The sequence below is a fragment of the Alosa alosa genome, chromosome 21 (genome assembly GCF_017589495.1).
Source record: "Alosa alosa isolate M-15738 ecotype Scorff River chromosome 21, AALO_Geno_1.1, whole genome shotgun sequence".
Lineage (NCBI taxonomy): Eukaryota > Metazoa > Chordata > Actinopteri > Clupeiformes > Clupeidae > Alosa > Alosa alosa.
In genome coordinates, this window is record NC_063209.1 from 2521569 (window position 1) to 2664885 (window position 143317).

The window sequence follows — 143317 nt, forward strand, 5'->3', positions numbered from 1 at the left end:
TGCAACAGCCAGAGAAATAAAAATCATTTTTTTACGAGAAGGAGGGCCTTTGGTTTACAAACGCTACGGCCAGCGTCACGAGACTGTCATAATTGATAGAACACCGAGCACTACATTAAACAGCGCTCCCGTAGCACAATGGAGTAGTCGCTGTGCAAAGCACTTGAAGCATTGTGCCAGTGTCACAGGTTCTAATCCTGCTTGGTGACGTGACCACCGCGGTCTCCCGTTATTTTTACCGGTATCCGGTAGCCTATGCAATCGCGGATCGCGGATCGCAACATCGTGCGTGCGTGCGTGCGTGCGTGCGTGTGATCTCTTAAGAAGCCATTTGCGTCACTGTTTCTAACTGTTTGCTGTCTGTTTGATGCACTGTTTACTGAGGGCACTCATATTAACCACTGATATCAATTGCAACAGCCAGAGAAATAAAAATCATTTTTTACGAGAAGGAGGGCATTTGGTTTACAAACGCTACGGCCAGCGTCACGAGACTGTCATAATTGATAGAACACCGAGCACTAGATTAAACAGCGCTCCGTAGCACAATGGAGTAGTCGCTGTGCAAAGCACTTGAAGCATTGTGCCAGTGTCACAGGTTCTAATCCTGCTTGGTGACGTGACCACCGCGGTCTCCCGTTATTTTTACCGTATCCGGTAGCCTATGCAATCGCGGATCGCGGATCGCAACATCGTGCGTGCGTGCGTGTGATCTCTTAAGAAGCCATTTGCGTCACTGTTTCTAACTGTTTGCTGTCTGTTTGATGCACTGTTTACTGAGGGCACTCATATTAACCACTGATATCAATTGCAACAGCCAGAGAAATAAAAATCATTTTTTACGAGAAGGAGGGCATTTGGTTTACAAACGCTACGGCCAGCGTCACGAGACTGTCATAATTGATAGAACACCTAGCACTTCATTAAACAGCGCTCCCGTAGCACAATGGAGTAGTCGCTGTGCAAAGCACTTGAAGCATTGTGCCAGTGTCACAGGTTCTAATCCTGCTTGGTGACGTGACCACCGCGGTCTCCCGTTATTTTTACCGGTGTCCGGTAGCCTATGACGGATCGCGGATCGCAACATCGTGCGTGCGTGCGTGCGTGTGATCTCTTAAGAAGCCATTTGCGTGACTGTTTCTAACTGTTTGCTGTCTGTTTGATGCACTGTTTACTGAGGGCACTCATATTAACCACTGATATCAATTGCAACAGCCAGAGAAATAAAAATCATTTTTTACGAGAAGGAGGGCATTTGGTTTACAAACGCTACGCCCAGCGTCCACGAGACTGTCATAATTGATAGAACACCGAGCACTACATTAAACAGCGCTCTCGTAGCACACTGGAGTAGTCGCTGTGCAAAGCACTTGAAGCATTGTGCCAGTGTCACAGGTTCTAATCCTGCTTGGTGACGTGACCACCGCGGTCTCTCGTTATTTTTACCGGTAGCCTATGCAATCGCGGATCGCGGATCGCGACATCGTGCGTGCGTGCCTGCGTGCGTGTGATCTCTTAAGAAGCCATTTGCGTCACTGTTTCTAACTGTTTGCTGTCTGTTTGATGCACTGTTTACTGAGGGCACTCATATTAACCACTGATATCAATTGCAACAGCCAGAGAAATAAAAATCATTTTTTATGAGAAGGAGGGCATTTGGTTTACAAACGCTACTGCCTACGTCACGAGACTGTCATAATTGATAGAACACCGAGCACTAGATTAAACAGCGCTCTCGTAGCACACTGGAGTAGTCGCTGTGCAAAGCACTTGAAGCATTGTGCCAGTGTCACAGGTTCTAATCCTGCTTGGTGACGTGACCACCGCGGTCTCCCGTTATTTTTACCGGTGTCCGGTAGCCTATGACATCGTGCCTGCGTGCGTGCGTGCGTGCGTGCGTGTGATCTCTTAAGAAGCCATTTGCGTCACTGTTTCTAACTGTTTGCTGTCTGTTTGATGCACTGTTTACTGAGGGCACTCATATTAACCACTGATATCAATTGCAACAGCCAGAGAAATAAAAATCATTTTTACGAGAAGGAGGGCCTTTGGTTTACAAACGCTACGTCCAGCGTCAGCGAGACTGTCATAATTGATAGAACACCGAGCACTACATTAAACAGCGCTCCCGTAGCACAATGGAGTAGTCGCTGTGCAAAGCACTTGAAGCATTGTGCCAGTGTCACAGGTTCTAATCCTGCTTGGTGACGTGACCACCGCGGTCTCCGTTATTTTTACCGGTAGCCTATGCAATCGCGGATCGCGGATCGCAACATCGTGCGTGCGTGCGTGCGTGTGATCTCTTAAGAAGCCATTTGCGTCACTGTTTCTAACTGTTTGCTGTCTGTTTGATGCACTGTTTACTGAGGGCACTCATATTAACCACTGATATCAATTGCAACAGCCAGAGAAATAAAAATCATTTTTTATGAGAAGGAGGGCCTTTGGTTTACAAACGCTACGGCCAGCGTCACGAGACTGTCATAATTGATAGAACACCTAGCACTACATTAAACAGCGCTCCCGTAGCACAATGGAGTAGTCGCTGTGCAAAGCACTTGAAGCATTGTGCCAGTGTCACAGGTTCTAATCCTGCTTGGTGACGTGACCACCGCGGTCTCCGTTATTTTTACCGGTATCCGGTAGCCTATGCAATCGCGGATCGCGGATCGCAACATCGTGGCGTGCGTGCGTGCGTGCGTGCGTGTGATCTCTTAAGAAGCCATTTGCGTCACTGTTTCTAACTGTTTGCTGTCTGTTTGATGCACTGTTTACTGAGGGCACTCATATTAACCACTGATATCAATTGCAACAGCCAGAGAAATAAAAATCATTTTTTACGAGAAGGAGGGCATTTGGTTTACAAACGCTACTGCCTGCGTCACGAGACTGTCATAATTGATAGAACACCGAGCACTACATTAAACAGCGCTCTCGTAGCACACTGGAGTAGTCGCTGTGCAAAGCACTTGAAGCATTGTGCCAGTGTCACAGGTTCTAATCCTGCTTGGTGACGTGACCACCGCGGTCTCCCGTTATTTTTACCGGTATCCGGTAGCCTATGCAATCGCGGATCGCGGATAGCAACATCGTGCGTGCGTGCGTGCGTGTGATCTCTTAAGAAGCCATTTGCGTCACTGTTTCTAACTGTTTGCTGTCTGTTTGATGCACTGTTTACTGAGGGCACTCATATTAACCACTGATATCAATTGCAACAGCCAGAGAAATAAAAATCATTTTTTTTTTGAGAAGCAGGGCCTTTGGTTTACAAACGCTACGGCCAGCGTCACGAGACTGTCATAATTGATAGAACACCTAGCACTACATTAAACAGCGCTCCCGTAGCACACTGGAGTAGTCGCTGTGCAAAGCACTTGAAGCATTGTGCCAGTGTCACAGGTTCTAATCCTGCTTGGTGACGTGACCACCGCGGTCTCCCGTTATTTTTACCGGTGTCCGGTAGCCTATGACATCGTGCCTGCGTGCGTGCGTGCGTGCGTGTGATCTCTTAAGAAGCCATTTGCGTGACTGTTTCTAACTGTTTGCTGTCTGTTTGATGCACTGTTTACTGAGGGCACTCATATTAACCACTGTTATCAATTGCAACAGCCAGAGAAATAAAAATCATTTTTTACGAGAAGGAGGGCCTTTGGTTTACAAACGCTACGTCCAGCGTCACGAGACTTTCATAATTGATAGAACACCGAGCACTACATTAAACAGCGCTCCCGTAGCACACTGGAGTAGTCGCTGTGCAAAGCACTTGAAGCATTGTGCCAGTGTCACAGGTTCTAATCCTGCTTGGTGACGTGACCACCGCGGTCTCCCGTTATTTTTACCGGTATCCGGTAGCCTATGCAATCGCGGATCGCGGATCGCAACATCGTGCGTGCGTGCGTGTGATCTCTTAAGAAGCCATTTGCGTCACTGTTTCTAACTGTTTGCTGTCTGTTTGATGCACTGTTTACTGAGGGCACTCATATTAACCACTGATATCAATTGCAACAGCCAGAGAAATAAAAATCATTTTTATGAGAAGGAGGGCATTTGGTTTACAAACGCTACTGCCTACGTCACGAGACTGTCATAATTGATAGAACACCGAGCACTACATTAAACAGCGCTCCCGTAGCACACTGGAGTAGTCGCTGTGCAAAGCACTTGAAGCATTGTGCCAGTGTCACAGGTTCTAATCCTGCTTGGTGACGTGACCACCGCGGTCTCCCGTTATTTTTACCGGTATCCGGTAGCCTATGCAATCGCGGATCGCGGATAGCAACATCGTGCGTGCGTGCGTGTGATCTCTTAAGAAGCCATTTGCGTCACTGTTTCTAACTGTTTGCTGTCTGTTTGATGCACTGTTTACTGAGGGCACTCATATTAACCACTGATATCAATTGCAACAGCCAGAGAAATAAAAATCATTTTTTACGAGAAGCAGGGCCTTTGGTTTACAAACGCTACGGCCAGCGTCACGAGACTGTCATAATTGATAGAACACCTAGCACTACATTAAACAGCGCTCCCGTAGCACAATGGAGTAGTCGCTGTGCAAAGCACTTGAAGCATTGTGCCAGTGTCACAGGTTCTAATCCTGCTGGGTGACGTGACCACCGCGGTCTCCCGTTATTTTTACCGGTGTCCGGTAGCCTATGACATCGTGCCTGCGTGCGTGCGTGCGTGCGTGTGATCTCTTAAGAAGCCATTTGCGTGACTGTTTCTAACTGTTTGCTGTCTGTTTGATGCACTGTTTACTGAGGGCACTCATATTAACCACTGTTATCAATTGCAACAGCCAGAGAAATAAAAATCATTTTTTACGAGAAGGAGGGCCTTTGGTTTACAAACGCTACGTCCAGCGTCACGAGACTTTCATAATTGATAGAACACCGAGCACTACATTAAACAGCGCTCTCGTAGCACACTGGAGTAGTCGCTGTGCAAAGCACTTGAAGCATTGTGCCAGTGTCACAGGTTCTAATCCTGCTTGGTGACGTGACCACCGCGGTCTCCCGTTATTTTTACCGGTATCCGGTAGCCTATGCAATCGCGGATCGCGGATCGCAACATCGTGCGTGCGTGCGTGCGTGTGATCTCTTAAGAAGCCATTTGCGTCACTGTTTCTAACTGTTTGCTGTCTGTTTGATGCACTGTTTACTGAGGGCACTCATATTAACCACTGATATCAATTGCAACAGCCAGAGAAATAAAAATCATTTTTTATGAGAAGGAGGGCATTTGGTTTACAAACGCTACTGCCTACGTCACGAGACTGTCATAATTGATAGAACACCGAGCACTGGATTAAACAGCGCTCTCGTAGCACACTGGAGTAGTCGCTGTGCAAAGCACTTCAAGCATTGTGCCAGTGTCACAGGTTCTAATCCTGCTTGGTGACGTGACCACCGCGGTCTCCCGTTATTTTTACCGGTATCCGGTAGCCTATGCAATCGCGGATCGCGGATAGCAACATCGCGGCGCGTGCGTCGCGTCGCGTCGCGTGATCTCTTAAGAAGCCATTTGCGTCACTGTTTCTAACTGTTTGCTGTCTGTTTGATGCACTGTTTACTGAGGGCACTCATATTAACCACTGATATCAATTGCAACAGCCAGAGAAATAAAAAATGATTTTTTTACGAGAGAAGGAGGGCATTTGGTTTACAAACGCTACTGCCAGCGTCCGCCTGAGACTGTCATAATTGATAGAACACCTAGCACTACATTAAACAGCGCTCCCGTAGCACAATGGAGTAGTCGCTGTGCAAAGCACTTGAAGCATTGTGCCAGTGTCACAGGTTCTAATCCTGCTGGGTGACGTGACCACCGCGGTCTCCCGTTATTTTTACCGGTGTCCGGTAGCCTATGACATCGTGCCTGCGTGCGTGCGTGCGTGTGATCTCTTAAGAAGCCATTTGCGTCACTGTTTCTAACTGTTTGCTGTCTGTTTGATGCACTGTTTACTGAGGGCACTCATATTAACCACTGTTATCAATTGCAACAGCCAGAGAAATAAAAATCATTTTTTACGAGAAGGAGGGCCTTTGGTTTACAAACGCTACGTCCAGCGTCACGAGACTTTCATAATTGATAGAACACCGAGCACTACATTAAACAGCGCTCCCGTAGCACACTGGAGTAGTCGCTGTGCAAAGCACTTGAAGCATTGTGCCAGTGTCACAGGTTCTAATCCTGCTTGATGACGTGACCACCGCGGTCTCCCGTTATTTTTACCGGTATCCGGTAGCCTATGCAATCGCGGATCGCGGATCGCAACATCGTGCGTGCGTGCGTCCGTGTGATCTCTTAAGAAGCCATTTGCGTCACTGTTTCTAACTGTTTGCTGTCTGTTTGATGCACTGTTTACTGAGGGCACTCATATTAACCACTGATATCAATTGCAACAGCCAGAGAAATAAAAATCATTTTTTATGAGAAGGAGGGCATTTGGTTTACAAACGCTACTGCCTACGTCACGAGACTGTCATAATTGATAGAACACCGAGCACTACATTAAACAGCGCTCTCGTAGCACACTGGAGTAGTCGCTGTGCAAAGCACTTCAAGCATTGTGCCAGTGTCACAGGTTCTAATCCTGCTTGATGACGTGACCACCGCGGTCTCCCGTTATTTTTACCGGTATCCGGTAGCCTATGCAATCGCGGATCGCGGATAGCAACATCGTGCGTGCGTGCGTGCGTGCGTGTGATCTCTTAAGAAGCCATTTGCGTCACTGTTTCTAACTGTTTGCTGTCTGTTTGATGCACTGTTTACTGAGGGCACTCATATTAACCACTGTTATCAATGGCAACAGCCAGAGAAATAAAAATCATTTTTTATGAGAAGCAGGGCCTTTGGTTTACAAACGCTACGGCCAGCGTCACGAGACTGTCATAATTGATAGAACACCTAGCACTACATTAAACAGCGCTCCCGTAGCACAATGGTGTAGTCGCTGTGCAAAGCACTTGAAGCATTGTGCCAGTGTCACAGGTTCTAATCCTGCTGGGTGACGTGACCACCGCGGTCTCCCGTTATTTTTACCGGTGTCCGGTAGCCTATGACAATGTGCCTGCGTGCGTGCGTGCGTGCCTGTGATCTCTTAAGAAGCCATTTGCGTCACTGTTTCTAACTGTTTGCTGTCTGTTTGATGCACTGTTTACTGAGGGCACTCATATTAACCACTGTTATCAATTGCAACAGCCAGAGAAATAAAAATCATTTTTTACGAGAAGGAGGGCCTTTGGTTTACAAACGCTACGTCCAGCGTCACGAGACTTTCATAATTGATAGAACACCGAGCACTACATTAAACAGCGCTCCCGTAGCACACTGGAGTAGTCGCTGTGCAAAGCACTTGAAGCATTGTGCCAGTGTCACAGGTTCTAATCCTGCTTGCTGACGTGACCACCGCGGTCTCCCGTTATTTTTACCGGTATCCGGTAGCCTATGCAATCGCGGATCGCGGATAGCAACATCGTGCGTGCGTGCGTGCGTGCGTGTGATCTCTTAAGAAGCCATTTGCGTCACTGTTTCTAACTGTTTGCTGTCTGTTTGATGCACTGTTTACTGAGGGCACTCATATTAACCACTGATATCAATTGCAACAGCCAGAGAAATAAAAATCATTTTTTACGAGAAGGAGGGCATTTGGTTTACAAACGCTACTGCCTACGTCACGAGACTGTCATAATTGATAGAACACCGAGCACTAGATTAAACAGCGCTCTCGTAGCACACTGGAGTAGTCGCTGTGCAAAGCACTTGAAGCATTGTGCCAGTGTCACAGGTTCTAATCCTGCTTGGTGACGTGACCACCGCGGTCTCCCGTTATTTTTACCGGTGTCCGGTAGCCTATGACATCGTGCCTGCGATAGCAACATCGTCGTGTGATCTCTTAAGAAGTTTGTGTGATCTCTTAATGAAGCCATTTAACCACTGATATCAATGGCAACAGCCAGAGAAATAAAAATCATTTTTACGACTGTTTCTAACTGTTTGCTGTCTGTTTGATGCACTGTTTACTGAGGGCACTCATATTAACCACTGGCTATCAATGTGCAACAGCCAGAGAAATAAAAATCATTTTTTTATAAACATGTATTTCTAATTATCAAAATGCAAATAATTTAAAATTGATATTCAAGACAAAATCATTGAACAGTATACAGCATCTCCTAAAGATCTTAAGCAAAAAAGTTTTTAAAAAATATTGAAGCATCAAAATATGCAACCCCTGAATTATGTGTTTCACAATTTCTTTCCTTTTGCTTTCCAGTATAGCTCTGCCTTAATCAGGAACCCTCTCATATTTATGCCTCTCATATCTAATATTGTGTCTAGGTATTCATGCAGATTTCTATTGTTTATGGGCTTTGGTGAGGAGCATTAAAATGAAAACTCTGTACAGAATAATCTAATCATGTCTTGCCAAACTGACAAATTTGGCGCGTTTTCTTTCCTGTGGTCCAGTGTGGTGGAGTTCAACAGTGCCTAGAGTAGGCCTACTTTTTTATTTGATTGACTGGGAAGACAGCAGCCCCTCATGGTCAAAAAAGAATGTATAACCCAAATGTGTGCTTGAACTGACAGAGTATGCATTTGAATAATGGACTGAAAGGTTGTCAAGGCAGACTGGGAATGAGATAAGTGATTCTGTTGGCCTGGTACGTTTTGGCCTCAACAGCTTTTGACTGTTTGCCTGACCGACACACCACTCCTGACCTGATGGATAGAGCTGAAGCTTCAGGGGGATTGTGGGAACAGGAATGGGAGTGTGGGTGCACTGGTATGCATTCATAAATCAGAGATGAAGACGGAAATAGGACAGAGGTAGAGTGAAATGGAAGGCCTGGACACCATGCTGATGGAGTGAGGATTGGATCTAATCCATCTCGTCACTCATTCGTCAAGCATGGGTCAAGTCAGAGCACTTTATCCTTCGATCAGATGCAGAGATGATACACATTTATTTGCTGTCATGCAATCTACTCTGTCAAAGCCTATGGTAAATGTAAGATTTAAATTCATGTCTTTTAACATGATTGTCTGAGTTTAAAAAAATACATCTGTTTCACGCACAGACGCCAGGTATTGTATTTTGGGAATGCTGCTTTCAATACTAATTTGAATGTGGACAACATTTGTTTAGTGGTTTGGATTAATATTTAACTCAACCAGAGAGAGGTGTGTATTTAGAAAGCATGTAGCTGGGCAACAGATGTCCAGGGGATAGTAAGCTACGGCAGGAGAAAAAGGAGAGGGCTTAGGGCTCCATAATTTGTGGGGCCACAAGTTTGGGAGTGCAGTACAGGTGGGCATAGTACAGTCTAAAGTGATCAAAACTTTATGTTAGCATGTCCCATAGACAGCAGCAGCAGAGTGCAGTCCAGCATGCAGTCAGACACGTGTCCGCAGAGTCATCACGTCTCCTGTCCTCCACCACATACACTGAAACAGAAAGAGAGGTGAGCAATGAGAAATATACAGCTAGAACTCGTAAATGTAAAAGAATCCAACAAAACATTTTGAGGGAATACATTTGCTGCATGTTGCTTGCAAAATTAGTATTTTGATGCCAAAGTGACATCACACTTGTCGCAGCTCTCTCCATTTCATAAAGGCCTTTGATAAAAGACAGTTTCCCCTACTCTGTAGTTATGGATGCTGTGACTGTTTACTTTGAACTGATAAGTGACGTTCAACACAATAAAACACTGGTATTTGTATGTGTGTTATTTTTTAATTAATTGTTTTATGTGGTGGACAATATTGGAACATGACATTGAACATATTTATTTTATTTTTACTGTTTAGTATATTTTACTATTTATTTTATTTGAGTTTTATTCATTTCATGCATTTGCGCTTATTTAATTTTATATTCATTTATAGTATGAGTCCCTGATTATATGTTGTATAATGTTGGTTTGTCTTTTTTTTTTTTTAAAGAAAAAAAAAACAACAACATATACATCTTTTTTTTTAAAAAAATGGATGGATTTATAGCATTTTGAAAAAAAAATAACTTTGAATTTATCATCAACAATATTGTTGTTTGATTTAATGGCCTAATCATTGTTCAACATGTTCTAACTGAGCCAAAAAAAACATTTTAACAGGATAAATTGAATATTCACAAAATGTGTGGGTACAGGTAAAAAATGTAATTTTCCTGAAAACTATTGAAATGGATTTATAGTGTTTTGGAAAAGAGCTCCTCGTATGTACCTGTGTTCTTAGGCCCTTCCTCGTACATTGGGCCAGCTGGTGGAGCATTTTGCCATCCAAATGGTTGTTGTTGTGGATATCCTTGATAGGGTGGCTGACCAGGTCCTGGGTAAGGCCCACCCGGTCCAGCAGGGTAGTTTGGATACGCTGGGTTTTGAGGAGGGAAGCCTGTGTTGGGCTGTTCCATGTTGACAGGGTAGCCCTGTGGAGGGTATCCGTGTGGCGGGTATCCCTGAGCAGGATAGCCGGGCGCTGTGGGACCTGGCCCAGGGTATGGAGGTGGTTGTTCAAAATTCATTTCCAATCACTGTTGGCTGTGGAAGCAAACAACATTTGCTGATAAGTACAAATAAAAAAATGGAACATCCTGTATGAAATCTACATTGCCCTGGGGTGGATGGGGATTCATTTCTCTATGAGGAGGGGCATTCTTACAACAGTGAAAGAAACGCAAAATGATTATGAGAAAACGCAAAATTATTGAGAGGGAATACAAAATGATTGCGAGGGAATGCAAAACCATTTATTAACTGGTTGTCCTTGACGGAAATCTAATAAATTAGAATCTATAATTCGAGCTTTGACATGTCACATTGTCCTGCTGGAAGTATCCATCAGAAGATATAGGTACACTGTGGGTACAGGGATGGACATGGTCAGCAACAATACTCAGGTAGGCTGTGGCACTTAGGTCTACATCACTGGAGACAGGTAACGACGAGTGAATTCAGCTGTGCTTAATGGAGCATAACTTCAAAAAATATTAATCATTTAAAACAACAACAGAGATTGTGAGGGTTGAGTACCTTTCACATGTCAACTAATGTTAACCCAAGGTACTGTTTTTCTGATCATTTACTTGTGACCAGAACAATTGAAGAGGGTACCAAATTTTGGAAAACATCATTTGGAAAACACCTGCTGCTTGACAGAACACTATGTTCTGACTTATTTTCACCAGTGGTACCAGTTTGGTAAGGCATGAGCTTTTGGTTGCCAAATCTAAATGGCTGCCAGGATTACCTGTCTTTGTTTTGAGCTGTGTGTGTGTGTGTGTGTGTGTGTGTGTGTGTGTGTGTGTGTGTGTGTGTGTGTGTGTGTGTGTGCCTTTAGGTACTCAGATCCTCAAATATTTCTATGTAGCCAAAATCTGGATTTTTTTTTTTCCAGAGGTTAAACAGGTTAATGTGAAAAAGAAACGGTTGTTTGAATGCTTTACGGAAGGTAGGCTAAACATTTGGCCAGTCACTAGCATAGCCAAGCCAAGATAAACAACGGTTTTCCATTCTATGTAATCTTTAAAGACATTTAATTTAAGGAGTGTCTGTTGTTTCACTCACTGAGTAACATTGAGAAACTGACGTGTCCTGCAAAACCAGCCAGAGAACATAAGATAAGATAAGAACATTTTCAATGGCCTTTTATTCAGAGTCCCACCTCCTAATGAAACCAGGCAAATGTGAATATTAACAGCTGAATGTACTGTGGCTTCAATTAGTAATGGTGGATGAAAGCCATTTAGCACTCTGGCAATCTGCTTCTACTAGACTGCTGTGTGTCCCTGTACGGATTTACATCATGCATGCAACATAACCAGATTAAGCCGGACCTAGGTCAAAACAAGACAACTCTCTGTTATTGTCTGTGATTGCAATGACACCACTTACATTGCATTGTCATGAGGAACACTGAAATTGACCTTCGCTTCAACAAAGAGAATTTGAACATGTATGACAGCACCCATATATCTGACAAACCAGTACCATGTCTGAATTATGGGTGGCACAAAAAAGGTGTTCATATCCATAAGGAAACTGTGTGTCTGATGCACATTTAAAACCCATACAGAATCCAAAGCAACAGAAATCTACTACTATTCGTATTATTCTAAAGAGCCGTGGTAGTGTCGCAACCAGACAATTTGTCAAAATGCGACATGCTAATGCATTTTACTTTACTTACTGCATCGCTTCATATTAAAACACAATTCCCAAATCACAAGAAAAAAATCTGAAATAATAAAAATGTTTAGATTCAAAGAAGAATTACCACCAAACTGCTTATTTCATACTCTATATGCCTAAACGTTCAATCAGCTTGATGACTTGGGGAACAGTTAGTTATGAAATCCCTTAACACATTGGGTCAACTACCATACTGGCAGTTTGTTAGGTAGGATACCACAATATAATTCTAGACCTAGTAGCCTATTGACAGCCTAATTGCTGTGAACAGAACAGATCACAAAACCAAGTTCTTGAAAGTTTCAATGAAAATAAAGAATACAAATTGATTGGATTACTTGATGCCTATTATTTTCACTTCTGGTAAGTCACAAGAGTGAGTAAAGCATAACTGTAGTAGAAATTAGCAGCTATAGGTGCTCATTATCTAATCTATGTGTGCCCAAGGAGTGGTTTCACCAATTGGTAGGGATAGACAAGTTGCAGTAGCGAGACATTAGGGACAGTATCTGCTATGTGTAGCTCAACACAGGCTAGTTCAATGACAAATCTCCTCTTCTTTCCAATGGTAATAGAACATTTACAACAAACTTAAAATTTCCATGGAAGCTACCTTCAAATGGCCTTGCAAAACATTTATCTGGTTGTGAACACTCAATGACCTGTGACATGTGTTGTTTCCACAACAAACTGACTCATCCACCAATAGCCCTCTGGGATCCCATTAGCTGCAAGAAGGACACCAAACACATAAAAATACCTAGTTGAACAATAATGGTGGCCACTCCCTCTGTCTAGCTATTCTCATTCTAAGTTCACACCCGACACCAGAAGCTGGTATTTGTTACACCTTACAAAAGGAGACCACAGGTGTGATGTGAAAACTTAATGCATTTTCAACACATAGCTAAGCCAAATTGACTTTTGTAGGGCACTTCCATTAAATATTAAAGGATTAACATTGTGTTTAAACATATGCTTATAAGTAAGCATCTTTTACATCTTAACAAGTCTTATCTTTTCCTTCATTGGTTAACAATATTTCTTCTTTTGCCTACATAGACAACACATAGGCTAATTTTACCTTATTGACTACATAGCCTATAGGCTAGTATCCAAAGCTTAGGTCCACATCTGTTAACTATTTTAGAGACAGCTAACGACAGCAAGTGGAACCCAGTTGTGTTGATCTTAATTAGTTAAATACAATAATAATTAAATGTTAAATGAATAATAATAATAATAAGAAGAAGAAGAAGAAGAAGAAGAACAATAATAGCCTAATATATGTGACGTAGACTATGTAGCCTTGGCCTGTAGCCTACATCTCAGGTTTGCCTGCGCACTTATCACCGGTGACAGAATAAAAAAATATATACCCTAGATCTAATTACTCGGCGTTGTAATCACATGATCTTGAACTAATATAACACAATGGGCTATTGAGGAACCATCATGCCTCCAGAGAAATAACACGACAACTAAGAGTAGTGTCACTTTCAGTCAAACATTAAACCATGAGTATTGATCTCTACCCCATGTAGGATGGGAGACAGCCATAGCCTAGGAAATTAGATGTGCGCATTTATGAAGCCCAAGACCCGATGACAGGGAATGATAAGAATTACGAACAGGCTCCTTTTGAATAAATATCACTTACCTCAAGAAGAAAAAACTCCAAAAACACTTCACCACACACGCAATGAGGGATCAGACTGATTTCACTTTATCGCTTTCGGTGGTAGCCTACGTCGAAAGGGAGCATAGATCGCAACTGATGTTGCAGCGGAGTGATGTCATTGCAGACGTAACTGGCACCTAGCGGTAGGCTACATTACATGATGACCAATGTTCATGAGTCATCCGGTAGAAGCCTGACCCCAAGCGGATTGAGGACATAATCAATTTTAATGCAGATCAACGTCATCACATTTGTCACAAAAAAAGCATTGATCACACACTTGTTCCGCACAGAACAAACAAACAAACAAACATAGGCTATCAAAATTGCCAATAAGTAGCCTAAATCCATATAACCTTAAACAAAAATGTCCAACTTAGTAGGCTTATACTTTGAATACATTGAATCCTTTGAATCCTTAAATGGTTAGAAGTTTGACTTGGATGTGGAAAATGGTTTAATGTGGGAAATTACACTATAGAATGCATAAGGTAATGTGAAATATGTGAAACATTGCTGGCACTAATCGACATCTTTTCCTGGCAATGATGTACAAGAAGACCTCACATTGCCTTATCCCACCAGCTTGTATAGCTGTAACACAGTTCCATGCGATTCCACTTCCTTTTGGCTACTCAAGGATCCGGTTTCATTCTGTGGAAAGCCTGTATCTCGCAGAGAAACAATTTGTTTCAGTGGCAACCTCTCAATTAATTTAAACTTATAATTGACACAAAACACTGCACTGAATCGTCCCCTTAGAATTATAAGGTTATATCTGACATTTTTGTCATAATTGACACCTGTGACACCTTAAGAAGATGAGGTGCGGTGTTTCTTGTAGTTGTATGCATTTTTGGACATTATATCTAAAGAGGTTTGTTCCACTTAGCAGTATAACTCTATGGAATTCTAAGACTTTGAAACTCAATATCTCAGAACTACTCTGAACGTAGATAGAACCCTATAATTCTAAGGGGACGGAATCTCATTGTAGGTTGAATCATGATTAGTCAGGGCAAGTGTACTAAGTGTATGTTAAAGGTACAGTCAGGGATTTGCAGGAAGTTACATTTGTTTGTGTTTATGTATATATATATATATATATATATATTTATTAGCGGACACTTTTGTGTATATTATTATTATTATTATTATTATTATTATTATTATTATTATTATTATTAAACAAAACCATATTAAGTTATTGTACTGAGAATCCTGTCATAAATGAGATTATTTCAGATACACTTTATTACGGTATCATTACGTTGCTCTTGTAGACTCTGAGTTGATCAACTCTTTGTTCAGAATTAGAGAAATATACGACAAAAGTAAGTGTGCCCTGTGCAATATACTTGGCTATCAAATGATTCAAAATTGCATTCAAAAGTTGACCGTGTTTCCTCTAATTAACAAACAAAAAAACAAATACTATAGAAAGACTATATTTAAAATACAGGGCTAAAAAATGAAACATGTATTTGGGATCTACAAATGGGAACACAGAACACACCAAACGGCTAAGTCTTACAAGCTTACATGAGTACCTCACAAGATCTACCAGCAGATGTCAGTCTAAACTCAGAAAGCAGGATTTTAGTTCATCTCATCAGTATAAGCATCAAAACAGTCAGGTTGCATGACCTTTATTTGGTAATTTGATTACAGTCAGATATCAAATTAATTGCTCATGGAATTCTGACGTGCAAATAAATCTACACATAGACCGTTTAAATATAAAATCATGTAATAATTATATTAAATGTGGGTAAGTGTCAATATTATGCAATAAATGATATTACACTATTTTCAACACATTGTCAGAGGACATATGACACATTTATAGCTTTTGCTGCACTTGAATTGACTGGGTCAGGACTGTCTCTATGTGATCACTTATACTGTATGTGCTTTACCCAGGGCAAATTCCCCTGCTCTATGCCTCAGTTCACAAAGGAGTTATTTTAAACAACCCATGAGGCACATGGTCTGAGTCCTACAGTGGCCCTGCAACCCTCCCCCACTCCCACTCATATATTTCATGCATAGTACATGTCCATCCACCCAACTCAACAGCTGCCCCAGCCAGGGGAGGGGACATGACTGAACTCATCTCACTCATGTGAAACAGTGTTTATTCAGTCACCATGCCAGCACAGGCCTGTCCAGTGATACACACCAGGGCACCAAAATAGTCCATGGCAGGCGGACAAAGTTAGGAAATATTTTGTCTGCATTAAAGGTCAGAATATTCACTTCAGCAGAGATCAATGGAGCAAAGTCACAGCAGATACATTTCCATTCATTACCTCTGACACTAGACAAGTTTTGACATACATCACTGTTCAATAGTAGTGGAAAGTTTTCAACATTGTAAACTAGGCTTGATTTTAATGGGATGTATGCAGCTATGTAGGCTAGGCCACATGCACATACAATGACCCACCTCTTTGCAGCTGTCACTCCTCAGTTGCATATTATGCTATCTAGATATTATGTTATCGAGCCCAAACATAAAGGCACATTTATTAGAAAATGTAATTATGTATCTGCTAATGACAACAGATAAAGTATCAGACAGTTATGGCTTAAATGTGGCCAGCAAGAAAAACCTTTCTTCAGACACTAGTCTGTTTATTTCTGTTTTGAGAAATGCTATTGCTAATGTGAGAGTGGCCATTTTGTTTGCATTCTTACATCTGTTTCTCTTGTTGACAGCTCATGATTTATACCATGAGAGTGGACTAAATCTCCTCCCCAGCATCAGCCAGATTTAGCTTACAGACACCTACATCACTTATGCACAGATGGTGACGTGACTGTCAGCCAAAAAACAGTGGAAATGTTTGGCTAAGAGGACAAATATAGGTTTAATGGAATTCAGTCATGAATGATTTGAGTCTACAGTCTCTACATGAATCTCTATATGTCTATATGATGGCCTATCCAGTAAACTCTAAACAGAGTATAAACATGCATGTTAATTGTTGTTTTTCTGTCAGAGAAAACTGATTGACATGAAACCCATGCATTTTGAAAGTTGAGACTGCTTTTTGTATAAAGCAATCATGTGGAATAAGCCATCATTTAGTTTGTATATAGTATGCTGAAATGGGTGAAAGGATGAAGTGTTTTGAAAAACTGAGCTTAGTTTGGGATATGCATGAAGCCACTTGTACAGAAAACTGGGCCAGGTGCCCCAAGCCCTAAAGCAAGCAGACATCACACAATGCAGGTCTTACAGGTGTCATTTTGGGAAAATATCAAACACATGTGGATTTACATATCATTGCAAGAACAGCTATACTCTTGTGCATAGTGCTTTGCTTTTGCTTTGCGCAACCTTTGGTATGAAAAAATATATATTGACTGAAGAGATGTCATATTCTATTTACAAGAGAAGCAGCATGTCATAATCTCCAAAATAGGAGTCATGCCACAGAAACCGTTCATTATTATTATTATTATTATTATTATATAATAATTATAATAATAATAATAATAATATGTTAATGTGACAAGGGGACGTACCAGGCTTTTCAAATTTGACTGTTTCCTTCCCTGGTGGTAAAGAAAATGGTCATATGGTTTCTATCATGTTGCCCTGATTTATTAGTTTCCTTCCCTTGTCTGCAATCTAGCAATATACCTTGATTTCTAAAGATATTGGCCAATCAGAGTGAAGCCAATTAAGCATGTAAAATCTAATATCAAATAAAAAGCGAAATCTGCTATTTCTTTTCTCATAGGTTTTTTGGAGCCTGCATCATGACAAAATGAGTCAAGGCATTTCTCCAATAATAAATGTTGCAGAGTTTACAAAAGCATATCAGGGAATGTTTAGTATGTTTAGTATAATCAAATGTATAGTATGACTCATTTAAAGTCTCATAATGTTGCTGTTGTAATATAATGACTGTTCCCTTCTCTACTCTTAATGACCATAGAAAGTAGTCAATATAAAAAGAGTTCAATATGAAAACTCATTATTTTAACTGTTGATATTTTATATTGTTGTCATTATTGATATTGTTGTTATTGTTACTATTAGTATCATGCTTGTAGGCTTTTCAACTGTACTTGAAACTACTTTTAACTAATGTAGTGTTCTTATACTGTAAGTCACTTTGGACAAACACTTCTGCCAATAACCATAACCAAACATAATTACCTTTGGACAAACTCCAAATGACTGAAGGACTGTTTTGTTTACTGAGGATCATCTCCAGACTTCTTTCTGCTATTCCTGTGAACTTTTGACTGCTGAGACAGCTGTCTCTGCTGACCCACTTTGCCCAACAGTATCACCTACTATCACATTATCAGGGGAGCCTAGAAGTGACTTTGCAGCTCAAATGAACCCTTTCAAAGACAGCTGCTGGTTTAAAGATCATACGGGGCTTCGTACTCCCACTGACCTTTGAAAAAAGACTCAGCTATTTTTTTATATTACAGTGTTGGTGTGCATTAGACACAGCAATGGCACAGCATAAGGAATAAAATAGCAAAATAATTACCTCTGACAATATGAAAAGTTCAGACCAGCAAGTACAAACTCTACAACTTTTTTGCTGTCTGACAGAAGCTACAGAATTGGATAGATCGAAAGTCCCGCCCCTCATGTATTATGTGAAATCCATATTTCAGTGCTTACATCATAGATGCTGTTACACAACAGTTAGAATTAAGTAATGTCGGCTTGAAGACTAAATGTGGGTATTCAACTTTACAAATATCTGTATATTACATTTCAGCAATGAAAGCATAATCTCTCCACTGAAAGGTATGCATAGCTTCTGAAAACAGATTTGTGGCCAATTTAAGGATTCAGCACACTAGAACTGTCCTGCTTCTGCTTACTTAGGGATTCAGCACACTAGAACTGTCCTGCTTCTGCTTACTTTCATGTGACATAATAAGCAAATTGTTGTTGTTTTTTCACACTATAGTACAGGACTGCAATGCATCAAGTTTGCATAACTTTACACCCTCACACTAATCTCTGTTATAGTACAGATAAGATAAGCAGGAGATACAGCAGTGCTGTATGCATATGACAAACAAACATGGCTGTGCCATGCACTAAACTAGGTCATACAGAGTCATTTTAGTGAGTAATTTTGTAGTTAAGGCAGGACTTTACAGTGAGTGTAAAATACTTGAAATGCTAAACCATTCCGCCTTACACAAGCAGAGCTCAAGCTGCTTCAATCACCAGGTACCGGAGTCATGAATGGCCATATGCGACTATGATGGAGTAAATGACAAGACATGCTGTACAATACAATTGTTACATTTTTTATTCAAAGCTTTTGAATGTCTTTTTTCACATCCGCATGGGACAAGTATCCAAAAACGCAAACAAAAGTGGAGAGTTTTTCCTCCTGTTGAACATTCACCATGTGTGATGCATCAAAAAAAAAATTCAGATGGACAACCTTGCGTAAAAATTAACAGCAATGCTGTTGGTTTATAAACCCCCTAACCTACCCCCTTAAACCCTCAAAAACAACACCCTATCATTTTAATGTATTATTTTACATTGTTCATCTTGGAAAAGAAATATACAAAGTATGTACATTAAAAAACATATGACAGCCGCTTTCACCAGTTGCTCACTGCTGCAGCATTTTAACATGCCTGTAGCCATCATATTCTTCTCAGTCAACGCCAACAATCAGCGGCAGAAAAAGAGGTGCTCGCACACACAGGGTTATGTATCCCTTTTTGCATAAAAATGCCTGCTGATCCAAAGGGATCCCAAAAGGCATCACACCAAAAGACGCCCACCATAGGAGGCCAGAAAGGGAGCTCACATATCCATCTCAAACTGGCTGTCATCTTCTGTCAGAGAACATCCATAGAAAAAGCACAGACAAAAAATTAATTAGGGAGGGTTGTTATGTTACGTATTTCAAAAACACATCAACTACAATTTGAGAAGGTTAACAGATTGTTGCCTAGTTCTGGAAAAGTAGTTTACCTGCCAGATCCTTCTCCTCCTCCAACTCTTCTTTGAGATCCTGGAGTTTGGAGAGAGGGTGCAGGGAGGGCATGGTTACTCCTGGAATTTGAGGCAGGCAGCATGGCGGGGTGCGAGCAATTGGAGAGTTTCTGCAGTCGAGCAAGAACTTCCTGTCATATATGATGCGTGTACCTACAGAAGGAGCCAGAATGATGTGAGAAGGATACCAATGGATAATAACTATGTCACCCATCTTACATGTCTCAATATTATGCAATGACCATGGTGCAACAGTGTTTCCCATACATTGAATTATTTGTGGCGGGCCACCACAATATCAACATTGACCACCACACAATGATTTTCCAGGTTGTACTAAATTGTGCTTAAATCTGGTTAGCATCATAACCACGCTGCACTAATGTGTTGAAACTGTTGCATTCAAGTTAATTCTGCAAACCTACCACCAGAAATAGAATTCAATTCTGTGGGAAACATTGAATAATATAGGAAGTCAGTTATTAGGTAATTAAAATTAAAATGTCTGACATCAAAATATAGTTAAACCATGCTAACAGTTAAACATAGAAAAAGGGATTTCCCCAAATAACAACCAGTTAGGGGGAAATCACAAGTCTGACAGAAATTATATTTTTATAAATTTCCCTGCTTTTAGATCAATTACTGGAATAAGTACAGTATTAGTACAAGTTTAAAAACAGGCTTGGAACACCTGCAGCAATTTAGCTCTCAGAAACTCTATGCACATGAAAATGTTGTTAACCTTGGGTGTGTGTGTGTGTGTGTGTGGGGGGGGTTGTTGTGGAAAGGGTTATTAGTTACGAACATAAGCATACTTCAGTGTCTGTACATTCCATGTCAATTTGGACTGGATGTTTCTCAGCTTTCACAAGCGGATAGGGTAGCATAAGGTTCAGAGCTTGCTGTGAGGTTTGATCTAAACTTGGGAGTGGTTTGAACTTTGAGTGGCAATGCGAACCATACAGTGCACATAAGTTCCCGACGACTAGCAGAAAAACATGTTATGCAACGCAGCCTATTTTGTGCAGTGTGTCCTGAACAAAGGGGAGTGGGGGAGAGGAGGGAGGGACAGAAACACATGGGCTGAATTCTGGATGAAGAGCAGCAGGCCACAGCAATGAAGGGTGGCTGGCCAGAAATGGACCTACAGTAGACTAGCTACACCTACAATACCTGAGGTTTTGCCTTGTCTTTACTGGCTCTGATGTGCACAAAGCACCAGCAACAACATTAACTCCATTTTCTCTTCAGACATAACTCTGAATGCATTCACAAAATGTCCATGCATGAGCTACTACAGTTGATACAGGTGAATGAAACATAGTGCTAATCTCATGACACTACAAACTTTCACCAGTATTTCAAATGTGAATCCCAGACACGTGTCGTCTCTTCAAGATTATTCCAACATACTGCAACCCTCCCCTTTTCTGAGCCATACAGTTCTTAGAAGGGAGGCGCGGGGGCGTCCTCTCCAAAGCATAGCTCCTGTTGGCTGGGACAGAATGTTCTCCGTCATTCCTAAAATGCAGAGCAACAGCAGCTGGGTCCACTAGGGGCGTGCCCCAAGACACCCTTTCCTACCCTGACCACAACCAACTGCCTCCAGTGGAGGTGGAGAAACAGGGAGCAACTGACTGCAGATAAGGTCTCTATGGCCCTTGTTGACAGATCAGGTTTTGTTTTCTATCAACAGACTGTGGTATGCTGCACTGCATCTCCACAACCCCCCTTTGTCTACTGAGAGACAAACAAGAGATGATGTAAGCACACTTTCTTTCAATTATATCGGGGGTCAAATATTTTACAAAACATATTTTTACGATAGTGTGTAAAAATGTTGCGCTGCACTCTTCTCAGCCCCTGTAAATAAACTGCAATGCCACAGCAATCCACAAGGGAAATTGCTCAGAAGAGTGAACACAGCGCGCAACTCGTGCTACCATGAGGCCTCTATGTTTGTCACGTCCAATAATTGCATCATGTTTTACAGTAGCCTACATGGCAACAAAAACAAAGCACACGTTTGTCACGAAATTAGTCTCCTGTAATTGCTAATTTCTGTCTAAACATGAGTGTGACTGGAACTGGAAATAGATTCAGACTAATTTTTTGTACATTAATGTTAATACTTCATTCAAGTGCAGATGTTAAAGAAATAACAGGTGAGACACACAAAGGCAGTAGGCCTACGTGCATTCGCAAGGTAGAAAGTATCACGTCAGCTGAGCACAATGTTATGATGAAACATATCTAATCTGTTTAATAAGAAACGTTGATAGAACAAACGGGGTGTGGGGGAGAAGTTATAGCCTACCGAGTCTGGTGGTGTCTGTGCTGCAGATTCTAAGTAAAACACTAACGTTAGGTCCTTCAGTTTTACATATACCCCAACTGAGAAAGATTTAACTGCAACTGAACTTACCTCCAGGGGTGGTGGAGAAGAGGGTCCCTCCGGGCGTCTGGCTGTAGCAATCGGGCAACTGGGACCAATCCTTCAGTTGCAAGACACGGGTAGGAATGGGGCAGCTTTTGCTTTGTGTGGTCGACATCGTTGTAGTTTTCCCGTCGAAGCAATTGATTCAGACTACAGTTACACACTGATCCGTTATTTTACACTGAGAACAACACGTAAGGCTACAAAGTTGCACCAAAGTAACAAGAACTTTGCAAAAGCGTGCGAGCACCGCTGGGATTGTTGATTAGCTAAGAGCCTCTTGGGGGCAGGTCTTCAGGCTTTGTCTTCACCTCTGGACTTCGGTCGGAGTGAGCCTGTACGGCCATGTGCGAATGTATTTAATGTCTACAGGAGTCGCTACGTGACTCGAGTCATGTCATAAATTGTGCTGTTGCAACTAGGTTGCCTCCCGCTGGCCACGTGGGCAAAGGTATGTGCCCGTCAGTCACAAAACAGCGTGGACTGGTGGATAAAATTTGTTATGGGTTACAAACAATCGGTATATTTTTGAGAGAAAAAAACTATAACCTACATTCTAGCTTTACAGAAAAAGTAGGCTATACATTTTTTTTTAAATAGTAAGGTAGCAACAGGGCCGGTTCTAGCCTACTATATTTGGGTAGGCATGGTCGAAATGTTAGGTGGTTCAAAATGTACATAAACACAAACATTTAAGTCATACTACTAACTGCCAGAAATGGGCAGTATTTCTGATAGGCTACATGTGTTTAACACACGTATTTACAATACAAAATAGTATTTATCATTTTTTGTTGAAGAAAATGGCTTCGTATTTTGTTTCAAAATACTTTATAGATGTACTTTCCCCCCTATTTTGAGTTTTTCCTCGAAATTGCACACCGCCTACTTATGGCCCTGTTGCCACCATACTTTGACGAACTATGTGTGTGTCTCTCTGTGTGATGAACTATCAGAGAGTGGCAAAGGGTAGAATGATAGGCGGTTCTTATAGGCGGTTATGTACATCTCTAGAAATGACCACATTCTGCCCTCTTGGTCACTTGTATTGTCTTGAAAACACCACTGAGGCCCACTACCAGGTCTTGTGAATCTGTATCTCAAAGTAGATCCCTATAGTATGAAGTATGACAGTGTGGGACCCATTTTTGTGTGGCCATACACATGCGTTTTGCTTTGGAGACTCCAAAAGGACCTTTGGTTACCCAAAACACATACTGACAAAAAAAAAACTCTTCCTATACAAGAACCCCTTTATGTAGAACCATGATCTTGGTGTCAAATGAAAGGTTACACTCTGTCATGTTGCTTGTAACTGGAGTGCTTTGCAGTGGCTGTGCCATAAGTCCAGAGAAGCATTATCTGACCTGAAACTCTTACTTTTGCTCCTACGCCTTTGAGATTTCCATGAAAAAAGGACAAACAAGGTAATGCAGTGAACATTTGTATTATAAAATTAAACAAAGGTAAAAAAATAGTAAATCTTATAAATATAAAAGGTAAAAAATGAAATGCAGTGCAAAAATTAAAAAAATAACAATACCCTGGTAAACGAAACATCAAATGATTCACATTCAATGCAATACAAATTTATTTGTGTTGGCAACCACGGTCAACAAAATGGAGCGTGTTATGAACAACTGAAATAGTTCTAATATTGTGTACTGTGCAGAGATACGCTGAGGGTCAGGAGTCCTCATAGGGCGAAACGTGGGCTGTGGTGGTATGTTGTCCAGGATGTCCGTCCTAAGCCATGGTTCTGCGTCTCCACTCTCCTGTCTGCTGCGGGAGCACCCTCTTCCCCTGCCTTGGCCTCTCCCTCTTCCTCTGCCTCTCCCCCTGCTTCTTGCAGCACCCTTTCCTCTTCTTGTGCCACTGGTCTCGGCCACCGGCTCCTCTTCCTCAGACACAGGATCCTCAGCTCTTGTTTTTTTGCTTGGCGGGGCCCAGTCTTCATCGCGGTCACTGAAACAATTGTACAGGTGGAAGTTAGACTCAGACCCACTAAAGTATATGAAAACTAGCCCAGATAGCAAGCAGAGGTTGGCCCAACGTTGGTAATGGTTGGCAATGGTTGGCAGCGTCAAGAGTTGGAATTCCAACGTTGGGCCAACACTGACCCAACGTCAGCTGCCCAACCAATAATATCAAATTGCAATTGGTTGGGCAGCTGACGTTGGGTCATTGTTGGCCTAACGTTGGAATTACACCCACAAATGGCAGCGTCAAGAGTTGGATTTCCAACGTTGGGCCAACACTGACCCAACGTCAGCTGCCCAACCAATTGCAATTTGATATTATTGGTTGGGCAGCTGACGTTGGGTCAGTGTCATTGCTTGGAATCTGGATTTATTCTGGCATAACAACTTGCATATTAGTAACATTCTAAATCAATTGTATGCACCATATTGCTATGTCGCAATAAGTAGATGCAGCATATTGGGTCTTGAAATATTCACAGAAATCCATAGAAATGAAATATTCATGTTGTTTTATCCAATAGTAGTTGTGCAGATGTATAGGCAATCTTATACACAACCATACAAAAATAGACTTTTGTGTAATTATTCCACTCATTCTATACCAGAACCTCTGACATATACGATCCAAATAGTCTACAAGAAACCTCAGTGTTACCTTTCACTAGAGACCAGGATTATGCTTCTACAGCAAGAGGTTGCCACACAGTAAGGCTTTTATTGTCAGTATGCATTTTGGGTAGCAAATAATGGTCTAAAAGTACTAATTTTCCAGTCTGTATTGATCTATTTTTGCACACAGCTTCACAAGACCTGTTGCTAGGGCTCAGTTGTGTTTTTTAAGTCCTATCAAGTGACCTAGAGGGCTGAAATGTGGTCACTTCAGAGATGCTTGTAATCCAGCAATAAAAAACAATATTCTAGCCTCTTTCTAAAGAGGTCTAGCATCTGATGGTAGGCCAAAAGAGCTGGGACACAGTGCACAGTGCAATGTCGGGGGGAAAAGCCTAGAAATGGCCCAACCCAGAAAGAAGTTAACCCAGGAAGTGATGTTAGACAGTGACAACTGATCAAGATGAGCAAGTCATTAAGTTGATTTCCACTTACATTGTGTATAATTTTAAACATGAGTATTTAAAAGCATACTGGTGGCCATAGACATTAGGGGGGTTCGACTTGGTGTAGCCACCTGCAGCCGTCTTAAGCTGACTGCATAACATGATTATTTTCTGAGATTCTGATACGTTTTCAACCCGCAAAACATATAAGAATCTCAAATGACCACATTATTCAGTCAGCTTAAGACAGCTGCAGGCGGCTACACCAAGTCGAATCCTGCTATTGTGTGACCGGAGTAAATTGAAGCATTCATCAAGGATGTTGCCAATTTTGTGTGATTCCATGTCTCTGCAATCACTTTCAGAATATTCCGCTGCAAATCCAATCTGATCAGTCACTGCTGCTACCAGTATCACTTAGAACATAGGTTCTCAAAGTGCCGCCCGGGGGCCAATGGCGGCCCGCGGAAACATTTCTGGCGGCACGCATTAACATCTGTAAAACTGTACAACTGTACTATGTGCTTTGAAAAGAATGAATCTCCATTTAGAGGTGTTTCGTGGCCGTCAGGTTTTCCTGTGGTGCTTTGGTAGCTGGAATTAGCCCTGAACAAAGCCTATGCTGATAAGAAGCAAGGCACACTGAGACTGAAATGGACTGCAACCAGAACAGTTATATCCCAAATTTGTCTGCTGAGGGTAGAGAACCCCAGGGATTGTGTGTGCATTGAAATTTTTCTTAAGATTTTCACAAGTTTTGCCAGGTTTGGCCCCAGTTATGAATTAAAATGTGTTTAATGCAATAAATATAAACTGTAGAGATGCAACCTGGTCATTCAAATGATTACAAATGGGGTTTAATGCAATAAATATAAACTGTAGAGATGCAACCTGCTCATTCAAATGATTACAAATGGGGTTTAATGCAATAAATATAAACTGTAGAGATGCAACCTGCTCATTCAAATGATTACAAATGGGGTTTAATGCAATAAATATAAACTGTAGAGATGCAACCTGGTTATTCAAATGATTACAAATGGGGTTTAATGCAATAAATATAAACTGTAGAGATGCAACCTGGTTATTCAAATGATTACAAATGGGGTTTAATGCAATAAATATAAACTGTAGAGATGCAACCTGGTTATTCAAATGATTACAAATGGGGTTTTTTCCAGTTTTTTTTCCCCCCCCCGCCCCTTTGGCGGCCCTCAGTTCAATGTTGGGTTCCTGAATTGGCCCTCACCAATCAAAACTTTGAGAACCCCTGACTTAGAACCTCCTTTTCAATGCAACGGTCTATAACTTGTTTACATTATAATTGAAATGGTTAGGTGATCGTCAGTATGCACACTATTTAGTACCAAAATCACTATCTGAAATTGCAATGTAGATGCATTTTAGCTGGCTGTCCTTATTGAAAGAATCAGACAAGATACAGTATGTAATAGTGGCCACTTTATTCAGTGATACAAAGGTACATGCACAGTAGCAAGATGAAACAAACAGAATGACTAACTTTGTGTGAATGGGTCTCCTGCTACTATATCATAATAAGTAGCTAAAAGAAGACAGTCCATAAAGTGCAGTGCAGTACATCATATGGCGATAAAAAAAACTATTCAAAAGTCTGTAAGTGAGACCCTGGAAAGATACTGGACGAAGGCTCTCCTAAGAAAAAATGGCTAAACATCGAGGACATCTCCACCTACAGTTCATCACAGATCAGGTATGTATCTTGCATCTCTAACAACAGATTGTAGACAACATTTAGGCTATGGCAGATAGAGAGAAAGATAGCGCGCGAGAGAGAACATTTTGTACGTAACAATAACAATAGCCACGCGATTATTATAAATAAAAAATACCGTTAATGTCAACTGCCAGACTGCCCAGGCGTGATTTGTTCTGACTGCCATTTAAGCGAGTTAAAAATACATTTGATCCACATTCAGCCAAGGTAAGAACCACCTCGGTAATTAACCTCATCAATGTAAGACGTAGCCTATCGACTAACGTTAAAGTTATCAAGCGCCTTCTACGCTTGCGCGATTTGGCTAACGTTACGGCGCTAACGTTAGTTTGCTAGTTAGCTATAGTGCTATCGGTTAGCTAACGTTACGGCGCTAGTTCGCCTGGCTGATTCTTCTAGCTGTCAACATTATTGTTAACCATGGCCGACAGCAAAAACATTTTATCTAAAAGGTCGTTGCGACGACACGTTAAGAAAAACACAGACAGCGCAATGGCAAGGCTACATACTTGCACCACCGACCTCGAAGTAACTACCACCGTCACAGAGTTGCCACCTTCTTGCTCTTGTACTGCGCATATCCCGTGTTTTGACACTGAGAGCGAGTGTGACGAAGAAGGGGACTGGTTTATGGCCTTTGACTCAGAGGATATGAGCGCCACCTCTGGTCAGGAAGACGTTGGCATGACTAATGATTATAATAGCTCCGATGAGCAAGAGGGAGACAGTGACACTAACTCAACTGATGACAGCAACTTGCGTGATGACATAAAAGTATGGGCAATTGCAACCAACACACCTATTAGTCACCTCTCAAGTCTTCTCTCTGTGCTTCGGAAGCACTTGCCTAATGTAAACCTTCCAAAGGATGGCCGCACTCTCCTCTCAACTCCAACTTCCACAGAGGTGCAGTCAAAAGCTGGGGGCTCCATGCACTATTTTGGGGTAGCAAATGGGGTCAGGGCAAGAATAGATGATAACGGCATACTAAAGAGCACTCACACACTTCATCTCCAAATTAATATTGACGGCTTGCCTCTTTTCAAGAGCAGCAATCAACAATTTTGGCCTATATTAGGACTAATTGAAGAAGACCCTTGCCGAATTCCATTCGTAATATCTCTGTACTGTGGATATTCCAAGCCATCAGATGCAAATGAGTATCTCTCTGACTTTGTCACAGAGATGGGAAAGCTTGCATCTGGCTTAGAGTACCAGTCCAATTTCTATAGGATCAAAATTTCAGCATTTGTGTGTGATGCACCGGCAAGAGCCTTTGTTAAAAACATAAAAGCCCACAACTCCTACTACGGATGTGAGCGATGTGTTCAAGAGGGTGCTTGGTTAAACCACCGCCTCAACTACCCAGATACCAATTCTGTCCTGAGGACAGATGAGCACTTTAGAGCACAAACACAAACTGACCATCACAAAGAGGGTGAGAGTGCTCTGCTCCAAATTGATATAGGCATGGTCTCTCAATTTGTTTTGGACTTTATGCACCTTGTCTGCCTGGGAGTGGTGCGAAAGCTCATATGGCTATGGATGAAAGGCCCACTCCCAACAAGAATAGGAAACCAGTCGATAACGGTCATATCAGATAGGCTGATAAGACTGGGGAAAAATCTCCCTAAAGAGTTTGGCAGAAAGGGAAGGTCATTGAGGGAGGTTGATCGGTGGAAAGCCACCGAGTTCAGAACATTCTTGCTGTACACTGGCCCCATTGCTTTAAAGAAAACACTGCCTAAGCTAATGTATGACCACTTCCTCCTGCTGCATGTTGCTATTTCTATATTATGTTCACCCCGTCTGCATAAGCATTACTGCGATTATGCTGAGAACGTCCTGATGGTTTTTGTGCAGAATTTCCCAGTCATTTATGGTGATTTTGTTGTTTACAATGTCCATAATTTGATTCACCTGGCAAGTGATGTTAGAAAATTTGGCCCATTGCCCCAAATGTTTGCCTTTCCCTTTGAAAATTTCTTACACAAATTGAAAAGACAAATTAGGAAGCCAAACCAATCACTGCAACAGGTTGTCAGACGACTAACTGAACAATCGAACATCAGCAGAGTCCGTCTGCCATCAGGTTCCCTTCCATCCCGTCTCACTGCCTCACTGTCTCACTACACCTGTGACAGATTCACACTCTCTGTTCAAGAGGGTAACAACATAATATCGTGTGCCAGTACCATTTTCAAAATTGAGAAGATACAAACAACTCATGGTGTTACCTCGTTTGTGGTGCGACAATATGTACAACAGCAGCCCTTCTTCAACTACCCAGTGAACTCTCTTCAAATGGGAACAGCTGTTGTAGAAGAGATGTGTACAGAAACATCAATAATAACAGAAAAAGATATTGACTGCAAGATGGTGGCAATACCATATAAAACCAGACTTGTCATATACCCTCTTAATCACTTATAAAATCATGTCCCTAATTCAATTAAATTTAATCTGGCCCTAATTCAATCATTCAATCAATCAATCTTTTAATTCTAAATGTACAATGACATTTAACCCTTTTATTTAGATGTTTGCAGTTGTTTTATTCAGTGAATCTAATGAGGTGGAGGTGATACCATCATGTTGGCTGAGTGTGGATGAAAAGGTGGCCTACTGGCCACCATACAAAAGAACTGAAAAGGCGAAGGCGGCCGTGTTAACTGTGGAGGAGCCAGATGAGACTTGGGGGGAATATTTGGTGAAGGTCATCAAAAAATATGGTGAGACAACATCTAGTAAAAAATCCATGTATAGCTTCATTGGAAGTAGCCTACATGTAGGCCTATTATATGTGATTTTGCAATAAATTTCCCACCTTTGCCTTCAACAAGGTAACTTACTTATGCTTCTCTTAAATGCAGGTACTTACGAAGCAGCCAGGCAACATCTGCCAAAAGCTATGAGGAAAAATTCCCTTACATCGGAGGACGAGGGAGCCAAACGAGTGCGAATGTAAGAATTGCGCAGTATACATTATGTACACTGACAAAAAAGAAATCAAGTCCAACATAGTTTATAATTCTGTTGTTCTATTGCAGGCCTTCTACAAAACTGAAGGAGTTGTCTCCATACCTGTCCAAAAGAGGTGTTCAAAAGCGTTCTTTCTTTAATATCACACTAGATAACAGAGATAATCAGGCTAGAAAACAGCCTCTCCAACAACTCCAACATTGCTGTAGTTTATGCCTTTTTTATGTTTTTTTTTTCCCCCCAATGCAGGCCCTCTGCAAAAAACTGTGCAGAACCCCGTCCACAATCACAGCCCCAGCTCCAGCCACCTCCTGTTTTCCCCCGCCATATGCCTCAGAATGAAGACACAGGTACAAAACAGTTGCAATTTCACTAAGACAAAACTAAATCTATGATGTGTTACTGAGTGAACAATGGAAGTCTGTCCTTTGGTCTGATGAAACAAAACCGCCATTCAGGCGGTGTGTATGAACATTACATGTTATTGCCATTGAACCACTCAGCAAGACAATGACCCAAGTATGTCCACTGTCCAATAAAGCATTTCTCTTCTTATCCACAGTACTTGTCCACGTCCAGCCATCAACATCGGCTACACCACCAAGGGCCCTTACCCCTGTGCAATCTGGTACACAAACATCTTGATTTCAGCAAGAATACTAAGAATCTGTATGCTAAGCATGAAGACAATAACTTGTGAATTGTTTCCGTCCTACAGACCGGGATCACATCATACTACGGGCACTGGAGGAGCTGAAGGTGCAGGTTTGACAGAACACCCTGCTTTTACAGGCTCTTACTAGCAGACAACCGGTCCAGAACACCAGCCAGTTGTCTGAAGAGTACAAATTCCCAATGACCTGTGATGAGGACCTCACAAGAGTTGAGGAGTTATTAGACAAATCACAAAAGAAAGCCCTGGTATGGTCACAATTTGTTAATAATTATCAATAATTATTCACTATAATCAAAAATATTAGCCCCCTGGGCCCTGATTCAAAAGACCAAATGACCAACACTGTTAATTTTCTGTAAATCACATTAAGTTATTTCGTTGTCGACTGCATTTCGTTGTCTCTGTACTAGTACTCTGAACAATGACAATTATGACAAGTTGAATCTAATCTAATCTAATCTAATCTTTCTAAAACACTAGTATCCATTCTGTTCTCATCTGTAGACTGCATACCTCGCAACACTTGGAGGTTGCAACCCCGGGGATGTGGTAAAGCTTAATGCTGCGCCACATCATGGATGACGAATTCGCACAGCAATTCAACTGGCTGGGGCGAGGGGGGAGAAAGAAGGCTTTTTCAGCCTTTAAGATCACTGCTGTAATACGAGGTGTGTAACCAAATCACTCTATTGCTGACATAAGCATCTTGTGAGTGTGCATCTAATGAGTTTTGTACTGCTGTACTGCATTGCCAAGAGTTAAAAAAAAAACCTCTTACCTGTTCAGGTGCATCAGCGGTTCAGAAAATAACCGCCAGTGAGTGTGAGGCAGTCATAAAAAACTGGCTAAAGTACAGTGGTGACAGGAGTGGAGGGAGAAAGAGGAGAACTGGGAGACAGCAGGGAGGTATGCACAGCCAAAGCTTCATGATCCTTCAGCTTTTAAGAAATGAAGACACAATGAGTCATGACATGCAGGTGTTGCAGTACATTACTTGTGATAATGCATTACTCCTGCACTGGTTATTTGAATAAAAAACTAAACAATTTGACACTGCAATAATACATTATACAAAAACAATTATTCAATTCTTACTTAGTTGTTTGTTTGTGCCTATAGACTATTGTTATTATTTTTTTTCAATTGAATAGGCTATCCAAATGAGTGAATCATACAGGTCTGATCAGGACGCATGCACACGCTGACTGTCTAATAGCTCTGCATTAGGAGCTAAAACTACAGCTTTTTACTTTTTTATCACAGAAATTCTAATCAAATATGATTGTTTTCTGTCCTCAACTTCCCTAGCTCTGCATCATGGCAGCCTTATCATTCAGTATTCTTTACAAACATGGTGTTGCAAACATATCCAACAATTGAAAATTAGGCCAATTGACTCCCTTCAACTTTATTAGGAGGCATAAACAAACATTACCTGCAGCCAAATGTCTGCCGATCTGTAGGTCTAATGAACATCTTCTTTACTTCAGGTGATACAGTGTCCAGGGACAGCAGCAGCAGCAGCAGCATGGATGATGACGACTTTTAAGTTATTTATTTATTTGTTTGTTTGTTTGTATTGTTTATAATAAATTATATTGTTACCTGTAGGTTATAACTGCTGTCTGTTTTAATTCCTTATGACATTTAAGCTATGAATGGACTTCTGTAAGATCCTAGAAGCTCAAATATCATGCTTATAACTATAAAAGGAAAAACATGGCTAAAGTTGGCAATTGGTTATAAATAACGTTGGCAATTGGTCATAAGCCAACCGAGTTAATGACTGTCAAAAATGACGTTGGCCCAAAGTCATGCCAACGGCTGCTATACCGTTGGGCCAACATGTTGGGCCAACGTGTCCCCGACGGCCAAAGTGACGTTGGCCCATTGTTGGCGGGTGACGTAAGGCCAACGTCTCTGACGCAGTTGAGCCAACGTTGGGCCAACCTCTGCTTGCTATCTGGGAGGGCTGTAACGATACACCAACCTTACGATTCGGTTTGTATCACGATTTTTGACCCACAGTTCGATACAAATCTCGATTTTATATTTATTTATTTATTATTATTTAATAGCCTCCTTAGAACACCAGAGGATTACAATATAATATATCTATTATTTTATATCCTGATATAAAAATATTTTTCTGAATGACTGATATTTATGACAGCACACTTTATGCAGATTAGCCTATAGCCTAGGCCTACTATTTTTTATTACAACTCTACCTCTTTAATTCTGCTGTCTGGTTGAAGCCTGGAAATATTGTAAACAAAGTAGCATAGTTGGCTAGCTTAGCCTATCATAGTCTACTGATTGGACTGTTCAGTTTCCCCATGTGTGTTTAAGTTTCAAGGTAATACTTGTTCTCCTTGGGACAGGCCCTTTTGGGAAACGTTGGTATTGAGATGATCAGTCAACTTCAATGCAAGAGTTTTAAACAAATATGTGCAGCATGCTAATGATGCTAAGCGGATTTAATAGTAATTTAGCTAGTCGTCTATGCGTCCTTGCTTTCACGATTGTGAATGTTCTTCGTGGTGGTTTGTGAATTGTGAATTGTGAATACTTCGGTGGTGGTGTTCCAACGATAAATCCGAACCATTTCTTCCTCAACTCATGTTTCTAAGGCAAGACATGCAACATTGATGTGTTATTGCCACAAATAACACAGGCACGATTTGTTTCCGCCATGTTAGCAACTTGCTGTTAACTCCTACTAGCTGCAGAGAGACAATCCCCTAGCCGCAAAATCTTCCAGTCTTCCTGTAGGCGGTCACAAGCCAAGGTGGGCGAGGCCATGAATAATCATTTTCCCTTCGGCCTCATTGGGAAGGGCTCTTTCTGATTTGCTTGTTTTTCCGTGTATTTTCTTTCATTGGCTAATGCGGGCAATGGGGGTAGAAGATCATTTTCACGTACAGCATGCATATGCAACTTGGAGTGAGCTATAGTATTTCGAAAGTAACAAGTATTAAACGGTTTCTCAGTGAATGAGACCTTTAAGTCGAGCGTGTTCATTGAGCAGGAGAGGGAGGGAGAGTGAGAGGGAGGGAGCGTGAGAGAGAGCGGGGCAAGGAGAGGGCCGGGGTTTACTTCTATACTGTTTGGTAAAGTTGCACACATAGTCTACAATGAAAGCAAGGAGAGGTATGAAATTATTATTTATTTATTTATTTATTTGTTTTTGGACAACGTAGGCTACCGATAAGTAGTAGTAAGTAGTAGTAAGCGGGAGTTGTGGGTTGCTTTTGCGGCCGCCTAAGCTGCAAAGCACTGCGTGAAACACTAGAAAGGGTGTGTCGCGATTCTGCCTTTTCACACCGCGACACAGTATCGTGGATATGAATGTCACAATTTCGGTTTCGAATCGTATATCGTTACAGCCCTAATGAAAACCCTTCCCAACAACGTATACAAATGATATAAATGTGTGTACTCAGGTCACACCTCCCCCTGCACTCTCTTTTACACACACACACACACACACAGGGGCGGAGCTTGAGGGGGTGCGGGCCCGGGACATGCATGTTTTTGACACATGACACTGCTTTTGCCACCTTAGTTCCCAGGTGGTCCCGAGTTAGTGGATGCCTAATTATGCTGGGTGCAAAATCATCAGATGCTCCTCTCAGAGTAACCTCTTTGTGAACAAAAGTTATTTAAAGTGTTTTCTGCATAAGACATGTCCTTTTTAACCATCTCTTCTATATCCCTCGCAACACTTTCCAAGGCCGCCATATCTAACAGGTAGCCTATTTTTACCAAGTTAGCCTAAGACTATGATGCGAGCTTCTGGGTAGCCTACTCATATTAGCCTAGGAGCTAAGACTAGGCTTCATTGAATAATGACCATCGAAATTTAAGACTAATTTCGATATTTGTATTTTGATGTTTTGAAACCGATTAGGAAAACGGAGAACGACTTGATTCTCGTTTTTCGATTTTGTATTTTAAAACGGAAATCAAATAATCCCTCGTTTTTTGTTTTGTTAATTTTCATTTCCGAAACGGAAATCGATTGGCCAGAAGATCCACTGACCCCGGAGGAGCTAAGATCATGCAAACGGTTTCTTTTCACTCATTTTCATCAGAGTGGGACGTATTAGGCTGTTGCCCCAGTCAGGACGAGTTATGACTCACGGTTGCTGAAAAGTTTTGAAATTTACTTCGATGATTTAGTAGCCTAGGTGTAAAATATTGAATAAAATGTTCAGCTGTATGACTGGCTTTATTTTAACTCTCATATTGAACTTCACGACGTGCAAATTTACAAAATTGGATCAACGATATTGTCTCCTACAGACGTCAATGAGAGAACACTTACACTTAGCCTACATGATTTTGGTTTCAATTTTCTAATTGGAGTAAGTCTTTGTGACAACACGTCATGATACATTTGATAATGTTTGATTGTTGTTTTGGTATGAAGCATCTTTTACGTAGCCTAATGAATGCGCTCTAGAAAGTGAAAGTAGGCCTAGCCTAAGGCCTATGCGCTCTGTGTCTTAGTGTTAATTTTGTCACCTATTTTTAATTTAGTCTTAGTCTTGTGACGAAATGTCCTTATTAGTCTTTGTCATATTTAGTCATTCAAATATCATTTGTGTTAGTCAAGTTTTAGTTAACTAAAAGTCTCGTCATTTTAGTCTAGTTTTAGTCAAAAGAAAACTAAAGGTATCTTAGTCTTAGTCAGTTTTAGTCAACACATTTTAGTCTTTTTTTTATAACAAATTATTTCTGATTACCATTTGAGTCAAATAGTGTTTCACACATCTCAATTTTCCAACAATATTGTGTGTCCACAGGGCTACTCGTCTGTTATAATTACTCATTCTGATTTTTTGTCAGTCAGTATGTTTACATGCACAAGTAAGTCGAGCTACAGTTATAGCTCGGCTGGGATTTGACCATAGACAGTAAAAGATTTGACTGGACCACTGTCATATTCGTAGACCAGTGTTTCTCAAAGTGTGGTCCGGGGATCACTGGTGGTCTGCAAGCTATCCCAAGTAGTCCACGAGCAGACGTGCTAAAATATAATATAGATGAGTTGTTTGCAATATTGAACCAACTTGTATGTAAAAACAGTTCTGCAACACTGTCTATGTAAGATATGCCAGTTTAAATCATACAGTATGAATCCACACAATAAGCAAAGTGCAAAGACAATAAGCAAGGTGGTTCAGTGAGTAGGCCTATTGTGTAGACTAATTATAGGCTACTGTTGAAGTAGGTCTAATCTTTTTTTTTTTTTTTTTTAGGGTTAGTTAAGTGGTCCTGAAACTGAAAAAGTTTGAGAATCACCGTCATAGGCCAAAGTATTAATGTTTTACTCCGCCTCGCTATATGGCGATATGCTCCCAAACACAACACATCCCCCAAACAGACTCTCCATCTTAGCCATAGCTAACTTGCTAGCGAACTTTCCATATTAGTTTACTTGCTAGCAAACTTTGCATCATCAGTCTAACTAGTTAAATAGTTGACATTACATGAACATTTTCGTATGGACATTCTGGGGGATGTTAATTTGCATGAGAGAAGCTTCAACTTCTGGGTATATAGCATTGTGGCATAAAGCTTAGGTAGTTAGCTTGCTAACTCTGGCAGAAATCTCCAGTGTTCTTGTCCCATGTAGTTTCTTGTTGCAGCCACAGGTTTGCAGCAACAGCACGTAGGAAAGCTGTTGCATATGAACTCATTCGGAATATTTTGAAAACATAACAGCTAGATATTCTGTCTTCTCATTTTGTAGACGAAAATGAAGAGAGATTTTATCTTAGTTTTTATTTCATGCAAAACATTTTAGTCTCGTCTTTTTTCGTCAACAATAATGCATCTTAAGATAGTCTTAGTGTTTCAGGACATTAATGCTGTCTCGTCATCGTCTCTTCTTAGTCATGAAAAAAAAGGTCGTTGACGAACATATTTCCTCTCGTCTCGTCTGACGAAATTAACACTACTGTGTCTGAGCTGTCTGTGCCATAGACTGTACAGTCTATGGTCTGTGCACGTCCGCAATTGATTACGTTCCTCAAATGGAGAACACATCAATCCCATGGTATTTTTGCCTTAAAATACATGAAACATGCAAGTTCAAAATCCCGCCGGTAGCCACATTACATCTCCATTTCATATTTGCCTAGGCTACTGGCCTACAATAAATTGAACGAACTCAACTGACAACAGGTAGCCTATCTACTGATTCGGTCATTGAGACTATGAATACAGTAGCCTACAACAAACGTTCTGTCTTTCTGAAGTTTATTTTTGTATTCCGGGGTACAGTAGCCTAATTGCATAGCCTAATGTCTTGACAATAGTTTTTCTGCGGCTTGCTGTTTAAACTGACTGCGCCGCTCTGAACTTTCCTGCCAGGTTTATGACGTAAACCGCTACATCTCGGCTCTGGCATTGCCTAAACTCATCGTGTGGGAAATCAGATTATCTGTCAATATTGAGCTTTGAAAGTAAGGGATATTTGCTCAGTAATAGTAGGCTACATTTTGTAACATTTATAGAGAAAGCGAGAGGAAGTTAAATTAGAAATTAGAATAGTTGGAAATTGAAAACACATGCAAAAAAATATTCGGGGCTTTTGAAAAGAGATTCGGGGCTTGAGCCCCCGAAACCACCCCCTCGCTCCGCCAATGCAACCACCCAGCAGTAACTTCCGCATTCAGTGAGATATGCACCGCCCTAATTTTATTTTTGACTCTTCCCGTCACCGTTGCAACCTCTGAGCGCTCTTTCTCCAAGTTAAATATCATTAAAAACCACCATAGAGAATGAGAGAGCAAAGAAAATGGACATACACAGAGCATCGTGGACGAGTTCGCGGAGCGCAAGGCTCGTCGTATGCCCTTCAAATAGTGCTGCGTAATATTGTTGTTTTATTATTAGGGGTCATGTAGCATGTATAATGTTTTTGTTGTTGTTCTCTTGGTTACACTTCATGTATCCTACGTTCGATGGACTTCAAAATTACATAGTTGCTCTCCGTGGCGCTGTTGCGGGCATTTGTAGCCTATGTTGTAAAATTATGTTATGATGAGTTTAATAAAGGGCCCGGTCATGTGCCCCGCCCCCGCTCTGACTTGTTCCGCCACTGCACACACACACACACACATTGCATTCTCACCTAACTCCCCTCCAGGTACCAGAACACTGTTCACACCTCCCCCAGGTCACACTATCTAAGGGTGTCACCCTCCCCTATGCACACTGAAGATCCACAGAAATGTTTATGCACACACTAGAACTGCCTAAATAATAACTGAACAAAATTGTTTAGGACAAAAAACAGAACCCATGTCCATGTACTGTTACAGGAGAAAAACAAATCACTCACTCTCTCTCTCACACACACAAACACACACACACGGCACATTATGTTCAGCTAAATGAAAAATATGCACTAGCGCATACCATGCACAGGCGATCACGGCACATATGTTCAGCTAAATGAAAAACTATGCACTAAACATTACAAAAGCAAACTAAACTGTATCTGTAACTGTATATGGTAGTCTACTCACAGCTCAAAACCAGGGTCCTTCCCAGCTAAAAAGTTCTGCTCCTCCTCTGAGTCGCATTCCGAGAAATCAAGCTTTCTTCTCCTTCATCGATGTCCTCCAGATCATCAATGTCCTCGGATTCTTCGACATGTGTCGTCTTTTTTTGTCTCTTTGGCATGTTTTACGAACAAAAACCTTCAAAAACATGTCTCTTGTTTGTTTAGTAACAAACTTCCAAACCACTGTTTCGGCGACTGGTTACGCATGAGCATTGCGCATTAAAGGTGTTTGAGTCGTGACTCACTCGGATCTTTCACCCGTGTCTTTAAATTAACCCATGAGTCGCGAGTCTCTAGTATCATTAACTCGGATCAGTTGAGTCCTACTACAATTCAATCTAAAACGATATAAAAGCGCCACACATAAACCTCTTGCAACATTAGCTATCCTCCTAGCCCTAGCCATCGTAGCTGCCAAAAAATGTAACAATTTCAGAGGGCAACCACAACTCCACAAATCAACTCAAGCGACTGAGTGAGCAGGCAGTCCGAGATAACTGGTTAACTTCCCGCAGAGCCGGAAACATTGCAGACTCACAGACCATGGGACTCAGATTGGAGAGGCTGAGTAGCAATCCGGGTTAGTCGGATCAGCCGGCCGGTTAGGCTACGTTGAGTACGAGTCAGTCGAATCAGCCGGCTACGTTGTCATGAGTGGATCTGCAAGAGCAAGTAGCTCCTCCTCGAGGTGAAAAGCAATTCCACAACAAAAGCCATTCTTTCACTTCTGAAATAACATTCAATGTTCTGCATGTAGCCTAGACATAATTAGATTTGGTGTATAGATGTAGCATATTAAAATGCAATTAGGTCGTGCAGACCGTCCGAACTGCACGCTCATGCTTGAGTATCTACCCGGGTCAGTCGAATCAGCCAGGCGGGCCGGTTACGTTGTTATGAGTGCGAGTCAGCCGAATCAGCCGGCTACGTTGTCATGAGTGGATCTTAAGAGCAGCGAGTAACTCCTCGTTAAGGTGAAAAACAAATCCACAACAAAAGCCATGCTTTCACTTCTAAAATAACATATGTTCTGCACGCATAGCCTACTTTAAAATGCAATTAGGTCGCGAAGACAGTCCGAAACATTGCAAGCTCTGTATGGAGAGTAGGCTAGCCTACCTGGGTCAGTCGGATCAGCCAGGCGGGCCGGTTACGTTGTTGTTATGAGTGCGAGTCAGCCAAATCAGCCAGCTACGTTGTCATGAGTGGATCTTTTGAGGAGCGAGTAACTCCTCGTCAAGGTTAAAAGAAAATCCACAACAAAAGCCATGCTTTCACTTCTGAAATAACATATATTCTGCACGCATAGCCTACTTTAAAATGCAATTAGGTCGCGAAGACAGTCCGAAACATTGCAAGCTCTGTATGGAGTTGCTTAGCCTAGGCTAGCCTACCTGGGTCATTTGGATCAGCCGGGCGGACCGGTTACGTTATGTTGTTATGAGTGCGAGTCAGTCGAATCAGCCGGCTAAATTGTCATGAGTGGATCTGTAGACGAGTGAGTAGCCTAGTTTCTACTCGTGTCAAGGTGATAATAATAATAACAGGCCTAATGAGAATAGTAGTAGTAGTAGTAGTAATAATAATAACAATAATAATAATTTATTTACCGGGCATTTCTACGTTCCTGTTTCTATGTCTACATTGAAAGTCAATTGCTTAGGCTAGGTTAAGACAATAAATAAACAGTCTGGCTCAAACTGCTTTCTTTCCCATGAGTGGGTGGAGGTTTTGATGCTATTATATTAGGCTATTTTATATTATATTATATTATATTATATTAGGCTACCTAACAGTATAGCTATGATTATTAGTAATATTAGTTGCCTAGTATTAGCAGCCTATAATACTTATTAGAATAGATTCCTAGTAGCCTACTATTAGTATATAGTAGTGGTAATAAACATTGTAGTAGTGTTAATTTCATCAGACGAGACGAGAGGAAAAATGTTCGTCAACAACCTTTTTTTCCACGACTAAGACGAGACGATGACGAGACTGCACTAATGTCCTGAAACACTGACTAAGACTGTCTTAAGATGCATTATTGTTGACGAAAAAAGACGAGACTAAAATGTTTTGCTTGAAATAAAAACCAAGATAAAATTTCTCTTCCATTTTCGTCTACAAAATGAGAAGACAGAATAGCTGTTACCTTTTCAAAATATTCCGAATGAGTTCATGGTTCATGCGCAGCAGCTTTCCTGTAGGCTAGTCTATGCTAGTCTACGTGCTGTTGCTGCAACCCTGTGGCTGCAGCAGGAAACTACATGGAACAAAAACACCGGAGATTTCTGCCAGAGTTAGGCTTTATGCCACAATGCTACATACCCAGAAGTTGAAGCTTCTCTCATACATATACAAATTAACATCCCCCAGAATGTCCATGCGAAAAGTTTCAGCAAGTAATGTCAACTATTTAACTAGTTACACTGATGATGCAAAGTTTGCTAGCAAGTAAGCTAATATGGAAAGTTCGCTAGCAAGTTAGCTAAGATTGAGAGTTTGTGTTGCGTTTGGGCACATATCGCCATCTAGCGTGGCGGAGTAAAACATTCATACTTGGGTCCAAGACAGTGTTTCTCAAACTTTTTCAGATGAAGGACCACTTAACTAATCAATAAAAAAGAAACACACGGACCACCTAGCTAAAAAAAAAAAATAGACCTAGCAGTATATTAGCCTACACAATACTCACTGAACCACCTTGCTTATTGTCTTTGCACTTTATTTAATTGTGTCAGAGGATTCATATGATTTAAACTGGCATATCTGACATAGACAGTGTTGTAGAACAGTTTGAATGTACATACAAGTTGGTTCAATATTGCAAAACAACTCATCTATATTATATTTTACCACGTCTGCTTTCGTGGACCACTTGAGATAGCTTATGGACCACCAGTGGTCCCCGGACCACACTTTGTGAAACACTGGTCTATGAAGATCATGACAGTGGTCCAGTCAAATCTTTTACCGTCTATGGCCAAATCCCAGCCGAGCTATTACTGTAGCTGTGCATGTACTGACTGTGCATGCACTGACTGACAAAAAAAAATCAGAATGAGTAATTATAACAGACGAGTAGCCCTGTGGACACACAATATTGTTGGAAAATTGAGATGTGTGAAACACTATTTGACTCAAATGGTAATCAGAAATAATGTTATAAAAAAAGACTAAAATGTTTTGACTAAAACTGACTAAGACTAAGATAGCTTTAGTTTTCTTTTGACTAAAACTAGACTAAAATGACGAGACTTTTAGTTGACTAAAACTTGACTAACAAAAATGATATTTGAATGACTAAATATGACAAAGACTAAAAAGGACATTTCGTCACAAGACTAAGACTAAGACTAAATTAAAAATAGGTGACAAAATTAACACTAAGACACAGAGCGCATAGGCCTTAGGCTAGGCCTACTTTCACTTTCTAGAGCGCAATTAAAAATAAGTGACAAAATTAACACTACATTTTAGCAGAGTAGCATTAGACCTAGGCAAACTTATCTATTGTTAACAAAACAACAACAAATAATTAATTATTATAATATAGGCTACCCTCTCTGTCAATAAGATCAAAGTTTCTGAACATGAGCACCAAAAAGATGAACAATGTGTGGATGCACTTTGACCAGGAGAGCAAAACTCTAAAGGCTAAATGCAAGTACTGCAAAAACCTGGTTTTAAATCATGGAGGATCCACATCCAACATGAGAAGGCACTTAACGAAATGAAGCACCCCACTGCACTGCTTGAACGTTGGATTGAATTGCTTTGCGATTTAGCAATACTGACTCAAGTGACTCGTTCAACCCTTATCAGTTTAGTGAGTGACTCAGAATAACCCGGATCCTTAAAAGGAATCGAGTTTGACAGGCCTATTGCGCATTGAGTTTAGCCGACGAGGAAGTAGAATGTTACGATGCGTCACGTGTCTAAAGAAAGCGCTCCTCGTTGGCTACACTGACATCTCATTGGCTCGTTCAGACACAGCGCTATGGCCATTCAAAGACTGGTTGTCAGATTCTTCGCTTACGTGACTGGCTTTGATGGCATATATCTCGACTCTCATTGGTCCTACAGACATGTAATTGGTATCGATGGAATCAGAAGAGTCTCGTGAACACGCAGAATCCAGCGACAATAATGGAAGTCAAATCGAAATACCTGGATTTCCGCGGAAAATAAGTTTTCACTTCGCTTTTTTCCTTATGTATCTGTTTTGTTTGCGCTGACGTGTACAACTACTCAATATATTGGCAATAAAACAATGTAAATATTTCACATCTATGGATTCTTACGAAAATTTGACCAAGACCAAGCATGCTGGGCTAACTTATTGGTACGGCCATACAGACAAGTGACAAAGTATCAACGCAGCAACTTTGGGGGGTGGTGGAGGGGGGTATTTGGATATGTTATATATCGGGATAAACTTATATTTTACACACAGAAATATATGTTAATTCATGGAAAGCTTTACATATATCGATTCTTGAGATTCTCAGCTTTAAAATGGTATATAGCATGACTATGGTAGTTCATGATAAGGTGCAAATAAATGCATGGGGGTTGTTGGGGGGCACTGTATTTGCCCGAATGCAGGTCACCATTAGTGTACTGGGTTAAAAATACTGCCAAATATTTTTGGTAAAACCAATAGCAGAGACGGTAGAGAATCTTTGCCTAACATTTGGTGATGTGATGACATGCAAAACAATAAATGGAGCCTCTGACTTAGTAATTTACCCAGACTTGTGATCATAATAGGAAGATTATCCAGTGCAAGATGAGTAACTTATAGGTTGCTCTCACACACAATACACTCCTTTGCTCAAGTTTCTTAAGAACGTTGAGGATCTTTAATCATCCAATCGAACTTTAATCATCCAATCGAAACACATGGGACCGGTTATGTGGTTGCCCCGCAATATTGCTCAATCTGGGCGTGCATCGACGATGTCAGAGACTTGTCTACACTTTGTACTGCTTGATAAGTTCAGTTATGACTTTGACAGGTCAGCATAGTCGATCTGTTGACTTGTTGGTAGGTTTATGGCATGTCTCATAGCAGAGAAAAGCTGTTGCTCGTATACACTGTCCACTTCATCAGAGTCAGTGTACTGAAGGAGTAGATTGAATGGACAGATATGGAAGGTTTGCAAAGTGATCTCATTCTCTCCTAGTATTTTTAGTGCTTTCAAAATACAAAAACACAGTATTTTATTTTGATACATGATGTGGCTAGTGTATTTCAGCTAGTTTATTTTGATGTACTTAAAATTATGGATTTTATTTTAAAATACTGTACATTTTGATGTATTTTTGCCCATCCCTGCCAACAGCTAGAGCAGCTACAGTGCTACACTCTGGGGGCACTGTCTGTGCCCCTAATACACTGTGAAAAAAAAAAAAAAGCAGTCTCCATGGACAGCCTAGGCACCAAAAACTGCCACAAAACAACTTGGGCCAACCTTGCACATAAAAACATAAACTGTTCCGGCAAATCACAAAGGAGATGTGCGTTTGGTAGAGTTTCAATTGCAAGGGAGGGAGGGGAGGGAGAAGCGAGCTAGCTCTCTGTTTTGTTTAATGTTACCCTGCATAGTTTATAGCACCTTTAAAATCATGTCCCCCAGAGTGTAGCACTGTAACTGCCAGGCTACTCTAACTGTTAGCTGCAGCAACTCCAGCTTGCTGTGTTTTTCTTGTACAAACAGTACTCCGTGACTTCAAAAAACAGAGATCTATGTGAAAATGGCCAGAAATGTACTTTAAGGCATCAGGAGGGGGTCTACCTAACAAACATACATAGGCCTACTGCACAGCTATGTACCAACTAGCTACCATTACTACATTATCTACATCCAAGCTGGGGTTGAGGCTGCACAATGCACAGATGCACAACTAAAAAAAAATTTGTTTGGGTGGGCTTAGCCAACCCTTGACCCTGCCTAGAGCCGGCCCTGGATGTCAACCTAAAAACAAGTTGAATTGCGTGCTCCTTATAGGCCTCGCTGAACAGAACAGGGTTCCCACTTTAAGTCAAATGTAAAATTCTATGACTTATCCTTATATAAAACGGAATTTCCATGACTTACTATATAATGAATGGTACAATAAACCAACCAATGATTTTAGAGCAAATAATAATAATGATGATAATAAATTTGTTTTATAGCGCCTTTCTAGAAATTCAAGGTTGCGGTAGTAAGTATGTGTGTGTGCACAGGAGCGCTGGCTGGGATGAGTGGATTAGAGGCCAAAGGCCTCAGTGAAAAGATGTGTTTGAGGTGTTTTTTGAACAGGCCCACAGAAAAGGCACAGCGGATGTGGGGGAAGCTGGTTTCAAAGAGTTGGGGCAGACACACAAAAGGCCCTGTCCCCAAAGGTCTTAAGTCTGGTGCGGGGTATAGCCAGTTGGTCCAGCCGCGAGAGCAGCCGCGTAGTGTTCAAGAATCTTTTACTTTTTTAGATGAATAAATGAGCATTGAATAATAAAAAAAAAAACTCCCCAATATTCCATGACTTTGCACCAAAAATGAAAAAAAAATAAAATAAAAATGGAGGTGGTGACTTGGCATGTCTGGAATAGACTTTCCAAAATTCCATAATATTCCAAAAATTCCATGACCCGTGGGAACCCTGACAGAATGAACAAAACCTTCCGTTCTTAGTCAAAGAATTGTGAAATGTAATCAGACTTAATCTTGGGAATCAAGTCCTGGTTGGTGTAGTTTGAGTGGCGCATCTGACAGCAAGAAATATACCTTACCCTCTGCGACACGCTGTTTTCACTTTCATATTATATTATATGTAACCAGCTGCGGAATGGTGCGCTTCTGACAGCAAGAAATATACCTTTCCTAGATATCACTTAGTAGATTATAATAGTAGACTAGTATTTATAGCAGCCGATTCATCGTATGAATGCTTTCTTTTGTGTCGCATGCCTTATTTAATCGTATTCATAGCACTAATCTCTCTCGTAAGTAGCCTATGTCTGACTGTCTATAGACAGACAAATATATTACCAATTTTCCTCATAATGATGCGGTTTGCTTTATATTCAGATAGACAATCGATCTTCGTACCCTATAAATAACCTTTTTATTTATTATTGTTTTGTAAATAATATTCAATACTATTTTAGATCTATAATGTTGCATTTTACATTGTGAAGATTCTTTCGTCAAACTAAAATCTATGAATTAATTGGACAAACCAATGAACAGTTTCATCTTTTTATTGAATATTAAGGTAAATATTTCACATTAATACAGGCTACATAAAGTAGAGCCACTATACGACATGAAATTTGCTGTCATTTTAACCCTTTTTTAGTATGTAAACAATTGTACATGTATTTACCACTCTAAAAGGTCTGATTTCTTTATCTCTTTAGGTAATCGACTAGTTAATGACTGCACTTCTCAGGACCCATACAGTCAAATACCGGCTTTCGTGGGTTTAGGTCAAAACTGCTAAACTACGCAGAAAATGTATCCTGTTGATTTTGTTCAGAGACAAGTGGTAAACCAGTAACATCCCACACTGGATTCCTTTTTATTTTATTTTTTGAGTTAGGCACGTCAAAAATAAAACAAAACAAAAACAAAAAACACAGAGTATGTTTTTCTTTTCTTTAACAATTCTTAACTCTGTACTTGCCCGCATTACTAAGTTTTTGTCTTGTGATTTTACTTCCTCTTGTTCTCTTTAATGTGAGTATTTTCTGTTAATTTTGGACATATGCCTTGAAGGTTGTTGCCAGTATTGTGGTCTAGTTGACGTGGTTCAAATGCACATTCCCAATATGGGGGGCCCAAGTACCTGGCCAGACCTGTTGGAGGAGAAAGACAGATGATTAGAAACAAACAAATTCCACTGGCCATCACAAGATTAGCTCATGACTGAAGGCTTTGAGATGATCACCTAGTGTCTAGGATTAAACTACCTTAATTTCAACACAAAAACTAAAATGCTAAAATACAATAGATTCAAGTTCTCTTTAAAACAAATGAGGTGTACAAATGATGCTTGGTGTGCTTGTCCTTATGTCAGACTCATCAAGGCTGGTAAAAAAGGTATTTACCTGCTGAGGATCTGAACTCTCTGCGGAATTGGGGACCATCTTAATGATGGGGTTCCAGGCGGGGTCGGATGTGTGCAGGCCGTTGTAAATGGGTCCTCCAGGTCCTTCTACCATGGGTCCATGAGGGGGCATCATGGTCCCACCATACATAGACATGGGCATTCCCTGCAGAGAGTATGAGGGAAAACACTTGAGCATTCACTACTCTTGAATTGGGTGAAAGTTCTATGATCATGATGCATGTTCACGGTTTATGGTTTAACCCACTGTCATAGAACCGCTCATGGCACTGTTGTATAGCCCTATTTAAACAACTGAACTGTGCTAAACACAACACAATGAACTCAAACTCAATTGTATATCATAATGTTTAAGTATTAAATAACCCCTGTAATTGCTTTTGAGCAGCTTGGTATTTCAAACATTCTCAGGGAGAAAAATGTAAATGTTTTTTTCTGGTTTTCCCAACAGGCTGAGACGGGCGACCCCTGACCTCTAATGACCTTTTGCAGATAATGTCTACAGTTGGAAGAAAATGATGGTGAACCCTTTGGGTCAACTGCCTATTATAATGATTACTTCATTTGTTAAATCAAAGAATGTCATCTCAGGTTTATGTAAAGATTAGAAGGCTTAAGATAATACAATCTACTTGAACCAAAAACAAACTTGTTGTTTTCCAAAATAATGTTTTAACAGAAAACAAAATGTGAGCCTTAGCAATGGAAACTGCCCTCGACCAGAGCAAAAACCTCAGCCATATCGGTAAGCACTGATGAGACCAGAACAATGTATTTAGCCTAAAGCTGTGACTCAGGTTGCCTGAGAGTGATTACTCCCCACTAACCCTGACCCAGCTGGTCTCCGTTCACATTACACAAGCCACCCCTGCCTTTCACAACCTCCACTGGCTCCTAGTCAACTTCAAAATACCTCTCCTCTTGCATCCGTTGATGTAAACACACTCAAGACCATCAGGACTAAGCTCCCACCTTCTCAGCTGCTGCACCCTCCCTCTGAAGCTCCCTCCCCGACCACATTAAACACTCAAACGCCCCCTAGCATCCTTCAAACAGGCCCTCAAAACTCACCTCTTCCAACTTGCCTTCTCCTGTTAACAGACTTTCCCAGCTTTTCCTTTTGGCATTGCCCACCTCTCTAGTTTTGTCTTCTGCTTTGTTCATGTACCAGTGTTTTCTCTGTTTATGTAACCTTGTCCATGTACCTTGTCTGTTTGTTTATACCCATGTGAAAACTGTAACGTAAAGTAAACTGTAAAGTGTCTTTGAGTGTCTAGAAAAGCGCTAAAAAAAAAACAATGCATTATTATTATTATTATTATTATTATGTCTAGGAGGCACACTGTATATTGAATGGAAACCAGAGTGCTTGTGGCTGGGTGGCTGCTGTGTTGGAGGAGCGTGGCTGGTATGATGCCCACTCACTTTGGGGAAGTCCATGAGATTGTTGGGCAGCTGCTGGTGGAAGGTGTTGGAGGGGGCCACGATCCCAGTGTCGTCCTGCTCCATGGGTTGGTGCTGAGAGAAGGCCACCTGCTCTTGAGCTTGTTGGTGCATCATGTGACTACTCATCAAGGGCTGCGACCAGCCTGACACGGGCTCTGCTGGGGTGACAAAGACAAGTGCACTCATAAGGGCCAAGTGCACACAAGAGCAGGAATGGTGATCGTGATGATGGTATGCTTTACAGGAGGACGGAAGTAGAGCATGTAGGCATTCACACGATTTTTACATTTTTATTTTCAGTTCCATGTTTTAGCACAGTAGCCAACACCTGTCTGTATCCACTCTGGTGAGCTTCTTATTGAAGTGTGGCCCTGACTTTCTCCAGGCACTCACCAGAGGGATTGCCAACGCTGAAGGACCAGATGCCGCCCTGGCCCACTGGCGCCGTGTAGCTGGTGGTGAGAAGCGGCGGGTTGACCGTGCCCGTCTGCCGGATACGGGCAAGCCGCTCAGTGCCGATGGGTGGCGGAACCTTCCGGTCTAGGTGGCTGGAGGAGCCAGGCTTGGCCTGGTGGGGTGGAGCCGAGGTGGATGCCGTGAGCGGAGAGGACACCCCTGATGACACAGCAGGGACAGCAGATTCACCTGGGGGGGGGGGGGGGTCAGACAGGGAGGATTACATCACATTGGAACAGTAATATACACATGGCAACAATTGCAAATTTAACTCCACTCCATTTCCAAGCGTGTGGGAGAAATACACAAAAGGCCGCCTCTAGAGGCAATGTTTTGATTAGTCTTTTCAGGGCTACTGTAGCAAGATCTAACAAAGGAGCATGGCAGACTACTCCTGAGTAAACGTGTCGATGCTTGTTTTCAGGAAATTATACACAGATGAATGAATGAATACTTTATCCCATTTTTGCTAATAACTATACACTGTGGCTTTAAACATGACTTAACATATTAGACTACCCCTCAACATGACCATGGTCAAAACATGATCCAGAGTAGAACACTGCCATGTGCCCTCTGCCTCCTGGAGTGTAAACCAAATTCCAAGAGGCTTTGCAGCAATTGAGGGGCGGGGGACCAGCCACCATGCAATCCAGGTCAGCTCTACTTACAAGAGCCAGAGGCACCCCAGAGGTGGGGGGAGAAATGCTGTCGGTTGAAGGAGGGGGCGGTGGCAGGATTCGGGCCATGGCCATGAAGGTACACAGCACTGCTGGACATGGAGGTGGAGTTGGCCAGGCTGGTCAGTGCAGCAGAGGATGAGATGGAGTTGGCTGCAGGGTCCAGAGGATGGATAGCTGAGAGAGACAGACACACACACACACACACACACACACACCAGGGTCATCATCCCCATTCATGTTTACATGGATTTGAAACAGATTAAAGAGACAGAAATGGGTTGAAAAGACTTGCTGTTGTTCTTTAGGGATGAGGGGGTCTGTGTTTTAAGAACAGGTAGTCTATTTTGCAAGACTCTATCTACTTATCTTGCCAAGCCTTTAGCCCAGACTACACAATGTTGCTACAACCAGCAGCTTTTATTTTAGCACTTGACTGACTGACATGACAGCAAATCAGTTTTCTAAAGGCCAAGATGTGCGCATTCCTAGAATGGGGTCTAGTTTGTCAGACTGAGGCCTCTCTTACCGATGGAACTAGGGACCATCCTCTGGGATGCTGACCGGTAGCCAGGGGCCTTGGAGCTGTCCGGAGGTGGCATGGGAGGTGGCGGCATCACACCATCTACCTGACCCATGCCCATGCCCATGTAGGCCGGTGGAGCCGAGTAGTGCTGCTCGGGCGGGGAGCGCGTGGGGAGGTGACAGGCGCCCCACACCTGGTTGGTGCCCACCTGGTTGCTGTCAAAGATGCTGCTGAAATGGTTGAAGAGGGCAGTGGGGCCGAAGTTGGGCGGCAGCTGGGGCTTGGCGCCTTGCATGTGCACCTGCTGGGAGCCGTTCATAAGGCCCAGCCCGGAGGAGGAGGAGGACGAGGACGAGGACATCTGCAGCTGGGCCGGTGGGGGCGCCAGGCTGGGCGGGGCGTGAGGGGGCTGTGGGGGCATCGTGGGCTGCTGCTGCTGTGCTGCCTGCGCTTTGGGAGCCTCCTGCTGACCACCCAGGGACATCAGGAGGGACTGCTGCTGCTGCTGCTGGTCAGCCAGTGCGGCACCGTAGTGAGTGGGGGCCAGCTGCATGCGGTGGGACATGCGGGGGGCAGAAGCGCAGAACTGTGGCGCAGCAGCGCTGGTGGCGTTGACCAGCGGGGGCTGACCGGAGGAGGGGGGCGAGGTGGAGGAGGGCGGCAGGGTGGCAGCAGACTGCGCCAGGAGAGGGGTGGCCAGAGGGGTCTCTGAGGTGGAGCTGAAGGGCAGGGACGCCTGCTGTGGCGGGAGCTCGGCTTTGGGAGGCGGCGCCGGCGTGGGGAAATCGGCGGGCTCCGGGGCCGGCGGCTGGGGCTCAGGGGCCACGGGCTTCTCTTTGGCCCCAACGGGGGCCGCGGACGCGCCACAACCCTCGCCGGCCTTGGGGGGCAACTTGGCCGTGTGAGCAGAGGGGGCGACGGAGGGCAGGGGTGTGCTGGGGGCAGCCGTGCTGGCGGCGGCGTGCTGATGGTGGTGCAGCGAGGAGGTGGAGCCGGCGGGCTGGGTGATGCTCGTCATGGCGGGCGCCGTGGTGGCGCTCGTGATGGGCGCCGCGGGCGCTTTAGGATGGGCCGTGGGGGCGAAGAGTTGCTTCCTGACGGAGGAGGGCGTGGGCTGGGTGTGCGTAGGAGCAGCGTTGCTGCTGATGCTGCTGCTGGGAGACGCGGCCATGTGAGCAGCCGAGGACGCCGCCGCTATGGCCGCCGCGCTGGGGCTGACGTTAGTGTTGGCGGCCGACTGCTCCGCGAGCGCCGAGGAGGCGACGGCGGGGCGCGAGGCGGACGAGGGGTTGCTGCTGGTGCCGTGCTTCGGGGAGCTGTTGCTGCTGCCGGGACTCACGGGTCTCACCGGGAAGGGCCCCCAGGTGCTGGCCGCCGGCGAGAAGGTGCCGCCGAACTGCGCCATGGGCAGCCGAGGGTGGCGGATCTGCTGCATGGTCTGTGCGGCGAGCAGCGCCAGCTGGGGGTGCGCGTAGGCCAGCGGGAGCGACACTGGGAACGGCTGCCTCATCCCGGACGACGACGACGACGGCAGGCCTTTGCCCAGCTTGCTCCCGGCCTGCACGCCGGAGGAGGAAGGCTGGAAGGCGCCCGAGGTGGCGGTGGCGGCCGACGAGCCCTGGCCTTTGACCAACGAGGCGCTGTTGGCGCCGCTGGAGCTAGAGTAGGCCGCTGAGCCGGCCTTGGAGCCTGGGGGCCGGATGTGGTTCCTGGGGATGAGGTCCTCCAGCTCCTTGGCTGGGTCCTGGATGAGAGCGTTGATGAGCTGGATGGCGTGGCGGGTGGACTCTGTGCCTCCTCTGTCAAAACAAGAGGAAAGAAAAGAAGTGGGAGTTACAGACAAACTCTTCATTGGTTTAGCATTCTGTTCATTAAGGCAGCAAACTCTTCATTGGTTTAGCATTCTGTTCATTAAGGCAGCAAACTCTTCATTGGTTTAGCATTCTGTTCATTAAGGCAGCAAACTCTTCATTGGTTTAGCATTCTGTTCATTAAGGCAGCTTACAGCTTCACAGGTTCATATCTTTAAAAACTAAACCAAAACAAAAGTGCTGATTCAGACTTTATTGACAACATGCTGCCAATGTCCAGGTTTCCATTTGTGGAGTAGGAAGTACCGTATGGTGATCATTCTCTCTCCGTTCTTGTCCTTTTGCTTGTCCACGTCAATGTGGGCGCCGGTGACGTCCTGGATGGCCGTGATGTTGCAGCCCCCTCGGCCCATGATGCGTGAGACCACTGACGCGGGAACGGAGAGCCTCTTGGACCTACAGGATAAAAACCTCATCGGTCGACTGGAGAGAAAAATATACTGTGATGCCAAGTCTTGATTCACAAAAATATCAAACAAACAACTCTGAGCTGATCACTGCTTGAATAACTTTCATAGTGTTATGAATATTGATGCTCTAAATAAGATCCTATTATTATATTATTATTATCCTATTAAGATGATCTAAAAATCACATTTCACCACATTCTAAATCAAATAACAATGTATATGTATAATAACAAAAACAAATCTTCACTTTACATTGGTAAATCTGTTATAGTCAAACAATCTTGTAAATTACATTCAGATTATAGCAACTAGAGTTCTGTTCGAGTTCTATCTAAGTAGTAAGCACACAGATGTGGTCTGTGAGATTCTTACCTTCTGACCACCTCCTTCCAGCCGTCCTCTCTCTTCTGGCCCCGCTTGGGGCTCGTCATGCTCAGCTTGCTGTTGGGCGAGGTCACCGGGAGCGTGATGCTCTTGTACGAGGAGGGCATGGAGCTGGACATCAAGTCCGCTGCCTGCTCGTGAGCCCTGGGCATTTCAGGGGAGAAAGGAAGAGGACACAGCATCACATAGCGGTCATCAGACTAATTTAAGGCATCAGAGTGCGAGACCTCCATGTTGCAGGGCAGCTGAAGCGGTCGTCCTCCTACCTCTTGGCGCTGATGACCTTGTCTTCGCGCGTGCTGTGCTGAGGGCCCTGCCTCTTCTCCGCGGCTGACCCCATGTGCGTGGGAGCCGAGGAAGCGGACGAGGACGATGAAGTGGTGGACAGGGTGGGATGCGTGTCGGGTGGGTGGCGGTGGTTGTGGGTGTGGTTCCGGTCTCCTGCGCCTCCTCCTCCTCCCCCTCCTCCACCACCTACACTGCTGCTGCTGCTACCGCTGCTCTCGCTGGTGCAGTCCGTGTTGTCCAGGTGGTCCGAGTCGCCATTGGCACCAATCAGCTGCTTGCCTCCCTGACCCTGGGCCTGTGGCGCCTCCTGCAGGTGGACCCCGGACTCGCCCGGGCTCTCCTTGCTCTTGTTCTTCCGGCCCTTGCGGCCGGCGCTGGGCACGGTGGTGGTGCCAACGCGCTTCTTGCCAAAGGCGGAGGTGAAGGTGGGAGACGTGGCCGAAATGCCGATGGTGGTGGTGGTGGTGGCACTTGGCGGCTCAATGGGCACCTCTGGTTCTTTGGGGATTAACAGAAAATGTTAAAGAAAGACACAGAAGAGAGAGAGAGAGGGAGAGAGAGAGAGAAAAAGAGAGACAATATGTGAGGTTGGGCCTTTTTAAAGACATTTGTAAAAAAACATTTGCCCAAAAACATTTGCCTTGCCATGACTGACTAGTTTGATCATTTCTTTGTTACCTTCAGAAGAGTCCTTCTCCTGCTCCAGTGTCTCTGACTCCTTGGTCTGCGCCTCCTCCTCCTCCTCCTGCTTCCTCTTCTGCTCCTCCTTCTTCTTCTTGCGCTTCTCCTTGCGCTTCTCCCGCTTGGCAGCCAGAGCTTGCTTTTTGCTCTCCTCTCTGGACTATAGACAGAAAAAGACCAAAACTATGTGAGACCATCAGATAGCAGAAACAAAGAATCCTAAGTCCAGGTATATAGAAATCCTGTAGTGAATAAATAATTGCTTTGGGTCCTTTTTGTAGGCAAACTTCAGAGGTTTATTGTCCCACTTACAGCACACAAATTACCCTCTGTCGCTACAAACTGTCAAGGGACTGCCATCTGAGTTTTCAGGAACTTTTATTTTGACGCACCACCTTGGCTTGGCAAAACCACAGGCTAAGCAAACATCAGGATACAAAAGTATTGTTACAAGTGTTGTGAGTGATTATCAGAGAATTTCTAAACGGCCTCTGTGATTATCTAACGTAACCTTTATGTAGATATCCTGAAGAATGAGAGGGTCTGTGAGGATTTGATGAACTTAACTTAGTTGCTGACTCAAAAACAAAATAATTTCAAGATGGCTTTGGGTGTTATGCCTCAACAATGTGCAAGTGAAAGTCATTACTTAGCCTGTGATATTAAACTAGCCTACTGATCAAGTGAAGATTTTGCAGCGGCACTTGCAGTCTAGGAGTGGCGTTTTGGATATTTACTGCTTAAAAAATACTGTAGTTACGAAAAATAACTCGTAAAATCACGATTACTACATTTTAATGCCTTTTAACAACCTTATTTTTGCGAACTTGATCTACTACCTTTTGATACTTTTTAAAACAGCATGCTGGTAATGTTAATTCTCACAGTTCTCACTGTGCCTGTTACTTCTCACTGTTACGGAGAGCACTGCCTGACTGACGGTGACCCAAGAGGACAGCTGTGTGCGGTACCTTCTCCAAGTCAAGCTCCTTGAGCAGGATGCTGGCGTTCTTGTTGGCCTCGGCAGCCTGCTGGTCTTTGGCTTTGACTATGGTCTCCATGCACTGGTGGCACTTCTTCAGCAACTCCTGTGAACACACCAAGAGGGGTTTCAGTTACTTGATTACTGCCACTGACCAAAAACATCTGATCAAAAATAAGAAAAGAGAAAAAAGGAAGTTCTTCTAGACCTGTGTTACCTTGTCAGCAATGGTGGCAATGTATCTCATGCACTCAATATCTGAGGGGAACTGGTTCACCTCCTTCACCAAGTACTGCACCACCTTCACATGGCCCTGTAAACACCAAAGGGAGAAACAGAGGACAAAAAAAATTAAAAAATGGTTAAACTCTCAACAGCGTTCAACATTGATATATGGCTACAGGACATTAAACCTACAGCGCATACTTTCAAATTCAACCACACGTTTTGGAGGCTAAAGGTTAAAATGGGGAGGGGGAGGTGGCATGGGTTACCTTGCGGAAAGCGGCCATCAGCGGTGTGATCTTGCGGTTGTCTGCAGCATCCACGTCTGCGCCTGCCTGCACCAGCAGCTGCACCACATCAAAATGGCCGCCGTTGGCTGCCAGCCACAGCGGGGTGTTCCCCTTCTTGTTGCGCACGTCGATGTGAGCCCCTCTACACAAAGAAAGAGGACGACACATCATCATTACAGCAATAGTTGCTTTAATAAGGTAGTCTTCCAAAGTGGATGTGATGTTTAGGTTATATTAAACACACAGTGTTTCCCCTACTGTAGATTCAGTAGTGGCGCAGCACCACTCCTAGAATTTAAGCGCCGCCGCAAAAAAAAAGTCTCCTAATTAAAAATTTAAAAAAAAAAAAAAAAAAAAACACACAAAGTGAACTTCGGCAACAGCTGCCGAAGGTTTGATTAGCCCATTTCACAAGATGGGGCCACTGTGTAAATCAACTTCCTGTGAAAGAGCACTGTCCCATAGACAGCAAAAGAAAGGTCCACAAGAAAGACAGAAACAGGAAGACGTTTTACCCTGCCAATTAAGCCATCATTAACAATGAGGCCGGACACCTGTGGGGTATACTACGAATCTCAATTAGTGGGTTAGCGAGGTATGTTGTGCTCAAAGCCAGGGTATGCTGTGACACGAAAATGGATCTGTTTTAGTGTCGCTATATCACCATGGTATCTTATGCTGTCAACCAAACCTGGTCGGGAGGAGGTAATGTGCTAAGTTATAGCTCAAATCATGTAGTCTACCGCACACTGACCAATCAATTGTCTTAAAAACGAAGTTCTCTCACGTGTAGGATTCTGTCATATATCTGACAGGTGGAGCTTCGCCTCTACTAACATTTTGGATCTCGAATGTGCTTTAATAGTGCTGTGCGTGCAAATATCCCACTATGAACGTTATTTGATGTTATAGGTTAGACACAAAAAATGACCGCAGTGTTGATTAAGCCATCACTCATGAATGCGGAAGTAATCGTTTTTAAATAGAGGCGGTCTTGTGCGTCTCCACGTTACACGATTGGCCACAGTTTGTGTGTTTGTTGTTTGTTATACAGTCCATGCTCTCAAGCCCCGTGTTGCTAACATACCTAGACTGTGAAATTAAGGTCTAGCCTACTGGTGGGTTTAATTGAATTTGAGTAACAGGATACGCAACCATTTACATCTGGAGATAGTTATTTGTAATTCATATAGAGCTCACCAAAATAATAGAAATTATCATTACAAGACTAACGGCTTCCACACACAGTTGCGTTCGGTCAACGCATGTCAGTGGCTGTTCCCGACGGTAGCTATGCAAATGACTTAAGGTATAACCGTAATTTGATTGGCTGGTGCAGTCTGCTGTTCGCTTGTTCGTAATTTGATTGGCTGGTGCAGACCTTCGGTTCAGCAAAAGTTGAACTTCTCAACGCGAGCGACGGGAGCAATGAGACGCAACGGACCCACAATTCAGTTGGGCAACGAATGACGTAAGCCCATGTTAAGTGAACGGGATGAGTCTCCAGCACTGCAACGCACGCAACTGTGTGTGGGAGCCGTTAGACTATTATTATTCTAATAATAATGTAAGTAATAATTATTAATAATGTAAATGAAAAATGTGGAGAAAAAAACATGAATAATCCTGTCCAGTTAGTAGTGCAATAAGTAGTGTAGTAGTAGTGCAATAATCAAGTAGTGCAATAATCATGCTTTGTAAATGACATTTTTTGTTTTACAGTAGATGCCTTTGTTGATGGTTATGTCATATTTGTAACTCTCAATCTGTACATTTCTTTCAACAACATCCACCAGAAGCCATAAAGGAGTCATTTTTTCAACTGAACTGCTTCTACTGAAAGAAAGTGTCAATATGCATGCGTGTGTGTGTGTGCTCACCTATTGATGAGCAGCTCACAGAACTTGTAATGACCCTTGTCAGCAGCGATAGTGAGGGCGGTGTCGCGTGAAGAGGGGACAGGTGGGGCGTTGACATCCGCCCCCTTGTCCAGGAGAACACGACCGACCTCAGCGTAGCCCCCAGAGGCAGCCTCCATCAGAGGAGTCAGGCCCGTCTGGTGAACACAATCACAAACAGAACCAGACCAATTAAGTCTTGGTGAAATACATTTTTGGAATAGTCCAAACATCAAATACATTTCAAACGTTTGCACATAAGATAACAGAGAGACTCACAGAACAATCAATTTAGGAAACGTTTTATTATTATTATTATTATTATTATTATTATTATTATTATTATTTTTTGGTGCTAAAAAAAGTGAAGTATCCAGCTAGAGTGTAAAGTCTGTATCCATCTCCTGATCCTGATATGTGTGGCCTGATGTGTGGCCATGGGTGCTGCTGACCTTTGCGCGGTGCTCTACATTGGCCCTGCGGTCAAGCAGCAGGCTGACCACCTCGGCCCGGCCCTGGAAGCAGGCCAGTGTCAGCGCTGTGTTGCGGTTGGTCTCGATCTGGGCGTTGATGTCCGAGCCCATGTCCAACAGGAGCTTCACCGCGGGGACGTGACCGTTCATGGCCGCCAGCATCAGAGGAGAGATGCCCAGCTTACTACCAGTCCTGCAGAGACAGAGAGACAAGTGTCAGAGTCTACTTCAGTTCCCCACCACACCACACTTTCTAACATCATATCAAGATACAAACTGATATATTAGCTCTATCTTCCTGCAAGTCACACACTGCAAAGGGTCTGACAAAATATTAGGGAATTCTTTGAACTTTCTTTCTTAATACTGAACTTATTTATTTATTTATTTTTTAAACACAATATGGCCACCACCACAAGTTCAGTAGCCATGTGACCGCTAATCCAGTTCTCTGACCTGGAGTTGATTTCGGCGCCGGCGTTGAGGAGGATCTTGATGATGTTGACGTAGCCGCCCGAGGCCGCCAGGCTGAGAGGGGTGTAGTCAGAGACGTTGCGGTGCTCCTTATTGGCCCCCCGCAGCAGCAGCAGCTCCACAACCTGGAAAGACACAACAGCTCATACTTTACACTCATCACTGGAGTGCCCACAGTAGGGGCATGCGTGACTACACATTACACCTAGTCAACACTATCCATACTCATTACATTACACCTAGTCAACACTATCCATACTCTTCTACTTTTGTGCCTGATGTTCATATTACTCTGACAAGCTATTTATCAATTGTCAATTTGTCTAATTATAGTATTATAATATTTCTTGATGTTTCATTATTTTGGTGCTTTCATTGTCCCACCCCCCCACACAATTCCATTATCAGCCCAATACACCACTAGCTGTGTGGGCCCATTAACATTGCAGCAGAGTGTGTCTGGCTCTATGGCGGCATGAGGCCAGTCAGTGGCGTACCTCCTGACGTCCACCAGAGCAGGCCAGCGAGAGCGGCGTGTCTTTGGTTCTCTCGGACTGCGCCTCGATGTCGGCCCCTTTGACCAGCAGGACCTCCACCACGCCCACGTGGCCCGCCGTGGCCGCCAGGATCAACGGGGTGAAGCCTACAGAGGCAGCAGAAAAACAGCACGCATCACACATCACACTCCCATGCAAAACCAATACAGACACAACATCTCAGCAAGAAACCATCAGTCTTTCAGACAGATAGAAATTGCTTTCATCAATAGGTTACAAAAAATCTGTTCATGGTGCCGTCTCAAGTGTGTGTGTGGTCAGTGTAGTAGTGGCGTGATGAGGCCGCTCACCCTTCTTGTCCCGGTGCTCGATGTTGGCCCCGCGAGCGATCAGCACCGACACCAGCTCCTCATGGCCCCCGGCGCAGGCCAGCGTTAGCGCAGTGTCATGGTTACTCTCCGTCTGAGCCACACACACACACACACACACACACACACACACACACACACACACACACACACACACACACACACACACACACACACACACACACACACACACACACGAGTTAGCATGTGGCTTAGTTTGAAACCTTTGCAGTTAAGAACATTCATACTTTTTGCCTTCCTACTATGTAAAGCGACCTTGGGTTTGAGAAAGGCGCTATATAAAATAAACATTATTATTATTATTATTCATAATCAAAGGAAAATACAAAACTAATGAGTGTTTGTGGGGCGTCTTACATGTGCGTCAATGTCCACAGAGGGGTAGAGGGGCAGTGCAGAGGGGGGAGAGAGGCCGTTGGCCGTGGTCTGCGTGGGAGGCTGGGACATGGGGGTGGGTGAGGTGGTAGTGTTCAGCATAGGCACTCGGCTGCTCACGGCTGAAACGCACACAAACAAGGGAGACATCACACGAGAGCTCACACACCATTAGGCTTACGATCAGTTTATCCACAGGGATTTCTTTGAAACAGAGTTATACTTTAAACTGTAATGATCATTTTTTTATTGCATATTCACTACCCGCTGTGGATTGTTTATGTTCTATGTATACTCCGCTTGGGCTATATGACGTGTTAATGGACACTGAGCAGGAGCTGGGCCATACCCGCCATGATGTCATCCAGTGTGTCGGTGAGCGTCTGTGCGGGCGTGGCCACCATGAGGCCATCTGGCGGGGCCTGCGTCAGGAGGCCAGAGCCCCCCACCATCTGCTGCTGCTGCTGCTCTGTGTGGGCGGCTAGGGCCCTCTGCAGTTCGGGGCTGGCACCGTCTGGGTACTCGGACACCTGGGGCGGCAGAGACGGGAAGGCCGGCTGCAGGGCCGGGGGAGGAGGTGGCGGCGGAGGGGGCTGCTGCTGCTGCTGCTGCTGCTGAAGCTGAGGCTGGAGGGTGGGGGCCGGAGGTGGAGGCAGAGGCTGCTGGATGCTGCTGTCGGCGGGTTGAGGGTGGGGGTGGTGGTAGATGACCGACGCTTCCTGCTGTGAGGGAAGCTGGCCATAAACCGAATCTGCCACCTCCTCTTCGTCATCCTCCTCCTCCTCTTCTTCTTCCTCCTCCTCTTCCTCCTCCTCGTCATCTTCCTCATCATCCTCCTCATCCTCCTCCTCCTCCTCACCTGGCGACGGCTGCTCCTCCTCATACTCCGGAAGCTGACCCTCCTGGTCCTTGTCGGAGGCCAGAGCCTGAGCGGCCATCGGGGGGTCTCGGGGTTGCTGGATGCTGTGGTGGTGCGGCGGAGGTGGCGGTGGGGGCGGGGGAGAGGGTAGCAGGTGGCCCGGGTGGTGTCCGCCGTGACCGGGGCCCGGGCATTGCCCCTGGCAGCCCACCTCTGCCTTCAGGCCCTTGGCCTCCATGTACTCTTTGGTGAACTGCTGCTGCGTCTTGAGCTGCAGCTGCCGCTCCACCTTCTGCAGCTCCTTGAGGATCTTCTTCTTCTTCTGCACCTGCTCCTCGCGGCTCTTCTTCAGCTCCTCGATCTTGTCTTTGGTGAGCGGCTCGCCCTGGATGAGCTCCAGCGACTGCAGCTGGGCGCGCTCGATGGCGCTGATGCGCTGGCCCAGCTCGTTCAGCTTGCCCTCCGTCTCCTCTACGATGCAGTCTAGCGGCTGGTAGGGGTGGAAGGCCGGGGGCAGGGCGTCTGTAGAGGGCAGCGGGGCAGAGGACGCGGGCGGGACAGGGGCGGGCTGGAGGGCGGCTTGCCTCTGTTTGGAGGCGGCTGAGGAGGCAAGAGAAATGACTGATGACCACACCGCAACTTCATTTAAGCCATTTTTCCTATGAATACCACAATGATGGATAGATTTAAAATGTGAGTGTTAAATGTCAACACCTTGTATGACCGAGCCTTTTCACAAAATAAGTGTTATATTCCCACTACAGATTATGATTTTGCTGGAAAAAGCTATCAGATTTATGCCAATGCTATTGGTATGCTAAAGTGGCATGAAGAATGAAATTAAGATTCAAGGAAAAAAAAAAATAAATAAATAAATTCTCATTTATCTCCAGTCAGCCAATAAAAATCATTGATATCTTCCCTCATCACACAACCCTACATCCACCCATAATGACGGTCAAGAGAGGCAGACGGTCACCTTTGCTTGTAGCCGGTGGGGGGCTGGCGATGTTGGAGGGCACTCGGTCTGGTTCTTGTGGGGGCACCACCATGGCCAGTGCCTGGAATGGGACACGAGGAACCTGGAGGTCAAGAGGTAGATGTCAGGGCACACCCAAACATCTTGCATTGTGCAACTAGTCATATCAACATGTATACAGTGCTATTTGAACACCATTTTGTAAATAGCAATTTTTATTATTACCATTATATCCCAGCCCATGTCTCAGAAAATAGCATTTGTTGGATAGAGTTAACATAAATATCCATGCAAGTAGCAATGTGAGGATGTTTCCATGGCAGATATTTATTACCTTTCAGGTCCTCCACAACACCCATTACCTTTTCCTAGGTTTCCTCTTTACTGCATAACACAAGATACTGCCCTTTCAGCTTACAACTACTTTTCCTACTGTCTGCCACAAATGTCAGCACCGCAACCAAAAGGACAAACGAGCAAGAAATGTGCGGTGCCTTGGGTCCCACTCCTCACCTGAGAGGGATCTTGAGAAGGGGGCGTGAGCTGAGACAGGTCAGGAGCTGGGACTGACAGGATGTTGTTTGGGTAGTCTAGCAGGTAGGACACCACGTTAGTGTGGCCACCTTTAGCAGCTTCGATCAGCATGCTAGAGCCATCCTGTTGGAAAAGAGCATCGGCATCATACTGCTTTAGAATTTGGATAATATATGTTATGAGAAAAGTGCTAAAACATTTCTGACAAACAATTCTTCCAAAGCAAATGACAATCTTTTTAAATCATTAATCAATGCATTATAAAACAACTATGCGTTGCATAATTCACACCTTGGGCTTCATTTACAACAACATTCTACTTTTGGTAGCAGACAGCCTGACAGACAATAGTGAGGACATGTTTCCACAGCCACACACAGCAGAATCTCTCAGCAGAAGTTTATTTGGGAGCCATTTCAATGGTTTGACCACCAGGGGGACTCACTTTCAGTCTGTGGGTGGGGTCAGCCCCATGAGCTAGCAGCAACTCCACCACGGCAAGATGGCCACCAGCACAGGCCAGAGACACCACCGTGTGATCGTTATTGGCTGTTGACCTATTCACATTAGCCCCTGGGAACAGAGAAAAGGTGGTTACATGGGCTTTGCTATTAATCTGACCAACATGAGGATGCCACCATACAATGTGCCTACGGTTCGAGTCAAGGTTTTTTTATACAGTTTCAGTATCTTGATATGTATACTTTTATAAAATTCTAAAACAGAATTAAAACAACAAACTACATATTTTGTCTATTGAAAAAAATTCACTGAGAAAAATGTCTGTGTGACCTTCAATTTGTGCTACAGTGGGATTGTTTTCAATTACTATTACAAACTTACAATCTTACTACTATTAGTGCAGAGCACTGGATAGAGTGTGTCAATTTCATTTCAATTTCTGATGCTTCATAGAATTCACTTAGCTGCCTGAATATGTGCAAGTGGGGACAATATAGGCCTTTTGAAGAGTGGGTGCGCACATCCAAAGTAAAGTTTTTCTGCAGGTGCCAGACAATAGTATCAGACAGTAGAAAAAGTGTGGTCTGCACACTGCAACTGCTCCAAAATATAAACTTTATTCATTAAAAAAAAGCAACGTTTCGATCCCCTTGGATGCATGCCTGACGAAGATCCAAGGGGATCGAAAAGTTGCTTTTAAATTAATAAAGTTTATATTTATATGTATTGAACGGTAGGGGGCATACCGTTCAGTTCCAGAAAGTACCATGGCATCTCTAATCAGAATTATGCAGTATAGAAAAAATGCTAAGCTAACAGGCTAAGCCCTCAGGCAAACATACCCTTGCTGATGAGGAACTGCACAGTGCACAAGTGACCTGCCCTCGCTGCCTTCATCAAAGGAGTCCTACCGCCTTCTGACTCATGTTCCTAAAGCACATTTACACACAGTCATTAGAACATGTTTTAGAACATCCCTGAAAAAGATCACATCAGATGAAGTGAGACAAGGAATGTGTAGCTAGATACTGAACAAGAGGGACTGCAGAAGGGGTAGAACGAGGCGGAGGGATACGGAGGGAAGTGTCTTGCAGGGTTACTGAGGCATGTTGACTGAGACAATGTGCGATGGAACATGGAGGTGACTTGACATTAGCGGTTCAAAACCAGAGGGAAGGTTGGCAGCAAAAAACAGGGAAGATGAGGATTGCGTGTAAAGAGGGGTGAGCGCGCACCAGATCTGCACCAGCCTGCAGCAGCACGTCTGCCACATCGGTGTGGCCATTCTCACAGGCGTACGTCAGCGCAGTGTCCCCCGTGGCTGTGGTGGCGTGGACATTGGCACCTAGGAGATGGAAACACGAATAAATATGCTTGAGGAGTCTGGAAATATCACTCTCTCCTGGCTTACTTATATTTAAAAAAAAAAAAAACATAGACAAGATACACTGATTGAATTTAATGCTAAACCATTATAACCTGAAAGCTTGTTATATACTCAATCAGGGCTCTACAGTGCGCCCATTTCACTCGCACATGCGAGTAAAAATGATGGCGTGCGAGTGCAAAAAAATATTTAGGCGCACTGGTGCGAATGACTTCTAACCATGTCAATGTTTGTCTACAAAATACACCGCAACATCGAGAAACATTCCTGGTGCAAACCATAGAATCACGTCACGAATGCAGCATAAAAACTACACCTCCCATCAACGTTAGCAGTTTCGCGTTGTGACTCACTAGTAGTCGCTTCTATCAAATCCAAGAGCGCACAGAAAAAGCAGAAAGTTAAACTAGCCAGCCAAGATGCAAAGATTGAAGAAATTAGTTCTTCTATCTACCGAATTCATCGGATATAGGAGGAACAGGATGAGATTCTGAGAATGCAGTGACAGAAGGAAAGGTAACCTAACATGCCTTTTAGCCCAGTTGACGTATTGGCTGCAATATGCAAAATATAGCTGTAGCGAACAGGCACAAAAGTAGCTTCCCGTAATACTCCCATTTTATTCAAAGGTAGAACGCTACTGACAACTCCAGGCTTCCACGCATGCTTGTGTGTTTACACCGAATACAAGCTGAAGTGCAAAACGAACGTAGGCCTAATGTTTGCCTACTGCCCCCATCAATGCATTTAGAACTGTACCAAAAGGATCCAATGTCCACAGCTTAAACACTTAAGGGCATCAGCTTTGATTTCATACATTATACAAGCTACACGTGTCCATCAGCTGGCCTCATTCTACTCACCAGCAGCGAGCAGGTACTTGACCAGCTCCAGGTGCCCTTCCTGTGCAGCCTCCATCAGCGGCGTTGAGCAGCCCAGCTCGATGTCTGCCCCGGCCTTGATGAGGAAATCAGCCACCTCCAGGAAGCCGCCACAGCACGCCAGGGTCAAAGCAGTCTCCTGGGTCTCCTCTGTCTGGGCATTAATGTTGGCACCTGACACAAGAACACAGAGGCAACAAGGAACATTAGCATGCTTACAACCCCCCCCCAAATTATCACCATGAAAAGCAAATATGACCCTTCACAGCCATTTACAATTGCACTATGAAAATTGCTTATATTAAAAATATTTGTTGATTATGTAATGCGTGTTCTGTACGGAAATGCAAATATTTGGTTTATGAGTGAAGTTAGCATACACATTGTTAGCTCTACAGACCTAAAGACCTATGGAGAACTCCATATTCACAGTATTCCAACAGTTGTTATTGTGTCTTGGAAGATACGTTTTAAGATTTCAATCCCAATTTTGGTTCACCAAGCGATCAGTAAATCAGATTTAAGCATCACTGTTAGGGATGTTAATGACAGTAACCTGTGATGTGAAAAAGGCAGTTACAGTCAAGGCTAGAAAGAATGTGCAAGCCTGAGAATTCTAATTTCATCCAATTTCAGGCGTGTTGCATCTGGTATCCCCCAGGGGTCAGTATTGAATCCCATTTAATTTATGGCAATGATTTCATGCTTCTGTCCTTTTCACTTATGTTGATACCAAAAATATAACAACTCTTTGCACAAGTGGCAAGCGATAACACACTGGATTTCCTGTTCTTTTTTTTTTTTAAATAAAAACTAGCTTCAGATAGAGGGCGGAATGGCACTCAATATTCTCTTTGCTTTTTGAGGACTTAACAGTGGCAGGCTCACATACCAACAAGACCTCCTCTGTGAATTCAATATTTCTAGTCCACTACCTGGAATTTACTGATTATATAAACAGGTTACACACAGTAAACAACAGAAAGACCAATTGTAAGGTCCTGACTGGTGAAATGATTTGTTGTGACAATCTAGTCAGATTTAAGAATGTAGGCTGTACAATTTTGAGTAAACGTCCCTGATCTACTCAAGAGTCCTTGATCTTCACTAGATGGAAGTCTGTAAACTTAGCATAAGTTAACTTCAAACATCAACAATTACTGATGAAGGACTATTATGGAACCAGGTTGCATATACATCGCTTGGTTACATTCCGGTTTGATTGTCTACCTCAGCAACCAACTCAGTCCTGAAGAGATCAACCTAGAGAAGACCGAGTGAGAGTCCTGAGTGAGAGTCCTGAGTGAGAGTGCAGCAACATGTTGTGTTCAGTCCTGAAGAGATCAACCTAGAGAAGACCGAGGGAGAGTGAGAGTGCAGCAGCAACATGTTGTGGCAGTTCACCTTGTGCTAACAGCAGTGCCACCATCTCCTCGTGACCCTCCCGGGCAGCCTCCATTAGAGGGGTGTAGCCCTCATCGTTGACCTCCTCCAGGTTTGCCCCGCGCTCAATCAGCAGGGCAGCCAGCTCCACATGGCCCCCGCATGCCGCCAGCGTCAGCGGAGACTCGAACGAGTCGGCCGGCATGTTGACCTGCGCCCCGCTGTCCAACAGCAGCCGGGCCACCTCCACGTGCCCATCCTGGGACAGCATAGGGAGAGCACAGGATGCAGAGAATAAGCATCTCGACATGACACAAGAACCTCATCAGACACTTCTGTGCTAAAGACAAATGTAGCTTTTCATATGGCAAACTAAACTGAAAAACCTTTTTATACATACACACTGAATAAGCCATTTCATCCTTTATTTGTCAGCTGTGCACAAATCAGGTACAATCACCAACTGTGAATGCATACCAAGTTATCCAGAACATTGCAAGTAGCATAAGAGGATGACAGATTCACAACTGCGGAAGGACAAACAATTAGGTGAATAGCAGCACTTCTACAGGGTATATACAGAAATCCTGAAGTGAAATTCAATACCTTTAATACCTTCTCAAAAAAACACCTCACTTCAACACCAGTGATTTTCATCGGCGAAACCTTTCTTAAATCAGTTTTGAAGCAGTTGACTTACTGATCGGGGGGTATAAAATTAATTGATTTTGAATTTTAGTTCATAACCATCAGATCCTATTCAAATTGGATTCAATCCTATTCGTATACACCTCTGAAGTTCGCCTACAAAAAAGCGGTATTCTTTGCCCGTATAACGATATCCGGTATCCGATATCCTACTTGCAATTTCTCCTATGGGAAAATAACATGAGGATTTTGAATAATCACACCTATTAAACTTTTGCGGTAAAGAAGTCTAAAATTCAGACGTTTTGCCCTACACACTTTTGTCATCTGACTTCAATTGGGTTTTGTGATCTTTGGTTAGCCTGACGAATCAGACCCACATTAAGATGTGAGGTCTGGGAACTCACCATTCGCAGTGCTCAATCCAAGGGGCGGGATAAACGGTTGTCTTTCAAATTCCCTCTGCACGCAATAGGATAGCTCTACAACTCATGAGTCCCATGCTTTTTCCCACCAGCGCAGCTAGTTGATCAAACTTTTGCCAACTTAAAAAAAGCTTAACTGGTGTCGCGCTGTTTGCCAGCAGCAGCATCCATCTTCTTTGTTTTCAAGTAGCAGGGAATTCACACGGAACCGTTGCAACTCTGTCTTCATTATGTTAAGCCCGCCCACCGACTCTATATACACGATGTGATTGGCCTCATAGCCAACAGAGAGTTGCTAGACTACCCTGGCTACAAATTACATTTGCTGCCACTAGGGTGCGTCTAGATTTCTAGGCTAATCTTTGGTACGTTAAGACGGGGAACTTTGATATTTGATACATGAGCGCTAACTTGCAGTGCAACTCACAAGAAGTAGTTAGCTTTGGTTATCTTCAGGACCACAGCTTGACAGCTTTGGGTCCTTTTTGGAGGCAAACTTCAAAGTCTATTATCCCACTTACAGCACACTGAACGTCATCGGCCTAGACACCATAATTTCCAGGAACTTTTATTTTGACGCAGCACCTCGGTGTGGCAAAACCACAGACTAAACATGCAAAATAGTGCCTCTCTCATCTAATCTAGTACATGTTCTGAACAATATACATTAAAAAATGTATGCAAAACATGTGTCAGCAGTTAGCTTAACTCAACATCTGCCCTCATGCTATTTTCACTGTCAAGTGACGTGAGTGATCTGGCTTGTAATAATACTTTAACATCACCTGTAATGTTTGTGTTAATACGCACTGATTCACTTCTATACACCGACCTGCTGGGGCTACACAGGCTTTTCTGGTTTGGGTATTATTGGTGACTATTATTGGTGACTGTAGATCCCCCTTTAGAGATTTGCCGGGCCGCCGTTCTTGAAGCTGCATGGCTGGTCTTCTCGATAGCAGCTTGCTACGCCTATGCTGTATAGCTATGCTAGGTAATTCGCCTATTACAAGTTCGTTTACCATCAAATTGGGCTTCGTAAAGGTGGAAATCTTGCATAGTGTACTTTTAACGTAACCTCTATGTAGATATGAAAAATGAGAAGGTCTGCGAGGATTTGATGCACTTCAATTAGTTGCAGACTCAAAAACAATTTCAAGATGACTTGTTGTGCCTTAACAACACACCAGTGACATTGATATACTGATCAAATGAAGATTTTGCGGTGGGACTCACAGTCTAGGAGCGACGTTTTGGATAATCATTGTTTAAAAAATTGTAACGAAATGTTATACCTTGCAAAATCACAATTACTACATTTACCAATACCTTTATATGGCCTTAATTTTTGTTACGTTGATTTACTTCCTTTTCATACTCTTTAAAACCCTGCGGACACCCTGTTCTAAGGAAGACCGTTTACAAGCTGAGAGGTCCTCAGCTGCAGTGGTCCGGTCCTCTGCTGCAGAAGCTCACCATGCAGGCCTCCATGAGCGCAGTGTGCATCTCGTCTGTCTTGTGCTCCTGATCCGCCCCAGCCTCCAGTAAGAAGCGCACCATGTCAAGATGGCCTACCGGACAGAGAGAGAGAAACAGCAGATACATCAATGCCATGCCACCTATTCCAGCACTCACCAATACGTCACCGATAATAGTCACTCATGCAGGCATCTGTTCATTAGATTTTGTAATTGTAATTGATTTATTTCAACAGGGACAATGCACAGAAAACATTATTAGTAATGTGCCAGGTTGTAGCACATATTGTTGTGGCAATTCATCCATGGGCAAAAGGGTGTCTGTCGCACCTTTGTAGCAGGCCAGCGTGAGGGCACTCTCCTTGAATTCATTGGAGTGAGTGTTGATGCCAGCTCCATACTCCAGCAGCACGCGTGCCACCTCTACGTGACCTGCACTGGCGGCCTCCATCAGTGGCGTGTGGCCGTTCTCGTTGTGGTCCTCGATGTTAGCACCTTCCTTCAGCAGCACCTTCACGACATCAACAAAGCCCCCTGCGCTGGCATACGTCAGGGCTGTGTTGCCTATAGAAATCCAGGGGAAAACATTAAGACCTGACAGACCTGATTGAGCGCACCCATGTATTAACCACAATGCTCAATAAATCAGAATCGGAGTGTGCTGTATTCAGAAAGAAGAATGAAGAACAGCAATGCATTCCCATGTAAAGCCCACCCCCATGCATTAACCTCATAGCTGAAGAAATCTTGCTAAATCAACATCTAAACTTTGGTAAATAGGTGAGAAATGATGGTAGTTAATTCATATTCATCAGTACGGTTCTTCTCTCCTTAGTAGCCCAACACCACTTGGTGAGAATACATACTGTAGCATTCATAGAAAGCTTTCATTGTCATCAGCTTAAAGGTCCAGTATGTAGGAAATAATGGAAAATAAATGGTAACCATTCCAAAAATGATCACCATATGTTCTCAGAGAGTAAGGAAACACGATGAATTGAAGTAATGGCTTATTTGACAACATTACTATAACCTGTAAAACCCTGTAAAACCCATGAAAAAAAATGAGTCACGGAATCTCTTGGAATTTTCGTTTATGTTTTGAACGATTAATTCTAGAATAGCGTATTGATAATGGGCTGGCAAGTCCTCCTATTTGTGTTGCCAAATTAGCAAAGGCCAACTGTCAACTTGCTTTCAGTTGTAGTCATGAATGCCTACGAGAGGCAGGCAAATTTCCAAAATTAAAACAAGAAACAAATTAAGTGGACATCGGAGGAGCTTACTGATATGGCGACGTCTTTGTCAAACAAAGAATATCAAGTCTGACGCAGAGCTGGCCATATTTCTCCACGACAGTTAGCCTAGGCTAAACTTCATCTGCATCGCTAACTTCAGCTAAATATGTTACATTGGTTAGAGAAGTATGTTTTTGTTTTCACCGTTTCTGTAATGTGTAGCTGGGTCATAGTTGGAGAAATGTTAAAGCAGCTGCAGGTCAACTAACGTTATTAGCGAAGTCTTAATTACATCTGGCAACCCAGAAGAGGCTCGCGTCTGGTAGTCTTGAGAACGTTCACCAGTGTTTTGATTTTGGCCTACAGAACGTTCGGTAACAATCCTACAAATCGCACCTTTAAGTTTTTGCACAGTGCCACATTCGAAGATTACCTAAAGCACATCTCATTTTAATTGCTATAAATGTAATGTAAAATGTATGTGATTTTGTTTACCATGTTCATAGGTTTTCTATGTGTGCCACTAATAACATTTAAAAGGGATCAGATGTTTCATACAAACTCTTTAAAGATGAATTCTAGTTTTAAAACAGAACAGCAAACTTTGTTGCATACATATAATAAATCTGATTGACTGATTTATTCTAAAAGCCTGTAGATGTGCACCTGTAGATGACTGTGCGTTGACGTCAGCCCCATGCACCAGTAGTAGTTTAACTATGTCCACATAGCCGCCGCTGGCCGCTGCCATCAGAGGGGTTATGTCGCCTTTAATGCCCCGGTCCTCTACATTGGCATGCATGGCCAAGAGCACCTGTGGACAGAGCAGGCAAAGATCTGAAGAACAGTAACAAGACCTTTTACACAACAAAAGGAAAAGACAATAGTAGCAGGGATTGGTGGTTATGTTTAAAGATGCAACAGGTTCTACAGATGAATGCAGTTGCTTATTCTAATTATTTACTGGGATCTGAATTTACTACACTATCAGAAAAGCAAGAGAGCTCGGCCCCAGCCGTGGCGGAACTGGCTGGGGCACCTGCACCGTACGCCGGCGACCCAGGTACGATTCCCGCCTCGTGGTCCTTTCCGGATCCACCCTGACTCTCTCTCCCACTCGCTTCCTGTCATTCTGAACTGTCCCATCACATTAAAGGCGTAAAAAATATACTTTCATTTTTTTTTTAAAAAAAGCAAGAGAGATCAACTGAAACACCACCTTTCTAATCGAGATATCAGAAATCCTCTACGGTGAATAATATCAACAATTCACATACGCACATCCACACAAACCCATGGGCGTAGCTCTGCAGCTCTGAATAAACTGCCCTGTACAAACAATTCATATTGACTTGTTGACACCACCCGACACAAACACACATAATTACCTGTGCAAGTTCATAGTAGCCAGCAGAGCAGGCGAGGCACAGAAGGCTCTCGCCCTCCTCCGTGTGCTCGTTGACGCTGCGACCCTCGTCCAGGAGCTTGCGTACGGCGTTGACATCCCCATCTGAGCAGGCCTCAGCTAAGCTCCGGCTGAAAACAACCAGACTGCTACCATTACTGCCTCAGTGATGTGACAGACACAAACACAACAGCCACCTACTGTAAGAAATAAACCCCTTATACATTACAAATTCTGACATAGATGTTGCTGTATCTTTTAAATGTAGCAAGTAAAATGTATTTCAAATAAAAATAAAAGCCTACCGCATACTACAAAACACATCAATACAACTACATTAAATCACTGGGAAGCTTTCCCTGGTTCCAAAGTCTGTAAATAAATTAAATATCTTTGTTGAAGTCAGCTTGAGGAAAAAAATCTTGATGAAACTACAATTGAGCCCTATATTCTTTAACCCCCATAAGCTAAACAGAACACATGAGGTCTCTCCACTGGGTTCTCAACCCAAAATGCTCCCATCTTCTAAGGCAGCAAAGATCATGTGCTTTCACTGACTTAATAGTTGGGGGATGTACTGCTGATGTGTGATGGTGGGGTGTTGTAGCCAGAGTGCAGGGGATCCATACTTGTCTGGTTGACCGGCGTTGAGCGTGTTCTCGGCCCGCATACGCGTGAGGGCGGCCGCTGCCTCATCCAGTGCGCAGCTCACAGATGATGTCAGACGCCGCAACACTTCAGGATCTGCAAAGGCTTTACCATCCGCAGTCGAGAGTTTACCAATGCCTGCCGAGGCCAGGGGTTCCACACACGCATGCAGAGACACAAAGCACACAGGCAGAAGGAGCCAAGTCAGCAATCAAACACAATCCAGGAGTTAGTGGCAGCCTTCAAATACACACTCACATATGCACACACAAACACACTCAGAAAAACACTTGTATTGGTTAATATATTTTAAGTCTAAACAAACATCACAGCTGGTGAGCTTGAATTTAGCATGCAAATCCACACTGACAATTTCAAATACTAAAACATATTATTGAAACAGGACACTGCAGTTCCACATGATGATGATATTATAATGATATAAATGTACTGTACAGTTACAAAGCAGTGTTTTAGGTATACATTTTATTAAATTCTTCACGAGTTGGTAAACATTTAACTGCAATTTTTATTGCACTCATTACAGACCTATTGATTGAGTCCATCATGTCTGTGCACTCAAAATACACAAATGTCATAATAATCCACAACCCAAATGTTCAAATTTAGCCTAACTGAATGATGGGTTAAGGCAGGGCTATTCAACTGCATTACCAAGTGGGCCAGACAGGACAACCACTGGGCCACCCAAAATATGGCATTGCTAAAATGACGGTTTATTACTTGATGTTGACGGCTATGTACTTGTCAGTCCCTGGAACTGCCAGTTTTTATCATCAATTTTGCATTTCAGAGACAGAGACATGGTTAACATTAGGCTTTAACATTAGTTTTACTGCTGCCAATGCAGGAATTACTGTGTTGGTTATGGGTTCGTAAATTGCTCTGAGCACACTGAAACTTTTTAACCGTGCGTTATTCTATTTTCAGAGTGTCCGATTGAATTTACGAACACACCCTATATCTGGCAGCCCAGTGTGATAGGCGCAAGCCGCACAACATTGTTTACTTTAGCAGGAAAACACTGCAGTCATTTTATTTTATTGATTTTTATCGTAGTCATGAAAGCCAGATTTGAAGGCAGTTTGCGGGGGGCCGCAGGTAAAAATCAACGGGCCGCATCCAGCCCACAGGTTGAAGACTCCATCACACATTCCGTCCTCAACAGATCAGAAATGATGAGGATGATGATTATAATGCACAGTCCATAAATTGGGTATATGACTTCTGGTCCCTTTAGATATGCTACACTATAAAGAGCTTACACATCTCTCTCTCTGGTATATGTCATGATTGTGGCTGCCAAATAAAGTCTCTGACCGTCTTCGTAAATGTCCTGTGTCAAGTGAGGTTAACATGAGAGCCCCTGCCAGCGGCTACACCCTTGTAAGCATGTACTCACGTCACATAGGCCAACTCATAATGGAAGGACTATTCTTTATTTCTCGCCTTTAGTGTTGCAGCTGGTTAAACAAAGGCTCTTACAAGCAAAGAAAATGTGTCACAAAATGCAAGTATATTTTATGGAACTACTCTACTTTCAACAATTTCTACATAATGTGCCACTAAGTGAGATATCTATGGAGATCATATGGTACAAACATAACCGTAAAAATACAGCTTTTGATGTTCCATTTATGTGCACTATTTATACAACTGTGTGTTCCCAAGTCAGTAGTGCGTAACAATTCAAAGTCTAATTTGTAATGAGTAAAAACAAAAACATATGGTGTGACAGAAAAGCTCCTGTTGGATAAACTTGACTTCGAATGAATGAATGACTGGCCCATTTATACAGGAACTCATGACAGAAGACATGGTGGCAGTGGAACTTTTTTCCTCAATGAATGTTAAATAAGGTAAAAAAAACTGAAATGGTCAGAGGCAAGCACAGAGCAATGCAGCGCTGCGCGAGACCCCTGTTCTTGCTCTCTTACACACAGACTGCTGGGGGCAGTTAACTTCAACAGTAAAGACACAGTTGTTGTTATTGTCGAAACTGTATTTGTCTAGTTAAAAAAGGGTCAGGTTCAAGAGAGGAAGTCATCATGCTGATCACTCACACTTTAAATGCATGTATGTGGAAAAGGGGGAGCTGTCCAACTTCTACCAGTGACCTTGACCGAAGAAAAACAAACATCCCACAGACCAAAACAAAAGATAGAGCCTGGGGTGCAACTGCAAAGTTTGACTTCCCGGAAGTCCTTGAGCACATTGACAAATAGCTTTTTTCCCCCAAATCACTCCTTCCCCTCTACCTGTTAAGTATTTGTAGGGTAAATACAGACATAAAAAGCTGTAGACATTTTAATATTGCGCTGTTAAAGCGGTGTGCAAGATGGTTTTAATATAATCCAAACTCATGAGGTGTCAATGTTTTATGAATCAACAGAGGACCTGGATGTCCTTGTGAGAGGATATTGCCACACAATGCTTCACGTTCTGTTATGTAAACCAACCCACCGCTATGACAAAGGTTGGTGAGAATGTATGTCCTCCAAATACAAGCCAAACGATTTGTAGCAGTAGTCACTGGGCCTTCAGAGACAAAAAGAAAAAAGCTGCCCATAGTTCTCTCACGCTCAGCGGACAATTCTCTGCTCCCGGCTCCTTCCTCAGGCCTTCAAAAAATGAAATTACTACTATCCAGATCACATCCAAGATCATGAATTGAACCAAATTATGACCGTAATCAGGGACGTCATTGTATAATTACAATACTTTCATCTTCCAATATGCGGACTGGTGTTCATGATGTAATGCCACGGCTAGGATAGGCTTTCAGTGATGTCTCATGTGATACTGTGATTTCATCCTGGTTGACACCAATATCAGTTTCCCAAGAACGGGAAGCCAGTAATCCACATGCAAGTAATGGTACCCTGGTTTATGGCATGTAATCAATACTAGATTCATGTTAGCTGTACTCAACATTCTTTGTCCCAACTCACAATGCACCATGAATGCAACACTTTTATCAGACTTTCAAGTGGCTTGAACATTTACATATTTAGGAGTAGGCCACTGCCCAGTCCTTTTTGCTGTTCCACCATGGTACAGGAACTACTGGAACTACACTATGACCACGCCTAAGCTTAATTATTTTGTTTATTGACCAACATTTTTGAATCTTTTTAGATATCGTTTGGAATAGGATAACCTCAAGGTCAAGTTAACAGCTGAACAATTCTACAAACACAGTTTTATGAACTTCTAACTGAAGACGTCAGCCCTACAGTTCCTGGCTTTTTCACTGTTTGCATTCGCACCGCCAATAGGCATACTAAGTTGAGGTATGGCATAAATTAGGCTAATGACAACTGTCAGTATAGCATGTATGTATAGTAGGCTACCATACATAATAAATTGGAAAATGTAGCCTACCACTCATAAGTAATAGTCCCTTTTGCACCGAGTAGTAGGAACACAGTCATAGGAATAGTCCATTTCTAAATCAGTTCTACTAACTAACTAACCTCCCCCAAGAATCGTTTTTCATTTGCATCCGCACTGGCAATACGAATCGGTAGGAAGTCGTAAGTGATGTAAGCATGCCGATGTTGTTTATAGCATCGTCACTTGCTACAGGATTTAAAATAGGCACCCACTCGACTCGCCAAATTTGACTTAAGCAGCCTACATTTTGCAATTATTGGACGTTGCTTATTGTTCTAGTTATAAAACACCTCTTCACGATGACAGCAATGAGTTAAGACATTCACTAAGATGTATAGCCCAGCAGCAATCTATCTAAACACCTTTATGAAGTACCATTTATTATATGTTGTCAAATATTGAAGTTGTAGTAAGTTTACATAGCTTAAACTGTCCCCATGCCTGTTTTGTCCCGGCCAGACGCACGTTCGACTTTTGCTCAAAATCCTGAACTGTTTTGTTCAGAGCCAAAAATGCAACTGTTTGACAAAGGACAGATGTAGGTTGCTAGTGACAAAATATTTCAGTGTGGTAAAATGTGTTTGTTAATGACGTTTAAAAGTGTTTCATTTGGAGCAGAGTTGCGTTCTGTATGCCGTCCATTCTCGTTAATAAAGTCTCTGACAGTAGTATGTTTTTGTATATTTTGCTTACACAGGCAACGCAGATTTTAAAGATGGCACGCATGCGAATGCATAATGTTTAGTGGGTGTGACTTATGGTCAGAGGAACTTAATAATAAATAGTCCCCAATTCAGTCCTGTCCGATTGCCGAAAAAAAAAAATGTTCTAGAAACTGCAAAAATCCTTCCAATGTGAAAGGAACTTATGAAAGGAACAGCACAGTTATTTAGGCTACTGAAAGTTACCACAGCTAACATAAAGGCTAAAATAAGCTGCACCGAACACAGCCTACATAGCTCTACTCCAGTGGCAAATACTCATGTTTGTCCAGGTTATGGTAGCGATCGAATCAGTGGCTTTTTGTTTTGGGAAGATCAAATCGACTTAGGGTAGCAGCTTATTTTATCACATGAACATAAAGTAATGAAATAGACAGCAATGTTATTTAGCCTAACTTTACTGTAGTTTATTGACAAACTAGAAGATCACGGTATCAAGAAGCACTCAAAAAAGTATCAGTATTACTGCAGCATTTATCATGTGAGCGTAGTCGTAGTAAACGTAGTAAAATTATTTTTATACAAATTTCTAAAATTGGCATTGGTTGGCTATTGTGCTTGACAAATCAAGATGTACGTCAGTCATGTTTTCCCGGAAAAGCAGGCCCTACCCTGAAGTAGAAGCTAAAATGGTTATTGAAACTGTAGTCATAAGAACTACAATTGTCCCCAGTTCCATACAACCCAAACACGGTATAAGAACTACAAAAATCCCCTACTCTGCGATTAAAATATGTTCTTGCCATTTATATAAATGGTGCTGCTAGTTTTCTTCAACTCACGTTGCGTTTAAACCAATAAACGTCCACCATTATCGCAAGCCCCACCCAGCAGTTTCAGGGCCAGACAGAAGTACCTACAGCAAAGAGGGCTGTTTCTGCAGTCCAAACAAACAAATTAGCAAGCCACCATAAAACAGCCTGGTAGTCCAGGCGGCAGAAAGGAGTCTACTGTTCAATCCCACAAAAGGTGGGCACACACCACGCTTAATCATCCTCTCATACCTGCAGCCTCCAGCAGGGCCTCCAACCGAGCCTGCGTCTCTGGGTCCACCGTCCGCAGGTCTACACCATCTGTAGCGCTGGAGAGGAGCAGTTCAGACGCCGTCTTCATGATGGGGTTGTCCAGGTCCTCCTGGTCCAGGATGAAAGACTCCACCTAAGGGACGATAAAAGAGTGTGTTAAAATTCTAGAGCCAAATCAAAACAGCTGTGGGCATCATCTCATCTTAAGACATACCGACCATAAAATTAAACACTTACGGTTTTGCTCTTAAAGTGTGATTCATTAAAACAAGCAGATTATCTATTGTATTTGTAATACCTATGTTTTCATCAAACCAAATGTGTAAATTGGCGGTTATTAAACTGTGAGGTTTGGCTATTTAGCCATTTTGAGGGTTTTTTTCCTATCCAGTCTAAATATGGGTTACCAAGCCTGGCGTGGCCTGAACCTAGCCTGGAAGCCAGTCGCAATTTACCCCGCCCACAAAATTTGAGGGTGTCAAATAACTTTATTGCCATTTCCAGTTAGTCTTTTGTAGATATTGCGCTCTCAATAATTTATATCTTATCTTAATAAAACGGAATCTAAACATCTTGCTTCTCCAGCGGCAGCAATTTTGTTGTAAACAAAAACAAGTGTGCTCATGTGACGCAGATGTCCACTTCACTGTTGCTCATTGGTCAATCATCGCATGAAGCCCACCTAAACGAGCTCCCTTGTAGCAAAGGGAACTCAAAAGGGTCTTGCAATCACCCTCCTTAATTATGTTATTTAACTATGAGGTGCCGGGCATATTGTTGTGAAAACTAAAGTGAATCTGACATTAATTCATACCTAATGTAATTCATCACCAAGTAGAATGGAGGCAAGTTATGGGAGTAGACATTTAAATGTATTTGGCGACCCTACATGTTGATATAAAGAGAAACTATGCAGTTTTGGCAATTTCTTCGCTGTTTTGTCGCTTTTTGCTCGCAGGTTTCTCTGCAGAGCTCCCCCTACAGCTTCAGAGTATATATTTTACGACACTCCTCAATCGTCGGTCTGCCGTTTCCTCTTTCCCTGTTCCTCCGACAACGGTTTACTCGCTTTCTGCTTCTTTTCGCTGGCTCTGCCATGACAAATGTCTGAGAAACTCCATCACTACCTTTTTCTAGCCGGTGCCTGGCGTGTATGTGTGTAGTGCAGTAAAGCAATTTGTTACATCGCGAGGCTGCAAGACTTTTTCTCAGGCGGCCACCATTCAACCCAAAAAAAGTCATATAGCCATTCCAATGACTCCGAAGCTGTTGAGTTAAGGTAAATTAAGCTAAAAAAAAACCCTGCATAGTTCCCCTTTAACATGCTGATCCATCACCTACTCACTGAGTATATAAAAAAAAAGTTTTTAAATATTTTGATTTACAACTATACACCAGGTAATGAGGGCTTAATGTAATGAACCTAAATAGGCCAAATCTACATGTGTCAATTAGTCAAGAAATGTTCCTCATCTAGTTTCTTTTAAGCTAGTTCAAAGCAAAGCAAAATGTCAAACCTAAAAACAGGCAGAGGATCAAATATCCAGGTTTCCCACTCTAAGTGAAATGTAAAATTTCATGACAAAAAAAAACTAAATTTCCAGTACCTACTATATAATTTAGGGTACAATATACAGACCAAAAACAGTTGGGTAGCATTCAAGAATCTTTTACTTTTTTAGAGCGGGAGATGAATAAACAAAGTTGTCTGGAATAGACCTTCCAAAATTCCATGATATTCCAGAAATTCCATGACTTGTGGGAACCCTGAATATCTGTGTTGGTTTTATTATGCCATTGATTCCCCAGAGTACCCAGAAATTTAGTGTAATGTGTAATCACAACTTCAGAGTTAGCAAACTGCAGTAAATAGCCATCATATGCTGTCCCACATATATACTCTGCTAGGTTTTAATTTAAAGAACCTTTGTATAGCTTTTCTGACATTCTCTTCTTTTGAGACAAAGGTAGTCAATGTCTACAGGGATAAGACTCTGGTCTCAGGTCTGTGTATGGTAATCAGACTCTGAAAATGGTAATGGCAAAAAACATAACCTGGTTACGAAGCATTCAATGTATTGAGGTAAGGACATACCCAACCAATTTGAACAAATAATCTGCCTGTCATTCATTGGTGCAAGCCAGGGCAGTGCACATGCAGGAAGAGGGACAACATACTGGGGTGCATTTATCTGCTTGCCAAATTCTGAAACACCTTATGTCTGGGAAAAGCACCTTTACACCTTTAAAGGGTCCTACAGTCAACATTTTTTAATGCACAAAATCCACATCTTCAATGTGCTCTGGTTACTAGAGCTGCACGATTTGGGGAAAATATTGAATTGCGATTTTTCTGACAGATCTTGTGATTTGCAATAAGATTTCTGAATGAATGAATTAATTCAGTTCAATATTTCAAATGTCTCTTTAATTTGTGCTACCCCTGATTGGTGAGCACACCCGGTGCACAAGAAGCACAGCCCCCTGACTGACTGTGAAGCTCACCAATCAGAATTACTGTGCCCCTCACACACTACACACACCCACCAACCATAAGTGCCATATTCAAGGAGGATGAAACGAACGAACGAAGTCAGAAATGTAAAAAAAATAATTATGCACGATTATTTGTAGCTTGGCAATTAGGTAATTGCATTGATTCATATTGGGATTACACATAAAAATAACACCAGGTAGGGATGCCCGTCAGATTAGGATGCTTCTAGTTTGCTATCTAAATGATACATGTATTAATACATCATCAGTGGAAGACTTGCACACCCATAAAGAGCATCCGGTATAAGTATAAGTATATATACTCTTTTGATCCCGTGAGGGAAATTTGGTCTCTGCATTTATCCCAATCCGTGAATTAGTGAAACACACTCAGCACACAGTGAGCACACAGTGAGGTGAAGCACACACTAATCCCGGTGCAGTGAGCTGCCTGCAACAACAGCGGTGCTCAGGGAGCAGTGAGGGGTTAGGTGCCTGCCCTTAGCCGTGCCTACTGGTCGGGGTTCGAACCGGCAACCCAAGTCCGAAGCACTAACCAGTAGGCCACGGCTGCCCCCATATACTTCAATCCTAAAAAAAGATGAGTTTCTCCTCTTTGCATTGGTTGTGTCTGCCATGTGTCCAGAAGAGACATGAAGACTGGGGCGTGGTGAGCTCTGTGGGGAGGTAGTGACCAGAAGTGACCCTTGCAGCATGGAACAGGGAAAAACACCACAAAGCACATTGAATACACATGCCTCTCACTTGGTCTTCTGACCATTTGACAGCTGTGTCAAATAACCAAGGTCGAGACCATGTCAAACAAGACACACACAACACAGTCAAACCTCTTTAGAAACTGGGCTACAAATTAATTAGCCAAACTTAAACTTTATTTATAGAACATTACTCACGTCTTAATGCAAAAACATCTTACTCTGGTGAAACTATTTTCATGTAATGTAGCTTACTGTCCTCATGACGATGTAGAAAACTACTTGAATATGTGACATTGTGTCCTACTGTATTAGCTAGTCTCTGAGACTGCAGAACATTGGGGCTTTTCCTTTTTGTGTAACAATCTTGCTGATGCAACACTGTCATGCCAATATCAATTACCTGCTTGTTTTACATGAATAGGTTTTTTCTCCAACGGTCTATTTATCCGTGCTGGAACGAGTGAGGGCAACTGCTAATGGAGGGCAGAAATGTGGAGGGACATGAATGTAAAGAATGCAGTGCCCAATGACCTGTGGGAACTGTAGTCCAGCAACATCCCTGCAGAGCAACAATGAACAGGATCCTCTCCCAGTTAATGAACTACAGTTCCCAGAATCAAATCCGCCTTGAGAGCAGGAAAGGCCTGGAAAAGCATTCACCTAATCCTGGACCTCAAATTTTAGCTTTGGCCTAGAGCAGTGAGCTCTTGGCAGGGATAATACTTAACAAAAGCCTCTGCAATGGCTGTTCCTGAAGGCCTCTCACACAAGCTATACATGTCTTAAGGAAAATAAGGATATTCTTAAAGAAATAAAAATGTAATAGCGGAAGACTAGTCTCTGAAACCCTGACATTTCAGGGGTACTGTCAAAGCTGGCAGCTGTCACTTGTGGCAGAGAGCAACTGAGAGAAACAGGACAACTGCAATAACCACCACAAGCAAATGTGACCGTATCTGTAAACATCCACTTATTCAATACATAGGCCATATAGTGGTTATTCAGTTCATATACTGCACTACGCAGTGGATGTTCCACAGGAAGTGTGTCTAATTTCTAGTAACATTTATCTAAAACCACTTATAAATGAGCTAAAACTAAGATGTCCATGTGCCATACTTTTCACATTGTTCACCCTGAAGAGCTCTTTCCAGACTGATTCTGAAATTATAGGCATAACACAAGCATCACAAAGAAATGTGCATCTAAATGTTTCTTTAGCTTTTAACTAGTGGCATGATTAAGAGTAACTGTACAATGATTAAGCTTGAAAATCTAATTGTTAAATCTAATAGATAGATAGATAGGATACTTTATTGAGCCCCAGGGGAAATCAAATGCAGGGAAGAAAAAGGGGATATGTTTGCAATTATCATCAAGCCTTGACTCAATAACCTCATCTGGCCTATCAGACTTGAAGCCAGTGATTTGGCAGTAACTTGCTCACATTTCTAAATAATAGACCAACAGGTGTACTTTAAAATCTCTGACATCATATTATTCCATATTATTAATTTAGAACAATGATCTCATAGCTGCAAATGTAACTTCCTTACTTAACTGGAGAACCATGTGAACAGCAAAACCTAGGAAGAGAACATGTTGGAAGAAAAGGATCCAGCTCTTCTTCTGCATCCCATCACAGATGTGTAAGGTATGGCCTCTGCTTACAGGGGAACTAACGCCAAGCTCGTTCTCCAAGAGCCTGCAGACCTTTGACAACCTATTGGTCATGAATATGTTGCTAACAAAATCTATTATTCCTCAACTACTGATGCTCTGAATAATGCTTCACTAATCACTGGCGTATGGAAAATACATGTTTGATCTGAACTTACCATGAATTACTGGTGACAGTCTAGTTTCCAATCTAACATGACAATATATGTTTAAAGTGAGGGAGACAATACAATCATTAAGGATGTTAATCTCACTGATTCAAAACCAAGACCCTGCTGTCGATGGTTCTAGGAATGACTGGTTAATTATGTAGCAGGTCTTATGAGCTTTATTTGTAACCGCCCTCTATATTGTGACTCACACGGAGGTGAGAGGGGGCGAGGGGAACCATGCCAGTCCCACCGACTACAAGTGAAGGCGCTTTTAAAGGACGTGACTTACAGATGACGTATTACACCTTGTGTACCGTTTCGGGGACCCTACGCGCTGCCATTTTTCCCTTGAGGTGAACAATTCCGGAAGGCACCTTTAACCCCTAATGTTACGTTTTAAATGACAGACACAATCATTTTGAGTTCTTCTAGCTCGTGTAGGTGATAAACCAGCACACGCTGCAAATAAACCATTCCACAGTTATCCAAATACAGTGTTATTTATGTCGAGAGCCTCCTGACAGCAACTGCTTTATTCTCCATACTTTAAGACATAATGAAACGTTAGGATGATGAATGACCAGCTTGCATTATTTAGGCACGCAGCTAATAAACACAGCTAATGTTAAAAGTGTCGAGAAAGAGACAAGTGTCATCTTCAACAACACCTAATTAAACAAACTGTCAAATCCCTTGTAATGGTTGGACTTAAATAATAAGAACCTACGTCGTTTCCAAAACAGTATATGCTGCCGCATGAAAATCGCTGCAAAGTTGAAAATGAGTACGAGACTTGGGCATTGGCGCTGCCATTGCTAGCCACCCAGTCTTAGGCCTGGATCTCAGCCTACGCCGCATAAATAAAACATAACATCGATCAGTTGTGAAAAAAATGCCATCGTCTGGCAAGATTGATGTCAATTAATGGAAATGATTGATGATGTGTGTGTGTTGTTACACTATAAGGGATTTAGCTGGTTACTTCATACGTATTTTTATCGGCCAGTGAATGCTGGCTAGTTAGCTAACTAGCTAGCTGTCTAGCTACTAATGCCGCTGTGGGCTCGCTCGCTAGCATTCTAGCTAAAGATGGCTCTTAGCTTACCTCAGAAACCTCGTCCTCGTCGCTGCCGGACCCAGGTCCAGATGAGAGTACTGCAGCCGCTGCTAATTTAAAATCCAGTCTGTCTGCACTAGGCCCACCAGGCTCGTTAAACAAGCGCACTTTCTTTCCTCCAACACCAATACCTATTCCCCCAAGTCCGACTCCTGGTGTTGCTCCTACCCCCATCCCTACCGCTGGGGACCGTGGAGTCACCGAGTCAATCTCGTCCTCAAAGCCGTCCGTCAGCATAGCCGTCCCGGCTAATGCATCCTGCATACTTATCAGAACAATACGTAGATAGGTACAAATATTAATCAGGTAATCTATCGTTTGATATATAGTTTGAATTAATGTATATTCACTTCAGGAAATCGAAAAACTCTCCTGAAGCGAGAGTAGAGGCATATCTTTCTCCCCCAGCCATTAACTTTCTAACAACCTACCCTGTCTTCGACAAGCCCCACCTTTGAAGAATTTTAGCCAATACAATTGGCTGAACTACTGTGACCCTACACGTTGGTTGGTTTATATCATTGACAATCATGTAAAACCTTGAAGAGAAAGTTAGGTTTACCAGTATCACGAGGCTTTGCGACTTAACGTCATGCTATCCAACAGCTAATGATGGCTAGCACGAATTGCGAAATACTCCCCATGCGGTTGCACCCATGTACAGTTAAATAAACTGTGGTGGCCTCCTACGACTGTGCTTTTCGATGATAGAAAACAGCATACAGACATTAAAGGCAATCAGCGACGAAATATATTATGTGACCCTGAAATCACTACTAATGCTAGCTAACATTTAGCAGGTCAAGAACATGTAAGTAAGCTATCATTCTAAAAAGCTGGTTAACGTCGTAGTGTAATGTTATGATATGATTCTATGACGTACAGAATATTGCTGTTTGTGCAGTGAAAAGGCAATCTATAAATCACATATAATCAAGATCACCTCAATTAATAGATAATTTTGATTTAGGCAATACATCAAGACACCAAAGTAAATAACTTTGTGCGCAGTTAATGTCAGGTAACGTTAGCTATGACAAACAACAACATCTGTGCTGGGCGGTGTCAGCATAGCACTGTGAAATATGTATGTGAGTGACACATGAATTTAATAACAATGCCTCTATTGCTTAAATATTTACATATCCAGTGTAGAGAATGTTTATTCTGAGGATGTGCCATAACACTCAATGAACACATTACATTATGATTACTTAGGAGACATGGGATATACAGCCTATATTCACATGGTCATTTATATTATGTATATCCAAACGACAGGATTTTGCCTAGATAACAATAATAGGCAAACGCCTTGCGGGAAAGTGGTGATCTCGGAACAGTCTAGCAAATTAACCTAGCAGCGTGAGAAACTGCAAAACTTGACTGCAGCTGCGGGGCGGAGCTCCTCACTTCTCGCGAGCTGCCACACGCAGTGTTATCTGGTTACTTGGATAGAGACACGCCGCCGACGCAACAAGAGCAATCTTTCACTGAAAATCAGTAGGTAACGTTAATTATATATAAGAAATACTGTCTTTACCGCAGATAATAATAAGCTTAATAACTAAAAGTAACTGTCATTAAGTGTTCATTATAGCTACATCAGCAAACACATACCATCACTGGTTAAAGTATAGCATAGAATCGTAACGTCAAGGCCTGTCTTTGTTAGCTAGCCTTGTGAACATTGGCTAGTTCTAGCTGCTAGGCACCTTAGCTAGACGTTGCTGTTATCTCGTCGGCGTGATTGAAGTTACCTCTACTAGATAGAAATAAACTTTCTATGTCATTTTCTTTGTTGGTCGTTTGTCTCGGAGTGATCATTTGTTTTTTGCAATGAACTGAACCGATTCTAGGTCATGTGGACCGTCACGTTAACGTAACGTTGACGTTTAGCATGACGCTTAGTAGGCTAGTAGGGTTTAGCATGACGCTTTCACTGTTTTCGCAATTCAAGTTAACAAATTAACATTATATTGTGTTTGTTGTCGATTGGTTTAAAGAGTCTGGAGGCCTTAACGTTAACTATTTTCGTGGTCGATCTTCTTTAACGTAAAACTCTAACGTTGGCGCTTTTGTAGCCACTACGTTTCTAACGTTACGTTATCGGCCCGTGCTATCCCAAGCGTTATAATATTTCCTCATTTTATGAGACCGCCATGGCAATGCTAAACCAAAAAGTAATTCTGCAAGGACCAGCTCTGAAACATTGATCAAGTCAGGCATAGATAGTACCACATGTCAAGGTGTTCTGTGTCATGTATGTTGATAGTAATTCTATGCATTTCTTTCATGAAGGCTTGGTCAGAACATGGCAGATGGTGAAGGATATGTCGTCCGTGTGCGAGGTCTACCCTGGTCTTGTTCAGTGGATGAAGTTCAGCGTTTTTTCTCAGGTAAAACAACATATCTTGATGTACACATACGTATATCACATAATCTATGACCGTAAACCCATTGCAGAGTAACAAATGTTGTTGGGCCATTTACTAGTGGAGATTAGATGGTGAGCTTGAAGCCCATCAAAGATAATTACGTATAGCGCCTATCAGCTTTTTCTGAAAGACAGACCCTTGCATCTCCCTCTGCTTTAGGATGCTCCTCATCCATTCACTCCCACCATTAGGAAGTGTTGACATGGTGACATTTGAATGATGATGGAATGGTGGTCTTGATTATATTTGTTTCCACACAAGAGTTTAGCCGAGGCTCATGATGAAAACTTTGACACTTGGCTGATGTTATTGCTCTGACTTTTCAGTTCAGGTATTTCTTGATTGACCATTACAATGACTTTTCACCACTCTCTCCCTAAAAAGAATGCAAAATTGCAAACAATGGCAGCAGCATCCACTTTACATATACAAGAGAAGGACGACCCAGTGGAGAGGCTTTTGTGGAGTTTGATTCAGAGGAAGATTTGAAAATAGCCGTGAAGAAAGACAGAGAAACAATGGGCCACAGATATGTGGAAGGTTTGTATGAACAATGTTGAGCCTTGGTTCTTTTTCATGAGCAGTGTTAACTTTCACAAGAGCCAAACAGTGTTGCAAGAACAGCAATGACAACAGAGTTTAATACAGATTACAGATTTGGCATATATATACAGATTTGGCATCATAATAAATAAATAAATATATATATATATATATATACACACACACAAGATTTTTATATATATATATATATATATATATATATATATTCACACACTTCATGCATGCTTCACTTAATGCATATCTGATACCGATGTAATTATGTGTGTGTGTTTCTCCAGTGTTCAAATCAAATAATGTAGAAATGGACTGGGTCCTGAAGCACACAGGTCCTAACTGTCCAGAGACTGCTGGGGATGGCCTGGTGAGACTGAGGGGTCTTCCCTTTGGATGCAGCAAAGAAGAAATTGTTCAGTTTTTTGCAGGTACTAATTCACTTGCTCCCTTTCCACTCCCTGTTCATCCATAAATCTGTCTGTAGGAGAGGTGCTTGAGGTCTTCCGTTTGTGTGCGAGAGAGAGAGAGAGAGAGAGAGAGAGAGAGAGAGAGAAAGTAAGAAAGGTCCTTCATAGTAGTTTGTAGCAGTTTTGGATCATTTCATTTCTTTTTGCATTTATGGACACTTTATTTATTTAGTTATTTATTTATTTTTAAATCCCCAGAATCACATTGGGAAAATATTCAATATCTTATTTTTTTAAGCCTTTAGATTTGTTTTTCCACAGCCCATTATACTCATTTGCTCATTTACGCAGAAGTACTATTGTCTTGTAATATGCTTTTAAGACCTATATATTGGATAATGGTAACAAATGATTCAGTACCCTTTAAAAAAGAAAGCAAACCTTCCTCAATCCACTGCACCATCTTCACAAAAAAAGATGAATTTCTAAAAAGCGTCACCTCATTAGTGTTGAAATAATTTTAAGACCAGTAACGTCCTCTTGGACAGGGTCTTCTCTTCAGTGTGATTGGCAATAAGCACTCCTATTTCTCTCATCATAAATGATATATGGTCCATTTATATGGGTCCGTGTATGATTTGTTCATTTGCTTTTCCATTTAAAAGCAACAATCAAAAAAATGTAAATGTGTATTTTTTTTCTATATCTGTTTCTAAAACCAATGAAAAACACAGATAAGGAGTCGTTTTTTTTTTTTTTTTAATTTTCTGATTTTGTACTCAAAACAAAAATGGACATTGGATAACAAGACAAGCTCTCATGTACCTTCATTCGTTTTGTTTACTTGCCAGAACACAATTGGCGTGACCCAGAAGTCACCTTTGTCCTCAAATAGAAAGCATAGCCTACGTTAACGTTAATTAACCCAATTATCTTTATTTTCAGGAGTCAGTTAGTTTACTGATCCAATGTTGTTTAAAACCTATGTCCACACGTACTGGAGTTTGAAAACAGAGATTGTTCTTTCGTATTGTAAAATAATTCCATCCACACGGATACGCAAAAACAGCTGTTGAAGGCTAAATACGTCAATCAAAACTCGAAAAAAAAAAATTGTGTTCTGGCAAGTAAACAAAATGAATAAAGGAACGTGGTACACGTGGGTCCATGTATGATTTGTTCATTTGGTATTAAACTGAGAATCCGAAATGAAAAAATGACTGATTATTTCATTATTTGTTTATAAATGTGATACAAACAAACATAACACTTTGTTTGTCAGACTTTTGATTTTATGGTCAGATCAAAAGTAGAACATTTAAAAAACTGCCTCAGGGCCAAAACTAATTTTGATATTTAATTTTTCCGGTTTCTGTGACCTGAAAGTCAATCCGAAGTCACTTTCTTGGTCTTTTAGACCTGTCAGTGCTCAGTGTTGCCAATTTAGTGACTTTATTGCTAGATTTGGACGCCATCCCTAGCGATAGAAAATATTTTCTGGCGACTTGCGCAACGATGGCAAACTCAATTTTGTTGTTGGATCGTTAGAAAATCATCTCCCTTCTCATGCCTGTTTCGTTTATGAACATCACGTTGGCCCAAAGCATTGCCCCATTATTATAGAAGTAATGTCTGGCCTATGTAGTATCATCCCACATTATTGCACGGAAGTAGATCTATCAGATCAGATCTGTTATCAACAATGTCATTGGAAGGCAGCCAGCTGCAGTAGCCTAACTTCTGGTGAGATTACACCAGAGGTAGGCCTAGCTATAGCATGGCAGGGAAACTAGGGACACGCTTGCCAGCATTATTCAACAAACACATTGAAAGGAAAGTGGGCTACAACTTAATTCACAAACAGAGCAAATAATTCAAATTGAGCATACAAGTTAGAAAAACCTATTCATTTAGGCTAAGTAAGAGAGATTCTTCTGACATTTAAATATAGCCATTGTCTTTAGGTTAAATTGTGTGTATGGTAAAGTTATAATCGAACTTGTAGTCTGATTTAACACTGCAAAACAGAAGCAGCAGCTGGCAATGGAAGTCAGTAAATAATTTCCGGGTCACATCTATCAGAAAAAAATAAATATCAAAATCCGTTACATTTTCTACTTTTGATCTGACCATGAATTCAAAAGTCTGAAAAACAAAGCATTATTTGTTTGTTTGTATCACATTCATAAACAAATAATGAAATAAGTCATTTTTTGATTCTCGATTGAATAGCAAATAAACAAATCATACATGGACCGTCTTGTTATCCGATTGGTTCATTTTCGTTTTAAGTACAAAATCGGAAAATGAAAACACGACTCGTTATCCATGTTTTTCATTTTGGTTTTAGAAACGGATATATAAAAAATAAGTACATTTTGGTTTTAAATGGAAAAACGAATGAACGAATCATACAGGGACCTATATGCACTTGTACAATTTGCACTCTCATCTGGTATGTATGTGATTTGCATAAAACATTTAATTTCTTTTTGTTGAAACGGAAAACAAACATCCATAGAAACACTAACTTTTTTTTTTTTTTGTGAATGGGCATGTGATTTAATGTCCCCAACTGGGGTTATTTGTCCTTGGGTTGAAGGGTTGGAAATCGTGCCAAATGGGATAACATTGCCGGTGGACTTCCAGGGGAGGAGTACGGGGGAGGCCTTCGTGCAGTTTGCTTCACAGGATATAGCTGAAAAGGCTCTAAAGAAACACAAGGAAAGAATAGGGCACAGGTGGGGATGGTTGGTTGGTTGGTTGGCTGGATAAGTTGCTTTTCTTATGGTGTACACCTAACAATGATCTACAATACCAAGAGCACACATTCAGACCTCCACATGCATGATGAGAAACCTACACACAAACACGCACACACTTCATTTTGGGAGGATGAGGACTACTTTTCAAAAAGTTGCAGGCCCTTATTTGCTAAAGTGCTGAGCAGTAATGATTTTTTACAAATCTAAATATGGTCAACTGGACATTTAGAGGTTTAGAGACATTGAAGGTCCTTTAAAGATTAAAGTAGGGGGTGTTTGCTTTTCTTGCCATTGGTTTCAAACCAATTGTAGGCTATACAGTTGGTTTGCATGCTGGAAAACACTAGCATGTTTAAAATAGCTTCGGTGTTGCTAATTACTAAGCACTATAACATGTTGAGGACAGTGTTTTGTTAATAACATACCATTGCATTGGATTGAAGTAAAATGCTATACTTTGAGGTATAAGCTATAAGGCTATTTCTACCACCCCTTCATAGACAGCTGGCCAATTGCTTTTATGTACTATTCGTCCACAAAGTCTTGTCTAGGAATGTGAATGATAATGTAAACAAAGAAGGGCCTTCCAAAACCAAACTGACAATTGAATGAACACTCGCTCAGCACTAAAATACAGACAAATAGGGAACAGCCAACTTGTTGCAGATAAGGAGGAGTTGGAGCATACACGTCACAGGTAATCCTCTGGTAGCCATGTTGGACCAGTTTTTTTCCCCTTTTAATCTGCACAATCTCATTGTTTTATGCTCAACATATGAGGATGTCAGAGACGCCATGCACGACCATGATGTTTTGCAAAACTAGGTTATTTTCCGGTGACCATAAGAAAAGTCCTGTAATTCATTTTAGTTTTCTTTTTGTTAAGGTTTCCTTCATTTTTCATTTATTTATTCGACTTTTAATTCTAACTAAAGTAGCTCATGTGGCTGTTCATTATTCAAGTTGCTCAACTGGTCTCGGTAGTTTCACCAAGTGTACCCTTTCTTTTGGCGACTACATGTGAATGCATTTTCCTTCTGTGTGAATGGTTAGTGGTGTTTGTAAGAGAACCCTGGGTTTCCATCGCTATCTTAATATGCCCTCAGGTACATTGAGATCTTCAAGAGCAGCCGTGCAGAGGTGCGGACGCACTATGAGCCTCAGCGAAAGCCCATGGGCATGCAGCGCCCTGGGCCCTACGACCGGCCAGGCGTCGGCCGGGGCTACAACAGTCTCGGCCGCGGAGGCTCGTTTGACCGCATGCGCCGTGGAGGATACGGAGGAGGTGAGTGTGGAGGTTTTACTTTTGAGTCCCAACAACATGTGTAGTCTGCATTTGTATTGTGTGTAGTTGGCAGGACGTAGCCTGTTGTGAAGTTGATGAATAACTACTGCTTCCATCAATCGGGGAAACCGTTTTCTTGCAGGTGTATCAGATGGCCGTTACAGTGATGGCGGCTCATCCTTTCAGAGCACGACAGGCCACTGCGTTCACATGAGGGGACTCCCCTACAGAGCCACCGAGACAGACATCTATAATGTAAGTTTAGTCGTGTTGAACACCATCTACTACGCTGGGTGACTTTTCTGACTTAATGAAAAAACCTACTATACTGTAACTGGTCCTAAAGCTGAGAAACAAGTGTTTCATACGGTATGTTCACCTCAGGGCAAGTCAATGTTCCAAAGCAACTCCAACTGACCAACTTGTTCTTTGCAGTTCTTCTCGCCACTGAATCCTGTCCGGGTCCACATAGAGATCGGACCAGATGGCCGGGTCACTGGCGAAGCAGACGTAGAATTTGCCACGCATGAGGATGCAGTAGCCGCCATGTCCAAGGACAAAGCCAACATGCGTGAGTGGAAAGTTTTTTTGGGACGCATGTTAATGTGACCCAATTCAATTAACACAGCTAAGTCCTGGAACTTTTAAAAATGTATGTAACATCAAGAGGCCCAAAGCTGGTAAATTAACTTGAGTGTGTCTCCTCATACGTGTCCAACAGAGCATCGCTATGTAGAACTATTCCTGAACTCAACAGCAGGGGGCAGCAATGGTGGTTATGGCAGCCAGATGATGGGAGCGATGGGTAAGTGTCTCCACCCAAGTCAATGGCAAATCTCTTAATAGAACAAACTGAGCTGACATCAGCCCCAGTAAGAAGCATTTATGGAGGGCATATCCAGGTAAGGACATATTTCCAACAAAAAGATGGAGATGTGTACATTGGGTGACTATGCAAGGATGTTATTCAGCATATTAGTATTCCTGTCCAAAGTTTCTGAAAATGGCAGTCAGGAGCAAGCAGTGTTACCATACAGTACAGACTCTGCCCCATTCCCCCCAAAAAGAAGTAACCACTTGACATTCTCCCCAGCCAACCAGTCATCCTACGGGTCCAGCAGTCAGCAGCTAGGCTCTGGCTACAGTGGAGGCTTCAGCAGTCAGAACAGTATGGGAGGCTACAGAGACTACAGTGAGTGTCAGCTCTGCTTTGTGGGGGGATCCACCAGCCAGTTGTTCCGCTTGCCATCCAGTTCTTATAGCCAACCCTGACAAAAACACTACAATATGGATTTGCAGATTTGCTTGTCTGTCTTGCACATCAGAGTGAACGTTTATGACAGAATGACACATTCAGCTGTGTGACAACTGTGGAGAGATGATCCCGCTGGAGGAGAGGAGAGGGGAGATGGAGTCTCATCACAGGGCGCCGATTATGCTGGTCTCTAACTGAAGTTCTCTTCCCTTTGCTAGGTAACCAGGGCGGGATGAACAGCAGTTACTATGGTGGCGGTAGCCGTGGCTCCATGGGCATGAATGGCCTGAACAGTGGGATGAGCATGGGGGCAGGGTGGGGGATGTAGCCGTGTTTTCTCCCCCTCTCACCTGTCAGTGCTGGGTCACACTAGGGAATTTCCTGCAATGGCGGGACTGTCATCTGAAATCCAAGTCTCTTCATTTTTGGTGGTAATGGCAAATTTTGGCCTGAGGTTGACATGTTACATGGTTTATTTACTGTGTGTGGGAAAGCTCCAACACATTATGGTTGAGAAGAGGAATGCTTTGTCTAAGGACTTTTGTACAGTTTCATGTAAATTTAACCCATCTATTTAATGGTGTCCTCCTTATCCTAGTTGCTCTTGTAGTTACTTAAAACAGTGTTACAATGAGAAACATTTTGCTTTTTCTGGCGTGTACGACCGTAAACCTTTTCTGTTTTTAGTCAACATAGCTAAATTCTGTTAAGGTTTACACTCTGAATCACTTGAGCAGTTTTATAGTACGAGAGGGTTAGTTTTTAAGTATTCGTTTGGAGAACTTTGGAAGGGAAAGTGTAAGTGATAAAAACTTAGTTAAGAAAAAAAAAAAAAAAAAATAAAACAGGTTTTAATTGTGTTCTTGTTTCCAGTCTTTCCTGTTCAATTTTTTCTATGTCCTCCATAGTGTTGTCATTCTCCATTATGATGCACTGCACAAATAAAAAATTGCAAAATAATTTTGTCAGTGTCATGGAACTCCTTCATAGGTCAAGTACAACTGGCATAATTGGGGAATGTTTATTAAATACTGCAATCTTATCAAATCTGTATTTATAAAACAATGGAATATGTCAAAGATTTTAGAAAACAAATAGATTCAGAAGCACTGGGCACAATTTGGAAACTGGAAGATATTTTACATTCTAAAATAGTCATGAACAGAATTGAGTTATCAAACATTCTTTTAGTCCAGGAACATTTCAGGCATTTTTCAATACAAGGAGGCCATCACAAATCTTTCTCGTGTTTTAGTAAGTGCACGAATTAACCAAGGCTGATTTACATGTACAAGATTGTAGTAAAGAGTCAAGATGGGAAAATTCGTAACAAGGTACTTTATATGGTGTGCACACATTTGTACGTTCACTGAGCAATGCCCAAGTATGTTTTACAAATGGTCCCCAGATTTTCCTTAAACTATAAACTTTAATTTAGATGCCAAACAATTTCTAAATCACAAGGAGATCCATCCCTGCCTGAACTGAATAAAATCATACTTAGAAGCTAGAAAAGGTGAAAGACTTGCAAGACATGTTAGGGGGGGGGAGGGCTGGCAGTGCAAACTAGACACCTGCCCTGAAGATCTTACAAGCTCACACAGTGTTCCATTCATTAGGTCTCACCCACCTTCCCTATCCCACAATATACACACAGTATACTAGCAGGTTTAAATGAGACCCCTGTAGAATAGGCTGGGGAGTTACGGTAATCCTGTAGAGTTACTGGCATATTTTAAAACTTAAATCTTAGTATCAGAAACCAACATGGATAACCTTGTATGTGAAGGCACCAAAAGCTAAGCTGTGTAAACAAGGTGTTGTTAAATGGGAAGAAGAACATTTAGTGATTTGCATGGAGCTTGAAGGAGGGGTTGGGGGGTAGACTAAAGGCCAGTCACACTCAAGACTGACTTCAGCAGAATGCAACCCACCACTCTGAAAATACAGCTGTGCTTTGAGAAGACATTGCATGTAGATGAATTGCTGGACCTAATGACTACTCTAACCCTATGTTCCTGAATTTCAGGCAAATAGGTGATGCATAGGGTTGAGAAACTCCCACAATAGATTACATACAGTCATCCTTTCAGCCTATTGCAAGCTAGCAGTAACTGTTACAGTAACAGTCTAAATTAAGTGTTTACAATAAAGATATTTGTGTTGTGTTGTGCAAGTTCTGTCAGGACACAGTGGAGGAGCTTCTCTGAAGGAGCAGTGAGTGGCAGATGTCGCACACACGGACAGGTTTGGGGTAAGAGGGCAGAGCCAGCTCATTACTGGAACAGCTGCTACAGTAGATGTCCCCACAGTTCCGGCAGTGGTGCTGTACATGGATTTAGAGAGAAAGTAGTAAGATGGCTGTTCTGCAACAAAAGATCTTCACAAGGTGCCAGTTAAAAAGGGCTATTTGTAGGGTTATTTTTAGTTTAAAATGTTAAAAAATAACCTAGAAATGGCAACAGAATGAGAAAAAGTAGCTATATTGACATTATTACAAAAATGTCTATGCTCTTCTACCCAGATTTCCACTTAAGTGAGCATGATGACCAGCCAGAGACAGGCCGTCTCTTGTAATGGCACTTTGGACCTCAGTGGTGCTCAATCTAATACAATTCAGTTAATGGAAGAGTGTTAACGGTTTATTCAAGACTTTTAAAGGTAAGGTAAGCGTTGCTGTATGATGTCTCGTTTGTTGATGTTTGTGTTTCTTAGCAGATGCCTTTGTCCAAAGCAACTTACATTATATTTGAACCAAAGACCTAACAAAAGACACCAGAGAGGTAGCTCATCCCTCCCTTCAGTGCTCTCTGAGAAACTCCACAAAATGTTTTGTTATTGTTTGAGGATAAGGCTGCCCCTACTTTGTTTGTTTCCAGTTCACAGAGCAAGAGCTGGGTAAGAAAACTTTAACAGTGTACTCTAAACTGTTAAGTGTTAGAAATCGCTAAGCATATCGCTTAGTAATATAGTACAAAAACAAAATGTATTTGTTAAATATTATGTTTATTTTAACACATTTTTACCTTTCTGCGTGAAATTGAGAACTCCTTCTGGCACTGCTTACATTGTGTAGCTTCATCATCTTTCAACCACGCATGACCCTAATGAGTAAGAGTCAACAGGACAGATCTGATGCATCACCCATTACCAATCACTGGGAAACGCTTTTGTGTGTGACATTCAGCAAGAGCTGCTAGATTTTCCACAAAACGTAGCCAGTAATACTTCCTGTCATACAGAAAGACATCTAAATAGATTTACCTTCAACGCTTTATTCACCTCCTTGAAATCCTCCATTTTCAATTTGGACCTGTGAAACAGAATGCTGATTACTCTTAGAAATACAGTGAAACCTAACCAGCCACATAGAACCACAGAAGAAAAATGTTTGTATTTAAAGGAAAATTCCGTTTTTTAGCACTAACCACTCGGAGAGTTGCACAGTTTTGAAAACGAATGTTAAGGGTGGTTTTAGGACATGTTTGAGTAGCCTACTACAGTATGCCTGTTGGCAACCACTCAGAATAGTCAAAGGCGATTCAAAACGAGTCAGAAAGGTCGAGACAGGACCAATCGTCAAAATGTCGGTGTCCACCACTCTAGTTCATCCAAAACAAACCAGAAAAGGGACTCAAAGTGCTAAAAAACTTAATTTTCCTTTAAGCTTGGCCTTATGATTAAAGTCGGGATCGTCCCTTGAAGAGGCAGCTTGTTGCCATATGAGGGTGGATGGACACTCACTGGCTAAGGTGGAGGCCCATCTCCTGGAGAGCCTGCTCCTGCTCCTCACAGGTCTGCTGGAGCTGAGTCTTCTCCTGCTGCAAGTCCAACAGCTCCTGGAGAAACCATCAGACATTTACCTGAGCACGACACCAAACCCCATATCCAGCGCTAGACAACTATAGCAGGTATTATACCTGCCATCACCACATTTTCGTAATGTTAAGTTACAGTCATAATGGTGTGAGTCAAGAGTGTTTCTGTTTACATTGGTGAGTTGATTCTCCTAAACCTCACACTAGTATTGTAGTACTCAAGTCCAGTCTTGGTCGAGACTATTTTTTGCTTACTCGGTTTTGTCTCGGAATTGAAAGCAAAAATACTCGGTCTTGACTCGGCCTCGGCCTACATTGGAAGGAGGCTTGTCATTTTAAGAGACCACGAGACCCCCCCCCATTTTTTTATTGTGTATATTTCATGGTATATTATAAAATATCCACCATTACAAATATTCTTATTTTAATTAAAATGATAATATTTACTGGCATTAAAATATATCCCATGATGCTACGCTGTGCAGCGCAAAGGTTTTGAAAGATACAATCTTTGTCCAAACGGCACTAAAGTTATTATGAAAAGGATAGCTTGACCTACGGTTTTTGCCTAATCTGTCATTCTAATATGTGCCTCTGGTTGTGTGATGATGAGTGAACACATTTCTAAAGGAAATTTAAAAAAGAAGCACAGCGCAGAGAGCACATTTTTACGCAAGCTGATAACAGAGACACCTGGAACAACAACATTTTCAGCGCAATCATGAAAATCTACTCTTTTTCGGTCAGTCTCGATGCGGTTTCAACTCCTTAAGGAACTCGGTCTTGACTCAGTCTCGGCTGCATTTAAAAACCAACGGTCTGGGTCTCAACTCGATCTTGACCCTTTAATTAAAGACTCGGTCTCGACATATGTGGTCTCATTCCCATTACTACCTCACACTATCCCATTGTATATATCTGGATGACCTCTATTACTCTGACTCTTCCGCCTAGTGGTCAGCCCTGGTGTGCGGAGTGGTAGATGTGGCACTGACCGTCTGCAGGCCCTGCAGCTGCTGCAGCTGGGTGCGCAGCTCAGTGCTGTTGTCCTGCTCCCTTTGCAGGTCCCTCTGCAGACCCTGACGCTGCTCTTTCTCACTGCGCAGGTCACTCTCCAGCCCCAGCCTGCCACACAGCACAGCAAGGTTACGACAGCAGGCCCATCACAGCACCCAACCAGCCTCCTACTCCAACATCTTGGGTTGAGGAGTTGAACTAAACACTGTTTTTAGTCCATTAAGATTCTATTCTGGTCGATTTTGTTACACATACCTCAGTGAGTCGAGGTCAGTAAGCTGTTGCTCTAGAGCCTCTACTTTCCCCTCCAGCTCCAACCTCATGTCCTTCTCACATTGGTCAGTCTGTTTGCGGGCATGTTCGGACTTCAGTAACCTGAGGACATGTAGCAGAACATACTAAATGCATCCACAGCAGCCACACACCAACTACTGCTACAGAACATCAATTCCCAGAATTTCCCTAATGTTATCAAGTGGCACAGCTATGTGAATGTTCTATAAGGCCATGGTCATTTTGACTTAATGATGTCCAAGTTAGCCCTATAACTTAAGCCATATTGTTCAACATTTCTTTTTGAAGTGGTCTCCATGCTGTCACCTCTCCTCCAGCTCTTTCATGGCTGCCTCCATGCGGTTCATCTTCTCTACAAGTTTCACTGCGTCCTCCTCCTTCTTCTTCACCAGCTTGCCTGTTTCCTGCACAGACCAAAGGAGCAGTTCAGATGCAGTCACATGATGGCCCATTCTAACGATAGGAACACCTCAAAAAGTAAAGTCTTTCTCTGGTGAGTGATTATGACAGCAGGATGTCTACCATGATGTTGGCTTTTGATAAGGTGATGACGTGAAAAGGCTTTGTGTGCAAAAGGACAGTTACCTGAGCTTTGTTGAACATCTGCAGGTTGAGGGTCTTGACCTGGTCCAGTTGCTGGCGGAGAGCGGCCAGTGTGTCCTGCTTCTCATGGGTGTCCTTCTCCAGCAGCTTCATGGCCACTTCCATCTCCTGCTTCAGACCCACCTGCAGCTCCAGCTCCTTCTCAAGCTCCTGAACTCACACAGCCACATACAATTAAAGTCACAGTCACAGTACAGTACAGCACGTCTAAGGAATGATGGTTCATATTAACCCCTGTGCGAAACTTAAATGTACAGACATATAACCATATACATAAGAAAATGTTTTTATAGTGCTAAGAAAATTGAGGAACACTGTCTAGCAATTGTATCTTTAGAGATACAAAAAATATTTAGTACACCTTTAACACACAATGCACACAGAAGAAAACACTCACAGAAAACACTCACAGCTCAGAAGAAAACACTCACAACTCATACAAACAAAAATAACAGACTTAGGAGACATGACAATTGCCATCAATCATTTTAGGATCTGTTGCCATCGTAACAAAGATGAACACTTTGAAGCTTGAAGTCCATGCTGGATGAAATTCTCACCTGCCGGATGCGTTTTTCCTCCCCGTATTGCTTCCACACAACATTGTACATCTCATCCAGGCCCTGCCGTGTCTGTCGGTATGTTTCTAGCTCCACCTGACTGTCCTGCAAGGTGGCCTGAGAGCAGAGCATCAACATACTAGTGAGTCCTACTATACCATCACAACATACAATCTCATTTGTCTAGGAATGGTGTACTAAGTGGATGTTTTCACAATTTGAAGTCATGTTCTGTGGGTGTCGACTTTGTGTAACATCCCACATTTTGATTGTGTATGATCATATGAATAAGAGAACACACCATTATTCCCACAAGCCACGCCACACTGACTATTCTCCATGTAGGATTCTTGGGTCAGAGCGTGTGTGTGTGTGTGTGTGTGTGTGTGTGTGTGTGTGTGTGTGTCAAAATGTGGACATGTACCTCTTCTTTCTTTTGGCTAGTTTGGAGGATGGAGGCATTCTCCTGTCGGAGCTGCTCTTGTTCATCTCGAAGTGAATTGATCCGATCTGTCGCTGCTGTAAGCTGTACAAAATGTTATGATTTATTGGTGGAAGGAAATAAGGAATGCACAGTATTGCATTGCTTCTGATGTTCGATATGGCGATATGGCAATATTTCAAACTCATTTCAAACTCAAGTTCTATCCTGTACTAGAATTAACCATTTACTCTTTTGTGGTGCCCTGTTCATTGCAGATACAGGCACATTTACTTTCATTATACCCTAAATGAGGAAGAAATGTAGACATTAATCATGGATAAATAAGAAAATCCTTTCAATTTGGTCTAGATGTACGCAATTTTCCATATGCTATTTTCAAATAAAAGTAGGTCTCATCTTGTTTGGACTTGCCAATTAACTGCCAGGAATATCTGCAAAACCCGCAGCTGCTGAAAATGCAATTCTTAAGCTGTTACCATACCATACTATACCATACCATGTTGTACTGATAATATTGTACATCCCTATCAGACATTAAAACTAAATGTGGCAGCTACAGCATTTAGAGGGAAATTCAGTCTTATATTGAAGCCTGTTAACAGACAACTCACCTCTTCTATTAGCTTGGAGTTGGTCTTTTCCAGTGCATCCATCTTGGCCTGCAAGTCAGTGACTGTACAACTGAGGTGTCTGTTCAGTTCCTCAATGTAGTGCTTCTGGTCCAAAATGGCAGTCATTTTATCATCACTGGCAACAGTAGAAGTGAAGAGATGATCAGATGAGAGGGGAAGAGAGAGATTTAAAGTCTGTCATCACAGACACCATCTATGATACTCACTCTTTGGGGGTTTCACTGTTCTGTGGATCTTTCAGGTACAAGGAGAAGTCAATGACACCAACCTATATTAATCACAAACAGTCAGAATTAAGTCAGTATTCAGAGTCTGTGATCTGTCAGTGTTCAGAGAAAAGTGACAGCAAGCATGTGTTTCATGACTTTCATCATCCATAATCTCAGCAACCCAAGCAGTCAGAAATGTGGGTTTTGTTTAGATTTGGTGAACAAATAATTTAGGAACAAATTGACATCCAGGATGTATTTCTTACAGCTCAAGAACACAGCAGGATTTCTGGAGGTATAGACAGTAACATGTCCGTGACTGTGAATACATGTTTGTCCAAAACTAAAGATGGTAATAACAGAATAACAACATAGAGTTGGATACAAATGAGCCTCACCTGCGAGTCCAGGTCTTCTCCTTTCACACAAAGGTTGGCATCAATGACATTTAGTCCCACCAGCATACCCACAATTACGGTCCCTTCTTCTTCTAGCATTAGTGCTCCAGGTTCATAGAAATCCCTGACGAAGACAAGGACATCTAAATCAAGCATCATGACATCAATATTACCCAAGAACACCCTCAAAACACACAAGATCACATATTAAGCAACATTTCTCAAGCGTAAAAGGAACGTCCCCAACTCAATGAACACACACAAATAATTCAGGAAATTGACATAACATACATCATTAACTAAATAATAATCAAAGAGTAGGGATGTAACGGTATGAAAATTTAACCTCACGGTTATAGTGACCAAAATTATCACGGTTTTCGGTATTATCACAGTATTTCTAAAAGTGTGTTCAATATGTTCAGAAATCACTGATAGGCCTACACAAGCTGAAATAGTTTCAAAAAGTGTCCCGTTCACTTTTTTCTTCATGTTTAATTGGCTATGTGCTTATAGCTTAACTTACCCTACCATAACTTGGAGTTTGCTATTTCTGTTATTTGGATGCAATGAGTGAGACCAAAGTAAGCGTTCGAAATAAAACTTTAGGCTACTGTATTCTCCTGATAGCGTGAGTGGAATGGATTTAATGTGGACCTTGAACATAAAAAAAGACGAGAGTGGCTACAGTACATGATACAGTGCACATTTTGCGGTGAAAAAGTTCCGCCTTTTAAAATCAGGTGTAGCCTAATCCGAATGGTAGTTAAAACCATCAATTAGACAACAGAATCAGTAAGGTACCTGTTTTGTTCCATTGTACCAGGCCTACTGTATGTCAAAAGCAGGCTGGGAAGGATTAAAAACACGGTTTACACACCGCGGTAATCAACAATAATAATCATGATATTTGAAATGAAAACGGTAATTATTATCGTCAACATTTTTATCGCGGTTTACCATTATATCGGTAATCGTTACATCCCTATCAGAGTCATAGTGTGATGTGCTGCTGAGGCGGCACGTCGTCACAAATGTGCCAGCCAAATCTTTTCTAGAAAGACCAGTGGACAACATTCCTTACATAGGCTAGGCTTAAATGATAAAATATGTTCTCTTAGTAGGTAGTACATCTGGCGAGTTTCCATTAGAGGTGAGGTGAAAGTGGCTAAAAGTGCTGTAGTGCATATGCCAGACCAGTCGATGGCACCGTGATGGCCATGCAGTGGCTTCATATTTAATTCACGTAGAAGACAAAACATTGTTAAAACAGTTTGTTAAAGCAGTGGCATGAAATAAGGAGACTGCAGACAATTTAGTGGAATTTGAAATGCCTTTGGATTAGGTCTGAGCATGTTACACTGGAGAAAACATTAACATGCGTTAGTCATAGGTTATAGTAAGCTAATGTTTAACTAAGTTAAGCTAACGGTGTGCTTCTAACTTAGCCACAAAAGGCTGATACCTTGTGAACATAAATCATGACGGGAAAGAAATTAAAATGTTTTATGATAAACAAATGGTTTGGTTTGTTCTGACAAGCAGCGTGTCAGGTCGAGTCCTGTGGCTGAATTGAGGGGTGTGGTTATGTTGTCATAAAATTGCCGGCTTTGCCGTCTACATGGCAAAAGTTAACCGGCGGTTTCAAAAAATCTCACTTCGGAACCCGGTTACAAACACTATCGGTTACAGCCTCCTAAAATGCCTGGGTCGTGTAGTCGCAAGGCCTAACCGATAAAATAAATTCACCGGTTTAAAAAAAACAGCGTTGTGTAGACGGGCCCTTAGTTTTACAGGGGCCGGGGCCGGGGCCATTTGTTTGTGTCTCCTTTAAAACGAACCGCCCTGTAACACAACGTTCCGGGAACTTCTATGGGGCTGAATCAAGTCCCTACCTCAGGGGAAGGAACTTCAGTGCAGCCCCCATAAACTCCTGCAGTGGTGTGAGATATAAACGAGGCATGAACGAGGTGTGAATGGAAGATGACAAGCTCATTTGTTTAAATGGAGCCAGGCAGCAGCACGTTACAGCTAAATTAATTACAGGTTAAGCTAGATGGATATATATATACAGATACTTTATTGATCCCCAGGGGAAATTCAAGAAATTAGCTATTAGCTTGTTGAGTTGAGGTAGCTTACACTGAATGAACAAATGTCCACTTAAAATACGTGTAAATAGGATTTATCAAATAATTACAAATTAAACCTACATTATGCAACATTTAATTTGGAAAAGCTATTCAAAGGTAGCCTATGGTGTCAACTGACTTCAGTTCACTCGATTTGAAGGTATTTGCGTAAAATAGGCTTAGCTGTTGAAAAATGTTTGATGTTTAAAACCAGCACGGATATTTTTCGTCTCCAATGTGGATAGACTAATTTATGTAGTAAGAATCTTTAGGTTACCATCACGGCACATAAGCAAAATGTTAATACTGGTAAATGATTTAGCAAGGGTGTATCAGTGTAGGGATTTGCTGCAGCTGCTATGCCATTTTAGTTAATCTAATTAGCGCTGTGATCGTGCAGCAAAAAAGGCTGCATACGGGTAGGTCCTGTAAGCAATGGAAAAACAACGGCGCTGAATACTGAGGCGTTCCTGTACCTGTCCCCTTTACCTGGGCAGTGGGCTGAATACCTGTAATGGAAACTCAGCTATGGTGTAGACCTATCACAACTTACCCAAGAAGATCTTTTCTATCAATTAGGGCCTTCATGTAGTCTGCCACCTTTTTCTGCATCAGGGACAAGTGAAGCCAGGCACGTGCTCTCCCAAGTCCTGTCCTGAACCAAATAAAGACCAAGCAGAGCATTTAACACCATATGGGTGGTGTAGTGTAACTATTAGGGAGTGACAGTAGGTAGAATAGAAATATATAAACATATTATATTATATTAATATTATTATATCATAATTGCATAATTCAAGAGCTCACTGTTCACTTGGTAAAATGAATAATCTCAGACCAATAGCTGACATACGTACTTGAGGCCAGGCATATCTCGTACACTGGTGGCAATATCTGATGATTCTGGACACAGTTTCTCAACAACTTCAAGGGGACCCCATATTGACTTATTCTGGCTGATGAAGGATTTCTTCGCTGCATAGTTACAGGGAAAATAAAAGGTGTTTACCCGCACAATGTACTCTAAGAAGGTAATTTCAGCAGAACTGACATCAGTCTTTTTCCAAAACTGCATGACAGCAATACCTCCTTCCTTCTTTCACACACAGAAGGGAAATTTAGGGAAATAAGAAAGCTCTTTCAGAACCACTTCAGGCTGTTCTGAAGAATGGCAGTTTAAAACTCAACCTCATAAACACACCAGTCCCCTTCAATTGTTCCACCCAAAGACCCAAAGTTTACTTTTGACTGGTATGATGCCACTGTAGATGACATTTAGACCACATTTTGTTTTAAATTGCTTTGGCAGTTACTGGACACCGGATAAATCGCACCAAAAGCTCTACCAACCCTTTAATCCGTGTTTTAGGCAGTGCTCCAGGACTACAAAAAACTGCTGCAGTGGTGGATAGTCCGAGTCCAGGGTCCGACCCAAACTAAGTGAAGACTGTATGAGAACTTTTATACTCAGTTTCATCATGCTGAGGAGATTGGACCTCTCCACGGTCATAGGGTCTTTCACAGCTGCATAGACACAGATAAGAGGTTACAATACGCACAAGACACATTTCAAATCCACGTAGCTCTTATTTAGGCCTACTTTGGTAAATGTGCAATGTTGATACACCAATGGCTTGTTAGCCTGACTAACATTTTGGAATAGCAACGAAGTCACTTTGAACAAATAAAAGCCTAAGGCGAGCGAAACTGATATCATTGTGCAAATGAGCTTATGATAGAGGAAGAAGTGTCAACTGTAGAATGAGCGTTGGAGAGCGTTCGCTACGCAGAATGGACAAAGAAAGCTTTTACCCGTGGTTGTGGTGGTCGTTTCATTGACCGAGGGAAGTTCAGTCGGAGAGCTGTTACTTGCAGACCCAGGCGCTGCGTTCTTCAAAGCTGCCCCGTATGTGTTTACTCCACTGCTAATCGTCTCGCTTGCTTTCCGTGCCAGCGATAGAATAGGTGCTGACCAAGTGCTTTCAGCTGCCTGTCTGTGTTTCTGCTCTTCTTCATTACAGTTTTCTTTGTTATCTTGAATAAGTTCCGAGGCGTCTGGTTCTTCATCTTTGGCGTCGCTATTTTTCTCTACCGAGTATGGCTCTTTTGCCTCTTCGGCCATTTTTCCCAAAACAAACATGTGATTCTAGACTAGAGCAATCTCTAGTGATTGATTCTAGTAGACATCATCAATCGAAATGTGAATGTGTGATCAACTGCACAGATCTAGACAGACGTAGACGTAGCCTAATAATGCCCTACTGGCACGTCCACTCATTTGAATAAAAAAATGTATTACTAGGCCTATAATAATAATAATAATAATAATAATAATAATAATAAAAACAACAAGTGACACATACAAAAGTAAACAACCTCAATATCATCATAGCCTTCTATCAATTTGAAGCACTGGATATTTCACTAGGCTATGGACAATGCATAAAAGATAGGATATAGAATATTTGAGTAATTTATAATTATATAAATGCAGCAAACAAGTTAAGAACCTGGCAATCTACAAAGTTTGGATTTGGTGTGGATTTGATCTGGCCATATAGGTATTAACACAGGTTACATTTCATCAAAGTCACTCTTATTAGCCTACCATAAAAACTCTATTAAAAGCCTAGTCCCAATTAGACGCACGCCCCTTTTACGCCCCATGTGGCTATGGTTTGGACAAATTAAAGCAGGTCTCAATTAGCCTGTTCTGGTTTTTATGAAAGTTGGTTGCATAGCAGATCTTACAGCCCTGTAACAACGCATTATGTAATAACTCTAATGCATACATTTTCACAACATTATGTAATGGGCTAACTGCCGCGTTTTGTAATAATCTGCCACATTTTTTAATAAACTGCTTGAACGCAATATGTAATACATTTTACGGCAATATAGGCCTATGTAATAAGTTATTACATTATTGGAAGCACAAAGAAGAAGAATGCTGGGCGACTAGACAGGCTGGTAAGGAAAGCTGGCTCTGTCGTGGGAGCCGAACTGGAGTGTATCACTTCAATATCAGATAAAAGGACCCTGAACAAACTGATCAACATCTTGGACAATGAATGTCATCCACTCCACAGCACTATTACAAAGCAGAAGAGCTTGATCAGCTGGAGACTTCGCTCACTGTCATACGCAACTGACAGACTGAGGAAGTAATTTGTCCCTAGGGCCATTGAACTGTTCAATGCTTCACTAAGGGAAGAGGAGAGATAGACTTCTCTGCAGTCTGTCTGCCTCTCCACCTCCTCCATGTTTGTGTACTGACTGTCCACTGGCCTACTGTTTTACTGCTAGACTGTTTATATGCTATATTAGCACATATGCATAACCCCTCCCTCCCTCCCACAGCCTGGATTGTGGCCATACCTAATACTTAATATTTAATACTTTATTGCACCATAATATGACCATTTTTCTTTGCAACACCCACATTTTGTAATAACAAATGCAATGATCCCCAAGGGGAAATTCAAGGTCTCAGTAGCATACAGACATCACACACAACATGCACTTACAGCAGAAAAAGTAATGTAAGTATATAAATATAGAAAAAACACCACTGTACAATAAAGACAGTAGAAGATAAAATAAATACTAAGATACTAAAATACTAAATAAAACTAAATAAAATCAAATATCCACATAGTGTGATGATCAAGCATGAGGCGCTTGCAGTGACAGGGCAGGGACTGAGCTTGTGATTCTGTATGCATGGTAAGGTGCTCTATGAGAGTGAGTGTCATGGTGATGGTGCAAATAAATAAGTCCAACAGTGCAAGAATAAAGTCTAGAGACTAGCATAAAATAAATATGGACATATAAGAGAATAATGTAGACAAAGTAAACAACTATCAGTGCAAGAATAGGTTGAAGTAATAGGGTTACAGCCATTGGTCAAGTATTAAGTATAAAGTATTAAGTATTGCGTTAAAGCAGATTATTACAAAATGTGGAAGTTATTACATAACAACATGAAAATGACATTTTGACGAGTTATTACATAATTACAAGTAGGCTACAAGTGCACCAGATTACCCACTAGAGCTATGATAGTAGACTGCACTGCTTAAAGGGAAACTAGCCTATGCCTGGCAATTTCTTCACTATTTTCTCCCTTTTTGCTCGTAGCTTTCTCTGCAGGGCTCCCCCTACAACTTCTGAGTATATTTGTATGTATATATGTATGTATATTTTACGACAGTCCTTGCTCGGTCAGTCAGCCATCCTCTTTCCCTGTTCTCACTTTCTGCTTCTTTTCGCTGGCTCTGCCATGACAAATGTCTGAGAAACTCCTACCTTCTTCTAGCCGGTGCCTGACGTGTATGTGTGTAGTGCCGTAAAGCAATTTGTTACATCGCGAGACCACAAGACTTTCTGACTCTGGCCGATGACCTGCTGGACCAAAGTTGCAAGGCTGGGTTTTCTGCTCACAGACACTTTTTGAAGCGAGAACTAGAAGGTCACCATTCAACCTAGGAAAAGTCAACCATTCCAATGACTCCGAAGCTGTTAAGTTAAGGTAAATTAAGCCAAAAAAAAACTGCATAGTTCTCCTGTGCCAGAATTCCTAAATGTTTCAATCGCTGTCAATATGGACATGCTGCATCGATAGATTGGTTAGATTATCCACAATGTTCAGTTCAATTTTACAGAAACATTAGCACCAAAGTACAGGCTATGGTCAAATTCATTCAGATTTACCAGTACAATAAAGAAAGGCCATATTAAAGTTATTTACACCATAATTAATTTGATAGTAGGTTCTCATCTTTGCGGTGCAAAAGTTTTGTGTGAAAGGAAATAAAGGCCTGGCCCATATAGACACCTGTTCCAAATATAAGCAGGATCAGTTTGGCAATTCAAGCAAATAAAAGCCCAGCTGGGCTATTAATAGAATGTTTACAGGTATTATTATTAGGCTATTATTGTTGTTGTTGTTGCTGCTGTGTTATTGTTATTATTAGTAGGCCCAGACTAAAAAGCAAGCAGAAACAAACAGTAGACCCACAGACACAAAATTTAGATACCTCAATATTTAAAAGACCCATCCATTTAAAAAAGGGGTCAAAATACATTAACAGTGGTTTCTTACAGAGCCCTCTAAAGGTTATGGTGAGGATTTTCTTTGTCTTTCATTTTTAAAGTGGATGTTTTTGTACTTCTTTAAACTACTATTTTTAGGAGTTTTATATTTAGACTACTCGCAAATTCAAATGAATTGCGAGGGAACACAAAAGTATGCAAAGGGAATGCAAAAAAGCAGGCCTAATCCTACTGTGTGGCAAAAGCGCCTAAAAGGAAGCAAACGTAGACTGGCTAAATCCCCATAACAATTCACATAATTAAATCATGTCTGATTTATTTATTTACATTTTTTTCATCTTTGGCAATTCAGATTTTTGTTTCAGATATTTTATTTTATTTTAGAATTTTATTAATAGTAGCCCTAGCATTATTATTATCAGTATGCTAGTAGTCGTAGTAGTAGGCTAGGCCTATTAGTAGTAGTAGTACTTACACTTTAGTCTAGGCTACTTTGTGATCTTTAGCCTAGCTGTAAAACATTATTTTTGTTCCATCTCTACCACTCGATGGCGACATAAGCGTTTATCTGTCGCACAACTGACACTGGACCTGCCAATATGGTCGCCTAAGAATAAGAGTAATATACTAAAAGATAAACATTTGAATCAGACTAAGATGCAAACTATTGTCCTTTTTCACAATTAAAATTTCAGTTTGTTTGATTTACTGAATCAATGTTAAAATAGGCTATAGGCCATGTATTCACTTGTAGGCCTACATTAGGCCTAGTTGAATTAGATAAATACTAGCCTATGCTTAGTCCAAGAAAGCAATAACAAGCTCGGCACTGTTCAATTTCTAATTCAGCATAGCGCGGTGGTGTTAATGTTTTATCGAGGCGCTCGAGCTCCTGTTGTAATAGGCGTGGTCTTGCAACCGGTATATAAATGCTTGATGCTCTACCTCTCTGGCTCTTTCGGCAGTCTCAGTGAGGGTGTTGGTCACGCAGTATTGATGTCCCGTCATCTTTCAAGTTGAATAAAACGATAAGAAACTAAAGGATTCAGTTCACAAGGTTTCTGTGGATTCAGCTCCGTGATCTAAGGAAAAAACAAGTTGTCGAAGTTATTTGTTTCCCACACTCGAAGATCATTCGCTTGTTTTTTGCCGTAGACATGAGGATTTCTACAGTGGCACTTCTGGTGGTCCACGCTCTGGGTAAGCTTCAGAATGTTGCCTTACTTTAGTTCACTGTTGCTCTCTACAACAAAAGTAGCCTAATAGCCTATCATAGGCTACGTCTGATAGTCTAGTAGCCCAAACCTAATGTCTAGAATTTAATCTCTAGTGTTACAATCTCAGAAACTGTGACATGCAACTGCAATGATGTCAACTTTTTAAAGTCGCGTTTGTGTGTGTGTGTGTGTGTGTGTGTGTGTGTGTGTGTGTGTGTGCGTCTTGTCTGAACCATGTATAGGCTAGGCTACACTTTGACCATGTCTCTCCATTGCCATCTAACATAGCCTACAGCCAATCTAAAATGGAATTTAGGATATAGAATAGTATTCATTTTTTACATTAACATGTTTTTTCAGAGCATCTTGACTACAGGGTTAGAACTAGGTCATCAATCTATTTTAAATCATGTTTTATGTAATTGGATATATTTATTTTTAACCCTCATATTCGAACATTACCTAAGTGTCTATGCATGACATTTTTGTGTGGCTATTGCAGAACTCTCTAGAGATAAAGGAAATGCAGTGTGATATAACAGTGTGTTTGTATGTTGAATATGTTATATATACATACATCTCTGTGTATGTGTGTGTGTGACTTGTTCTCATCAAGGAAATAACTCCCAATTCGTGTTTATACTTCTTTCAACTCATTCATGGTATACAAGTTACAAGTGTTCATCCATTCATTTCAATGATCTTTATTCCTCTCCTTTCTTAGTGCTTTCCAAGTTGGTCAGTGGTGCCTCAATCGACAAGCATGAAAGTGAAAAGCCTCCGCAGACTGCGGTGTTTAACCTGTTGGAACCAGTGAGTGAGAAAAGGGTTGCAGAAGAGAATCTGCAGCATGAGGTGGATTATGACGAAGATGAAGATGAAGAGTACTACTATGATGACGAGGACGACTATGAAGTATCAGGGGACTACATGCCCAGAGGTATGTAGTAGCCTAACCCAGGACTGAGAGGAAACTCAATCTGTAGTTTTTCAGTAATAACATTAATGATTGTTGTCATCTTACTGCTGTTATATATGTGTCAAAGAAGATGAATTAATTATTCCTTGTTTGCTTTTAGTTGCCCTTTCCAGCAAACCTAAGGATCCTAGCAAAGTTCTGACTGAAGAAAAGGCAGTAGGGAAAAGGAGGAGAGGAAAAGGGAGGAAGAAGGGAAAGGGGAAAAAGAGGAATCCATGTCTGAAGAAATATAAAGATTTCTGCATCCATGGCACCTGCCAATACCTCTCAAACATCCGTAAACCTTCATGCATGTAAGTATTGTCCACTTGCACATCCATCATCTGTTTCTACATATGTAATTTATTGTTGTTCATACAGATTTATTTCATGGGCCTTGAATGTAGTTAGTCCCTGTTTTACAACATAGGCTCTGGACGTTTCTGAAATACATAATACAAAAACATATTCTTTAAAAACTCCATGCATCCTCATAAATGCATTATCATCTCTGTTGATCCTCTTCATCTCCATTGATTTGAATGTTGTCTGAAGAGAGCCTTTATGTCTATAAGGAACAGCATGCAGAATCACTAACCACATGTCTCTTCTATAGATGCCACGACGGTTACTCCGGAGAGCGATGTCACGACGTCATTTGGATTTTGCCCAGTAGTGGAACAGACAAAGGATATAACAGGACGACGGCGCTGGCAGTGGTGGCAGTCGTGCTGTCCTCACTCTGTCTCATCATCATCGGCCTCCTTTTGGCATTGAGGTCAGTCCACATGCTTCTAGTGGGGGACTGGGGTGGAGGGGTGGACAGTCACACTAAAAGAGCGGGAAAATAATGAGAGTGCGTACTTGATACTGGATAGAACTGGAGGTCTGAAGTTTGTTTGTGAATCTAACCTCAGGTTTCACAAGCGAGGTGCCTATGATGTGGAGAACGAGGAGAAGGTGAAGCTCGGGGCAGCGCCACACCACTGACCGAGGACATGGACTGGTGAGCTGCCAAACAACACATCCGACATGGACAATACCTTGGTTTTTTTTTTTCAGTTGACTGGACTGGAATTAGTGTGACTAATCATTTCTTTTGTGATTGTTTAATTTTAGGGTGGAGATGTGGAAATTCTACCTCAAAATAAAAAAGAGAAGTAAACAGGCCAATAAGAAGAACACGACAGAAGGAGGTAGAGTGACTGTTCCCGTCACAAGTGACTGATCTCCTCTCGCCGACTGACCCACTGGACAGACATGAACTGGGTCACGTCCGGAAGACCCCAAAGTCCAGCGAGATGGGACAGAAAGGGCCGCCGCAGTTTCTGGGACTAGGCCTACGAGGGTTATGCCACATATAAAGGCGGTGATCACGAGGCCATGTTGTCTGAGATGGAGGTAGTCTGAATGTAGTGAGGACTGTGGAAACGTTAAGACCGATGTGCCTGATGTCAAGGCAGGGGTCCTCCAGGATCAGCCTGGTCTTTGGATGGAGTGTTTACGCAAATCTGCTTTCTTTCTCCCCGCACATTTTCATTGTTGTCTTGTGTACTGTAAAAACTTTATTTATGCCTATCTTTTAATTTATTTATTTATGTTAAGTGATATTTATTCTGATGTCTCCCAACAACAAAAAAAGCACTGCCCGTGTATTTGTACTGGTTTTAATGTTATAATATTTATTGTACAATATTTATGGGCAAACAATTATATTCCCTAAAATGGATAAATTGTTTATTAAAAGGACTAATAATGGGGATTACTGTACATTATCCTCAATCTATATATTTGTGTCATAATGATACAGTTATCTCAGTTACCACTTGTTAAAATATTTAGGGCCTGTGGACTGAAGTATCCACATTGTTGTGCTTCTGTATGACATGACAATGTAATACAATGAAATTAAGAATTCCATTACTGTAGTTACTGTTAACTCACCACATGATCCAGCAGTGTATTGGTTGTGGATAAGTTTTCTGCCTGTGATCAGCTCAGTGAGATCGTTGTTAAGCTCAAGAAATGTGAATAAAAGATCTTTTAAACCAACTGTTTACAATGCATCATTTTGAAAGACAAAAGGATAGCTTTTCTTACTGGATAGGTTTAAGAAAACCATTTGATATATTTGCCTCCACCACCCATTTTCTCAAGCCAGTCTCTTGTGCCCTGGAGTCGTAGGCTTCATAATGAGATCAGTCGTTTGTATCAGCGAGTCACTTCCTCTTGCAGCCAGCTAAATCTAGTCTCCCACTTTGGCCATATTATTTTTGAGAAATGTGAGGAATGACATCCCAAATATAGCCTTTTGACTCCAGAGAGGCTTTTATCAAGGGAAGAATAATATTTGCTTACCCTTCCAGCCTCCTCCACGGTCCAGTGATGCCTTTCATGTGTGGCACCTGTATCCTCAGCTACTTTTATGTGTGTGTGTTTGTATTTGTGTTTGTGTGTGGCATGCGCACCTGTCCACTTCCACACCAGTCACCCATTGTCACCATTTTAGATGCAACGAAACCAGATTATGCCTAACATCTGGCCAAACAGTCTTTTGATCAATCCTGTCCATGCAGTGCATCCACAAGATACCACAAATGCCCCCTGGGCTACAACTTTCTTCACAGGAGTGGGGTTTAGTCAGCTAAGCCAGCTGAAGTGCCAAGCCTTGGTTTGATGGGGGAAGGGAGGAGTAAAAGACTGAAACGTGCGTTATTCCCTTGGTGAGTTATGGCATGATGTCACCACCAGCTCAGAGCCCCCATAGGCCGGATCCTGTCCTCCAAGCATTCTACAGCTCGGCTGCCTCAGGTTCCTTTGATGTGGTTTGGCTGTTGGTTTTTCAGAGGGGGCTTTATGACCCACCGGAATGAGGGTATGGGAGGGAGTGGCTGGTAACAGCAGCACATTCATATGGTTCAGGTGGAGTGTAAGACAGCAGTGGCCAGACAGATGCACTTGAAACAACATTTCTAACAGATTGGTACCAATTCACTGCTTCTGAAGAATAGTTGTTATTGCAATTCATTGCCTCCAAAGAATAATCATTTTGAGTATCTGCCATCTGTATTTGCCAACACCACAGAAAGGATCCAGAGGGGCTGTAGGACAGTAAGAGAGAACATGTCCTGGCAAGGTGTGAGTGCTCACTCACACCATATTTGGCAAAAAGAGAGCGATGAGAATCTCTCCTCTGCCAGACAGACGGACACCCAGACCTGAGATCATCAAGTTAATCTACACACACTGACTCATTTCATCTGATCTGGAGTTTACATCCTGTAATCTGAACTGATGGCACTCGTCACACACTCATTCTCTCAATTGATTATACAGTGTGTCTGGCAAGAGTGCTTACTGTAAATGTTTTGGCCCTTCTCTTTGTCTTGTCAAAATGGCTAATACTTCTCTGTAATACAATCCATTATTTCCATGATAGCATTTAGCAGTCAGATTGCAATAGCCATGCAAGCCGTTTCGGTAAAGTTGTATGGCAGATGTTTTATAACCACTCTGATGAAGGCAGTAATGCCGAAACGCCATGTGAAATGAAAGGCTTTTAAAACATATAAGCCTTATGAGTGCCTAGCAACACTCCTTGCAAATTGTTTTACAGTTGTTTGACAATCATGATAGGTGAGCTAGGCAAGATTTAGATTATTATATGAATGTGCCACTGGCATTGACTGTGACTTTGATATAAAAGATTAAATTGTCTATATATAAATAAAAGTTAATCTATGATTTACTGGTAAAACATCCCCTGTTTATTCATATCAATGTGGATTAAGAATTGAGTAGTACTTGACCCAAACCTGTTACACAGACAACCATCTGACTTAAAATTATCATTTTTCCTTGCCATTCCCCAAATAAAAAGGAAGGAATTGTTCCTTCCGTTGATAACAGGATTGTGGAGGCAGGAAAGCTTTTTGTTCCTTATCACACCTGTTATGATTCAGAAAGGCGCTCTGGCCAGTGACCAGGTCCATTCTACTCCATTATGTTACTTTCTGATGAGTCACATTGACTTTCCCCAAGGTATGTCATGCTGTTGTCTTTTACTTATAGAAGAATGGACATCAGCTATAGGTGGACATGGAGGGAAGGTTTAACACATCTACTTGAAGAAGCCAGTGTTTGTTTACAATTAGCCCATACATGACCACTGAGTGACTTAGTGCCCAGCAGAGAACCTCCCTGGTTGAGCAACTTCTTCTCTGTTGTTCCCGTAAGAGACGGCATCTCAAGTATTATTTGGCTGTGCAAGGTGCTTCCTGCCTCCCCCAGTGCAAACAATGGGCCATTTCCACGGCGATATGGAAGTGAGCAAAGACACAGTTGGAAATGTAATCATGGCGGAGCACATGATAGTGAGAAAGCAGTAAACAGCAAACATCCTACTCATGTGAACAGAGCTGCGTGCCTCTGTGTGTTTACAACATCTAACACCTGAAGTCTCATGTTAATCGGCTTTGCCACATAGTTGTGGGCTGTTAACAGCGGCAAACGTTTTGGGGCTTTGTGTTTGTTTTGTGGTCTGTCAACCTGTGTTTGTGTGTGTCTGCCATCTCATGTGCAGGGCTGGTGTTTGGGAGCTGCTTTGGCATGAGTGTGGAGCAGCTGCTGCTGTCCTGAGTGAACTGGCTCTCCACTGCTGACACATGTGGGCTGATGGATGAGGTGCTGACACAGCCATTGTGGAACTACAGGGAAGTCTCCTGACAGGGGCCATGGGGCAATGGCTGATAGTATTTACAAGTTAGAGAGATAGCGAGGTGAAGAGAGAGAGAGAGAGAGAGAGAGAGAGAGAGAGAGAGAGAGAGTCTGTAAGAGAGAGAGAGAGAGAGTCTGTAAGAGAGAGAGAGAGAGAGAGAGAGAGAGAGAGTGTGTTCCAGAGTCAGAGGGGCCTATTGTTGGATCAAAGGGCAACGCCATCACTTGAAAGACGCAGATCCTTTGAAAATCCCCCGCATTCCCCTGTCTGTCTTGCATCAGAGAGACGCGCCCAGGCATTGTGCTCTGCACTCCTCTCTGTCCACCTTCTCACCCATCTCGTCCTTCATTTCTGTCTGAGTGTTTTATTTCTACCCGCTCAGTAGATGTCAACTGGATGCCGCTGTTGGAGAATAAATAGAAGCACGGCCCCACTCCCCCATTCACTGGCACGGCTGTGCCAGCACATTCCTCCTCGGTGACCTCATACCCCTGGACAGACACTTGTTATGTATCTTGATCACGTTATTAAATTCTCACGAGTTTATTTAGACTTTCAGGGGCTCAAAACAGGATCGTATTTCAAGTGTACCTCAGGGGGCGAGAGGCAAGATTGTGAGAGAGAGGCGGGATGCAGAGAACACACAAACGAGCGCACAAACACACACGCTTCACCCCCATATGCAGTGCCGTGAACGTGCACAAATGCAAACATGCTGAAACGATTCTGCGCTTGTGGTTCCATTTGGACACACACAGCAGAGTGTCGGCTACAAGACATATGATGACTTGCATTTGACTCATTTGTTTTTTTGGCCACTCAAGCTGCAGGGACTCCACCCCCCCGCTCCCATATCCGCCGTGTGTGTGTAATGTGGTCTGCGTGAATCAGCCTAAAGGCTGCATGTATGGTTAGCAGAATAGCGCTATTATGACAAGACCCAGCCAGAGAGATAAAAACACTATCAGGAGATTGCTTCAATGTGTGGGGAATTTTCTTTCGGAGAAAACAGGGATGCAAGTGTGTGATGCAAGTGTGAAGTAAATGAGTGCTGATGAGTACTTTCATAGATCAAAAAGATTGAAGTCTGAGGAGAAATAGCAGATTGAAGCATGATGAGACACAGTAGTAATAAAAGTAGTCCCAGCTGGATTACAACAACAATTACAGTCAAGAATTTGCTTTTTATTTTCATATTAATGGTACTGTTGCCACATTGCCTGTGTCAGTGGAACAGCTTGAATGAAAGGTGCCTGTTGCATGCCTTGGGGCACGGTGCCAGTCACAAATGGCAGACAGAGAGACAGGCACATGGAGGGAAAATAGGACCGTTGGGCCAGAGCTTTCTAAGCATCTGTCCATATTCAACATACGGGCTAGTCTCTCCCTCCATCAGCCACAGCTAACTGATGATGGTCAGTCTTCCGTGTCTCTGCAGGGGAGAGTGCATCTCTCTTCAGGGAGTAAATCTTCTAATGGCCATGCTGACATTTCCATCATGACAGTGTCATCACCCAAAAACTATAAACGGATGTTGCCCCTTCACCCAGCCCCCACCTCTCCTCAGCCCTCCTTCCTTCCCTCTGTGTTACTCTTTGTCTCCTGTGACTCTTTCCCTTTCTCCTCTGGCCAGGCTTACTCATGCCTCCCTGTCTCATTCATCAGGACCTCAGGAACCGTCCCATTCACCTCTTTCCTCACATTCTTCTCTTTTCATGCCCTTTTTTATTCTTTCTTTCTTTCTTTCTTTCTTTCTTTCTTTCTTTCTTTCTTTCTTTCGTTGGTTCTGTCTTTCTTTCTCTCCCTGCTTCTCTCTCTCTCCCACTGTGAACCAGAAGAGTGTGGGAGCGCTTCTCAGTGCGCAGGAATGCAGCCAGCGCTGCTCGCAGAGTGCAGGGGGATTTTTCTCACTGGTGAGATCATTGGGCTGTGGGGTTTTTCTTCGGGAGTGACCCGGAGTGTCATGACAGAGATTCCACCACAAGAGCGCCTTCAAACAGACACCAAGCGACGACACAAAATTGTGTGGGCTCTGCTTAAGATGTCCATCTGCCTGATGATAGCTTGATCATCCAAACATGAGTTTTCCCTCTTATTTCTCAATGTCAAAGGACGCCATTGCATCTCAGAAAAAGCACAGGATGGATAGTCTACATATGTCCTTGCTTTAGCTACAATATTTTGGATGAGCCATCGAAACAGTTTGTAATCTGTTTCCAGGAGTGGTAGAAGCCACAGTTACGGAGAGCCAAAGCCGAGAGTTTGGCCCAAAGATGCAAGGGCTTAGTAACAAAATCCTTCTTGTCTAGTCTGCAAATAACAGGCTGACTCTCTCTCTGACACAGGCCCCATCTTGAGAAGTGATCTGTTTATTATTGTGCCTCAGGACCCCCAATGACTTGTAAAGCAGACTTGGTGTCGGGTGATTAGTCAGTCCATTTTCCTCCCTGTGAGTGTTTTCACAGGGCAGTGAGTCAGAGGGCCGACTCGTTGTATGTCGGTGTGAAAAGCTCCCTCCTACTCAAAGCCTTTCACTCTGAGCTCAGTGGTCTGCTGCTCAATGTGTGGTGGCGGCCGTCTCTGAAAGACCATTGGGGACAGCAAGTGACTCATGCCATTATTCCAGCAGAATCTGCTGCTGTCATCACTGACCATTGCCAGTCTCATCTGAATCAACTGGGAGTGATTCAGTCTCTGTGATGCATGGGTACCAATTCATTCCAGAGGCCAAATGTCCCACATCACTTCCATGTCCATGATGTCACTCGATGGCATTTAACATCATTTGTAATAAGCAATAAGTAAAGCTTGCACGGGCAATTATCAGATTATCAGAATAATCAGATTTGGTGTAAATAATTGCAAAATTGTTTGATTATGATGGATGAAGCTGACTTAAAATTTCAGCATATAACATCACTGCACCTGACAAGAAGTGGTTCTGACATGAAAAAAGGACATCTCATTTATTATATGCTTTGATGTTCGCAACATATGTTTTGACAACATTTATACATTTGCAAATGAGAACTTTTGGAAAGAGGGAATCTTGGAAAGCACAGGCCAAGAATAGAAGGGAGGGTCACCACACGTCGCCCTTGAAACCTGACACCATTCTCTGTCCTCAAGAGTCCTCTGTGCAATGCTTACATCTCTAGTGAATGCATATTAGCACACACCTGTTTTGGGCGAGCTCTATGGCAACATTAACGCATCTCCTCACACTCTCTCGGAACACCTTCTTCCCTTTCGGACATACATGTTGCACTAAAAACTTTCCACAGCGCTCTCAATTGCACAGGGCCACACAAAGATGGTATTGTTTCTCAAGTGCAGCTGTTCGGCGTCAAGTGTTTCCTCACAGGCACATTGTGTGCGACATCTTCATTGTGTTTTAAGTCCATCCCTCCCTCTCCTTTGAGTTCTTAAATGTCACCTGGGCCAAGATAAATTCAGATACGCCTATCTGGTTGACTGTCAGTTTTTATGAGTATTCGCCCTTATGTGGGCTGTTCCACTGATCCAGATGTAGAGGTCAAAGATAAATGCTTCATACAAAGCTGCACTAATTGGGCGCTGTTCCAGTCTGGATTTTTAAGCGTAATTACTGAGAACAGAACTTCTTTAGAGGGAGGGTTGTATGGCTGCCCAGCACAACCATGATTGATTCATGCCAACAGCTTCTTTCATCAAAAATGAAACTTTCCCTTATGTGAAAGTAGACTGATTATAAGACGTGGAGTCAAGGTCAGTGAGACAGTTAGGGCTGTGCTGAGGCATAAAGAACAGGCAGAAAATGGCTGCATGAGCCTGTTCTCAGCACTTGGATGCAATAAATTAATTTGATTGAGAAGCACAGATGCAGGGACAGTCTTCATCAGAGTTTGTATGTTATTCCCATTAAAGAGTCTGGCTGACAAGCATCTTGAAACCTCTATTGGTTCAATCCTGGAATCCGGGTCGGTTGTGGCCCAGTGATGTGCATTCCACTCACAGGCTCAGCATGTTTCACTCTGACATCTCTCTTCCCTTTTTCTCTCCCTCCCCTTCCCTCTTTCCAAAGTATTAGACGCATACTGTGCAATAGTCCATTCATTATTTTTGTTTTTTTGTTTGCAATAAAACAATGCCACTACACTGTGTACACCAAAGATTATTCACAAAAGCATTGCATGTTTTACATAATGTCTAAATATGGTTCCTAGTGACAAAACAGACAAGACAAGTCTAACATTTAACTGAGCTTCTCTTTCTCTCTTGCAAGATTATTCACAAAAACATTGCATGTTATACATAATGTCTAAATATGGTTCCTAGTGACAAAACGGACAAGACAAGTCTAACATTTAACTGAGCTTCTCTTTCTCTCTTGCATAATATCAATACACAACCAAGAAATGGCCAAGAAGGCCATTCTTGACAATGCCATTGATCAGCTGACCTTTGCCAGAGGAACACAAATCAAAGTAAAGGTGGTCTGGATCTCTTTAATCCACCCAATAGCCATTTTAGTGTCACTGTCTGTGGTCTTCTTTGTTGTATTGAAAGAGCTATTGTATTGGAGGAGAAACACCAATGTTCTACACCAATGTTCTATCTCTAGGTCTATAGGGTTAGTGAGCAGAGATGGAAGGGTGGCTTATATTAAGTCTTGTAGCAAGGGCTCAGTTTAGTAAAGTGTTGAACAACACAAAAACATTGGAGTAGGCCTTTTCTGTCCGTGAGAATAGCCGCATCTCTCTTGGATATCATTTATAAAGACTTTGCAATGTCTTTAAAATCCCCCACCCTGCTCACACACTCTTTCTCTGGCCAACCCACAAACACGATCTTTTTTATAAACATTTAAGTAATTGTTCCCTTTTTTCGTCACCCTTTGCTACAGACTCGTCCAGTTTTCTTGTGAAGCTGTTCTGACTATGTTTTCTTTGAAGGCGGGGTGTTGCCAATGCTAAAGAAACTAAAAATAGTCCTAAGGGAAGACGCGGTGAAAAGTGCAGGAGTGTACAGTTCCTCTGTCTTTGGTGTGCTGAGCTGCGAGGCATCTGTCTCCTGTAGGCTTCACTTCTCTCCACAGGCTGGTGTGAACAGTGTTATTCTATATACAGTCTGCGGGCTATTCTGAGCAACATTACCCAGTGTTGTCCTTTGTTTGCCCTTTTGAAAATATGGTCCCAACAATGGACCAACAGCACACCAAGGAAAACAAATAATCATGGAACAGAAAATAAACTGGTGAAAATCAAAGCTTAGCTAATGTCCTGAAGTGTGATTGTAGTCACTATGTTATCTGTCTGGACATATGGACACCCACAACACATGTGCATGCATACTCACACACACACACACACACACACACACACACACACACACACACACACACACACACACACACACACACACACACACACACACACACACACACACACACACACACACACACACACACACACACACACACACACAGAGAGAGACACGTCCTGCACACACCCATACTCATACTCATGCACACAATTAGAGAAGTAAACACACCCCATTAATGGATTTGAATGTGCACCATTAATGTGAGGTGCATAGTTTTCCTTTTGGACACTGTCTGCTTTCCATCGCCCTTCTCCATGCCCCCACTGTTATGTGTATACAACAGTGCAGTGGCACCCAGCCCATTCATACTGCCACATTCTTCTTCTCTCTCCTGTTCTTTTTTTTTTTTTGTGTGTGTGTGTGTGTGTGTGTGTGTGTGTGTGTGTGTGTGTGTGTGTGTGTGTGTGTGTGTGTGTGTGTGTGTGTGTGTGTGTGTGTGTGTGTGTGTGTGTGTGTGTGTGTGTGTGTGTGTGTGTGTGTGTGTGTGTGTTGTGTTTGGTGTGTGTGTGTGAGAGAGAGAGATAAATGGGGGTGACGGTGGTTGTATGTGTCTGTGTATGAATGTGTGTCTTGTGTTGGGAGACCAAGCAAAAGCAAAAGAGGAAATGATTGGTTGAGACAAAGCATAGCAGCCCTTTCTGATGTCATGGAAAGAGTTCTCCCTCCAGGCCCAAAGCATTACCGCAGGGCACAATAGGAGCCATAGTTCTCCTCATTCCTACCTGCTGAACACAAACCTCTGAATGATGACAAAGATAAGGGAGTGTGATTGTTACACATACAGTTACCCATCTGATTGCAAAATTCACTGATAACTCACAGAAGGGGAACTTCAGTTATTTATATCAAAACTGGGGACGGTGGGCCACCGCTGAAACCATGTTGTATTTTCACAGGGAAGTAAGTCACCCCAGTGGTGAAAACCACCAAAGATAGATACCCTCAGCTTTTTCAGTGGCCAGAGAGTATTAAAAAAGGTTTCCTTGTTGTGCATGTTAAGCTCTTCTATTTGACATTGGAGTCTTGGCGTGTGTTTCCTTAGTTTGTTCAGTGTTTCTATTCTCCATATAAGCGACTTGGAACATGTTTCCTGACTGATATCTGTGTTGACACGCCATCAGTCGTGGAACAGTCTGTATTACAATGTACCACAATTTCACACAAGCTATTTCAGACTTCTTCATGATGTAATTTGCAGGAAAGGGGTTTTAGGACAGGGTCAGTGTGACATATAGGTTTTCATTGAAAAGAAATATGCAAGTATTTCTTTTGGGCATAACAATGTATATATGTATCATACCTCATTTTAAAACTTCAGAGTTTGTTTAGTGCTATATTTGAAGAGTTCAGATGCAAAACCCTCTAAATCCGTCTGACTACTTTTCTTTTAAATGAGCATTTAAATTCAGTCTCCTATAGGTTTTTGCCTATAAATCGATATTTCAGACCAGGAAGAGAGAGGTATTTAGTGGGTTTAGAAGTTAAATTATTTGATTAGCGTAGACTATGTGTGGAGAGCATCCCCTCACCATCTTTATCTCATTTTTGACATAGGTGGCATTTAGAGGCTTTTGCATCTGAACCCTTCATTTTAGTGATCTGAAACGCTTGGTCTAAGAGGTTTAAAGTGTGTCCAGTCCACATTCTCATAACAACATGATTTTGTGATCAGATGCCATGCGTTGTTCTAAAGGGTTGTTTTTATGTTTCTAAATCAGTCATGGGTGTGTTTTGGGCGTAACATTCCTTTAAACCAATGAGAGTGACATCTGTCATTCCCTTTCAGAGCAAGCAGTGCAACATCAAACAGCATGTTGATATTTTGACAGTCGGCGCATCTGAAGGAATCTGCTTGTACGTGAGACCGTGTATGCAACACCAGGATTCACCTAACAAAACAAAGCCTTAAAAAACAACACTTAATAATGTTCGAATGACTGAAAAAAAATCCTAAGGATATTAATCCTGCAGATGAGTCGTTTGGGACTCGTTGTTAAGGGCTGCTTACATCTCGTGACAGTGCGTCTTCAGCTGTGCTTTAGATGCGCCTTTTTTCTTGACCAGGTTTTTCTTGGTCAGTGGCGTAATGATTGTCAGAGATTGTAAGATAGCGATAAGATAGACCACACCTATTGTTTTGATTGACAGGATACTGGATACAGGACCGCTTTATTGGCCAAATGGACAGAGTACATGACTTGGCGATGCAGCACTTGATTTTTTTTAAAGAAGTTTAAAAGGAAGATAAAAGAGGGAGTTCAGGAAGTTAAAAAATAAGGAAACATTTTTGACAGGTTTAAAAAGATGGGGCACAAAATAAATCCATAGTACTAAGAACACAATAACATATACACATACAGTACCCTCCAGAATTATTGGCACCTCTGCTAAAGTTGACTAAAAACTGGTATAAAAAACAAGGTTGGATTTTTCCTAATTTTTTTTCATTGTGAGATTACAATAAATCACAAACAGATTATTTTTTATACCGGTTTTTAGTCAGTGCAGAGGTGCTGGTACTTGCATGTGGCGCATCTTAGTCCGCAGTAGGACGGGGAGGATAGTGTTGAGTGCCAAGTCCACAAACAGTGCTCTGATGTAGGTGTGGGGGCTGTCCAGGTGTTGAAGCATGTGTTGGCTCTGTAGGCAAACTGTAAGGGGTCCAGGTGCTGCTCTGTGATGGATTTATGGTGAGACAGGACAAGTCTCTCCAGACACTTCATGACAACAGATGTCAGAGCAACTGGTCTGTAGTCATTGAGGGATGTGATCCAGTCTTTCTTGGGTGCTGGTATGGTAGTAGAGGCTTTAAAGCAGGGGGGCACCTGGCCTAGAGAGATGGGCTGGGTGAAGATGGCACCTGGCCTAGAGTGATGGGCTGGGTGAAGATGGCACCTGGCCTAGAGAGATGGACTGGGTGAAGATGGCACCTGGCCTAGAGTGATGGACTGGGTGAAGATGGTTGAGAACACAGGTGAGAGCTGGGTGGCGCAGTGCTTTGGTGTGGTCGGGGAGATGCCATCTGGTCCTGGGGCTTTCATCATGTTCTGCCGTGTGAACAATCTGAATAGCTCATTCACTGAAGCTGAGAGGGTGTGGATGGGGGTGGGGGGGGGCAGCTTCAGACGGCTGCAGGGTTGTTGGTGGCAGAGTCACGCTCCAGTCTGGTGTTGTAGTCCACTCTGGCCGCTTTAACGGCCTTCTTGAGCTCCTGTTTAGCCTGAATGAGTCTATGTTGCCTTCTCTGTAAGCTTTTTCCTTGTGACGTCTTAGGTCTCTGAGCTGCTTGCTGAACCAGGGCTTATAATTATTATATCTGGTGAACGTTTTTGTTGGGAGACAGACTTGTTCACAGGCGTTAATGTATAAGCATACTGCGTCAGTGAAGGTGTTATTATTGTCCTCAGGACCCCTGGGCGACTCCCAGTCAGTGGGCTCTAAGCAGTCCTGCAGCATATCAATAGTTTCAGGAGTCCAGGTTTTTTTTTTGTTTTTTTTTTTGGGCTTTTTATGCCTTTAATTAGATAGGATAGTGGAGATTGACAGGAAGTGAGTGGCACCAGGTGTACGATAGGGCCCGTAGTCACACTCAGTTGTTTAAACATGATGATGTATGTATTACAAATGATGTATCATTACCTATTTCACCATTGAATCAGAACATAAATGAACAACATGTGCTATTTTGTTGATCCTTCTGTGCAGGTGGTTATTAGTGCCTATCGTGATTTATTTCAGAGGAATGCTTCTGAAAAAGAGCAAAGCGTAAGAGAAGACATCTAAAAGCATCATCCATAACATTTCCCTAACGCAAACAAGAGTGCTACAATTTAACACACAACATCTGTTTGCTTCTGTGTCATGTTTTTCACTCTGACTGTGCTGTGTGGAAACCTACAGTAGTGAGCGCAATGCTTTGGTCGTTCCCCTCAACACACCCCACCTCACCTCCACAGGTGCAAGCCCTGACATGAAGGCAAAGGAATGTAACCTGGAGTGATTATTAGTCAGAGAAAAGACGTATGAATGAAACATCGCCCCAGGCTGTGTTACTTGTTGACTCTGTTCTGTATCACATCTGAAAGAATTCATTGGTTGTCAGGTTATTTCAAATAGGCCTGGCTGCCTCATTGCCGGGACCCCTTCTCTAAACAATATCTGCGTCCTCTTCAACAGTAAATGCAACATAATAGTTGAAAGTCATTGGCCTCAGTGGAAACCGGAGAAGGCAAAGCTGTGTTTCCCCAGAAGGATCACATTTCCCCTCCATTCTCTTCTTTAGGAGGTTAGGCTGCTCGGCATGCTGGGGTTTTATTTGTTGTCTATGGGTAATTTTGTTTCCTTTTAATCCTTATATGTCAAGTCGGGAGAGCCACAAAGGCCAGGTGCCTGTTTGCATGTGTGCGCTGCAGCAGGTGGATGATTATTATGAGAGGGTGGCCCGCAGTGTCGCAGGTGTGTGACTGTGTGACTCACGCCACCACAAGCCTTTTAGAAGCTAGATGAGATGCCACACAGAGGCCACATGAAAGGGGCTTGAACATCTGTGAAGTGAACCACAATATATATAAAAGATGTGACGGTCTAATTTCTATTGAGTGTACATGTAGACATAATACACAATGAAATAATATTCAAATGTCTTGCGCCACAGGAGAGGAAATGCTACAGCAGGAAATACATTTTCTTAGAAGAAAAAAGTGTCTGAATTACTGCAGATTAGCGCACTGCCCTCTCACTTCCTGCGTTGAGCAACTAATCAAGCGAGCAGTGTGTGCACTGACAAGGATTTGACACCCTCCCGAGGCAGAGGCCCGACACTTATGTCAAACAGTCATCAGCCAATGAACTGTTTCAAAATGGAAAATTTACAGAGCTGTTAGTCGATGAGGAAGAAATTGATTGCTAAACATGTTAAAATAGACATTGTATATTTTGAATCCCTGGAGTAATCTGGGTTAGAACTGGGAACAGCAGAATTGGGTGGTCTTGCTTATAGTAGCTATAGACTAGCACACAGTTGGAAAATGTTAATGAATAATTTTCTCATGAATGCAAAATTATCTTGAAACAAAAAAACAGCCCTCTGTTTCATCTCTATGTTTTGATTCTCAGCCCTCTGTTTCATCTCTGTCGTTTGGTTTCGTCACAACTGTACATGAAAAGCCACATACTTCAAGAGAAGTCTTGCAGGAAGTGGTTCATTAGACCCTGCCTATCACTGACCCAACTCCAGGATGTGGGGCAAAGTTTCCCCTTTTCCATAATTTCACCATACACCTTGCAGTTTAGTTTCTGTCATAAAATGTATCATAACCATCGCCACCAAGGGTTGTTCGAAAGTGAGATGGAATTTATGGTACTTGCGCAGCAGCATTGCACTGTAGACTTTCACTTGAGGCGACATTACCCTCAGGCTAATTACTACTATCAGGCTAAATATTCCAGTCCAGCTCATGACTGTTTATGCTTTCTGTTTCCTTCCCCCCAAATAACAGCCTTATCACCACTCAACTGTATCGTAATGTAATGCTGGCATCTTGAGTAGGCCAAATGGCCCAAAAGGAGAGACAGTAATTTGGTTGTTGTCAGTACAACCATGCAAACCACTGTGCAGTATTTCTGTCAGGCAAAATAATGGAGGAAACTGTCAGCAATGGCCAGCTACTGTAAGAACCACAGTCTCCTGGCATGGTAAATGTCTGCCTCCACAGCTTTTCTTTTTGCCCGTGACTAGTGAATGTTAGAGTCATTCAGTATATATCTCCATTCCACAGAGTTTCCTGACCTCAGAACAATACAGCCTTTGAAATTCAGAAATGCCTTGGCTTGGCAGCAGGGGGGCGGGGGGATCCCTGAGACAAACGCCATGTTTCAGAGGCTGGCATATGAATGCCATCCCTGGTGCCAACACAAACTAAGTGTCCCTTGGAATTTAAGGAGCTTCAATGGAAAAGGCATCTTGGATGACTATCACAATTACAGCTCTGGCTATTGCTGAAGGTATGAACGTCTCCACAGACAAAGCATCATCCATCTCATTGTGTGCCTTCTAAATAATGAATAACTTCCTGTCTGGTCATTTGCTATAAGCTGTGGGCTTGTTGAAAGACCCAGTGTCATGCACAGTCTAAGATTTCACTCAGTCAGTGTGTTTTGATGGGGAAATCTGGGCTTGGCAGAGAGGACTCAGTGTTCTGCTCTGGGCCCAGTGTGCTGTCAGGGAGGAGGCCGCTCATGTCCAGGCATGTCTGAGAGCTCCTTTCTCTATTGGGACATCAAAGTGATTTATATAGCCTTCAGCACTTTGGAATGTTGCACTTAGAGCTTTCCTTATTGCCAGAGGTGAGCTTTTAGAGCGCTGTAAAAAAAAGTCCATTCTGCCCTACAAAGCCAAAGAGCAGTATCTGCAAAAATGCCAAACTGAGAAAAACAGCTTTTTGTGTTTTTCTTACACCAAGTATAAGCATCAAATTATATTCAACAACAAGGGGTATCATTAGATAGATCAAAGTGAGGTGAATATTAAACATTTTGCTTTTTGACATTTAGGCAAAATTTGGTAGTTTTATAGGCTATACTGCGCGTTGCCTTTGCATTACTGCTTATACTTACATGGCCATACAATAACATTTTGCAGTAAGTGTAGCAAGTGATCATAATCACTCAGTTTTTATATTAATTGAGGAGTGAAGATATGCTGCTTGATGCCTTAACAATGGCAACTCTGTCATTTATAAACATTTATGTAAAAATGGAACAAAATCAATCGGGTATTCTTGTAGACTTTCATGTCAAGCAATATTGCATTGCTGCACACCAAAACCTAACCTTTGACACCTTTGCTCACTGCTGCTTATATTTGTCAAAGTATATGTTAATTACTTTTTGTAAAATCTGACTGACTATTTTGAATGAATATGATACTTTCACTGGCATTTAATATTGTGAGACTGTATCATGATAGACACCTAATGTGTGTGTGAGTGTGAATGGTAGTGTGCCTTTTTAGAAGAAAGTCTAGGGCTTTTTTTAGTCCCAGTCTGTCCCTGTGCACACACACACACACACACACTATTAGAATAAGGGCAAGTGAAACAAAGGCAGAATGCAGTAATGGCAAGTGAAATCAAAGCAGTAAGGGCAGATACTGCACTCTGCCTTGGTTTCACTCTACTTTTCTATACAAACTGCAAATTAAAAATGTAAATTTAGCTAAGAAATATATTAGGTAGTCATATGACATTTTAACAGATTGAAGAGCAGACCATGTACTTCTTATTTGTGCAAATTTTTTTTGAAAAAGTGCAGATACTGCTCTTAGCCATTGTTGGGCAGCATTGTTGTCCACCTTTTTTTTTTGTCATTATCAAATCTCTAGTCCTTGGCCCACGTCACAGTGTTTGCCCAGTAAATAGCCACTCCCAACTGTAACCATGTTATTAGCTGACACAGTGCCCCGATGTCCCCTCCAAGATAACAGTCAACACATGTATAGCAATAGAAAGTAATAAACCCAGCATTGTTTGTAGATTAATGTTCGTAGCTACAGTGACAAACAGCAATTTCACACCCCATTACTCCATTTTGTTCATTCAATTTTTGAATTGAATTTACCCATCTGGGTTCATCAGGTATATGTAATTTGTTACATATGTCTGACCAGTAGATATCATGGCCAAAAAGCTTCATTACTTGCTGTAGTAATGTTATCAGTATACTGTACTGACTGCAGCCCCCAACCAAAATAGAAAAGCCCACCAACTACAAATTCATTCTCTTATCAAACCCAGTAAAAAAATCAAAGCATTTGATGATAAGGTTACTTGTTTTGAACATTAATTCTATTCACAAAATGAATATCTTGCCTTCTCTAATGCAAACACAAAAGGGCCATTTCAATAAATGATTGGATAAATATTCTAGAAACAGGCTGAAAATCTGTCATTACAATAAAACTCTGTTGCACTCATTGACATCGTTCAACTTTGTCCAACAACTTATGTCAATATTTTAGTAATTAGTCATCACACATGACTTTCCCTACAAGTTACAGACAGTGTTGAGAGGCTGTCTGAAGTCCAAAAGGTCCCTGGGACTTGTCCAGCGTGCAGATTTCAAACTGACCTGCATGCATAATAGGCTGAGCTATGACCTCAAGGTTGGCTGCCTGTCCCACTCCGTCTGCCAGGCCAGTGGATGGCGTGTGTGTGTGTGTGCTTCATCTGTGGTTTTAGCTCAGCACTCATGCAGGCGGAGGGCCGGCCGGGAGGGACCCCATCACACAGCGTACAGTGCGGCTGCATAGCCAGCATTCCCCCCGTACTGCATTTAGCACCAGCCCCTCTGCCAGGAGCTCAGAGAGCAGCATATGATCTCATCGCTTACAAGACCACCACCACCACTCTCACCTTCACACACAACGTGCACACCCACCCAGTCACAAAACGCACCCTCTCTCATACACAGACAAACATACACACACACACACACACACACACACACACACACACACACACACACATAGATATGCATTCATGCATGCATGCATGTGATAGAAAAAAAAAACATTTAAAAATTGAAATGCTCAGACGTGGTACATGCACTTGTTTGGCTCATGTGTTAAGGATACGGATGACTCATTCCCAAGATGACATGGTGACATTGCAGTGTACCACCTCATCACCCCAAATCACAACCCTTCACCCCCTCAAGAGTATGACTGTTGATGACAATACATGCTTATTGAGGGTCTCCATCACACTCCACATATAACCCCACCTCAGAGCGGTGCAGTGATGCAGGTCTTTGTGTGTGCGTGTGTGTGTATGTGTGTGTGTGTGGGGGGTTAGAGAGGTGTATGGGGTGGTGACATGTCTTTTCAGCACCTGTCAGAATAACCTAAGACCCCTCCCCCTCCACACAGTCAACTCCGCAGCCCTCCACCCTCTTTGGCTCCCCTCCTCCTGCCTGACCCGGGTTATTGTTTATGGACAGGCAGACGGGCGGATGGATGTGTGTTATTAATACCCCTGGGGAGGGCAGTTGGGGGATTTGTGAAGCCCTCTTTAGTTTCAGAGCCTCCAGGCTCACATACAAATGTCCCTAAAAGGAGCTTTTAACTCTCTGCAGCTCTGACCAGCCTCCCCCTGTGTGCTTTGATCTGTGCCACTGTGTCATTTTTACACTTACTCCCAAAGCACTCTGACCCCAAACCCTACAGAGAAAGAGGAGAAAGGAGAGATCCTCTAGAACAGCACATGCAGGACATGCTTTTATGGAGTCTGAGGAGAGGGAGAACGTAATGATGCACAACATGTCATCATGCCTGTTTACTATTATCAACAGCAGTGAAAGTGAATACGGATGCATCGTTAAGATGAAAAGAAAATGCTTGAGTCTGAATCTGATGGAGGTGCATCAGAGGTTGTGAGCAAGACTCACAGGAAGCAGTCGTAAGTGTCTAGATGTCTGTCTGTTCCTCTTCCTTGCATTTGTGTTTAATGGTTGCCTTTATTTCTGTCCCACTCATTTCCTTCCTGGTCTGTTTGTCCTCCAGTCTGTCTGCTCATTTGTCTGTCTGTCTGCTCCAGTCTGTCTGCTTAGTGTCTGTGTGTTGTTGTGAAGTCCACTACCTGCAGTGCCTGCATGGTCATGGCAGATGTCAGGGGTTGTCGAGTTTCACGTGGGGATTTCCTCCCTCCTTGCCCTTTCTGCAGTTTCACTTACCCCCCAGTCAGTGAGCACAAATGCAGACTTCCTTAGAGCCCCATACAGGTATGCGGTATGCATATGAGCATATGGTACTTGAGAGCTCCCACACCCACAGTGCTGCAGCATCTGACAAATGCCCCGTGTCATACACACGACAGACACACGTTTGTGCCACAAGAGCTTGTACAATAAGTGAAACATGGCACGAGTGTTCAACACTGACCACCAAGTGGGGGTGTGGGCCATATGAATGGCTCTCTTGCCATGAAGCGTTCGCTCTCGTCATTGCCTGCCTAGACCTCTGGGTCTGTTGCTGTCTTCTTGTTGTGGGCTGATTTTAATGGGAGGGCTGGGAAGACATACAGGCCACTGACAGATGGGGGCACACTTTTACCCCACGCCTGCCCCCCGTGTCTGTGTGCCACCAGGAGCCTACTCCACACATCAACCCCCAACATCAACCCTCTTCCCCCAGGCAAATATAGCCTGGCCACGCCTTATTTTCATGGCTGACATTGTACGAGCTTGCTATCATTGGCTAAAAATAACACTAAAATAAATACTTCCAGATTTGACTCGTGCGTTGTTGTTTATAAAGAGGCCTTCAGTCCAATCTGCTGGAGGAAAAAAAGTAGAAACTGTTGGTGCGGTATGCCATTCTGCGTAAGAGGGAGCTATAAGGGAAAAGAAAACTCCAGGGATGTGGGCTGCTTTTCCACAAACATCTTTTAGCCAGAGCCACAGCCACGGTGGGGACGAGTCATCGCGCCGGTTTCCTGCTGCCTCTGCCTCGGAGACAGTAGGAGGTGTTCTGCGTGGGATGAAAGGAAGGAAATGCAGAGTGACCAAAGGAAGTGACCACAGCTGACATATGACGAGACTGGCCAGCATCGTAGAGCTTGCACTCAGACAGGTGTTCCGCTACATGTGTGTTGGGATGTCCATCCGTATTATGATAGCTGAAAATGAGTTGATTAGTCATCGCTGATTTCTTATGAGCCTCTCTGTAAGGGGGAGTGTCTTGAGGTCGAGTATAGATGTGTGTCAAATAACTGGTTGAAATACAAGTTTGAAGGTACAGCCTTTTATAGGGTGTAAGGAATCTCAAACTTGCATATTAAAACCCACAGTCGCCTATTGTGGTTACTCATTTGGGCAGTAGCAGTTTTGCGTCTGCATCAAAACACAATTAAAAGTTATCTGTCCAATTATGTGGACAGCCTGGCAGTGTTTAAATGAAATCCTAGCCATCTGAATCACAAAATATGACTGTGCATGTGTGTCGAAGTTTTTTTTTCCCAATGAAATAAATGGGAGGTATTGATTTAGCAACATTTGAAGACGGGATGGTTGACATGGATAAGTGCACTGCTGGAATGCTAGTAGCACCCTTCTGGTGAGCCTCTTGCATGCCTCAGTGAAGTCTGCCTGTTTTTCTGGAGCTCAGCCTCACGCATTCTCTAGATTGTCCCGGGTAGATCCTAGATTCCATGAATTCCATTGTATGATAATTAAGTGTCTCACAGCAGAGCTGGGCACTGGTGGTTTACAAACGCTGTCACGGTTTGTTTATGGTCTCACCCACGATACTTGAGAGCTATAAAAGGAAGTCAAGACTTCCTTTAGCACATCTTACATTAGTCCTCTAATCAATCAAACAAAGAAAAACAGTGTTAGCCTACTAAATTTCACAAAATTGATTGACAATGCCTGGAATATTCACTCCCCAAATTAGATATCCTACCATTTTTGGCTGAATCACTTGTTCTAAAATTAGAACTTTTGAGATGCATATCACTGGATGGACAAATACAAATGACGGCCATTTGTAAAATGAGACTGGTATCTGCGACAGCCGCGACTGAACTAACAGTGGTCAGCTTTACATTATAATGGAGCCATCTGGTTTATTTTGTCAGCCATCCAAATTTGTGAGTGAATGACTGGACTAGCCGGTGAGGACAAGACAAGGAGACACTGGTGAAATATTGGGTGTCAAGACAATAAAAGGTGAGTGGATTTGACACGGTCTACTCTGTCTGCCAGCTCCAGGAGATCAGCGCCTGTTTCCACTGGAGAGGAGATGTCCAGACAGGGCCTTTGGGCCTGAGTCATTCTTCTTATCTCATGCTATGGACATGTAATTGCAGCTAAACCTTAACGGCCAGCTCAGCTGTAGTGGACTTGGCTCCTCAGTGTGCTTGTGTAGAGGGGGGAATCCCCGTCTCCATGGCCACCACACATGTGTTTTCACAGGCAAACACTGCTTTTTACCAGATATTTCAAAGTAAACTTTAAATGTAGGGAATTTATACATATGTGATTATGATTCCGTCATGTCTCTCTCTCTCTCTCATTCTCTCTCTCTCTCTCTCTCTCTCTCTCTCTCTCTCTCTCTCTCTAGCTGTGGGAAGCCTCTTGGCCAAAGGTGAAAAATGTAGTATAGTATCAGGTCTATCCCTCTTTCACATTCCTCCCATTCCCCCTCGGTTCATCACATGCTCAAGTCTGCTGGGGAGAAATCCTCTCGGCATGGGAGCAGGGCAAAGTGCTGAGGCCATTACATCATCCAGTACCTCACCCACAAATGTGTCTCAGGGGAATATGAGAGACAGACAGACGCGGACCAACGAACAACTATTTTCCTTTCTGACTTCACTTTTACTGTGAAGCCATGTCAGACTGTAGACACGTTATTTCTGCTTCAATTTTTGAACAGCAGCATTACTATGCCTCTGCTATTTGCAGTCCAGTGTGCTTACAATGAAGTCACACACGGGTGTGATCAGATGTTTTGTCATTTATGGGGTGAAATGTTAATCTGAGATTTAGGGAAATCTCTTCCAAAAAAAGCAATTAAGGTAATTAAGTGAGCGGCGGCAATCTGAGGTGATTCACTCTTCACTGATGAAAAACATCTGTCACTCATATTTTTGGGCAATGCTGGAGATGATGTAATGCTGGCGGCCTGGTGTGAAATCCTAGCAGGTGGGGGAGAACACGGGGGAGAGTGCTCCTCCTGGTGGCACCTGAGGAACCCCTCCCCCCCCCCCCCCCACACACACACACACACACACACACACACACACACACACACCTACCTTTACGGTTTACAAAAACTTGACTGTGGCTTAAGGCGTGTCTGTTACCCAGCAACCAAACAAAACCGGAAGGGTCTCTGCTTAAACAGGTTTCCCAATCTGCCTTGCTCACCAGGTGTGTTGTCAGACATGCCTTCTGTAGGAAGTCCTTATATGGACGAAAGTGGCCCTTGTGTCTGATAAATAATTGCTTTGCATCAACAGAAGGGGATGATGTGATCTTGAGCAAGCTGCTCAAACTAGACTGAATGGACTGATGGATTGTGTAAATTACAATCATTACTCAAGCTGCATAGGCTTTAACCACAAACCAAGCTAGACTCTCAGAAAAATGAGTATGGTGCAGAGAATCCCTCCATGGCAAAGTGTAACAGCATTTTATAATGCCTTTGTACATTCAGATTTGTTTCTTATTTGGGTGCCTATTAGTCTCGACAGTGGCACATTATTGATAGCCACAACATGAAGTTCTGTCAGTTCTTCCATCTCATCTGTCCACATTAGCCTGTTTATGGAACACCCCCCTTGTATACTATTTATAAAGTCTTTGCTTGTATACTGATACCAGGTGTGATAAGGTTCTGCCGCACAACACAACTAGCGCCCATGCTAAGGGACTGTGTAATGTCCATCATCAAAGTCTTTGACAAAAAGTACCACCCTAAAAGACACACAACAGCACTCTTTCTGTTGCTCTTCAAGTTTCGTTTGTTCAAAGAGCAATGGTGGAAACAATCATAGGCGAGGTCATACACAGGCTCGCAAAAACAAGTGGTATCAGCGCTCAAAGAAAATAGCGCCGACAGCTATCTATTTACTCAGTTTGTATCCCGCCCCCACAGGGGTGATCCACACTCTGCCCACACAGCCACCGCTGGCACCCAGTCCCCATGTGCCTCCCTCACCCTCTACACGTGGGTCAACAACAGACCAGACACAGGCAGGAAGTCCAGACAAGTCACCCACGAGGTGCGGTTACGAGCGTGGGTGGGGTGAAGGAGGTGTGTGTGTGTGTATGTATGTGTCTGTGTCTGTGTGTGTGTGTGTCTGCTTGGAGGGTGGGCATGGCAATAAGGCAATCATGTAGTGAATGGAAAAACTTCAACAAGCAACAGTGTCTCTACACAGAAACTATTCCCCTGGGACATGTCCTCATGATGCTTGTGATCTTCCCACCTCACATAGTTACTCTGCAGTCACATGGCAGAAGTTGCCAGTATATGGTTGATGTATAGAGTGTGATATCAGTGTTAGAGTATGGTTGTTCTCTCACATGATATACAGTACATACTGTATTGCCACTTAGACAGCTCTTGGTGTTTTCTTCACTTACGTACAGTGTAATAAGTTGGTGGACCTTTCAACCAGGTCTCCTGTCTACCCAGCTGTACGAAGCAAATGCAACTTTTAGAGACAGTATTCTCTTGTTATTTTACTAGTTTGTATTGTGGAAATGATATATCACATGTCTATGTAGGCTACTGATTTTATGAGGAAGGTATCAGGAACAGATATTCACACCAGAACTCACACCTTCAATTCTGCTGAATGATGCGTCTCCCAGACCAGTCGCCCACACACATGCAGACAAACACCTGGGCTCTATCTTTGATTTCAGAGATAACACCTGTTGGAGAGCGTATTTGTATTTGTTTTGATGACAACAAAGTAACTAGCTCATGTAGTTACAGGGGTCATTCCCTATTAAATGACTCCATGCCAGCCAGCTGGAGAAACCCAGTGAGTCAGCTCTATGATGCCTTTTATGAGTGTATGTTATTTTTTAACTGCCCTAAATGCGTAGCTACAGTGAGCGGACTACCACAGGGGAAAGTGTGTGGATCTGACACAGACAGGCCCTGACGCTGGTGTGGTTGTGGCCTTGGTCTGGCTCAGGTCTGGCAGGTGACAGCAGAAGAGGCAGTGCTGCTAAACCACATTCTGGAAGAAGAGCCTTTTGCCTACGAACACAAGGCACTGAAGAAACAGTGGTGATTTGCAGTTAGTATTCATATATACATTTTTATGAACTATAATTTGGTAGTGTGGTAGCATCAGATCTTAATTTTACTGTATCAGGTTTTTGTTTTGTATGAAACTCGAATTGCAACTGAGCTTCACTGATTTCTCAGTTTTTAGCCAGCAGCACAGTTTTCCTTCTCTCTTCAGCTGTGGGCACACCCAAGTATGAAAAATGTGTGATAATAATAATGAAGTATTCTGTTCCTGTTTCATATGATGTCATAGCTTGTTGGTTGACCAATGAAGAAAAGATACTTTTCATATTTTGACAGTATAGGGCAGAATTGTGACCATAACTGTGTTTCATATATGAGGATGAATATGTAAAATGTCCTGATGTCTTTGTAACACTAGATAAATAAATACAGAGGAGCTACATTTGAAGGGCTTAGTCATGAATAACCATTTCATGATCTTGTTTTTTTTCTCTCCATGAGATGGCACTCTTTGACAAAGTATCTCTCAATTTCCTGAACCCTACTGGAAGAGTCCCTCGTGACAGTGGTGGGGGGAGCATGCAGCAAGATGAATGAACAACCACATCATAGTCCCAAAAATCATAGGATAGGCGATTAAAAACAAAACAAATACATGAAATAATGGTAGCCAGAGTTCTACACCATATTTTAAGACAAGGAGGGCACTTGGTGGGTATCACCACTTTCTATATAACATGTGGCTAATTTTTAATATATATATATATATATATATATATATATATATATATATATATATATATATATATATATTAATTCAAATTTAAAGATGTGTCACAACTTAATGTGATATGTGTTTAGACCATGAACATTTAAAAAGGATTGCTTATGTTGGTTTGCTACAAGTGCTCTGTAAAAATGGAGGAATCACAGTGTTAACTCATGGTGAGTGCATGCACGGTCCATCCATACAGATATGCTGTATTTTCATGAGCTCTAAAATGTACAAAAATATTAGCAAACATTGTATAAATTATATTCTGATTCTTTATTGGATAAATGTGGTTTAACAGCCATTTGAATTTCAGGAAGGGCAATAAACAGAATTAATTAATGTGTAAAACTTTTATCCAAACATTATATATATAAATCTACACAGCAACTTTATTCCTTAAAACATTCAGTAAGTGATGACATTTACTGCTTAATTCATGTGCACACAAATTGAATTCCATCAACAACAAAAAACTAAAAAAAAAAAAAAAAAAAACTCGAAAAGTGCTTGCATGGGGGTAATGTGATTTGCAGTGACAGAATGTGTAGCCTACTCCAAGTGAAAAATATGGGGACCTATCAATAATTTAATATAATGAAATATTCTCATTTAAGGTACAAACAACATTTTCTAACACAAAGTAATTTCTGCTATTACCCTAGGGACAGGTAAGGCCTCTCAATTTATTCATTCATTCATTTACTCTCCACACAACTGGGAGCAGTTCAAGTCCTTTAGCTCAAGATCTTCTACTCCCTGAAGTAGGCAAGTTAGAGGGCTTATGATAGCAGTCAGACGGTGTGGGGTTTGGGCTTGCATTCATTCCCGTTGGAATATAATACATGCTTTCCAGGTAGCCCTGATCCAGAGGTGGCTGGTTTTGCAGCTCAGACTTTGGCACCTGGCCTCCTGGAGTTCCGTAACCCATGCTGTTTTGATGAAGCGTTGTGGGGACCGGGGGCTCAGGATTTCGAGGAGGGTGAGTAGCTTGGGGATGAGTTGGGACAGGGTAAGGGAGGTACTGAGGGGCATACATACTTGGCCCATGCAGGGAGGAGTATGGGGCCGCAGGAGGGGGATACAGGCCAGAGTGTGACAGAGCCTGCTGTGGGATTAGCACCTCCACGTACTGGCCAGTCTCTGGGTCAAACAGCATCTTTCTAAGGGGCTGCATAGGCACCTCAATGTAAAAATACTTCCCTGTGTCAGGGTCTAGAAGAACACGGCGAGGGCCTCCTTGTCCATACCCAAGTCCCCCAGCACTGTCTGGGTACATGACATTACCACCCCCTGTCCCATCGCTCCCATACTCTGGGCCATAAGAGGAGGCCAGGTCTTGTGGACTGCACAGGTATTGGGGTCTAGACTCCATGGGGGGCATGCTGGATGGATGAAGATGGTCACTGTATGGCCCACTACTGGCACCTGGTGGCTGCTGCTGCTGCTGTGTGGGATGATGGGCTGGACGCCGGTCCCCATGCTGACCAGGAGGAGGTTGCCGTTCCTCCCCACACGGCTGCAGCAGTGGCCCAGGGCAGGCAGGCGGGGGGTGGAGTGGCTGGAACATGGCTGGGGGCTGGGTAGGGTTCAGCATAGGAGCTTTAGGTGAGCCTGGTTTGTAGGTCAGAGGTTGACCGTCAGGTCTGCACTGATGAGGACGGACCTGGGCTTGAGGTGGGACCCCGGGGTAGGGCAGGGACTGTCCTGGAGAGTGAGGGGCCATGGGAGGAGTGCGAGTGTGTGGGCTGAGACGAGGGTGGCCAGGATGGGAGGAACATGTTGAGCTGCAAGAGCATGGAGGAGGCCTGGAATTTGGATGGTACCTGTTTGCTCTTCTTGAAGCTAAGTCTGGCAGGAGGTATGGGCTGAAACTCTCCCGGTCATCATAGCTCGGAGGGTCATCTGAAGCATAGAAACGGAGATCCTCTCTCTGAGCCTGATTGCCAGGTGATTTCACAGCTAGCTGCTGTGTGTAGCTGGGGGCTTGTGCCATCAGTGGCTCCACTGTTTGGACAGAACCACTGGTGCTGGCTGGCATCACCTGCTCCTGAGGGCCTGGCATATTGGATGCCCCGGAGTATGGTTTGTACAAGATTATGGGTTGTCCTGGGACTCTTGATGTGGCAACTGTTGGCATCTGTGTTTTACTGGCTTGAGATGTGGTTACTTCATGGATCTGCTTGTCATTCAAATATTCATCTGTGGCTGTTTTCTGAGTCAAGCTGGATACTGCTGCCATTTTGTTTGGGGGAGGCCTGTAGCTTGAGCGAGCTGATACTGCTAATTTATTTGTGTGGACTGGTGGCGCTGGCTTTGTCATTGTCTCACCAAGAGCAACTGCTTCAAACTTTCTTTCTTCTGTGCCCTGATTTCTATCCACTGCAGGTTGTTGTTTGTCTCCTTTTGTTTTTTCATTTGATATCGACCTTATTTCTATCAAGGGCTGCTTGCAGCTTGGTTTTGTAGGAAGCACTGGTTTAGGCCTGTCATATGATATGGATCTAACCTGTATAGGAAGCTCTATCTCTTTTGATTTCTTTTGCAATGCAGGTACATTCGCTTCCCCACATGCAGGCTTCACTTCTGTAACAAGCTGGCTTTTGCTTGTTGCCACTGGGGAAGCTGTTTCTTTGCTGATGCTGACAACCTCTGGAACTACTAAGTCAGTCAGTCCCTGTACTTTTCTAGAAAGTGATGGCTGATTTTCCTCAAACGTTACTTTAGGAACGTTCTTGTCCTGCTCTTGTGGCTTTGGGGAGGTACCATGCTTGGACACAGTCTTATCAGCACTGAGCACAAGCCTTGGAGACGAGGCAGCAGAATTTCGGGCTGAGTCTACCTCCTTTCTGGGTGTCTCTCCTAGAGTGTCATCCATGCAGGACGTCTGCAGTGGCACCTCAATCCTGTTAATGTGTTTACGAGGATTGCTACTAGCTTCACTGACAACGTCACAAACCCCAATGTCAGCTTGCATCCCCTTTTCCTTGAGTATCATAGATACAGAGTGGCTGCTGCTTGTGGCTGCTAAACGCGGGGAAGGTGGGGCGTCTGGATTTGGAATGCCTTTTGATGAGCCATCTGGCTGAAATAACATTTTTGACACTTTACTAGGGATTTGAGGTGAACTGCTCGGTTTTGGGTGTCGACCAGTCTCATTTGAGACTTTCTCTACTTGACTGGATGCAGCTAAAACAGTGTTGGTGCCCATTCTTGGGGCAACAGGGTCTTGTTCTTTGCTTGGCAAGGCTGAAGTCAGTTTGTTGGCTTGAGTTGCCTTTGGGGGGATGTGGGGGGAACCTGTCTGTGCCTTCATATCTGTGGAGTCCACAGCTGTCTTTGAGGTGTCTGCAGGCTTGTCACTTTCTTGAGAGGGTTCTTTGTTTTCCTTCCTGCTGATAGCTTTGCATTGAATCTGCATTGGGGCAGGTTTCACTGGTACTGTTTCCTCCTGAGACTGGGGCTCACTCTCTTGTGGTGATTCAGCAGGGGCTGCAGCTTTAAAAGAAAGGTTATATGTATTTTTAACAAGTCTTCTCACATCCCTCACTTTATGCATGGGTTTCTTTATTTTATTTGTGTCACATTCATCTTCTGTCGGCTCTGTCTCTGCCTCTAATTCGGGTTCCTCCTGTTTCTCTTCCAGAACTTTTTCCTGGCTGTCACCAGCTTTTCTCTCCAGAGTAGGAGACAAAGAAACTTTCACAGAGGACTGTTTTTTTCTCTCCTTGGGCGTACAGGGCTTTAGCATTATTTCTGGCGTTTTGGACATGAACATGCTCCTGCCACTGTGTTGTTTATGATTTTCCGGTCTCGCACGGCGTTCCTGGTCCCTGTTTATCATTCCACTCGGCATGCCCAGGGCTCGGGTGGCAGTTGTGCCTGTATTCCCGACACTGACATTCGCTGAGTCACTGCTGTGCTTGCCTCCAAGATTACCGTTAGCCGCCTGCTGTCCACCATACTCTGGCTTCCGTTTCTCCATGTTTCTGCCCTCTGTAGTGGCATCTAGAGGACTTCCTTTCCTAACTGTTTTTTTGTCCTGTGGTTCAGGCCTCGTTGAAATATCCTGAGGAAGAGGAGGAAGGGTGTAACGCAGCGGCTTTGGAGGCACTTTGGGCGCAAAACCTCTTTGCTGTTTAGCCACTTGAGGTGGACTCTGCTCTTCCCTGTCTGGTGGCTTCACAGGTGGCAGACTGTTGTCTGAAATTTGGCTGGACCCATCATTGTCAGGTTTAGAGTCCTCTCTTTCAGGAGGTGGGGTTGTACTCTCAAAGGGCTTGCTAATGTCTTCAGATGGACTTAAATCCTCTTTATCGTGTGTAGTTTGGTTGCTCAAACTCTGCATTTTCTTAGACAGTACATTCTTAAGAAGACATGAGGCAATTTTCGTTTTGCTTGATGTCTCATCCAGGGACAAGGACTTATGCATCTTCTGTTTTCGGTCCGGCTGATCTGTCTCAGGGTCATCTGTTGTCATATCCTCCTCAATGGTCACTGGTGTACTGTGCTGCCGCACAAAGGTATCCTTAGAAAGTCTCTCCATAGAAGGAGAATCCAAAGCACACTCCATGTTTTCCTTGGTCGTTGGTTCATTGTTGTCACGTCTCTTGAGCTGAATTTGCCTTTTCGGAACTGTTCTTTTGCCTTTCCTTGCCTCCTCTTTGCTCTCTAAAGCCACATCTACACACTCAAAACTTCCCAGCTCAAAGCGCCTCGAGGGATCCAAGGCACCCAGTGGTGGCACATATGAAGGCTGATGTGAGACATCGTCACCTTCACCTTGACCTGAGCCACGCAGGTCTGCATAGGATAGCCATGCTGTTGCACCAGGGCTCTCCTGAGTGGAGGGCTGTGAGGCGTTTGTAGACGACCTGTGGCTGGAGTTATACATGTCCAGGTAATCCACCTGAGGGCTTGAGAGGCTACTGAAAGCCACGTCTGTCAGCCACTTCACCTCACTGTCAGCCTCATCAAACTCACTCCCCATGCTGGAGGTCTCACTAGTGTGATCTGTGGAGAAGCGGCCAGGCCCAGTGTTATTGCTCCGGGGGACTGGTTTTAGCCTCCTGGCACCAGCCTTGTTTTCTTGCTGCAAGGTCTGAGCTCTGATCTTACTCTGTTGCTGTCGAGTTGCGAGGAGCCACTCTGAATAACCGCGAGAAGGAATTCCTAGCTTTGGATCTCTGCTTGTGGGAGCTGTGCTGTAGCTGGCAGGCCCCTTTCTATTCCTGGCACTGAATGACAGCTCAACCTGTTCTCCTCTGTAACCCGCCTCTCTGCTCCTCCCCTCCCCCTGAACTGACGCCTTACCCTCCTCACCCTCTCTGTTTCTACCCTCCTCCCTGTCCTGCCATGGCCAGCAGTCATATTCTCCACTGCCGTCACCACGGCTGACAGTGGGGCTTTCCCTGCATGTCAATCCCCTGTGGCGTGCCTTCACACCTACCGATTGTCTTTCAAATGCTTCTGGGTTCCGTCTTTCATTTTCCTCCCAGCAACTATGTTGATCCACTTTAGAGGCAATTTCAGAATGGGACCAAGCTATTGAGTTTGAGGGGTTCTCACAATGTATTGATTCAGATTTCATTTCTATCATTTTGTCAGTGTCTACTTGCCTTGGTGTTGGATATTTTCTTAAGGATTCAGGTGAGGGATCAGGCAGGTTGATCGGACTGTACTGATGGGTTGGAGATGCAACTGTGTTTGAATGAGGATCCAGCCCACACATTTCCTGTTCTTGTAACTCATCCTGTAACTCACGTTCAAATAAAGGGCTTGTGCTTTTGCTTTTGAAAGAGAGAGGAGACACTTGTTGTCCTTTGCCGTGAATCTCAGTGGAGGGGCTAGCTCCACTTTTTGCACTAATTGGTGAAAGATGATGTCCTTCAGATATTGGTGAAGTGGCAGCTGGTGAAACCCCAACATATCTTTCTTCAGGTGAGCTCGATAACCCTCGTTGCCCAGGTGAGTATGTTCGAATAGGTGAATAATTAGTTGCAGCAACATCAGGTGATAGAGTTCTATTCTGTACATCTGGTGAGGATGCTGTGTCTTTCACTGCAGATGGGGAGCTTGGGGACCACAGTTCAAGAGAACATTCTGAAACACAACGCTCTGGCTCAGGGGTGACATTGTTTAGTTCAGGGGAGGAGCAGATGTCCTTCAACTCTGAGAACGGGGTCGTATTTCTGGTCTCAGCCAACAGACTTGAGCTTTCAGGGCTTCTGACAGATAGACGGTCTGGTGATTGTGCCATATGCTTCATCTCATTTGGTAAAACACTACAAGTTATGCCTCTAATTTCAGGTGACTCTGTCATGACCCTATCTGATGACACAACACTGTGTGTCAAACCTGTTTCCTGAGGTGATGTTGTTGTACTTCTGTAAGGCGATGGAGTTCTATTTATAAGTTCAGGTGATAGGTTTCTCCTGTTTGTCTGTGTGGTAGTGCTCATCTCAGGGGTCAGGGTAGTTCTTCTTGAATCCAGTGGGGATGCTGCATGGCCAGAATGGGGTGAGCTGGACATGGCTCTAGTTTCAGCAAAGTAGCTCATTCTCACATCTTCAGAGGGAGAGGGCGTTGCTCTAGGTTCATCTGAGTAAGTCACCCGTATTTCAGGTGAAACACAGGTTCGATTAAACATTGGTGATGGGGATTTTAAAACAAATTCAGGTGTTATTATTGTGGGTTCAGGAGACTGGTTGATTTTAGTAGGTTCGGGGGTAGATAATATATTGATGGTTTTGGGAGAAATTGAAATTAATATCGGTTCAGGTGTAATAGACACCACTATGGACTCAGATGGGTTAGGGCTTACTAAATGGTCAGGCAAAGTTGTAATAACTTTAGGCTCTGGTGTAGTGGTAATCACAATAGGCTCTGGTGAAAAAGTGATGGGCTCAGTTGAAACAGCTCTTTCTGTGGATTCAGGTAAAGTATCCGTTTCTCTGGGCTCAGGTGAATTTGCCTCAGATACGAGCCCAGATAAATCACTGTCTGTTATGGGCTCAGCTGAACTGGCTACAGAAGAGTCAGATGAACAACTAAATGTTGTGGGTTCTGGTGAAGAAAAATATGCTACTGTTTCAGGCTTTGGTGAATCAGAAATGATAGAGTGTTCAAGTGAAGCGAAATTAGCAATGTTTACAGGTTCTTGTGAATGAAATATTTCTGTTGGTTCCGGTGAATTGGAGTTAGTTGCGAATTCAGATTCTTGTGAATGAAATATTTCTGTTGGTTCAGGTGAATTGAAGTTAGCTGTGAATTTAGATTCTGGTAAATTAGCAACTTCTATGAGTTCAGGTGAAGGGAAGTTAGCTGCTAATTCAAGTTCTGGTGAATTAGCAATATCTATGGGTTCAGAGGAAGTGAAGTTAGCTGCTAGTTCAGGTTCTAGTGAATTAACTATTTCTGTTGGTTCAGATAAAGGGAAATGAACTGCTAATTCAGGTTCTGGCAAATTAACAATTTCTATGGGCTCAGGTGTTGTAAGGTTAGTTGCTAGTTCAGGTTCAGGTAAATTAATTCCTGTGGGTGTAAGTGGTATTCCTGAACTAGTGACTACTGGGGGTTCAGGTGAATAAAATGTAGGTAATAATGTAGGCTCAGGTGACTTAGTGGGTACTGTGGGCTCAGGTGTGGAAAGGTAAGGTAAATCTTCGACCTCGGATGAACTGGTAACTTTGGGCTTGAGTGAACTAGCAACTTCTATATGCTCAGGGGGATTAGTGATTAATATGGACTCTGGTGAGGAAATGTTAGCTATGTCTTTAAGCTCAGGTAAACTGGCAACTGCTGTGGCTTCAGGTGAGGACAACTCAGTCGATACTGTGGACTCAGATGATGATGAGTTAGGTAATACTTTAGATTCAACTACTTCGGACTGAGTTGAAATGGTACCCCTTATGTCATTTGAGGGGATGGTGTGTCCTTTTTCAATATGGTTTACCTCAAACAGTTCCTCGGAGTATGAGGCTGTAATGTTTTGTTCATTCACAAAACTTGCTGTCCAGGCTTCAGAAGAACTGGATTTTCCCTTAGGTTCAGACAAAAAAATTGTGTCCGCTTTACCTTCCTGTATTTTATCAGCAGAGCCTATTGTCTCAAAGAGTAGAGGACTGTCTCTTGATTCAGGTATGATTGAAAATACAGGAATTGGACAAATATTTGTTCTATCAAGTGGAGAGCCTAAATCTCTGAAGTCATCTTGACTTGAGAAACCATTCTCTGTCTCAGAAATATAAGTTGCAGTTGGCTGTGGTTGTATTGAGTTTTTTTCAGGTTTCTCACGTTGAAATGCGTTGATGGGGCTGATCACTCCTGAACTCAAAGGCTCATTAATGGGAGAGGCCTCTGTCAAGGAAAATGAGTTCACTCCTTGACTGTCAGAGGAAACCCCAGTGCTTTGAGGGCTAGAGTCAGATTCCAGATAGTCAGCTTTTTGTAAGGGTTTACTTGTATCCAGACCATCTGATGGAGCTGTCACTGATGCAGATGAATTTAAATCAGTTTCGAGGGTGCAGGGCAGAGCCCCTCTTGACTCGTTGAATTTATCACTCGACTCACTCGACTGCTCTGAGTCGTTGGCTGTGTGATAAGATCCTGATGAATCAGTGGTGTCGTCCACAGGTGTCACTTCATCCACCTCCCTTTTGAAAATTGCCTTCGATGCCGGGCTACTAGAGAGGGAAAGTGCTTCACCGTCGTCACCAAAGATGTCACAGAGGCAGGTAGTCTCAGAAATAACGCTACGTTGACTCGGGATTCTGGTGATATCAAAGATCTCCACACGATTCGGCCGATCCCTATTTTGCAGATTGAAGGTGCGAGGAGCACTGCTGAGGAATGAGTAGCTGTCCCCCTCTAGGACCCAGCTTTCCATTGCTTCTCGACAGACCCCAGTGTCACAGGATGCAGTGCTGCAGTGTGTAGAGGGGCCAGTATGGCAAATCAGAAGTACACGCTGCCTGATCTAGTGAGGGGTGTTGCTGAAATCTCTGAACATCTCCTGTAAAATTAATCATGTTGTCAGACATTCAGGTGTCAGGCATTAAATTCGTAAAAACAAATGAAAAAGTAAATTACAACTCTGTGTAGCCACACAATCTATGGTAAAACACACACAAATAGCAAATTGGGAGAAAAGTGAACATAACATTATGTCTTA

The 143317-nt window shown here is 42.7% G+C and overlaps 7 protein-coding genes across 22 annotated transcripts in view; 2 read left to right on the forward strand and 5 right to left on the reverse strand.

Annotated features, from left to right (window-relative positions):
• Window positions 1–8262: 8262 nt before the first annotated feature.
• Window positions 8263–14005, reverse strand: LOC125286111 (cysteine-rich and transmembrane domain-containing protein 1-like). Its single transcript, XM_048230842.1, has 3 exons — window positions 13852–14005; window positions 10228–10541; window positions 8263–9447 (listed from the first exon to the last, which is right to left on the reverse strand). The coding sequence occupies exons 2-3, from the start codon at window positions 10523–10525 to the stop codon at window positions 9344–9346; spliced, it is 402 nt and encodes a 133-aa protein (XP_048086799.1). The 5' UTR covers window positions 10526–10541; window positions 13852–14005; the 3' UTR covers window positions 8263–9343.
• Window positions 14006–19152: 5147 nt separating this feature from the next.
• Window positions 19153–22692, reverse strand: eif4ebp3l (eukaryotic translation initiation factor 4E binding protein 3, like). Of its 2 annotated transcripts, none has more exons than XM_048230844.1 (3): window positions 22308–22692; window positions 19859–20032; window positions 19153–19719 (listed from the first exon to the last, which is right to left on the reverse strand). In XM_048230844.1, exons 1-3 carry the CDS (start codon window positions 22432–22434, stop codon window positions 19688–19690), a joined length of 333 nt encoding a protein of 110 aa, XP_048086801.1. In that variant the 5' UTR covers window positions 22435–22692; the 3' UTR covers window positions 19153–19687. The 2 variants fall into 2 exon arrangements, with proteins under 2 accessions (XP_048086801.1, XP_048086802.1); XM_048230845.1 differs by having other exon boundaries at window positions 19153–19716; window positions 22308–22684.
• A 22898-nt stretch (window positions 22693–45590) lies between these two features.
• Window positions 45591–82908, reverse strand: LOC125286113 (ankyrin repeat and KH domain-containing protein 1-like). 11 transcript variants are annotated; one of them, XM_048230854.1, is made up of 34 exons: window positions 82462–82908; window positions 76289–76442; window positions 71127–71250; window positions 70481–70628; window positions 69759–69906; window positions 68185–68418; window positions 67853–67947; window positions 65325–65562; window positions 63903–64094; window positions 62888–62997; window positions 62495–62582; window positions 61636–61763; window positions 61170–61313; window positions 60657–60759; window positions 59168–60277; window positions 58801–58940; window positions 58405–58516; window positions 58055–58200; window positions 57540–57682; window positions 57063–57276; window positions 56593–56768; window positions 54692–54854; window positions 54415–54510; window positions 54187–54303; window positions 53213–53375; window positions 52513–53032; window positions 52235–52390; window positions 51699–51875; window positions 49585–51380; window positions 49047–49232; window positions 48313–48564; window positions 47899–48077; window positions 46454–46618; window positions 45591–46201 (listed from the first exon to the last, which is right to left on the reverse strand). In XM_048230854.1, the coding sequence occupies exons 1-34, from the start codon at window positions 82735–82737 to the stop codon at window positions 46142–46144; spliced, it is 8253 nt and encodes a 2750-aa protein (XP_048086811.1). In that variant the 5' UTR covers window positions 82738–82908; the 3' UTR covers window positions 45591–46141. The 11 variants fall into 11 exon arrangements, with proteins under 11 accessions (XP_048086811.1, XP_048086810.1, XP_048086814.1 ...); XM_048230853.1 differs by having other exon boundaries at window positions 65325–65568; window positions 70481–70643; XM_048230857.1 differs by having other exon boundaries at window positions 47899–48074; window positions 51699–51848; window positions 71127–71283.
• A 220-nt stretch (window positions 82909–83128) lies between these two features.
• On the forward strand, window positions 83129–92141 carry LOC125286115 (heterogeneous nuclear ribonucleoprotein H-like). Of its 4 annotated transcripts, none has more exons than XM_048230860.1 (11): window positions 83130–83284; window positions 84775–84872; window positions 85296–85451; window positions 85754–85897; window positions 88479–88617; window positions 89748–89926; window positions 90069–90181; window positions 90362–90497; window positions 90648–90731; window positions 91020–91118; window positions 91400–92141. In XM_048230860.1, coding segments are annotated over exons 1-11 (1260 nt in total). In that variant the 5' UTR covers window positions 83130–83282; the 3' UTR covers window positions 91510–92141. The 4 variants fall into 4 exon arrangements, with proteins under 4 accessions (XP_048086820.1, XP_048086817.1, XP_048086819.1 ...); XM_048230862.1 differs by lacking the exon at window positions 83130–83284 and adding an exon at window positions 83820–83980; XM_048230861.1 differs by lacking the exon at window positions 83130–83284 and adding an exon at window positions 83822–83976.
• A 47-nt stretch (window positions 92142–92188) lies between these two features.
• rufy1 (RUN and FYVE domain containing 1) lies at window positions 92189–103434 on the reverse strand. Its single transcript, XM_048230858.1, has 17 exons — window positions 103102–103434; window positions 102640–102813; window positions 102147–102264; window positions 101843–101944; window positions 99158–99281; window positions 98757–98818; window positions 98530–98665; window positions 97898–97999; window positions 97474–97590; window positions 96896–97063; window positions 96617–96714; window positions 96272–96391; window positions 95995–96124; window positions 94926–95020; window positions 94446–94494; window positions 94208–94285; window positions 92189–93507 (listed from the first exon to the last, which is right to left on the reverse strand). Exons 1-17 carry the CDS (start codon window positions 103427–103429, stop codon window positions 93364–93366), a joined length of 2145 nt encoding a protein of 714 aa, XP_048086815.1. The 5' UTR covers window positions 103430–103434; the 3' UTR covers window positions 92189–93363.
• A 3877-nt stretch (window positions 103435–107311) lies between these two features.
• Window positions 107312–110571, forward strand: hbegfa (heparin-binding EGF-like growth factor a). The gene is made up of 6 exons (XM_048231530.1): window positions 107312–107544; window positions 108286–108501; window positions 108641–108833; window positions 109136–109297; window positions 109437–109525; window positions 109639–110571. The coding sequence occupies exons 1-5, from the start codon at window positions 107502–107504 to the stop codon at window positions 109507–109509; spliced, it is 687 nt and encodes a 228-aa protein (XP_048087487.1). The 5' UTR covers window positions 107312–107501; the 3' UTR covers window positions 109510–109525; window positions 109639–110571.
• A 23846-nt stretch (window positions 110572–134417) lies between these two features.
• si:ch73-43g23.1 (mucin-17) overlaps window positions 134418–143317 on the reverse strand; it is a 10230-nt gene continuing 1330 nt past the window's right edge. For both annotated transcript variants that reach the window (XM_048230887.1, XM_048230888.1), the window contains one exon: window positions 134418–143158. In XM_048230887.1, coding sequence (XP_048086844.1) covers window positions 134888–143032 — 8145 coding nt within the window. In that variant the 5' untranslated portion in view covers window positions 143033–143158 and the 3' untranslated portion in view covers window positions 134418–134887. The remainder of the gene's footprint in view (window positions 143159–143317) is intronic.

What these genes read in the sequence shown, in the direction of transcription:
- LOC125286111 (XM_048230842.1), bottom strand. Translation starts at nt 10,525, where the DNA reads ATGAATTTTGAACAACCACCTCCATACCCTGGGCCAGGTCCCACAGCG. An exon ending in GGAAGGGCCTAAGAACACAG is followed by an intron (nt 9,448 to 10,227) that starts GTACATACGAGG and finishes TTTCTGTTTCAG; the next exon opens with TGTATGTGGTGGAGGACAGG.
- eif4ebp3l (XM_048230844.1), bottom strand. Translation starts at nt 22,434, where the DNA reads ATGTCGACCACACAAAGCAAAAGCTGCCCCATTCCTACCCGTGTCTTG. An exon ending in CTTCTCCACCACCCCTGGAG is followed by an intron (nt 20,033 to 22,307) that starts GTAAGTTCAGTT and finishes CTCCTTCTGTAG; the next exon opens with GTACACGCATCATATATGAC. An exon ending in GGAGGAGAAGGATCTGGCAG is followed by an intron (nt 19,720 to 19,858) that starts GTAAACTACTTT and finishes GTTCTCTGACAG; the next exon opens with AAGATGACAGCCAGTTTGAG.
- LOC125286113 (XM_048230846.1), bottom strand. Translation starts at nt 82,737, where the DNA reads ATGCAGGATGCATTAGCCGGGACGGCTATGCTGACGGACGGCTTTGAG. An exon ending in CACGCTGGCCTGCTACAAAG is followed by an intron (nt 67,948 to 68,184) that starts GTGCGACAGACA and finishes TCTGTCCGGTAG; the next exon opens with GCCATCTTGACATGGTGCGC. An exon ending in GCAGTTCCTCATCAGCAAGG is followed by an intron (nt 61,764 to 62,494) that starts GTATGTTTGCCT and finishes CTCTGTTCCCAG; the next exon opens with GGGCTAATGTGAATAGGTCA.
- LOC125286115 (XM_048230860.1), top strand. An exon ending in AGTTCAGCGTTTTTTCTCAG is followed by an intron (nt 84,873 to 85,295) that starts GTAAAACAACAT and finishes CTCCCTAAAAAG; the next exon opens with AATGCAAAATTGCAAACAAT. An exon ending in GGGAGGCTACAGAGACTACA is followed by an intron (nt 91,119 to 91,399) that starts GTGAGTGTCAGC and finishes TCCCTTTGCTAG; the next exon opens with GTAACCAGGGCGGGATGAAC.
- rufy1 (XM_048230858.1), bottom strand. Translation starts at nt 103,429, where the DNA reads ATGTTTGTTTTGGGAAAAATGGCCGAAGAGGCAAAAGAGCCATACTCG. An exon ending in AACGACCACCACAACCACGG is followed by an intron (nt 102,814 to 103,101) that starts GTAAAAGCTTTC and finishes GTGTCTATGCAG; the next exon opens with CTGTGAAAGACCCTATGACC. An exon ending in ATGGGCCTCCACCTTAGCCA is followed by an intron (nt 94,495 to 94,925) that starts GTGAGTGTCCAT and finishes TCTGTTTCACAG; the next exon opens with GTCCAAATTGAAAATGGAGG.
- hbegfa (XM_048231530.1), top strand. Translation starts at nt 107,502, where the DNA reads ATGAGGATTTCTACAGTGGCACTTCTGGTGGTCCACGCTCTGG. An exon ending in AGGGGACTACATGCCCAGAG is followed by an intron (nt 108,502 to 108,640) that starts GTATGTAGTAGC and finishes GTTTGCTTTTAG; the next exon opens with TTGCCCTTTCCAGCAAACCT. An exon ending in ATCCGTAAACCTTCATGCAT is followed by an intron (nt 108,834 to 109,135) that starts GTAAGTATTGTC and finishes TCTCTTCTATAG; the next exon opens with ATGCCACGACGGTTACTCCG.